Source organism: Cibotium barometz, chromosome 58 (genome assembly GCF_041138505.1).
Source record: "Cibotium barometz isolate CiBa-2024 chromosome 58, ASM4113850v1, whole genome shotgun sequence".
NCBI lineage: Eukaryota > Viridiplantae > Streptophyta > Polypodiopsida > Cyatheales > Cibotiaceae > Cibotium > Cibotium barometz.
Window position 1 is genome coordinate 18,638,215 of NC_141103.1, and position 111,058 is coordinate 18,749,272.

Here is a 111,058-nt window from a genome sequence, read left to right on the forward strand (position 1 = left end):
GAACTCAGGTGGATCATGGCCTTTATAAGGGCCCTCCCACTAGCCAATTTGCCCCACTTGTGGGTGGCAGAAAGGTAGTGCGAGGGTCCTCTTTTATTACACACACACACACACACTATGGGAGAGAGAGGTGTGTATTAACGTCGGTAGAATGCAACACAAGGGCATATACGACCAACGGTGGGGCTTGAACGAGAGAGAGAGAGAGAGAGAGAGAGAGAGAGAGAGAGTCGAAATTCTCACCTGGAATAAAAGTCGAAGAAAGAAAGAAAGAAAGTTGTATTAACGTTTTCAAAAGGCAAAAATGACCTATGAGACCAAAAGGTTACATCATATCCATAAGGTAGATCATCTTGGGTACAAAATAGTAATAAAGAAAGATAACAAAAATCTAGAACTATAAAATCTGATCTAGGTACATGAGCAGAGAGCTCTCATATCACCCTAATACTTCCCTCATGGGCCACTGTGACATGGTGCTCAAGGTGGTAAAACTGAGCTGGCGCGAGAAGGTCCTGCGATGATGGGAGATGATGGCCCGGATCCTCCTGTGGTGGTGTGGCCGTGGGCGAGGGCCATGGGACCTAGGGCGTCCAGCTCTGCATAGCTCAGTGGCTTTGTCGAGTGTCACACCTCTCGGCCGAGCTCCTACACTAGCCTGTGGTCCGGGTATGATGAGTGGATCGGCCCTCAGAGTGCTGGTGTGGAAGAAGTCGGTGAGAGCTCTCTGTACTGGTCCTTGAGCAAGTATAGCTGATCTGGATCTCACTAAGGACTCCCTGTGTTTACGGAGCTCTAGAAGAAAAAGTCCCAGGCATCTCTAATCCGGGAAGTCCATGATCCTTTTTTTTTTTTTTTGAAAAACGATCCTTCTATTAGTTAATGAGAAAACGCCATAAGGCTACAAAGCTCACCTCACAAGGAGGGATAAAAAACACACAATGAACACCTGAGCTCCACCCCCGTGGCTGGCCGCTCTCTGGGGGGGGGGGCTACCTAGTAGTACGTGTGGGAGGTGAGAAAAGCCAAACTGGAGGCCTATAGTGCCAAGTGACATCCTCGCCCCTCGCGATGAAGGGCCAGGCTGCCAAGTGCGGAGGAAAGCCTTGCGGCGACCTCTCATGCGATCCGAGTCGCCCTGAAGTTTCCCCTAGTGTCCTCTCAAGGTGTGAATGATGTCCACCCAGAGGGCCTGTATGACCTCCGCCGGTGGAGTCGCCTGGCTGTCAATGGCCTCCCTGCATCGGGCTCTCCATATGTGCCAAGCCGTCATGCTGCTGATCATCTCCCATCTGTGCCCGACCCCCTCCTGAGGGGCTGCCGAAGAGAAGTCTGGCGTCGGAACCACCGCCATCGCCCTGTCAGAGACCTGGATGGTCGCACTGCCAGGGACGTCCTCATATCCAAGGGCCGGGCCGCTGTCCGTGGCCCAAGCCACCGCACCCCGCGTCACCAGCATCTCACCTGGTGAGCCTGCAAAAACCATCCTGAGAGCGCGCTGCCAGACCTGCTGTGCCTGTGGGCAATCCCATAAGCAGTGCCGCTGCGACTCCTGTGCATGGCCGCACCGAGGGCAGGACGCTGGGTGTCTGCCAAAAGCTAGCCAGGCCCCCACAGTCAGTCCTCTATGCGCTGTGAGCCAGAGAAAAAGCGTCACCTTCCGGGGCCGGAAGCTGGCCCAAAGGCGGTACCAGAAGTCCCTAAGAAAGGCAGGGGAGAGCCCCTATCGCCGCCAATGCTCGGCCGCCGCCGGGGTGCTCGCTATCTTGTGCCTCTGAATCCGCCGCCCCAGCCTCGCTGTGTACTGAAAAAAGGGGATGCCTTGGCTGGTAGGGGCCGAGTAGGGATCTCGCCAAAACCACTCACCTGGATCCCACTGAAGGCGAATAAGAGGCCTGCTGTCCCAAGCCCATAATCTCCAAGAACAGTCCTCCCCTATCGAGGCCGGTGAGGGGTCTACATGCCACTGTCTCTGATGAAAGCCGACCACCCGCACCCTCTGAAGAATACAACCCTGGAGCTCATCCAAATCTAGTCGTGTCCTCTGAAGCTGGCCACCCTCTCCCACCTCGAAAGTGAGTGGGGCGACTCTCCGCTGTGCCGCAGACCGCTAAAAGGATCTCATGTCGAGTAAAGACGCCCATCCACTGTGGAGGTGGAGGGTCCTGTACTGGGGTCCGCCACTCCCGGGGGATGGCCGCCTCAATGTCCTGTCTCATCAACTCTCTGCCCCTCATCCCACTGAGTCTCCTCTCCTGAGCCTCTAGAGGCAGCTGCTGAAAACATATCCAGTCGTCTAGGGACTGGACTGGGCCGAAGCTCAACGGGCCCCACGACACGTGAGACCGCGATCCAACCATATGGCCACTGGGAAGTCGAATCAAGGGGTTCCAGATCAATGGCTGCCTCAGGCGCTCCTAATCGGTGCCCGAGGGAGTCTGGAAGAGTGACGGCCTCAGATGCGCCCAGGCCCTCAGAAGGCTAGCTGCAAAACGCTCCTCGAAGCCAAGGCCCACTCCTCTGGATCGCTGCTCTGTAAAGATCCACCTGATGCTGGGGTCCAGGGGCCGCTAAGAGAAGGAGTGCGGCTGAGCATCCTGGAAACAAGAAACTCCTTCCACGGCTCAGCGCCTGGTAGGAGGCCACGAACCACCAACTTGCCAAGCAAAGCTCGGCTTTGGCAAATAGGATCCACAATGCCCAGGCCGCCTCTCTCCCTCGGCTGAGTGATCACAGCCCATGCCACCTTGGCCCTAGCGGGCCGCCCGTCGCCACCGGACCAAAGAAAGTTCCTGATGAGCCTCTGCACCTGGCCAATACACGCCCGAGAGAAGGCCCAGCAAGAAGTGATGTACCACATGGTAGCAAGCAGCACCTGGTTGGCCACAACTACTCGGCCAGCCAGAGATAAACGAGCGGTACTCCAATACAGAAGCTTCTTCCGAATGCTCAGAAGAAGGGGGGCTATTTGCTGCTCCGGAGATATGTCAATGCCCACATAGAATCCCAAATAACGCACTGTAGTGCCGGGGGGCAGCCACTGAAAACCATCAACTGGCCTCCAAGTCGGGGGGGGGGGGCATAGAACTGACCCACAACCCACACGACTTGTGCCAGTTGATCAAAGCGCCCGAAGCTCTGCAAAACCTGTCCATGGCTGAGGCGAAGCGGCGGAGGTTCTCCTCTCCTCCCTGAAGATAGACAGCAGTGTCATCCGCAAACTCCGAGTCGAGGAGCTCCTCCGAGGTGCGGATGGGGAGCTGGAGGCCCCGCAAACCTGTATCCTGTGCCGTCAAAAAAGTGCTCATGGCCTCCGCCACAAAAAGAAAAAGAAAGGGCGCCAAGGGGCACCCCTGCCGCACCGAGCGCGAGAGCTGGAACCTCTCTCCGCGCACGCCCTGTATCAGCATTTGGCTATGAGCCGATGTGTAGAGTGCAGAGACCCCACGGATCCACTGAGGGGGGAAGCCCATCCTCTCCATAGTGCCTTCCAAGAAGGCCCAGTCCACCCGATCATATGCCTTCTCGAAGTCAAGAAGGAGCACTGCCAGATCCTCCTGCCGAAATCTAGCCAAAGCCGTAGCCTCCCAGAAAGAGAAGATGTTATCCAGGATGCTCCTATTCTGGATGAAGCCTGTCTGCGTGGAGTGGATGATGTCCGGAAGGTGAGGCTGAAGCCGCCTGCTGATCGCCTTAGCTAGGACCTTGTAGGCCGTGCCAAGCAAGGTGATCGGTCTCCACTGTCTAATCTCCAGTCTGTCTCCTCCCTCTTTGGGGATCAAGTGAATCAACCCCTCTGCCATGCTGTCCGACATGACTCCCGAATCCATAATCTCCTGGAATGCCAATCTGAAACCCCTATGTAAGAGACCCCATTACCTCTGGAAGAAAGCCACTGAGAGACCGTCCTCTCCTGGGCATTTGCCCCGAGGAAGTGCCTGAAGAGCCTCCTCCAGTTCCGTATCCGAGAAGGGGGAGAGAAGGGAGTGCTGCAAATGGGCCGGCACAACCGGTCTCGTGAAGCTCCAGACTGCCTCCCGAGCCTCTCTCACCCTATCATCTGCTGGCTCAGCAGAGAGCAGATCCCTGTAAAAATCTGTGGCTATCGCCCGAACCCTGGGGGGATCTACCACAACCTGGCCATCAGCCTGCCGAAGACGCCTGAGACCCTCTCGTCTGAAGCGAGGCCCTGTCGCCTCAAAGAAATCTCGAGTCACTCTGTCTCCAGCCTGTGTCCAAAAAGAAGCCCGAGCATGGAATCGGAACTCCACCCTCCTCTCCTCGATGGATCTGATCTCTGTGCGAGCTGACTCCATCTGCTCTGAGATCCAAGGGCTCGTAGGATCCCTCCCCTGGAGTCTCTAAAGGGACGCTAGACTCCTCCGCAGGCTCCTCTCCTGCTCTCTGAAGGCCTCCAGACGGTCCAAGGCAGCCTGTCTGAGCATCCGACTGATCTCCTGCAAGCCCCTGGCAAGATCGCTGGCTGCCGATCCTCTCCTGAACTGCAGCTCCTGCCAGACCTGCTCAACTCTGGTCGCAATCTCGGGCTCCTCTATGAGACAATCTGGAATCCGGACGCTGTGGCCTCGCTCTCCTCTCGTAGGGTCCTCAATCTGGAGAAGCACTGGAAAGTGGTCTGAAAACGAGGAGCCTGCAAGTATGCCCACAGTGCCACCTCTATCACAAGCCCACTCATCAATGTAAAACCTGTCGATGCGGGAAAGGTTAACTCCTGTGGCCCGTCTATCCGAGTGCGAGAAAGATAAACTCCCCTGCAACCTGCCAAACTCCGGGAGAGTCCATGGATCCTGGCCTCTCACCTGCAGCACTAGTTCCTCCCAGGCAGCGAGCTCCGGCCCATGAATGGTCTCCTGGTTGCCCCCCATCCTGTCCTCTGCATCCTCTAGCATGTTGCAATCCCCCCCTAGGCACCAGTGGTCTGCCAAGGGGAGGGACTGCCTAATGGTGCTCCAGAACTCGGCTCTCCCGGTCGCCCCATTAGGGGCGTAGAAGTTGAGGAAGCCAATGCGGTCTTCCCCAACCCGAAGGATGATCCACTGCGCTCGACCCTGGACCAGAGTGCCAGAGTCCACAACCTCGGATAGAAGCTGCTCGCTAACTGAGATGCATACTCCACCCTGGTTCCCCTGGGAGCCATATGCCGGTGACCAAAAAGTGTGACTCCTGCCTGGCAAGATCTTCCCGCAGGTGCGGCTACGCCCGGCAGAAAGGTGGTGCTCCTGGATGAAAAGGATATCTATGGGTCCTCCAACGAGAGCCCTCTGGATCTCCTGGCGAAGTCTGCCCCGACCAATGTAGCAGCGATGTCCACCGAGACCCTGGATGTTCCATGAGAGGATCCTCATGGATGAGCTATGGCAAGTGAAGCAGCCGCCACTGGCTCACCCCTCTCAGCCGGCCCGGATGATCTGCCCTCCACTCTGTGAGTCTTGGGCGCCGGCTTGGAGGGAGAATAGTCACTGTCTGTCCGGGTGCGGAGTCTCTCCAAAAAGAGGGTGACCTGTCTCTGTGTCCAGCCCCACTCCGCCTTCGCCCTGTCCAGGGCATAGGCGTGAGACCAATCCTCTGCATATATGTATCTAAAGGTAGGCTGCACCCTCGGGGCGGCATGGAGGAGAATCAGTAGCACCGCCTCAACTGAGGTGTGGACCAGATCCGCCGCCAATCTCCTATACCAAACAAGCTCATGCGGGCTGAGTGTAATCGGGTCTGCAATAGGTCCGTGAGCCCCAAGTCACTCAAGTGGTGAGAAAACTCCAGTATCTGATCACGCAAAACTTCCTCTACAGAGTTGCAATCCCATGCTGTGTCTGGGGCAACATTGAGAGGAAAGGAGAAGGCCACCATGCTGCTCACCACTGAAGGAGAACGAGAGGGATGGCACACCACGCAAACTCGCAAGGGCGCGACAGTGTCTCGAACGGGCCAACATCCAGCTGGAGGCACCTGAAAAAACCGTAATCAACTGGGAGCCCCATCACTCGCGGGGGCCCCCCAGGGGAGGCTGGAGAGAACTCTGTGGCGGGCGAAGCTAGGATCGCCATCTCCACCGGCCCGGAGTGGCGGTGGAACAACCGCTGGACTGAACTCTGGCCTACCCAGCTGCGCTGCCCCGGGGCAGTGGGTGGTCTGGCGAAGTATCCTGGAGAGGCCGAGGGAGGGATGGGGGCTCGCGGAGAGGAGGGGGGAGAGCGAGGAGAGGATGGAAAGGCATCTACCAGAGGATAGGTATCGGGAGGGGCCGCCGGGGGAGGCGGGAGGGGGGGGGCTGGGGGGGGAGAGGGGGGGGTGGAAGGAGTGCTCTCCGGGTGAGGGGAAGAGGAGCCGGGGGTCACAGAGTGCGGCCCGGGATCCTCAGGAATCTGCTCCATGGAGGGGGCGGGGCCCCCTGCGGGGGAAGGCGGGAGCGGGGTCTCCACGTGGGAGGCTCCACTGGCAGCCTCAACGGGCACTGAGTCTGAATTCTCGTCCATCGGGGTGGGACCTGCTGGCGGCCTATCCCTGACTGGAGCATAAGTGCGGGTAGGTGCCTGGGCGCCAGCCGGAGTCGCCTTTCCGCCAGCCTCTGCTGCCTGCTGGCGTCTGCGAGGGTCCCTGCGGGCCAGGCGTTTCCGCCGACAACGAACCTCCTGCCATCCGCCAGCCTCCTGGGTCTGCGCGGCATCCTCCGCCGGGGCCTGCTCGTCAGATGATGGCGCCTGCTGAGGCGAGCCAGGGATGTCCGGTCTCTGAGGTGGATGGCCACCCCTCGGGTCTCCTGCAGGGGGTCCAGAGGCGGCATAGCGTGAAGGATGAACCCCCTTGCGGGGACAGGCGCGTGCGAGATGGCCCATCTCCCGACAGGTGTAGCACTGGCCGGGGAGGCCCGAATACTCCACGCGCTGTATCAGATGTCCTCCAGAAAGACAAGGGAGGAGGATCGTCTTCGGGAGGGACTCCGGTGACGGAACCACAACACGAATGGCCGGGAGTCCTGCTGCCCGAGCTATCACTGAAGCCGCTGTCTGAGGCGTCTCCACCACCTGCCCGAACGCCTTGCCTATGGATGACGAGGGGCAAGTACTCCCTACGGAGTCCAGGAAAGCAGATAGTGATGGGAAAACCTGTCGCGCCTGCTAGCGGGTCAAAAGCGGGGTCGAAACCGTGAGTCCATCGCGCCAGGAACGCCCGGGATGAGCGGAGGGCAATGGGGCTGCGAGCCAGCACCATCTGAGCTGCCTGGGGGGGACTCGAAATCCACCTGGTAGTAGCCACGTCCCAAAAAATCTACGCTGACGATCTTGGCAGGCACGCCAACAAGGCTGCCTTGCAGAAGGTCGCGAAGCTCTCTCCGCATCGGACGGCTACCCACTATCTTGCAGACCAAGGAGGAGGCCTCAAGAGCGGATACTGTGGAAACAAACAACTGATGATCTTCAGCTGTTAACTCCAGACGGAGACCGGAATCGGCAGGGGTAGTCGGAGCGGCTTCCATGGAGTCCTCCAGAGGGAAAAGGCCAGAAACCGGGGTCACCAACGGGAGGGACACAGCCCTGCGAGGAAAAGGAGAGGCGGAGGGTTACAGGATAGCGGGGGCGGGGCGGGGGGGGGGGGGGGGGGAGGGGGGAGCTGAGGCGGGGGAGCTAGCGGGTGGGGGGAGGGGCGAGACGGAAGGGGAGGAGAGGGAGAAGGCGGGGGGGAAGAGCCGCGCAGTGGAGGAGAAGGCGGAGGGGGTAGAGATGGCGGGGGAGAGAAGCGAGGCGGAGGAGAAGGAGGCGTGGGGGGTAGAGAGGCGGGGGAAGAGATGGCGGGGGAAGGAAGCGAGGAAGAAGGCAGGGGGGGGGGGGGGGGGGGGGGATGGCGAGGGAGGAAACGTGGAAGGAAGCGGGGGAGGAGAAGGCGGGGGGGGAAAGAAGGCGGGGGAGGATGCGAGGAAGGAGGCGGGGGAGCGATGGCGGGGGAGGATGCGCGGCAGAAGGCGGGGGAGAGATGGCGAGGAAGGATGCGAGGAGGGAGGCGGGGGAGAGGACGGAGGAGAAGGCGGGGGACACGCGGGGGGGAGAGGGGGGCGCGACGGCGAGAAGCAGCGGGAGGGGGAGAGGCAGAGCTCGCAGGCGCAGATCACAGTTGAAGTGGGAAGTCCATGATCCTGGAAAGTGGTCCAAACCCAACTTCCCCAAATCTCATAGTATACAGGGCATCGGCATATGTAATGATCCTCGGTCTCGGGCTCTCTGTGATAGAGCTGGCATATGCTATCCTCTGGTGCTGCCGCCCTGGGCCCATATCTGGCAATCTCCACTCTCAACTGGTGGGACGAGGTGTGGATCTAGCTGATCGCACATCTCACCCCAAAAGATAGAAATTCTAGCAAGTCGAAGAGAGAGAGTTGAAATTCTGGCCTACTCACGAGAAACGTTGGGCACTAAGGTAACAATTAGGCCAGGTGACTGTTTTTAGAGCCCACAACTAACTAATTCGGTGCCCAGCGATGACCACCGACGATGTGTCAACTGCTTTTTTTTTCCAAACCGTTTCGAAAATTAAATGCATGAAGCTTTAAAAAACCCCGTTTCGAAAATAGAATGCATGCCCGTTTTTCAATCTTTCAAAAAGTTTTTTAAAAAAGGTGGCAGCCAAGGAACGCACGTTCCATAAAAGGGAAACGCGTAGGAAACGTTTCATGACGCCATCCACAAAAGAGGAAACGTTCTTGTGGAGAGAAACGCGTTTTGGCCTCACCCCCTCATGTTACCCCATTTCCACCCCTACAGTTGGCCGTTTACCAACATTTCCCTCAACCACTTCCTCTAGCTCATCAACCTCTGGCAGCTCACTCTCGACTCTGGCCCCACATACTTGCAAAATAGACTCACATGAAAGGCACTTCTCAACAGTAGTAGTGAAGCGCTAGAGGTTTCCCTCTGCATCATAAGGATAGGCTGCTCTGGTAAACTCTGTATCTAGAAGCTCCTCTAGGGGGTGAATGGGGAGGCTCATGCCCTGTGTAATCCTGTATCCCATGTCTTGAGGAAACACAACTCATCTCCTCCGCAGCTAAGAGGAACAGAAGCACTGACAAGACTGGCCGCAACACAGGGCCAGAGCCACAAGAGGGGGAGCCACACTCTTGCGAGGGAGGCGTGGTGGGTTGGAGGAGGGGGTGAGAGGGAGAGGCAAGGCCGAGACGAGAGAGAGGGAAGTAGAGGAGGAGAGGGAGGCCAAGTCTACGGAGAGGCCAAAGGATGAGGCAGAGGAAGGGGATGAGGCTGTGCGGGGCAACTGCCTGATCCTTGTGAGGGAGGCTGCACGGGCTGAAGGACAGTGTGATGTATGGGGGGCCCTAGGGTGACGATTACAGGGTCCACTGAGGGCTCGTCGAGAGAGGGGCCCATAAAATTGCCAGATCACCATGCTCTAGAACTGCAGATAAATGCTTATAACGGTTTCCCACACCTGTGCACAATGAAACTATTTGGCCCTCCGAGCTCTTTTTCACATGATGGAACTCTTTCCCGAAAAAATGGACAGGTTGGTGGACACATGGGAACAAGGTTCTTAAAACTGGCACATGACAAAGCACCAGTCTTGGTCAAAAAGCAAGAAAAAGCAAAAAGTCAACCGTGTTGATCAATAGCTGAGGGTATCAATGGAAAGAGGACATCGAACTGGATCAAAAAGCTAAAAGCCTTTTGGCAAAAAGCAAGGCTTCCCAAGTATAAAAGAAGCATGAGCCTCTCTTGAGCATCAAGTTGAAGAAGAACCTCTTCATTGCGTTGCCATCTTCGTTGAAGCGCGGAGATCATCTTCTTCATCATCATCTATGAACCAAATCATGGAGCTTTTCATCGCTGCGCTGATTTCAGAGCGCCTCCATCAACTACAGTGCCACATCATCATCTTTTCCGTACAACTGTACAGATCCATACAGCCGTACGGACATGTACGGACTGTATGGGCAGAAAATTTCACAAACCCTAAAATTTGCTTTTGGGAGGTTTTTATTGCCCGAAAACCATTAAAACAAGTTTTATATCAGTTTTCTTGCAAGAAAGAGCTGTTCCATGGTTTTCGTTATGGACAAGGCTGTGGAGATTACTCATGGGATGAGTGAGTGTTCCTGGACTTGGACATATAGCTTGGGCATGAAGCTTGGACATAAACATGGAACCTCGACATATAGCTTGGGCATGAATCTTGGGCATAAACATGGAACTTGGACATATAGCTTGGGCATGAAGCTTGGACATAAACATGGAGAACTTGGACATATAGCTTGGGCATGAAGCTTGGACATGAACATGGAACTTGGTTATGGAACCTCGACTTGGATTTGGACTGGGATCTAGACTTGGTTTTGGATTTGATTTGGACTTGGAACTTGGACTTGGATTCATTGGATTTGGATATTGGATATTGGATCTGCTACTAGCCCGGTGAGAGATACTTGTGGGTCATCCCCGTGGTGTGCTCGGCACCAGAGATCTTGTGCCTCGACATGGACATCAACTTGGATATCCTACATCGGCATATCTGTTTGTTTTGTATTCATTGATTGTATTGATCCTAGCCAGCATGCCTGTGGATTGTTCCTAAATAAATTCCTAAAAGGGGACGAGGGTTGTTTCCTACTCAATGTACTCAATGTGCTATACTATGCAAGATCCCTATTCCCTTCTATCTCTCCCCTCTCTCTCTATATCTTTATCTCTTGGACACGTGGTTCAGTTTGTCAGTGCACGCCCCACTGGGTTTACAATGGTATCCGAGGAGGATATCTCTTGAAGAAACTTTTTTGGGGTGACAGAGCCATGTCGAGAGTAGAGGGAGACCAAGGGCCTCATGAAGGGAACAACCATGAGAATTCTTGATGGGAACCAAGGTCATCAGAAGAGTACCACGACTTTCAACAGCTCATATGATTTTTTAGAAAATTCCTTGCTCAGAGAAGCAAGAGGGAACTAGACCAAAGAAGGGCTCAGATATTTGAAGACTTTATCAAAGAACAAGCCACTGAGGCCGAAAGAGTGGAATCCACTAAAGCTTATCTACGAGCCAAAGGAGTTACCATTGCAGAAGGATCTAGAGCTACCCGGTCTATTTCTCATGGAGAAAACAGGGAGGCTATTCCTAGGCTAACTTTTTTTTCAGATGCAGCTTCTTCGGGACAGGTGAGGGAAAGGAAGGCAAATGAAATTACATCAACCGGCAAGATGGACTTCAAGACGAGAGAAGAGCGCCAAGTTTGATGGTTTTTATAGAAAGCAAGATACCTAGAAAGCTTTATCCTTTGTCAAGCAATTTGATGCTGCTTTTGGAGGTGACGACTACTCCGAAAAGTTAAAGCTTCACATGGTTCGTATGCATTTGAAAGATGCCGGCTTGAATTGGTGGCTAAAAGTAATACAAGAAGGGACCAAGCCGAAGATATGGAGTGACTTCAAGACTTTGTTCAACAAGATGTTTTTATCCGCAAACTTTGAAGCTAATGTGCAAAAGGAATGGGATGAGTTAAAGCAGAAAGCTGGTTAGAACGTGGCATCATACCTTAACAACTTTTCAGCAGTCTTTTTTGAAGTTTACTTCTTATACCCCCATTCCATGACTAATGAAAATGCGTAATCTGTCATGGATTGCAACCTAAGCTTATGCAAGCAGTTTACATGGTGGGACCAAAGACATTGGAAGAAGCTCAAGACAAGGCTTTGCAAAGCCGAGGCCTTGTACATGCCTTGGATGGACGGCAAGACAAAGAACGACAATCGGAATCCATCTCAAAAGAAAAAGTTTAAAGACCGATCCCCATCAAGAAGCCGATTCTCTTGAGAAGAAGGATGGGAGTGGAGACAAACCCCCACTCTTTCGAAGAAGATTGCCCCCCTAGCAACATGAAGAATATACCAAAGAAGGGAAGTGTTTTCAATGTGGAAACAAGGGACATATGGTTGCAAATTGTCTTGTCAAGCCAAAGCAAGAAGCCAGAGAGATCAGCAGATCACCAGATTGACATCATGCCAGGAAGTTCAACAAGTGGTTGCAGTGGTGCTTAGCCCATTGTTTCGACATATAAAGCCGTGGAATCTTTGTTGACCAAAGCTGAAACAGAAATCCTTTTAAGCATTGAGACTTTATGGTAGCAAAGGATCGGTGTTGGTTATTTTAGATCTTTTTGTGGTTGAACATGATGGGATTGCAATGGAGCAGTCTTGAACCAAGAAGGCCATGCTATGGCCTATGAATGTCAAAGACAACAAGGAAACCTATGCATTATCTCAGAGACCCTTGAGCCATGCGGTTTCTTTGGGTTACCATATGGACTTCACTTTGATGAAGGATCTTTATGCTCCCAAAGAGGATTTCAAACATGTGTTGGAACAGATTGCAAAATAGAGATTTGCTGACTTCTTATGTCATCAAGAAGGGTTTTCTTATGTGCATACCCAGGATATGTACGACACAAGGAATTGAGGCCAAAGTGATGAAAGGGTGCCATGCTCCTCCCTACATGGGGCATAGAGACACCTTGACTACACTTCAAGCTTTGGAGAGCTACCTTTTATTGGCCTAGTATGAGAAAGACATTGAGCTTTATGATTCGAGAATGTTTAGTTTGTCAGAAGGTCACGTTTGATCGACGAACACCAACACGACTATTGCACCCGTTGAATGTTCTATGGGAGAGTATTGTTATGGATTGGATTGCCAAGGTCACGGAATGACGGTATATGGATCTCTTTCACGATACCAAGACGATCAACCATGTATGTCATTGGTTGGCCCTTTCAGATCATTGGAGGATATATAATGCCTTCCATGACAGTTTATGGAAACCATGTCCAAGGTTACCCCCATAGGAGCTTGTATTGAAGGATCCATCAGGGATGGAAAAGCCAGAACAGATTGTGTTTCATTCTATGAGAAAAAGAGGAAAGAAAGAGGTCAGAAAGTTCTTGGACTTCGAGAATTATTCGCTATTGGATGCCAAATGAATGCTAGTGAAGTACTTCAAGGACAATCCAGATATACTTCAAGCTTATGAGAAAGTGGTTGGTTCAGATATATTTGAAGTACAGGCATATCAACGTCTTGCAATCAAGATAGATTCAAGAGGGAGGAATTGTACCCCTAGCCCTCTTCATTGTATATATATTGGACTAGAATCGATCATTATTCTGCTTATAATGGTTACTTGGGCATACTCTAGTTGGGTGGCAATGATGCCGGATAGCCCAAGGAGCAAGATTTGTATATGGGTGGCAACGATACCAATGCCCCACCGGACGGCAACGATGCCAGAATGAGATTTATATGTGGGAGGCAAAGATGCCAGATGACCCATTGGACGGCAACGATGCCAGATATCTTGAATTTCGCAGTCGGCGGTCATTGTGACCAGATGGCCTAAATGACTGTATTGGATTTCGCAGTCGGGCAGTCATGGCGACCTGATGGCCCAGATGTATTGGATTTCGCAATCAGGCGGTCATTGCGACCAGATGGCCCACATGACTGTATTGGATTTCGCATTCAGACGGTCATTGTGACCAAATGACCCATATAACTATATTGGATCTCGTAGTCGGGAGGTCAATGCGACCAAATGGCCCAAATGACTATGGAAGAACTCTCGGGCAGTCCTAGTGACCAGATGGCCTTGAGGATAGTCTGAGTGGTTTCCTCGAGAACCAAATGGCTCAGCACGGTTTCCATAAAACGAGACAAGACAATCCATGAACAGGAGGATCATTACTTGTGCACTACATATTTATGTATGTTTGAATTTATTTGACTTTGTGTGTTGTTTTTCATGTGTGGACAATGCTTGGATTTATGGCATGTGATAGTATCCTGGGCTCCAGACTACCTGGCCAATACCTGGAGTACCCAGTAGACAAATACTTGTTTGTTGACTAGCTTGTGTCTAGTTTTTGCAGAAGGTGTGTATGCATTTATTTTATCTAACACATGTGACAAGCCATGACAAAGTACCATAAAAAACGATGCTGCCAAATGAGCAAATGACTCCACAGATATGGGAAAGACTAGATGCGCAAGCTCACCAGATGCAGCAAGTATCTTGAAACATATGGATGTACTTGATGTACCAAAAATATATGAACATACCAAGGACATGAATGTACTTGGAAGATATGGACATACTTGGAACACTTGCGGTCCACAGTTGAGAACAACTATGATGTAAGAGGAAGGGAATGTAACTATTTGGCCCTCCGAGCTCTTTTTCACATGATGGAACTCTTCCCCGGACACATGGACAGGTTGGTGGACACATGGGAACACGGTTCTTAAAATTGGCAAGGGAAAAGTACCACTCTTGGTCAAAAAACAAGAAAAAGCAAAAAGTCAACTGTGTTGACCAAGAGCTAAGGGCATCATTGGAAAGAGGACATGGAACTGGATCAAAAAGCAGCTCCAAGGCCAAAAAGCAAGGCCCTGAAGTTAGAAAAAGCAAAACAAGAACTTTTGACTAAAGTTGAGTAATATTTTATTATTAAAAAGACCAAAAGCAAAGTAAAAGCCAAAGACAAAGCAAAAGCATTGCTTTTTGGTAAAAAGCAAGGCTTCCCCAAGTATAAAAGAAGCATGAGCCTCTTTTGAGAATCAAGTTAAAGAAGAACCTCTTCATCGCGTTACCATCTTCGTTAAAGCATGCAGATCATCTTCTTTATCATCATCTAAACCTAATCATGGAGTTTTTAATCGATGCTCGCTGATTTTGGAACGCCTCCATCAATTGTAGTGCCATGTCATCATCTTTTCGTACAACTGTACGGATCCGTACAGCCGGACAGGCGTGTACGGACTTTCAAAAACCCTAAAATTGCTCTAAAAATCCTAAAAATTGCTTTTAGGAGGTTTTTATCGCCCGAAAACCATTAAAACAAGTTTTATATCAGTTTTCTTGCGTGAAAGAGCTTTTCCGTGGTTTTCTTCATGGACAAGGCTGTGGAGATTACTCATGGGATGAGCGAGTGTTTCCTAGACTTGGACATATAGCTTGGGCATGAAGCTTGGACATAAACATGGAGAACTTGGACATATAGCTTGGGCATCAAGCTTGGACATGAACATGGAACTTGGTTATGGAACCTCGACTTGGATTTGGGTCCAGACTTGGATTTGGACTTGGATCTAGACTTGGTTTTGGATTTGATTTGGACTTGGAACTTGGACTTGGATTCATTGGATTTGGATTTGGATATTGGATATGGTACTAGCCCGATGAGAGATACTTGTGGGTCATCCCCGTGGTGTGCTTGACATCAGAGATCTTGTGCCTCGACATCGACATCAACTTGGATATCCTACATCGGTATATCTGTTTGTTTTGTATTCATTGATTGTATTGATCCTGGCCAGCGTGCCCGCAGATTATTCTTGAATAAATTCCTAAAAGGGAGTGGGGCCTATTCCCCACTCAATGCGGTGTACTATGCAAGATCCCTATTCCCTTCTCTCTCTCCCCTCTCTCTATATCTTTATCTCTTGGACACGTAGTAGAGTCTGTCACTACGCGCCCCGTTGGGCTTACACACAAACTGTAACTTCTGAATTGGGGCAGCTCACACCTGCAAACAAGCTGAGAATTCTGGTTTTGGGGCCTTTAAAGTTAGTCAAAGTGTTGCAAGGCTGCCACCGATCTGGTTAATCATGACGGACAGATTTGTACCTGCTCTTGTGCTTCCCAGGGTACTCTATCGGTCCCTTCTAGGGGTAATTTGCCTCTAAGGTAAATGTAAGTTGTCCATCGGCATATGGAAGCGAGGTCACAGGTTTCGACCTTTTGGACAACCATCAAAGGGAAAAAGAAAGCTGCAAAGAATCTCTTGAAGGGAAATTTAAAAAGTTCATTGGCAATGACTATTGGTTTGGAATCTATTTTCAACCATTTCGTTTGCACATTGCACTTACTCGGTGATGGAAGCTCACCCAGGTGGGAGGAGGAGGAGGATGAGGAAGAGGAAAGGGAAGGGGAAGGGGGGCGGGGGGGGTTGGGAGAGAGAGAGAGAGAGAGGTTTGGGGTTGAGTTTGGTGGTTGGCCGGCCCATCTTCAGTCCCTCAATGCAGTGTTGATGGTGTTCGAATGTCTCTTGGCACATTCTAATGCCCTCTGAAATGGTTGAACACTTTTATGTGTGGTTGAACCTTGTGGTTCATTTAAAGTGTTTTCAGTTTGCTCCAAGATCTACACTATTGTTACAAAAATAGTGTTTATTCAAGTAATTTTGTAGAGTATCATGGGCTAGTGTAGGTTTCTCCACTAGACGGGGATGAGCCCATGCTCATAAATGGTCTTCAAAAAGTTTTTATTGTGGTATAGGTGATTCTTCATCAGTTCAAGCAAGGGAGGGAGCCCTAGTACCTCCTAAAGTTCAAGTGGGGTTTCTTGTACAGTACGCAATGTGATTCGATGAGAGCAAGTTCATGGTCTATTCTTGTCCTTTACTGTGAGCTTATCACGAGGCTTTGCAGCTAGGGATGAGTATAAGAGAATTTGAGACACTTCTTGCTTAACATGGTTTTCAGGTGTCTCAACATAAACACAGGTGGGCCGCCACCAGGGACGGGCTGCTCAAGGTCAAAGTGTACACATTTGTATACAAGCTAGTCCAGGTCCCGGGCACCTTCCAAGCAAGTTGACACTTCCCATGCAGCATGGGCAGGCCAATCAGGCACAGGACAGGTCAGGATGACCTGCTATTATGCATTTTAGGGCATATAAAAGGAACTTTCCTCTCCCCTTTTTAACGCTAACTATGCGCACTTTTGGCTCTTGCTGTCCAGCACTCTCCTTCAGCCTGTGAGCGGGCTATAGCAGCAGAAAAACAGCTGATAATTCATCCTAGTGCGGTGGGCACCTCTTGTTTTCCTACAAACAAAGGTTCTCAATTGATTTGGACTGTGTGATTGGTAGTATTTTCAGTACAGCCTTTAGCAAGATTTTGAGCAAGCTTGTAAACATTGAGCATGTGCTCTCAAAAGTAATGCAGTTTTGCACTAGTTCAGGCATTTGTGCGTGCCCATGAATTTCTACAGGCTTCTCTCCAACCCTCCTCTTCATGCTTGATCTTAAGCCAAACTAGGCTATGAAATGGTATATATTACTTTATTAAGCCATGCTTATTTGTTAAAGAGTATGCCCTTCTCTAATTACTCATATAAATGAAAACAATGATACACTTTCATTTTACACAGGTGTGCACAAAATATAAAGACAATCACCAGCTATTAGATTGCCTCGGGAATAACTATGAGTTTTACAAAACTTTAATCATAAGAAAATATAGAAGTGCTGTGGTACATACCTGCCATGTCCCGAGGTTGAGTTGTCCGTTGGTGATTGGAATCCTTCATCATAAATACCTTAGTGTTACCTTTGCACAATAATTTGCGTACTCGGTAAATTTTGAATCAACTTCCCATTGTTGAATACACAAAACCATTGAAGCTTTTCTTCCTTCTAATACCTTTGGACAGAACATTTTGCATGCTATAGTGCAATGAACCATCTCCTTGGTTGTTGTAACTCAAACCACTTCAGAATTCAAGGAAAATTTATGAGTGCAATTGTTATATGTCATGTATTGAGGGGATTCTTGTAAGCGTGCCCTGGAAGTTTAGAGGGCTCAGCCGATTTTTGGGCCTAAAGGTGGCCAGAGAAAAGTCCTAGGAGTAGCCCAAGGGCATTACTCTATTACAATCGCCCAATTTGTTTTAAAAATATGGAGTCAAAATTGCTTCATCCCGATGCTCTCACCAATTGCCAATTTAGAAGATGGTTTAGATTAGGGTAGATAGAATATATAATGTTATGTATATTAAGGTTTTTCTCAATACCATCTGTAAAAAAAAGTTGGAATAAATCTTATCTTTTTATGATGAATTTTTTATGTTTTTCTTCCTAAGAAATGGTTATGCTGCTAATGCAACCCTTCAAGATTGAGAATGACAGAAAAAACTGCTATAAATATGTCCAAGAATCCCATTTTTCTATTCTTTAATCAACCGTCCATTTTTTTGGATATGTAATGATGAATGATCCTCTATGAATCCTTATTAATGGTATGGAGCCAAAGGATGATGAACCTCCTTTTTGCAAAATTGATATACCATTTTGACGTAAAATTTATCTTTTCATGATTATTTTTTTTTTCCTGCTTGAGAAATGTTCATGCTCTGAGAGCAGCCATCCAGGAGAGGACTACCCTCACAAGTGTTTTTCCTCTTTTGGAGTTTCTGAGCATGTACTTCAGCCTATTGGTTGGTTTTTCATATAACTAATAGAAGGAACTATTTGGGAAAAGGGGGGGGAAGGGGGAGAGAGAGAGAGAGAGAGAGAGAGAGAGAGAGAGAGAGAGAGAGAAAGAAAGATATATTAACGTCTATGAGAGGCCAAAGTCGGCCTATGAGACAAAAAATAATACAACTGTGTTCTTCCGGTCATCGGAAGAAAAGAAACAAAAGAAAAAAGTGTGCATGTGTCTGGATACAACTGTTTATCATCATGGATCGGTGGAGCCCATATACAAACAATGTAAGGGGGGTGGGGATGTGGATGGAGTGCTAAGGCAAGATGCATCTCTATATGCTGAAGGGGTAGTACAAGCATGCTATGCAGATCTATGTCTAACTCCATCCAGTGCCATAAGAGGGATATAAGATATCATACATCGCCGATGCTGAGGCTATGAATGGCATGAACATGTACCCTGAGTCTAAATGAAAGCGAGCTAGCCTCTCGTGTGTCTCCATCTGGTGTCTCATTCGGATAGCTGCTATCTCTCGGTGACGGAGTCGGGATGCTCTATGTCCAGTTTGTCCAGGTCTCCTCCTGGCTCTCAATTCCTCTGCTCTCTGTGCGGTCACCCCACGTGGTACATCAGCTGGCACTGGCATAGCTCTCTGTAAGAAATCTGTTCATTTTACTAATGCAACCCTTCGGATTGAAAATGATGGTGGAAATTGCTACGAATATGTCTAAGATCCCATCTCTATTTAATCAAATGTCCATTTTATGGGGGTGGTGAATGATCTCCTATGAATCATTAATCATGGAATGGAGCCAAAAGATAATAAAACCCCGTTTTGGCAAGAACTCATTTCCATAGAAGTACCCAGGGGTGATGGATGAAACTCTAAGAAAGCATGAAAAATCCCACATGAAGATCCTTTCATGATTATGTTAATTTGGAAATTTTAATTTACTTTGCAGTTAATTGAATCAAATTTTAGGTCGAGGACGACTTCCTAAGGCAGGAAAAATGTTACAACTCAATCAACTTTCATATTTTTAGAAATTCCGCATTTATTGAGAAAGAGCTTTGTAATATTCAAATGAGTACGAGAGAGAGAGAGAGAGAGAGAGAGACAAAGAAAGAAAGAAAGAAAGATATATTAACGCCTACGAGAGGCCAAAGTCGGCCTATGAGACAAAAAATAATACAACTGTGTACGAGAGAGAGAGAGAGAGAGAGAGAGAGAGTCTACTAAAGACCCAATGGGCCTATGAGACTAGCATGATACAATAATGTCCATGGTATGTCTCATCACGGAATAGAAAATAAAATAGAACAAGATACAACTCCCATGGAGTGATACAAAAATGTCCATGGAATACAAGGAACACAAAACGTGAAACATGAGAGGAGCATCAACCCTCAATAGATGGTATACCACTCTCCAATATATCAAGCATGAGGCTAATGAGTATGGCCAAGAGGTCTCCCTCAGCTACATCACGTAGAAAGGTAGCTCGATGGCGGAGGAGCGTGTCTAGGATCTGGAGCTAATGAGTAGATCGTGGCTGTCGTCCAAGGGGCCGTGGGCACCGGGCACGCTAGAGTGCGCATGCCTAGTCCCGCAGATGCGGGAAGATTCTTCCAGGCAGGAGTCACACTTTCTCGTCCCCATCCTTTGGCCCCTCAAGGACGCAGGGAGAGGTGTGTATATCTGTCAATGAGGAGCTGCTGCCGACAATGACTGGCTCAGGAGTCATTGTCTTGGGGCGTGCACAATGGATTACCATTACTATTGGAGACGATAGTGTTGGCTTTCTCAACATGTACGCTACGAGCGCCGCTACAGGTAGAGCCCTCTTTTGAAGCTCAGTACGGTAGGCCCTCCCTCAGACTAACTTTTGGTGCTTGGGCGGTGACTTTAACATGATAGAGGCAGTAGAGGACAGACTTGGAGGTGGCATGGCCACAATTTCAAGAGCAGAGTACTTAGCCTGGGAGGAGCGTAGCCTTGGGAGCCTTTGCTTCTCGAGATCGGATAGGAGGAGCACTGGCCCCAATCTCTCTAGACTTGACAGATTTCATGTTGATGAATGGGCTTGCAACCAAGAAGGTATGATTGGTATTTTGCCAGGTACTTCATTTTCTGACCACACCCCAGTGATTTTGTCCTTAGAGGACCCCTGGAGGCATGACATGCATGTGAGCTCGAGGATTCCGAACAGCCTCATTCAAGACCCGGAGATTTGCAGCAAGATAGAGCAAATATGGGTGGGATTGGATTTTCTTTCACGCTCCATTGCGCGCACATTGGATGAGGGCTTAGGGGAGATCAACCGTTTCTTGCAAGAGGCAGCCCAGAGCCGATTAGAGGGTTTCCAGGAGCAGGAGAGGAGTTTGAGGAGTCTTGCCTCTTTACATCGGCTTCAAGAGAGGTCCCCGGATAGCCAGTGGATCGAGAGTCAGCTTGCCGCCGCTCGCATGGAGATTGGATCCATAGAGGAGAGGAGGGTGGAGTACAGGTATCATGCCAGGACCTCTTTCTGGACTCAGGCTAGCACTAGAGACACATGTGATTTCTTTGAGATAACCGGCCCCCATAGGACGAGAGACGGTATTCGCAAGTTGCATGGCCAGGATGGAGCTATCGTTGCAGATCCCCCCACGTGAGAGCTATCGCCACAGACTTTTTTCGATCCCTCCTCTCTGGTGCCCTAGCATCTACGCAGGTGGTGGACGCACGCGAGAGGGTCTGCCGACATACGAGGGAGGTTGTTCCCCCTTCTCTTTGAGCATTCTTATTGACACCATTTACTGTTGAGGAGTTGGCGGAAGCATTGATGGCACTTCCCAGGGGCAAATGCCCGGGGACGGACGGGCTTCAAGTCTCCTTTCTTCGCCATTGGGATCTCATGGAAGGTGGCCTTCGAGCTGCCTTCGATGAAATTATAATCACAGGTGCCATGCTAGGGAGGCTCTCAAAGAGCTTGATTCACTTGATTCCCAAGGAGGGTGGTGACAGATTGGAGATCCAGCAGTGGAGACCCATCACTCTTCTAGGGACAGCCTATAAGATCTTGGCCAAGGCCATCAGCAGGAGACTTCAGCCTTTTCTCCCAGACTTGATCCACGACACTCAGACCGGCTTTGTTCAGGATCGGAGCATTCTCGACAGCATCTTTACCTTCTGGGAGGCGACAGCTTCAGCCAAGATGCGGCACCAGGACCTCATTGTGCTACTCCTAGACTTTGAGAAAGCATATGATAGGGTGGATTGGAGCTTTCTAGAGGGCACTATGGGCCGGATGGGATTCCCCACGGAGTGGATTCGTGGAGTCTCAAGACTTTACTTAGCCTCACATAGCCAGGTTCTCATTCAGGGAGCCCGTGGCGACAGATTCCCCTCTCCCGCTAGAATGACAGCGTTGTCCTTTGGCGCCTTACCTCTTCCTATTCGTCGTCGAGGCCATGAGTAGTTTTCTCTCCGCCTAGACTGGGCTTCAGGGATTACGTCTTCCCCTCCGCCCGCAGGAGGAGCTATTGGACTTAAGAGTTTGCAGACAACACAAAAGCCTTGCAGGAGATGTGGGGAACCTACATAGATTTGTGGAGGCGATCGAGGTTTTCTGCCGCTCATAAGAACACAGATCAACTGGCACATGTCGTGTGGTTTTTAGGTAGGCTTGGCACTTGCCCTGACTTGGCGACCAATTGAGGATTTCCAGTGGATCCCAAGGGGCACTCTAGTTCGATATCTCGGTTGCCAGGTTGGCTTTTATATCTCTCCCGAGCAACAACTCGCCCTGCTTCTTCCGAGTATTCGGAAGAAGCTTCTATATTGGAGCTTGGCGAGGCTCTCCCTAGCAGGCAGGGTGGTGGTGGCTAACCAGGTACTTCTTGCCACCATGTGGTACATCACTTCGTATTGGGCCTTTTCTCGGGCATGTATTGGCCAGGTACAGCGATTGATCCGGAATTTCTTATGGGCCAGAAGTGATGGGAGGCTAGCCACGACCACGGTGACATGGACAGTGATTATTTAGCCTCGTTGCAGAGGGGGGCTAGGCCTCATTGACCCAGCTATTTAGAGCCCCACCCTGCTGGGCAAGTTGATTGTTAGAGGCCTCCTACCCGGTGTGGTGAGCCTTGGAAGGATTTCCTATTGGCCCGGATTTCAGCCCGCACTCCAAGTCTTGGGGGCCCTTGCCGCAGAGTACCAGATGGATCTTCAGAGAAATGCCAGCCCGTGGTTTAAGCCTGGCTTTTGAGGACAGATTGCAGCCAATTTACTTTGTGCTTGGGAGCACCTTAGGCTTGCCCTCAGACAGATAGCTTCAATTGCCTCAGAGGAGCGGCTTCGGCAGCCTTTGGTCTAGAACCCCCTGATCCGTTTACCAGTGGCCACATGCTAGAGACCCGACCGCATGTTTCTTGGGGCGCCTTGAGCATGGGACCAGCCAAGTCTCTTGGAGATTGGATCGCCCCACAGGCAATTACCCTTGGGAGGTGCAAGAGAGAGGCTTGACAGGGATCCGAGGTAGAGATAGACTCAGCATCGACATCGACTCAGCTATCCCTCAGGAGTGGCTGACTCCCGTAGACCCGACTCCCCTAGTGGCGGTCCACGGAGCAGAAGAGGACAGTGGTCTACTCACTTTCTCTATTGGATCCCATGGTAGACTAGAGAGATCTGAGCTTCCCTTGGAGGATTTTAGTGGATGCACCTTGTAGAGGGTGAGGGTGATTGGTTTTCGGACACAGGAATGGCATATTGATCCAACACCGGCCAAGGTGGCCAGGGAGAGATTATGGCGGCTATGGATATGGGAGTGCAGACCTCTCACGCGCCTTCAATGGGATCCGGAAGAGTGGACTTGGCATGATCCACAGCAGATCTAGAGGTGACTTTGGATGCCCCCTTCTTTGCATATATTGCGCGGCTAGGTTGCAGGATCTAGATGCCCGAGATAGATGGCACACCGGCTACAACAGCACATTGGCAGTCTCAAGGCCTCTCACAGCGTTTCCTTTCAGATTTTTGGAAGAGATTGTGGGACAGCTTTCGGCCAAGAAAAATCACCCTTTTCTTTGGTTGATGGCACATAGGAGTTTAGCGGTCGGTACTTGGTTGGCAGCTGGTGGTTGACCAGCGGCTTGCCTGCGTTGCAGCCACCTAGGAGACTCAAAGACATTGCCTTTGGGATTGCCCGAAGGCTCAACAAATTTGACAGAGAATTCTCCGCATCTTTGCTATGGACAGGGCATTGACCTAGATCATCACATGGGGCACTGTCACTTGGGCCATAGAGATTGGAGTGGTCAAGGCTTATGAGGAGGATGGGGGAGGGCTAGGCCTTTAGATCTCTCACCATCGTATTGCAACAATACCAGTCACAACCCCACCTACAGGCGACTGGCGGCCAGGCTCATGCTAGAGATGGGAGATTTGCAGTAGCATAGCAGCCTGGCACATTTGGCGTGCTAGATGCAGCAAGGCCATCGAGGATACCCACACTCTGCCAGCGGAGACCATCAGGAGCATATGACTTGATATCATTCACACCCTCCACGATCAATGGGGGAAGTTACGACAGGGACGTTCGGACAGCATGTGGAAGCGTTTCTTGCGACTTTGGAGGCCTCGCCCTTTCCTCACAAATAGAGGCGATGACCCCATTTGGCATTACAAACCACCTATGTGGTTGTCCCCTCCCCTTATAAGATAGCCTTCTCCTCAGATAGCAGCCAGCCGAAGAAGAAGCATCTCTTTCCCTCATGATCATTTGATTCCCACCCTTAAATGAGGCGAGTTTGTATGTAGCCCTTTGTGGTTGTATCTAGCCCTTTGTGGCTGTTTTTCTTTAACTAATTGAAGGATCTTTTTCCTGGGAAAAAAAAAGGAGGTAGTGTTGCCTTCGTTTGATGGTTTAATGCCTAAGATGTGCTTTACGCACTGCTTGTCTCTGAAAAAACGCATACTGCCTTTTCTTTTTCTTTTCTTTTTTACAGGCACCCCCCCTTCTAGAATCCCGAAAAACAACTAGAATCGCCCTATTTAGAAGGTAAGCACAAGTGTTTTCTTTTCTTGTTTTTTTAGAAACATCATCAAAAATAGCAACTTGCTTTCTCTCTCCCTGCAGCCTCCTGGCCATACCCAAATATACTTGCGCACATCAATATGGATGTTGCTCTCCTGCTGACTGTTCACTCTGCTGGCCGCCCTGGTTTCTTACTCTGCCACACAGTCCAGCCTGTTACTACCCTGTAGAAATCCGTCCTATTATGCTCTTCTTCACATGACACCCGTCTTCTGCCCACTTACGTCACTTGTGTGCAGGCTGCAATTAGCACCCTGCCACAGGTTTCAGGGCACTAAAACTCAACCCCTTGCCTACACGTATGCAAAACATGTCAAGGGTAGACTCCTGAGTTTCAATCACAGCCTATCTGGGAGTTAAACCAGAGAAAAAATTAGGGTTTCATAAGAGTTCTTCTACACATCTCTGATCGCATGACACTCCTATATTCCCCCTCTCACAATGCACATACAACCATGGCAGTAACCCTAGAAATAACACTTCTTTACAAGACCAAGACAAGCTATGGTGCTAAGAGAAATATCTGGAAATCTCGACATGGAATAAACCATGAAAGACACGCAAACCTTTGTAGACTCCGCATTTAGGTCGCTCTAATACCAAGTGTAAGAGGCCTTATAAGCCTTGTTGGAGACAACATATGTTCTCCTGCCATTTATCATTGTACGGGTTCCAAAGTCAAGGGTAAACATGTAGCCGAAGTGTGTAACTGCGTGTGAACACTCCTTATGAGTGTACTAGTGTGTGTGTGTGTGTGTGAACAACCTCTTAGGAAGATATTATGTGAGTGTGTGTGTGTGTGTAAAAAATGATGTCATAGCCCATGCCATGCGTCATTGTATGTGTGTGTGTGTGACTTAGTCAAAAGATAAGGCTTTATGCCTACAAAAAGCATGTACTTGGTGGACGCTTCATATCAAATCTTTTTTGAGTCGCACAAAAGGTTGAGCTCTTCTCTCTCTCTCTCTCTCTCTCTCTTTAGCACAGCAGAGGCACGGTCAGGACAGCCGCATCCACATCCAGAGGGGTCACTCTTGAGAATGCCTCTCAGCTATGTCAAGACAGACACCCTAGACCTCGCGGTATCCGTAGCAAATCCAGATGGCATGGGAGGATTAGAGAGATCATCGCAAATCACCAACAGATACCCTCCAGGCAGTTCACCCTGGAGGAGCTTGTCTTCATGCTTCAACGACCTATAAGGGATTTCATCCACTGAGGGGCTCTCTATACCCTCACATATTCATGAGCCTCACGCGCCCAAAGATGTCTCTGAGTGGACACTTTGGTCCCCTCTTAATAGCTTTCCGGGTTTCTCATGTTTCCCATTTTCCCATGTTACTCTTGATCTCTAGATCTTTAGATCTTTTCTCACTTTTTTCTGTTACACACCACGGACATTTGTACTTCATCTGACCAAATTATTGTAACTTTTGGTCTCAAGCCATTTTGGCCTTTCAAAGACATTAAATACAGAATCTAGATTTCATTTCATTTCTACACACAGCAATGGAGATCTTTGACCCACCATAGCTTTCCCTTTCAACTCTCAAGAGCTCGGCTCATACCATCAATTGGTATCAAAGCCTCTTCAAGCCCTTTCAATCTCTGTTGTGCATCTATCTCATTACACACCTCTTCTGAAAATCATTTGCAACACATCTTTGGACTAGGCCTAGCCAGGCTCTTCAGCAACAGCAAGAGTACTGTGACAAGAGTAGCAGAGAGATGCATAGCCAGGGCCCAGCCAACCCTAGTCTGAACGACTCCTTCAATGGCGCCTGGATCACTACAAGACCATCGCAGGAAAAGACGGGAGATCATCACAGGAAGCACTCTCCACAAAAGAAAAAGTTAGTCTTTTCCATCAAACTTAGCATCGGAGTTCACAATGCTTACATCGACATCATCAATATGCGCCTCGGTTTCAAGATTAGGCATCATCAAAACCTCACCAAGTTCTTCATCAACATCACCATCGGCTTTTGAATCATTATCCAAGCACGGGCCCCAAGCCGTAGTATCATGGAAGTGCCGCCAAAAGAGGATCTTCACCAACATTTGATCAAGAAAAATGAGATATAATAACGTTGTGAGTGTGATAATAATTGTGCTCCAATGTCATGTTGCACCCCTAGTGTGCGAGTTTTTTTAAGGCTACTCTTGCTACCAAAGACCTCTTGGCCTAACACTTGATAGACAACCTCCAACCACAATTTGTATCAATCCTATGGGTATTAGATCTCTGATGTATCTAGATATGTATCACTTGTTAGAGTATCTGTGTATCCAGAATTGTATCAATCCCTAGGCATTCGAACATCTGTTGTCGGGGGGGTTTGTTGGAGACAACATATGTTCTCCTACCATTTATCATTGTACGGGTTCCAAAGTCAAAGGGTAAGCATGTAGCAGAAGTGTGTAACTATGTGTGAACACTCCTTATCAGTGTACTACTGTGCACAAGTGTGTGTGTGTGTGTGTGTGTGTGTGTGTGTGTGTGCGTGCGTGTGTGAGAGAACAGCCTCTTAGGTAGATATTATGTGAGTGTGTGTAAGCAATGATTTTATAGCCCATGCCATTTGTCATTGTATGTGCACGTGTGTGTGACTTAGTCAACAGATAAGGCTTTATGCCTACAAAAAGCAGGTACTTGGTAGAGGTTTCATATAAAATCAATCTAATCAAATCTTTATTGAGTCGTGCAAAAGATTAAGAGGTTTCATATCAAATCAATCTAATCAAATCTTTATTGAATCGTGCAAAAGATTGAGCTGACCATGCCTACCTCTCTTTCACTCTTACCTGCACACCACCCGTCCCTCCACCACCTCCCCCATCTCACATTACACTCAGGTCCTCTTTGATCACGAGCTTGACCTTGTTTACTCCAACCACATCTACCCCCAACTCCAGGATGTGGAACCTATCGTCCCCCTATCCACCCTCACAACACAACTCACCACCATACTCCACACATCCGCCATAGCTTCTTTCATCTGCACGCGGCAGCAACCTTGCGGTTCCATGCCCCAGAACTGTTGGTATGATGACGAATATCGGGCCACACACTCCCGTCTTAAGCATGAGGTACGAATTGGGCAAATCACGAAGCGCCAAGCGCAACGGATTTCTCAACGGCTCACCCGATGCAAGAAACGGGAGTTCTATACTCGGAAAGAGGATGAGTTATACCGACTTTTCTTAGGGCCAAATGCAAAGAGGCATGGAGGAAACTCTGAGAACATCGCCCTCCCATACCTATCACCTGCCCAGACACATGGCACTCCTATGCACGCTCCCTCTATCATATCCCCCATCAGCCACCCCTACCCCCACCACCAGACCCCCGTCGGCATGGTCCTCAAGGCCATTCGTAGACTACGCAATGGGCGAGCCCAAGATCATGAGGGACTCACAACCGAGTACATCTCGCATGCCCATGATACCCTAGCATCCCTACTAGCCTACATGTTCAATAGAGCCCTTTGTGAAGGATTTCCACCCTCTTGGTCCACCAACACCATCACCCCCAAACTCAAAGCCGGAGATCCACTTGATCCTAATAACTACAGGACGATCATGATTGGCACACATTGGCCAAACTCTATGGATCAGTGCTAGAGGCGGAGCTCAGTTCATTTACAGAGAACCAAGGATGCAGAGCCTCCGGACAAGCTGTCTTCCGGAGGAGCTACTCTACCCTTGACCACATCTTCACCCTCCGTGCCATCATCGAGGAGGGTAGAGCACGACACCAGAGGATTTACTACTGCTTTGTGGATTTCCGCAAAGCTTTTGATACTATACCCCGAGCCCGCCTCTTACACCGTTTACAAGAGATCGGAGTCCCATCTGACATGGTTTGGAGCATCATCGCCCTCTATGAGTCTGTCACCGGACGGGTGAGAGCCCCAGGAGGTACATCACAGGAGATTTCTAGCACAATTGGAGTGAAACAAGGCTGGCCTCTATCACCTACTCTTTTTGGCCTCTACATTGATGAGATCTCGAGCTTCATTGATGGATTAGGCCAGGCTAGTCCCACACTGGCAGGCATATTGATCCCCATACTACTTTATGCAGATGACATCGTCCTCCTCTCAGACTCAGCCGAAGGGCTTCAGAGATAGTTGGATGCCTTACATGACTTTTGCACTCAGCAAGACCTCTTTATTAACCTTGGTAAAACCAAGTTAATGGTCTTCAATACCTCTCGCCCCGTCACATCCAAATTGAGCTTCACATATAAAGGGGATCCTATGGAGATTGTCTCATCCTATGTCTACCTTGGTGTCACTTTCAGTGGCCCACGCTTTACCATGCTTCCCGCAGCACATGCTAGAGTGACGTGGGGATATGCAGCCTTGAGCTTACTTGAGCGGCAGTGCTTCCAGGCACATTTCCAAAAGCCCAGGACGAAGGGCTGGCTTTTTGACACCCTCGTCACACCAGCCTTGACGTATGGAGCAGCTTTTTGGGGGGCAGATTTATCCGATGAGGATTGAGTTGAGAGGCCCCAGGACATGATGTTCTCTCGTATGATCCGCAGCAAACCATCAGCCCCACACTAGATTATCCACGCAGAGTTTGATGCAGCCCTGATGGTATTGGAGACACTCTTCCAGACAATCACGTACCTTCATCGCATCAGTCACATGGTTCCCCACACGTACCCGAGGCTTGCCCTGGAGTCCTCCAGACAGCTAGCACTTGAGGGGCACTCTCGAGTATGGTATGCACTAGTTTCCACTTGGTTCTCAGTATATGGGCTCTGCATGGACCACCTACCTCCCCTTCAGTACAGTTTGGATCCTCTTTTTTCCGGCTGTCTCACAAGGATACCAACCGGGTTATCAAGTCAGATCTTCTTAGCCTCTACACACATTGCACATGGATCACACCCCCAGAGCTCCCCACGAAGATGCACTTTTACAGAGACCACTTCCTCACACTCACTGAGAATGGATTCATCCAACAGCCGGGCTACTTGAGTGTTCACACGTCCCATGCCATGCGGATTGCGATTGGCCAAATACGGGTTTCTTCCCACCGCCTCAGAGTGGAGACAGGTAGAGCTGAGCGCATCTTTAGAGCCGGGAAGCTCGTACGGACACCCAGAGAGGAGAGGATCTGCCGACTATGCCCCACAGAGGTTGTAACGGAGGAGCATTACATATGTCACTGCCAAGTATACTATGAGATGCGCGGGAGGTTTCACGGTCTATTTCGTGAGGGATTCGGTCCACTCTCCAGGATCATTGACTTCCAGGACCAGCGTTGCCTAGGCCTCTTCCTGCTTGAGCTCCGCAGACACATGGACACCTTCTTGAGACACAGGCCCCAGCCACCCCGCCCCCTCCCTCAGCAACCAACCATCACCAGTTTCTTCCGGACCCAGGAGGTGGAGGACACCGACATAGTGGATCTTGTGGACCCTCCACAAGCTGCTATGGACCTACCTCGCCCGAGAGGAGTTACCTCGGACCGAGCCTCTGCACTCCAGCGTGCCCGACGCCCTCGACGCCCCGTCAGCCACGATCGCCTCATCAGCTCCAGATCCAAGACATGCTCCACCGCCATCGCGCTACCTTTCCACGTGACATGGCTAAGGGAGACCTCTCGGCCATACTCGTCAACCCCATGCTTGACATTTTTTTTTTTTTCAAAAAGGAGACTTCTATTAAGTATGAGAAAATTTTACAAAATGGAAATTTCACACCAAGCAAGGTGGAGCATGCTTGACATTTTGGAGAGTGGTATACCATCTACTCGGAGCTAATGTTGCTCCCCTATTTTTATGTTCTTAGTATTCCATGACGAGTTTCCATGGACAGTTTTGTATCACCCCAATGAGATAGCTATATTTATGTTTTCATTCTGTTTTATTTTTCATTCCATGATGAGATATGCCATGGACATTATTGTACCACTTTGGTCTCATAGGCCCATTGGGTATTTAGTAGACGCTTAATATATCTTTCTTTCTTTCTCTCTCTCTCTCTCGCCACCCCTTCGAACATGGAGACAGTACAGTGGACTACGTAGTGGGCTCTCTCTCTCTCTCTCTCTCTCTCTCTCTCTCTCTCTCTCTCTTACTTACCTTCAATTCTTTCTTTTCTTTTTCTAGAAAGTGTATCAGATGTCACATGGTTGTAACTTTGGTCTCATAGGTCACTTTGGCCTTTTGAAGACGTTAATATAACATTTCATTTCATTTCTCTCTCTCTCTCTCTCTCTCTCTCTCTCTCTCTCTCTCTCTCTCTCTCTCTCTTACTTACCTTCAGTTCTTTCTTTTCTTTTTCTAGACAGTGTATCAGATGTCACATGGTTGTAACTTTGGTCTCATAGGTCACTTTGGCCTTTTGAAGACATTAATATAACATATCATTTCATTTCTCTCTCACTCTCTCTCTCTCTCTCTCTCTCTCTCTCTCTCTCTCTCTCGCTCGCTCGCTCGCCACCCCTTCGGACATGGAGGCAGTACAGTGGACTACTTAGTGGGCTCTCTCCTTGATAACACTCATTCCAGACTTTACCATTCCGTCCCGTCCCATTGGTGTTGCAGTTGATATCGCATACTTAGCCTTCCTTCTCTCTCTCTCTCTCTCTCTCTCTCTCTCTCTCTCTCTCTCTCTCCACCCCTTCGCACATGGAGGCACTACAGTGGACTACTTAGTGGGCTCTCTCTCCTTGATAACACTCATTCTAGACTTTACCATTTCGCCCCGCCCCATTGGTGTTGCAGTTGATATCGCATACTTAGCCTTCTCCCTCACATGCCAATACACCACTCAGCCACCAGCTCTACCACATTATCGCCACCGGAGATACCACATTATACTATGAGATTGGGGGGGGGGGGGGTTGGGGTAAAGGCATTATGCCCACCCTTATAGTGTGTACAAGCCCATAAGTTATAGTACATAGTACACTTAGTACTTTTAATGTACTAAGTGCACTATGTGTACTAGTGCAATATACATGTGTGATAGGGGAGTCACACACTCAATGCTATTGAGTTGACTTATCCCCACAACTCTCTCTCTCTCTCCCTTGCTTCTCTGTGTATGTCTCCCACATGAATCTCTAACCCTAATTCTCTCTCCCATTCAACTGGTATCGGAGCCGGTGCCCTTTGAATCTCTCTGCTTCATAGATTTCGTTTCACACAGGCTTTCGTTTCACACAGCCTTCGAATCTCTCTGCTGCAGTAGCTTTCGTTTCACACAGCCTTCGAATCTCTGTGCAGTTGCTTTCGTTTCAGCACTGTAGTAACCTGCAGAAGCTGAGGTAGCGAGGAGGCCAGCGCATTCAACCTTGGCTACCTGCGCTAGGCGAAGCAAGCGGACACGTAACTGGCTGCGAACCAGAACCAGGCGCATACCTGGTGCGGTGAGCGTGGACACGTAACTGGCTGCGAACTAGAACCAGGCGCATACCCTGCTACCCCGCTACCAGCGATAAGGAGCGAAGGCGACACGCCTACGCGGTGGTGGTCAGGCGAACTCAGGCGAACACACACGTGAGCAAAGCACTCACGCGGGCTACAGGGTAGCGCATAAGCGAGGAGGCCAGCGCGCACAACTCCCGGCGCCCATCAACAGCACATTCAACGGGCTTCTGGGCAGCGCTCGTAGAAGGCCCCAGGAAATTCCGTTTTGTCGTGAATGGGCGGCCAATCAAGAGTTTTCGCTCCCACAACGCCTCGCTGCCCAACCATCCGTACAGCAGCATGAGCAACAGCATCAACATCAGCAAGAAGCGCCCCCCCCCCCCCTTTTCTGCATCAGATTTCTGCAATAGCATCAACAGAAATTCAGCCTGCAAATCTCAGAGAAATTCAAAAATTAAGAGGTATTTGCCTTCAATTTTGGGAATTTCTTATCAATTCAATCAATTGAGCACGTACAGGTGCTGAATTGCTCAATTTTTGAGCGAAATTGGCAAAATTGGGTGACATTGGTCACAATCAGGATCAATTTGCAGGAAATTGGATGTCAAAATTTGGGGCTTTTGATGTAATTGTGCAATTAAGCATTCATACATGCCGTATGATGTGAGAAATCGCACATTCGGGCAAAATTGCAGTGCAAATCAAGGGGCTTTTGTGCCGATTGGATTGATTTGCATGCAGGCAATCGCATTTGATGCTTTGGGCAATGTGTTGATGCCTGTCAAGCACTCAATGTGCCTGTAAATCAAGGGGCTTTCATGTATTAGATGTATATGTGGCCAGCGGGAAGCACCGTGAAGACTCTGGATGCCTTCATGTGCGTCAATGTACCATGTATGATCAGCAATTGATCTTAAATCAAGGGGCTTTTCAAGATTTTATGCTTGTTAAGCTTGGCAAAGCAGCAGGCAAGACTTTTATGCCTTGAATCCTCAGAAATCAGCTTGCAGTCAAGGGGCTTTTGCCCGATTTCTGTTCGGAACTGTTGTATGCAGTGTTCGGGACTGTAAAAGTCTGATTTTCACTCATTTGGACAGCCAGGAGAGCATTTATTGCTACTGTACCTGCTGGTACAGATTTGGTACAGCTTTGTACAAGTTTTGGCATGGCTGTACACTGATTTGAGTGAGGAAAAGGTTCAATTTCAGCTGCTGTACTTGCCGGTACAGGTTTGGTACATCACAGGTGAGCACTTGGTACTGTTGTACAGTACTTTGGAAGGATAACAGAGCACATTTAAGGTGCTGTCCTAAATCTGCAGCAACCAGATTTTGCTGATTTCATCACATAAAGTGGGAGAAAAGTTGCATTTGTGCTTCCGCAATGGGAGATAATAAACTTTGGGAGAACAACTGTGAGCACTTTGTGTGCTTTTGGTGCAGTGTTTGCACATTTTGCAGGGAGTCAGGCATTGACAGGTTGCATATTGCTATGGCAACCACACGTAAGAGCTCTTCATTGCTTCACATCAAGAAGCTTGAAGGCTCACATAACTATGATATTTGGCAAACCCAGTGCTATAATGTGTTGCTCCAGAAGAAGCAGCACAAGCCTATCAAAGAAAGGGGTGTAAAGCCCGCTTCTCTTATTGCTGAAGAGTGGGAAGATATGGATGAGCTGGCAAGATCTACTATCATGTTGTCTGTGTCAGACTCTTTACTTTTCAGCATTCATGAAGAGAAGACAGCTTGGGGAATGTGGCAAAGATTGCAGGACTTGTATGCCCAGCAAAGTGCCTCAAGCAAAGTGTATTGGTTGAAGAAACTCATAGGTCTTCAGATGAAGGAAGGGGCGTCTATGGCAACCCATCTAAATGAGTTTAATGGTATTGTCAGCCAAGTTATAAATCAAAAGTTGGCAATGGACGATGAGTTCAAAGCCACTTTTCTCTTATGCACTTTGCCAGAGAGTTGGGACACATTCAGGACAGCCACTAGCAATTCGAATGCTATGCTGTCATATGCAGATGTTGAGGGTGCTCTTCTTCAAGAAGAGATGAACGGGAAGAACAATTCTGTTGGAAAGTCCAATGCAATGAATGCACGTGGGAGATCCCAGCAAAGGGATAAAAGCCAAGAACGGGGAAGGAGCAAGTCTCGCTCCAAAAAGGACTTGGAATGCCATTATTGTGGCAAGAAGGGACACATCAAAAAGCAATGCTACAAATGGAAAAATGATCAAAAGGAAAAGGGAAAAGGCAAAGACAAAGACAAAGATGAAGCCAAAGATGTAAAGCCAAAGGGCAAAAGTGGAGTCAAGATTGAAGAAATCAATGTGTCACATGCAGGTGACAGTGAGGATGAGGTCCTATTTACGTCTTCACTTGATGCCCATTCACTTCTTGCAGGTGGTCATGGTATGCACTCATGGATCATTGATTCAGGTGCCTCCTTTCATGTCACAGGTTGCAGAGACTTGTTTGTCAGGTATACTGCTAGCAATGAAGGAGTGGTTTATTTGGGTGATAACCATGCATGCAAGATTCTTGGCAGAGGTGATGTGAGGCTTGTGTTTTCAGATGGCTCACAGCTTATGCTCCATGATGTCAGGCATGTGCCTGAGATCAAGAAGAATCTGCTTTCTACTGGACAGCTTGATGATGCTGATTATGTTACCACATTTGGTCGTGGAAAGTGGAAAATTAGTAAGGGCTCACTGGTTGTTGCCAGAGGCTCTAAGGTGGACACTCTTTACTTTATGCATGCAGGTGTTTGTCACCATGCTAATGTAAATGCAACCGAGCTGCCGGAAATTTCTGTGTGGCATAGCCGGTTGGGACACATGAGTGTCAAAGGAATGGAGCAATTGTCTCGTTTGGGTTACTTGCCTTCTCTAAAGTTTTCAAGTTTTCAGTTTTGTGAGCATTGTATATATGGTAGGCAACTACAGTGCCCCCACAAGAAAGCTCTTGGACAGAAAGATGCTCAGTTAGAGCTTGTGCATACAGATGTATGTGAGATGCCTCAGCTTTCTTTGTTGGGAGGGGCAAAATATTTTGTGTCTTTTATTGATGATGCCACACGTAAGGTGTGGGTTTATCCTCTTCGTTTGAAGAGTGATACATTCTCAGTGTTTCGGAAGTTTGTTGCTCATGTTGAGAATCAAACAGGCAAAACACTGAAGGCTTTGCGTTCCGACAATGGTGGAGAGTATATGTCCAAACAGTTTCAGGACTTTTGTGATGCTAAAGGCATCAAGAGGGAGCTCTCTACTCCTTATGATCCTCCACAAAACGGGACAGCAGAGAGGATGAACAGGACCATTCAGGAGAAGGTCCGTTCTATGTTGTCACATGCTGCGTTACCTCATGGTTTTTGGGCTGAAGCTATTATGACAGCCGTTCACCTTATAAACAAGTCACCTAACACGAGGCTTGGTGGGAAAGTGCCAAAAGAAGTATGGACAGGGAAGCCTCCGTCATACAAGCACTTGAGAGTGTTTGGTTGCGTTGCGTACGTGCACATACGCAGGGAAATGCGCACCAAACTTGATCCTAAGTCTCACAAATGCATATTCCTAGGATATGGTGACAGAGGTGAAATGGGGTATAGACTTTGGGATCCCGTGAATAGAAAGATTATACGCAGCAATGATGTCATTTTTTATGCAACATGCATGTATAAGGAGCCTGCAAGGCAACAGGAGCCTGGCAGAGTCATCTTTGAAGATGATGGACATCATGGACAACAACCAAGGGCTGTAAATCAGCCATTACAGCAGGAAAACCAGCCCTTAAATGGTGCTGAAAATGGTCCAAATGGACAGCCAGAGATGGCAGAAGATATCCCTATGGATATACCACAGTTAGAGGAGATACCGGGCATGATTTTTCAGCCTTATGGCATGGAACAGGAGCCACCAATAGGTGATATGCAGGCTGGACAGCAACCTGCAAATGATGGTCATTGGGTACGGAGGTCCACTAGACCCTCCAGAGTCCCTGACAGGTTTGTTCCAGGGGTTGACTACTTGATGCTCACTGACTGTGGGGAGCCCTCATGTTATAAGGAGGCTTTACAGAGGGCAGACAAGGCTCTTTGGGAGCGTGCCATGAAGTCAGAGATGGATTCTCTACACAAAAATGGAACATGGAAGTTGGTGCATTTGTCTACAGGCAAGAAGGTTTTGCCTTGCAAGTGGGTTTACAGGCTCAAAGTTGCACCAGATGCAAAGCCAAGATACAAAGCCAAGTTAGTGGCTAAGGACTTCAAGCAGGAATATGGTGTGGACTTTGATGAGATCATCTCTCCAGTGGTCAAAATGACCACACTTAGAGCTGTGTTAGCTTTGGTTGCGCATGATGATTTGGACTTGATTCAAATGGATGTGAAGACTGCTTTTCTTCACGGTGATCTCCATGAGGAGATATATATGCAACAGCCAGAGGGTTATGCAGTGAGTGGAAAGGAGAAGCTTGTATGCAAGCTGAAAAAGAGTCTTTATGGGCTCAAACAGGCACCAAGGGAATGGTATCATAAATTTGATACATTCATGAAATCCCAGAAATTCAGGAGAAGTGACATAGATCACTGCTTATACACCAAGAAAGCTTTGGATGGCAGTCTATTGATCCTCATCTTGTATGTTGATGATATGTTGATTGCCGGGAAATCTCATAAGAAGATGGATACTGTAAACCGGCCTTCAGAAAACCAAAGGGCGGTGGAACAAACATTTGCACATAAAACACTTCAACACCATTGAGGACCTAGAAAAGGAAAACAAACAGGGGGAGCTAGAGTGCTCCTGCAAAAAGTACACGGACACCGATTGGCCCCAAATCGCAGTGGCGCCCCTTGCGGTATTTCTTTAATTGAATTTAAGAGCTTTGATTACAATATAAGGCTGGAAATTCAGCCGTCCCAGTAGAACTCCTGAAGCCTGCAAAGAACCTGCATCTGGCTTCTTTTCCACACGGCATCCACAAACAAGTCCAGCCATTGTTCATATCGAAAGACTCTTCACATTGAGTCTGCATACAGAAGCTTTCTCCCATGATCAAGGCTGCCACATCCATCCATAGCCTCTCACACTATGAACAGCATCACACCCTGACCATCCAGTGCTTCTGCATCACAACAGACTCCCAAACTGTCTCTCATAAGAGAACTCGCATCACAGCACAGCATACCATACAGTTGACACACCTGTACAAACCTTCTCTACCTCCCAAGGGTACTATCCATCTCTGTCATGGATTCCGTGTCCCCTGCCCAATCAGTAGCAAGGCTGTACCATACATGTGTCCATTCCTGTACCTTCTGCCTGCATGTGACTTATCTCCTAGAGAAACCCAAATACATGTTTCCTCGCCAACAACGGCATACATCTAGTTACCTGTTCCCTCATGAAACATCTGGCAACATAGAGATTCTCGTAGCTGTAGTTCCCACTGTTCCTTTCTAGCAGGAAGAAAACAATCTGCTCCATGTGCACGCAGCCATGTGAGCTTGCATCACTCCCATGCCAAGAAACATAACCACATGACCTGTACTTGCAGCCAAAAACCCAAGCACATAGCTGAATTTGCGACCAAACAAAAACAGCCCATAAACTGTCCCAAAACAGTCCCGAATCAAAGCATAGAAAGGCTGAAAGTTCCATCAGTTGAACGCCATCGACATGATGTCTATGTTCATGAATATCCAGCCCTTGTTCACTTTTATGTCCAGAGAAACCAGCCTCTGTCTACTTTTCTGCAAAAGCACGGCGTCCTCCAAAAAGCACACGCCTGTAACCACCTTTCCGAACAGGTCGACACCAGCAAACACCCGTACCAAATCGTGTGTAGCTGTCTCCTGTATCAGCTGTCGTACAGCAGCCGCCTGTACCAGCTGTACCTGTCCGTACACATATGCATGCAGTCGTACACCTGCCTGCGCCGCCTGAAAGTGCAACTGCAGCCACCTGACCTGCCTGCGCCGCCTGTACCTGTAACAGCCTGATATGCGCAGCCTGTACCTGCAGCAGCCGACTTGCTCTTCTCCACGCAGCCCATATGCACGCCTACTCCCAAAAAGCTAGAGAGAGGGAGAGAAAAGTCGTGTGGCTCCAAAAGTGGTGTAACCTCTAAATATTGCTTAGTGGCCTCCTAAGGTTTTGAAACCTTTAAAACATTAATTTTATGGCCACCAAAGGTTATAAAACCTTCTTAATTAATGTCTCTTTGCCCCCTTTCACACATGGGGTTATCCACACATGGGCTTCCATCTTCACTCCCACCTGATGCCATTCACACTGTCCACCATGTCCCCGTGCACATCTGCATCTTGTCCAGAGAAAAACACAGGATCGTAACATACCCCCCTCTTGAAAAATGGCAAGCGTCCTCGATTGCACTCAATGGCACAGTAAAGCATCTCATGAGTAAAGATACCCCATATGGCAAAAACAATGGCCTTCCAATGCATCTGGATGATAGAACAATCATCCTGCACAATAAGCCACACTGTCCTCTTGCTTGTTCCTTCAGAACCTACAGCAAAAGTCTAAAACCAAATGGAAACACGTTACCTGTGTTAGCCAAAAACAAAACCATGCATCATTCTACATATGGCACACATATGCATGACACACATATGCATTCGCAAACAATATGCTCCTCAAAATGCTCTACCTACTCCAAAGTAACAGTCTAAGGGCTGCTCGCAAGCCTTACGCCCATGGGCATCCCGCAGGACCCACGACTGAAGGTAAAACATGAGCATATGAAAGCACTCAATGCATCCAAACACTACATCTACCAAGTACTTTCCCACATATGTTCTCATGGCCATCCCGCAGGAGTTACACCCAATGGTGCATCCATGACATAATAAAGCACTTGATGCATCATACCAACATACATGCAGCACTCAACACAATGCAGAGTATTTCCCAATGTATTCTCAATGGTACCAGGATCCAATGGCACCAGAATACAAAAATACCTCTACCTCAAAAAGTGTATGCATACATGCACAAACAGAGTTCGATCCATATTTCCATGAACCAAACCAACTCTAGGACTGCTCGCAAGACTTATGTCCTCCATAGAGTTATCCATAGTTGCAGTTAGAGTTCCAGGTGCGCGCGACTGTGAACCATACTCAACCACCATCTCATGTGTCTAGAACACAATATCAGAGAAGTCCCATAAGCAGATGTACTGTCAGCCTCAGTACCTTCGGGTGAATACAAAGATGTCACCAAGCGACTCCTAGATAACAAATGAGCCTGTCTGTAACAAGGGAGTGGAGGTGCTACCCCCCTCTTGAGCATCAGGCAATGCTCCAGACCTATGCTCTGCTGAACCTGAATGAGCCGTAACAAGAGTCGACTCCAACTCATAGGCATCAAGATAAAGCTGCAACTCCTGAGGTGAATCTGCTAAGTCACCCTCCTCCATCCACTTCGCATCCATCAGTGAACCTCCTCCATCCACTTCGTATCCATCAGTGAACAGCTCTTGAACTTCACAGGATAGCGACGGGAAACCTTACCCTGTACCTTTCCTTCCTTATGTGCCAGTATATGCTCAGGAATAAGAACCTCGTCAAGTTCCTCCACTTCCATCTGAGCCTCATCTGATACATCCTCAGGCACCCAAAACCTACTTGCACTCCACCCAAGTGATAAGCACAAGTCCTCGATGAAGCATAGTAGATCACCACTGCTAAACATAGAAAGAAACTGTCGTCCGAACCCATGAAGCCTCTATGAAGATACCACTGGTGACAAAACTGTCGAAAGCCATAGCCTTCAATGCATCTCCTGCACCATAACACTTCAACTGCTTCTTGTTCCTGGCCGACTACTTCTTGTCCTTGGTGTCTTTTCTCCTGAGCTTCATCTTCAGCTCTTGCTCTTCACCTCATATAGGCAAAGACACAAAATCCTGTACTGTGTCCTGCACTTCCTTTTCACTTTCCTAATGTTGAAGCTTTTGATGTGACTCTCACGAGACAACCACGAGCTCACCCCCTTAGGAAAGTTGGCGATTGTCCCGACCAAAGCAACCACGGACTCGCCTCCTTGAGAAAGTCGACGATGTGTCCCGGCAACGGAACCTTGTAAACCGGCCTTCAGAAAACCAAAGGGCGGTGGAACAAACATTTGCACATAAAACACTTCAACACCATTGAGGACCTAGAAAAGGAAAACAAACAGGGGGAGCTAGAGTGCTCCTACAAAAAGTACACGGACACCGATTGGCCCCAAATCGCAGTGGCGCCCCTTGCGGTATTTCTTTAATTGAATTTAAGAGCTTTGATTACAATATAAGGCTGGAAATTCAGCCGTCCCAGTAGAACTCCTGAAGCCTGCAAAGAACCTGCATCTGGCTTCTTTTCCACACGGCATCCACAAACAAGTCCAGCCATTGTTCATATCGAAAGACTCTTCACATTGAGTCTGCATACAGAAGCTTTCTCCCATGATCAAGGCTGCCACATCCATCCATAGCCTCTCACACTATGAACAGCATCACACCCTGACCATCCAGTGCTTCTGCATCACAACAGACTCCCAAACTGTCTCTCATAAGAGAACTCGCATCACAGCACAGCATACCATACAGTTGACACACCTGTACAAACCTTCTCTACCTCCCAAGGGTACTATCCATCTCTGTCATGGATTCCGTGTCCCCTGCCCAATCAGTAGCAAGGCTGTACCATACATGTGTCCATTCCTGTACCTTCTGCCTGCATGTGACTTATCTCTTAGAGAAACCCAAATACATGTTTCCTCGCCAACAACGGCATACATCTAGTTACCTGTTCCCTCATGAAACATCTGGCAACATAGAGATTCTCGTAGCTGTAGTTCCCACTGTTCCTTTCTAGCAGGAAGAAAACAATCTGCTCCATGTGCACGCAGCCATGCGAGCTTGCATCACTCCCATGCCAAGAAACATAACCACATGACCTGTACTTGCAGCCAAAAACCCAAGCACATAGCTGAATTTGCGACCAAACAAAAACAGCCCATAAACTGTCCCAAAACAGTCCCGAATCAAAGCATAGAAAGGCTGAAAGTTCCATCAGTTGAACGCCATCGACATGATGTCTATGTTCATGAATATCCAGCCCTTGTTCACTTTTATGTCCAGAGAAACCAGCCTCTGTCTACTTTTCTGCAAAAGCACGGCGTCCTCCAAAAAGCACACGCCTGTAACCACCTTTCCGAACAGGTCGACACCAGCAAACACCCGTACCAAATCGTGTGTAGCTGTCTCCTGTATCAGCTGTCGTACAGCAGCCGCCTGTACCAGCTGTACCTGTCCGTACACATATGCATGCAGTCGTACACCTGCCTGCGCCGCCTGAAAGTGCAACTGCAGCCACCTGACCTGCCTGCGCCGCCTGTACCTGTAACAGCCTGATATGCGCAGCCTGTACCTGCAGCAGCCGACTTGCTCTTCTCCACGCAGCCCATATGCACGCCTACTCCCAAAAAGCTAGAGAGAGGGAGAGAAAAGTCGTGTGGCTCCAAAAGTGGTGTAACCTCTAAATATTGCTTAGTGGCCTCCTAAGGTTTTGAAACCTTTAAAACATTAATTTTATGGCCACCAAAGGTTATAAAACCTTCTTAATTAATGTCTCTTTGCCCCCTTTCACACATGGGGTTATCCACACATGGGCTTCCATCTTCACTCCCACCTGATGCCATTCACACTGTCCACCATGTCCCCGTGCACATCTGCATCTTGTCCAGAGAAAAACACAGGATCGTAACAGATACCTTGAAGCAGAGGCTGCATCAAACCTTTGATATGAAGGATTTGGGTGATGCAAATCACATTTTGGGTATGCGGATACTTCGGGACAGAAATCAGCATGTGTTGTATTTGTCTCAGAAGGAATACATTGGCAAAGTTTTGCAGAGGTTCAATATGGACGGAGGGAAGAAGACTAGTACTCCTTTGCCTCCATATGTGAAACTCAGTGCTATGGATAGCCCACAGTCAGATAGTGGCAGGGCTGATATGGCCAAGATTCCGTATGCTTCAGCTTGTGGCAGTCTCATGTATGCCATGGTTGCTACTAGGCCGGACATTGCATTTGCAGTGGGAGTGGTTTCTAGATACATGGCCAACCCTGGCAAGAAGCATTGGGAAGCAGTGAAAGGTGTCATGAGATACCTGAAGGGCACACAGGATATGTGCATTTGCTTTGGCAAACAGGATGCATTAGTGCATGGTTACACGGATTCGGATTATGCCGGTCATCCAGATAACCGGAAGTCTACTACCGGTTATGTGTTTACATTCACAGGAGGTGTTGTGTCATGGATATCCAGGATGCAGAAGTGCACTGCCTTATCTACTACAGAGGCCGAGTATATTGCAGCCACAGAGGCTTGCAAGGAGGCATTATGGCTATCTCGGTTAGTGGTTGATTTGGGCTATACAGGGGATATTCCATTGTTGCATTGTGACAGTCAGAGTGCCATTCAGTTGGCAAAGAACCCTGTCTTTCATGCAAAGACGAAGCATGTGGATGTGAAGTGTCACTTCATCAGAGAGGTGATAGAGAACAAGCAAATTCAGCTTGTTAAGATTCATACGGATGACAACCCGGCTGATCTGTTGACAAAAAGTTTGCCTCCGGAGCGGTTTGCTCATTGCAGACACTTGATGGGCATTGGATGAGGCCAGTTTCAGCCTTGATATGGCCTTGTATATTATCATGTACATGCTGATTTTTCTTTTCCTTCATTTAAGGGCACTTTGCCTTTAAGTGGGAGATTGTTGGGGTAAAGGCATTATGCCCACCCTTATAGTGTGTACAAGCCCATAAGTTATAGTACATAGTACACTTAGTACTTTTAATGTACTAAGTGCACTATGTGTACTAGTGCAATATACATGTGTGATAGGGGAGTCACACACTCAATGCTATTGAGTTGACTTATCCCCACAACTCTCTCTCTCTCTCTCCCTTACTTCTCTGTGTATGTCTCCCACATGAATCTCTAACCCTAATTCTCTCTCCCATTCAGGGGGGGAGGTGGGGAACTCCTGCACATCTGGGCATGCTGGACACCAGTAACAGACCTCCACTGATTGGTGGCCAGACTACCATGAGGGGAAACCTAGATAAAGGAGGAAATATGTGGCTTCCTATAAGAATGCCACAATCTCTGCCAAAATACCCTCTGAATGTCAATTGAAATGCCGTAAGACTCCCAATGGGGTCTAAGAGTAGGGACACTCTGAATGTGTCCCAAGATAAGATGTCTGGCATTCCGCACTATATAACTTAAAAAAAAGCATGCTTTTCAAAGGGTTACAAGCATCCTTCCACTCCCACTCACCGGGGTCCCAATGCAAATGGCTGATAGGGCAGCCACCAAACAACCAAAGGCTAACACTCTCTGTGATCATCCTTGGAGGGGAGTCAACAGAGACGTGCTTCCCTAACCTTCCAACAACTCTGAGTGGACGAATCTGAGGGCCCTCAATAAGGTCCTGCACATAACATCTCTCCAGCTGCCATCAATCCTGTACAGAAAAAAAGACTGGTACATCATCCTCCCTAGGCAAGGAGATACCCATAACCTGAAGAGGAACACCTGTCCTAGAGAAAACCCCAAACCAACAATGATGACGACCTTCCAAACAAGATCCAGTAATCCAATGGTTGGGAATGACTGCATCAATCTGTGCAATCCTCCAGCTAGAGCCTCTCAAATGCTGCGTGAAATCCAATCTTTGCACCTCGGTAAGGCTCTGAAACCTCTTCCAAGCCAGCACTGTGGGGCATAGGGTCTCCCAGCCAGCCCAGAGAATATGCATAGCTGCCCCAAGAGGCCTACCATGCACATCTAAGATCAAATCATTCCACAGAATGGGCTGCCTGTTAGCTTCCTCCACTGAACGCGAGGGGATGTGTACCAAAAAACTCCTCAGGCAGTCCCAGGCCCGTAGGAGAGACCTAACCAGGGGAGACGAAGGGGAGGGGTGAACTGCAGCTAAAAAAATAAAGCGTGAGCTGAGAGTCCAGTCACCTCCGCGAACAGGGACACACTTCGTGATCTGCTGCATGAGAAAGTCCTTCCACGGCTCAGTGCCTGGAAGAAAGCCCCTAACAACAAGCGTACAAAGCAAAGCCTTAAATTGCACCTCGGGGTCAATGATATTCAATCCCCCTTCCTGCTTAGGCCTGATAATGGTTTCCCAAGCAACTCTGGCCCTGGTGTGTGCATTTCCATGAAGCCCTGACCAAAGAAAGTTCCGAATAAGGCGACGAAGCTGGCCAATGCAGCCCTTATGAAAAATCCAGCACCAAGCAATAAACCAAGTCGTGGCTAGCAAAACTTGGTTAACCACTAAAGCTCTAGAGGCCAAGTCGAGCTTCCTTCTACTCCAGTGATGAAGTTTGCTTTTAATGCTTAAGAGCACTGGAGCAAACTGTCGTGTAGGGGAGATGTCAACGCCCACCTGACAACCAAGGTATCTGGCAGAGCATCCTCTCTCAATCCAAGTAAAACCAACATCTGTACCCCAATCTGTAAGAGGAGAATCATTGATCCAAAAACCAACTGATTTATGCCAATTGATAGTAGCTCCTGCTGCCAAACAAAAGGCCTCCAAGGCTGTCCGGAAAGCACATAAACAAGCATGTGAAGCCTCAAGGAACAATGCCGTATCATCTGCTAACTTAGAGTCCAAAAACTCTTCCTACGTGCATAAAGGCAGCCTAAGACCCACAACACCAGGGGCAGCCCGAAGAAACCTGCTCATAGCCTCAACTACAATGAGGTACAGTAAGGGGGCGAGGGGATAGCCCTGCCTCACCGAACGGGAAATTTGAAAACGCTCGCTGCGCCCCCCACAAGCTAAAACAGTGCTATGAGCCTCCCTGTATAAGCAGGACACCCCTCTGATCCAGTTTTGGGAAAACCCCATATGTGCCATAGTGCCCTCCAAAAAATCCCAATCCACTCTGTCATAAGCTTTTTCAAAATTAAGCAAAAGAATGGCAAGAGGCTGTTGACTAGACTTTGCCCACTTGACAGCTTCCCAGAAAGAAAAGATGTTATCAAATATACTCCTTCCTTGGAGGAACCCATACTGTGAATCATGGATAGTCCTTTGGAGAATCGGCTGCAACCTTATACTCGAGGCTTTAGCTAAGATCTTATATACAGATCCAAGGAGAGTGATGGGCCTCCATTGTTTGATGTCAGTCTTGTCCCCACTCTTGGGGATAAGGTGAATTAGCCCCTCCGTGAGGTATGGCGGCATCATACCCGACAGCCACATTTCTTGAAGGACAACAGTGATAGCATCTCCAATATGATCCCAAAAAAGAATAAAGAAGGCGCGAGAGAAACCATCATCCCCTGGGCATGAACCACTAGAAAGAGCATGTAGTGCGTGAAGGAATTCACCCTTCGAGAAAGGGGCATCCAAGGAAGAACACATAGCATCTGTAATGAGCCTAGGCATGCACTCCCAAACTTTCTGCCGTGCCACATCTCTCGGAGGAGAGGGCACCTCTGCAATCAACAAACACCGATAAAACTCTGAAGCAATACCCCTTACCTTATCAGGCTCAATCTGAACCTCACCCTGTGAATCCTGCAAATACCTCACAGAATCCCTGCTATGGGAAGGCCTATGTGCTGAAAAAACTCTTTGTTGCATCTACCACCCATCTGAGTCCAAAAAGCCTCGTTTGCATGAAACGCGAACTCAACCCTCCAATGCATGGCCAACTGCAGCTCTGCTCTATCTGTGGTCAAGAGGTTTGTAATCCAAGACGCATGTGGATGCTTTTCATGTTCCCTCTGAAGAGCAGCAATCCTACGCCTAATAGCTCTCTCCTTGTCCAGAGCCTCCTTCTTCTTGGACAAGGCAGCGCTATGATAATGATGGCTAGTCCTCTCAAGAGCCAGCGCACTATTATGACGAGGATCAGGACCATCACAAGATCTCCATATCTCTATGATCTCAAGGGAGATGTCAGCATCTAGATAAAGAGAGTCAAGGATACGGACACGGGAGAGGCCGAGCGAGCCCCAGGCTCCCTGAGACACAAAACGACAGGGCAATGATCGGATTTGGCGGTGCCATGCATAATAGCAATGGTGCCTCCTCTGTCCAAGGACCAATCATCCACATAAAATATGCCCAGACGTGCAAAGATGCTCTCATTCCCGCTCCTGCGGCTATGCCAAGAGAAAGATAAGGAGTTTGGCCTTCTCTGGAAGTCATCCTCAGTGCAGCAATCCCTGCCAAAGAAAGAGAGCGTGAACCTCTCCCATGAGGCTCGTTCCAACGGGTGTAAACCCCCTTCGCGTCCACCCTGCTTGTCAGAAGGTTGCTCAACCATATTGAAGTCTCCTCCCACTATCCAATGATCAACCTGGGGAATGACATTTGTAATGGTGTCCCAAAAGGCCACCCTTTCACCTCTCACCTTAGGTGCATAGATATTCAAGATTCCAAATTTCTGACCCTCATGCATGATCAAGATCCACTGCGCTCTAGCACGGATGATAACATCGTGCCCAATAACATGAGGCATAACAGATGCTGCCACTGAAATGCAAACACCCCCTCTAGTCCCAACAACCGAGGACCAGAAGGTGTGGCCAGAAAGCATCTTACTAGTTTTGCCACACTGAGATCTATCCAATTTGTGTTCCTGCAGCAAAAGTATATCCATAGACCCTCCTGTAAAAGTAGGGTGAAGCAAGGCGCTTCCTACCACGGGTGGGAAGCCCTCCAAGGCCCTGAACATTCCATGAGACGATTCTCATGGAAGAGGAGGGTTTGACCCCCAATCTAAGAAGACGATGGGCAGCCTGAGGACGCCTCTCTTAATGCTGGAGGATGGGATAATCCACGGGGCAAAGTCCACTGACATGCCCTTGTCCGTGGCCCTGCACAATACCTACATATGTACGAGAAACCTGGGCGTCCTGCGGGGCATCAAGGGCAATGGCATCATGCTGAAAATCCTGCAATACATGATCCCCACTGCGCTGAACATCCTGCATATCGCCCCCTCCAAGTAGAGAGGACTCAACAAAATCATCTTGATCTAATATATCATCTCCCTGCAAAGAAGCATGATCTGATACATCATCTCCCTCTGCCTAGAAACATCATCTATCTGAGGTACAAGATCCGAGGAGGTCTTCCCATCAATCACACCAGGGGGGCGGGCGTGAGAGACAGCTTGCCACACCTGGCGGACTGTAGGACGAGAAGGATCCAAGGGAGGTGGCGCTTGAGAAGCATGCTTGCGAGGCCTCCTGCGACCCCGAGCCCGAGGGAAATCTCGAGCAAAGTGACTGTCTGGTAAACACACCTAGCCCCCCGGTGGGGGGGAGGGGGGGTTGGGTCTGGGATAGGAGTCAGCCACTCCTGAGGGATAGCTAAGTCGATGTAGCAAGTTCGAATACACACACAACAAAAGCCAAACAAGAAGATTGCATATATTTCTTCGAATGAGAGAATGTCCCTTTTTATACAATATGCTCCAAGGATTACAATCCCTTTGCTTTCTAGGATAACTCACACACACCACTCCTGCTTCCACATTTAATGACAAATGGGCAACCGTCCCGGTGAATAAACATAAAGTGCATGCACCCGAGAGGTGATGAATGTTGATGCTGAGAAGTTTCCATGAAGCAAGGGTGTTGTTATGACACCAAGTTGTTAAAGATCGTACAATGGGGCTTAGGATAGGAAAAATAAAGCAACTAAGATAAGGAAGGGGGAAATAAAGGATACCACACACACACACACACACACACACACACACACACACACACACAGAGAAAAGAAGAAAGAAAGACAAATATATTACGCATCTACTAAAGACCCAATGGGCCTATGAGACCAAAGTGATACAACAATGTCCATGGCATATCTCATCATGGAATGGAAAATAAAACAGAAAGAAAACATAAACATAGCTATCTCACTGGGGTGATTCAAAACTGTCCATGGAAACTCATCATGGAATACTAAGAACATAGAAACATGAGAGCAACATCAGCTCCGGGTAGATGGTATACCACTCTCCAAAATATCAAGCATGGGGCTAGTGAGTATGGCCGTGAGGTCTCCCTCAGCTATGTCACATGGAAAGAAAGCTCGATGGTGGTGGAGCATGTCCTGGATCAGGAGCTGATGAGGTGATCGTGGCCGCAGGGGGGGTCGAGGGCGTCGGGAACGCTGGAGTGCAAAGGCTCGGTCCGAGGTAACTCCTCTCGGGCGAGGTAGGTCCAAAGCAGCTCGTGGAGGGTCCACAAGATCCACTATGTCGGTGTCTTCCACCTCCTGGGTCCGGAAGAAAGTGGTGATGGTTAGCTGCCGAGGGAGGGGGCGGAGTGGCTGGGGCCTGTGTCTCAAGAAGGTGTCCCTGTGTCTACGGAGCTCAAGCAGGAAGAGGCCCACAAAACGCTGGTCCTGGAAGTCAATGATCCTGGAGAGTGGATAAAACCGGTCTATGGACACATAAAGCGGTAATTCATTCACAAATAACCTGGACTTACTCAGACACACAATCACAGAATCCTCGCTCCCTCGCTCCCTCGCTCAACAACACATTGGCCCCGAAGTCCAGCGCCCCTTGCGGTATTTCTTTATTGTTAAAAAGTTGGAAAATACAAAGCACGAGTGCAACAAAGCACTCTACTTGCACCAGCTGAGTTTTACAAATTCTGGGAGAAATTTGCCAGCATAACTGCACTAAAACTGTTCCATAACATCTCAGAATGAGTCCCAACTGACAGGCTCACTTCCATAGGCATCAGACTACCCAATGGAGTCCAAAACATCACAATTCAGCTTGCTGTAATTTTCTGCACAGGCCTGTTTTCAGCTCTGTTTTCAGCCCAAATTAACCCTTGTACTGTCCTGGAAGACTTTAGCAAAGTCCTACTGCATTCTGGCATCAACCGGGCAACATAACAGCCCAAAAACAGCACCTAAACAGTGCTGAAACAGCGTTGTATTGAAGAGGTTATTACCCTCTTCCGTCCCTACTTTGGTGTAGGAACTAACTACACCAGTTCCTATTCAAGGAGGCAACTAGCCTTTGCATATAAGCATGAAATTCACACAACTGTACTTGATTTTATCTGATTGAGAGCATTACCATAGTCTGCAAGAGAAAGAGAGAGAGAGAGAGGCTGTGGGGAGCAAGCTCAACCCTCAATACATGAGTTGTAGGGCAAGGGAGTGCACCACAATAGCTCTTAACCTGCAACAATCCACCATAATGGCTGCAAATGAGCCTCATTCAACCCAAAATCCCACGCTTCCCTCTTCCCAGTGTGGAAAATGCACATAAATTTGACACTTGGCACATTTTTAAGCCTTTTCCACATGCAATCTTCCAAGCTAAAAATCTCCTGACTGGTTCACATTCTCACAACAGTCCTTTGCCAGCTTTTGGTCCCCTTGACATTCTGCACAAACTGACGCGAACACTTTTCAATTCCAACACTGCCCAAAATAGCAGTTCCCTAGATTTTAGGGATGATGTCATCTGCATTCCTTCTGGTCTCCTGACCATCTTTGACCACTATGGTCACTTCAGAATTTGCTTAGAATTCAAGATACATTCACATTTCGGTGGCGGCCACTTACTAGTGTAAACCGGCCTATGCCCTCATTCAGTGGCCATGTCCTGGACACTGTCATTCATCTTTCAGTGCAGTTCTCAGGCTTAGCCAACCACTGGTCCAAAGTCCCACTGGCTGACCCATTCTGACATTGCAATGGCCCAAGCCCTTCCAAGAGATCCCGGGGGAAAACAACAGCAACCAAAGAGAAAGAAAAGAAAAATATATATTTATAAAGAAATGTAAATAAAGAAAACAACTGCAAAAAGTTTCACCTCCTGGTGACAGTGGACCGAATCCCTCACGAAATAGACAGTGAAACCTCCCGCGGATCTCATAGTATTCTGGGCAGCGGCATATGTAATGCTCCTCCGTCTCAACCTCTGTGTGGCATAGTCAGCAGATCCTCTCCTCTCTGGGTGTTCGTACGAGCTTCCCGGCTCTGAAGATGCACTCAGCTCTACCTCTCTCCACTCTGAGGCAGTGGGAAGAAACCCGTATCTGGCCAATCGCAATCCGCATGGCCAGATATATTAAGTGTCTACTAAAGACCCAATGGGCCCATGAGACCAAAGTGATACAATAATGTCCATGGCATATCTCATCATGGAATGGAAAATAAAGCAGAAAGAAAACATAAACATAGCTATCTCACTCGGGTGATACAAAACTGTCCATGGAAACTCATCATGGAATACTAAGAACATAGAAACTTGTGAGCAGCATCAGCTCCAAGTAGATGGTATACCACTCTCCAAAATATCAAGCATGGGGCTAATGAGTATGGCCGAGAGGTCTCCCTCAGCTATGTGACGTGGAAAGGTAGCTCGATGGCGGTGGAGCATGTCCTGGATCTGGAGCTGATGAGGTGATTGATCATGGCCAACAGCCGGGGGGACGGGGGCGTTGGGCACGTTGGAGTGTGAAGACTCGGTCAAAGGTAACTCCTCTCAGGCAAGGTAGGTCCGGAGCAGCTCGTGGAGGGTCCACAAGATCCACTATATCGGTGTCCACCTCCTCCCGGGTCCAGAAGAAACTGGTGATGGTTGTCTGGCGAGGGAGGGGGCGGGGTGGCTAGGGCCAAAGCTCTCTCAAGAAGGTGTCCCTATGTCTATAGAGCTGAAGTAGGAAGAGACCTAGGCAACGCTAGTCCTGGAAGTCAATGATCTTGGAGAGTGGACCAAATCCCTCATGAAATAGACAGTGAAACCCCCCGCGGATCTCATAGTATACTAGGAAACGGCATATGTAATCCTCCTCTGTCTCAACCTCTGTGTGGCATAATCGACAAATCCTTTCCTCTTTGGGTCTCCATATGAGCTTCCCGGCTCTGAAGATGCAAGATTACACCAGGAATGGAGAGAGAAAGAGTGGAAATCCACCACAAGATAAGAGGAGAAAGAGAAAAATCCACCACATGATGGAGAGATGGACATAGAAAGAGAAGGGCACTAAGTGAGAATCTACTACACACCACCAGTGCACAAAACCAAGACAGAGTAGTGACTTGAGCATCACCAACCTCGTGAGCAAGTAGTGAGGATATCTCCAAATAGGATCCAACAGCTCACGCCGGCAGCAAAACATTTTGCAGCACTGATGTATTTGAACCAACGCAGAGTGTTGAGCTTCTGCCCTTCCTCTGTAGCTCAACCTCAATACCACGGCCACCTCAAAGCTCTTGCAGCACATGGGTTTCTGTGTTGTGAATGTGTGTTTGAGACAATTGTAGATAGTCGTGCTCCTGAGCCAATCAACGCCGATAGGCAGCTAGGTGTCCACCTACATGTGGAAGCGGTGGGAGTTCTATAGCAGGGTGGTGGGTAGGGGAGGGTTATTAGAACTGGCTATAGAGAGTATGGGGAGCGCTAGAGGTAGAACAAGGGTAATACGATGCTGAAGGCAATAGGGATAGCAAAGGGAAGGAGGCAATGGGTAGTGGACGTGGATATGGGGAAGAGGATGCTAGTGACTGGAGGAGTGGGGAATAGGGAGGAAGGCTAGTACGTTGATGGGCAGGCAGGTGAGTAGGACTGGCAAGGTGGTACGTGCACGAGCAGGCGGTGGGCGGGCAGCAAAGTATGAAAAGGGATACCCAACAGAGGGAGTGTGTATCGACCGTTGTGGAAGCGCACCGAGCACATAAGGAGGTGCGACATTGATTCGAGCAACCTGTTTTGAAGAACCGCACCAAGCAACCGAAAGCAGCACGCCAAGTAACCGGCTTGGAAGAAGCACATCGAGCATGCTGGCGTCATTGGGTGGAGTGAGTGATATGGCTAGTGATGTGAGACTCACCACAACAAGGAACAACAACAACTGAGGCTTGAGGGAGACGTGACTGGCTTAGTGCACAGGAGATAGCAACAAGAAGAAGATGACGACACCAGGAGGAATGGTAGATGGTGTGAGGTGGTGCAGAGGAAAAGCTAGGAGGGTTCAGAAAATTGCAATGGTGTTTCAAACACAGTAAGCCTAGAGCAATGAGAAAAGAGTGGACATGGGGAGGCAGGGGGCGATGGAATCCCCACGCTCCCCAGCAGGATCGCCAGAAACTTGCGCTACCTGTAGCAAGTTGGAATGCACACAACAAAAGCCAGACAAGAAGATTGCATATATTTCTTCGAATGAGGGAATGTCCCTTCTTATACAATATGCTCCAAGGATTACAATCCCTTTGCCTTATGGGATATAACTCACACACACCACTCTTGCTTCCACATTTCATGACAAATGGGCAACCGACGCCTCTACAGTCGATGTCGATCCCGAGCCCGTCTCTACCCAGGACCCATGTCAAGCCTCTCTCCAACACCTCCAGGGGTAACTGGCTGTGTCCGATCCAATCTCCAAGAGACCTGGCTGGTCCTATGCTCAAGGTGCCCCATGATGATACATGCGGTCAGGCCCCTAACATGTGGCCACTGGGTAAACAGATCAGGGGATTCGAGACCAAAGGCTGTCGAAGCCGCTCCTCTAAGGCTACCGGAGTTATCTGTCTCAGAACCGGCCTGAGATGATCCCAAGCTCGAAGTAAGCTGGCTGCAAATCTGTCCTCAAAAGCTGGACTAAAACTGCAGGCCCGCATCTCTGTGAAAATCCATCTTGTACTCTACGGCCAAGGGTCCCCCAAGACTCGGGGTGTGGCCTGAAATCTGGGCCAATAGGAAATCCTTCCAAGGCTCACCACCGAGAAGGAGTCCCCACAATCAGCTTGCCTAGTGTGGCATAGCTCTGAATAGCAGGGTCAATGAGGTCTAGTCCCCCTCTACGACGTGGCTGAAAGATCACTCTCCATGCCACCTTGGCCCTCACTGGCCTCCCGTTCAGTGCCGGCGCATAAGAAGTTCCGGATCAATCGTTGTACCTTCCCAATACATGCCCGAGAGAAGGCCCAGCATGAAGTGATATGGTGGCAAGAAGTACCTGGTTCGCCACCACCACTCTACCTGCTAGGGAAAGCCTCACAGAACTCCAGTATAAAAGCTTCTTCTGAATACTCAGAACAAGCGAGGCGAGCTGCTGCTCGGGAGAGATATCAATACCCACCTAGCAACCAAGATAAAGAACTGGAGTGCCCCTCAAGATCCACTGGAAAGCCTCTACAGGGCGCCAAGTTGGGGCGGATGCTGAGCCTACCCAAAAACCACACAACTTGTGCCAGTTGATCTATGTTCCTGATGCGCGGCAGAAAATCTCGATCGCCTCCGCGAATCTTTGGAGATTCCCCACATCTCTTGAAAGGAAAGCTGTTGTGTCGTCTGCAAACTCTGAGTCGCGCTGCTGCTCTTGTGTGCAGAGAGGACGACACAATCCCTTAAGCCCGGTCTCCTAGGCTGAGAGAAAACTACTCATGGCCTTGACAACGAATAGGAAGAGGCAAGGTGCTAAAGGACAGCCCTGCCAAACCGAGCGGGAAAGGGGGAATCTGTCACCAAGGACTCCCCTGTATGAGAACCTAGTTGTGTGAGACTAAGTAAAGTCTTGAGACTCCACGAATCCACTCCATGGGAAATCCCACGCGCCCTCTAGAAAGCTCCAATCCACCCTATCATAAGCTTTCTCAAAGTCTAGGAGTAGCACTATGAGGTCCTACTACTGCATCCTGGCCGAAGCTGTCGCCTCCCGGAAGGTGAAAATGTTGTCCAGAATGCTCTGTTCCTGAACAAAGCCAGTCTGAGTGTCATGAATCAAGGCCAAGAGAAAGGGCTGAAGTCTCCTGCTGATGGCCTTGGCCAAGATCTTATAGGCCGTCCCAAGAAGATTGATGGGTCTCCACTACTGGATCTCCAATCTCTCACCACCCTCTTTAGGAATCAAGTGTATCAGACCCTGTGAGACCCTCTGGCATGGCAACTCGAAGACCGACTTCCATGAGGTTCCAATGACGAAGAAAGAAAGAGACTAGAAGCCCATCCGCCCCCACGCATTTGCACCTGGGTAGTGCCATCACCGCCTCCGCCAACTCCTCCACTGTGAATGGAGGGGGGAACCACCTCTCTCGTGTGTCACCAGACCCTCTCGCGTGCATCCATCACCTGTGGGGATAATGGGGTACCTATGAGAATAGAACGGAAAAAAACAGTGGCAATGGCTCTCACATGGGGGAGTCAGAAACAATAGCTCCATCCTGGCCACACAGTCCAAGAATACCATCTCTCCTCCTATGGGAGGCCGGCTATCTCGAAGAAATCTCCCGTGACTCTGTCCCCAGTCTGGGTCTAGAATGAAGCTCTAGCATGGTATCTGTACTCCACCCTCCTCTCCTCAATGGATCTAATCTCCGTGCAGGCGGCAGCTAGGTTACTCTCAATCCATGGCCTATCTGGGGAACGCTCCTAAAGCCATTGTAAAGAGGCCAATCCCCTCCTCGGACTCCGCTCTTGCTCCCGAAATCCCTCCAATCTACTTTGGGCTGCCTCCTGCAAGAAACCGCTAATCTCCCCTAGGCCAACATCCAATGTGCACGCAGCAAAGCTTGAGGTGAGTCCTGAATGAGGCTGTCCGGAATCCTAGAGCTCACATGCCTGTCGTGCCTCCAAGGGTCCTCTAGGGACAGAATAACCAAGCGTGATCTGAAAAAGAAGGGCCTGCCAAGATACCAATCATGCCCCCCATGGCTGCAAGCCCACTCATCAACGTAAAACCTGTCAAGTCTAGAGAGGTTGAGGCCGATGCTCCTCCTATCCGATCTCGAGAAGTTGAGGCTCCCAGGGCTGTGCCCAAACTCTTGAAGATGCCAAGGGTCCTATCCCTAAGTACCAGTATCAGCTCCTCCCAAGCAGAGTACTCTACTCTTGAGAGTGTGGCCGTACCTCCTCCGAGTCTGTCCTCTTGCTGCCTCTATCATGTTGAAGTCGCCACCCATGCACCAAAAGTCGGCCTGAAGAAGGGCATGCCGAACTATGCTCCAAAAGAGGGCTCTACCTGCAGCGGCGTTCGGGGCATAAATATTGAGGAAGCCAACGCTATCCTCTCCAATCAAAATGATGACCCACTATGCTCACCCCGGGACAATGACTCCTGAGTCTGTCACGATTGGCAAAAGCTGCTCAGTGATGACAGAGATGCAAACTCCTCCCTGCATCCTTGAAGGGCCGAAGGATGGAGACCAGAAAGTACGACTCCTGCCTGGTAAAATCTTCCCGCATCGACACGCCCCTCTGAGAGGTGGTGCTCCTAAAGGAGAAGAATGTCAATAGGTCCTTACAATAGGGCTCTCTGAAGCTTTCCTCATAGGACGCCTCATCTATGAAAGCACTGAGCCCCCCCTAAACCCTGTATGTTCCACGAGACTATCCGCATATCAATCTCTGTGTGAGGTGGAAATAGTGGAACTGCCCTCCACTCGAAAAGTCTTGGACGAGGGTTTAGACGGGGAAAAATCACAATCCGTCCTCGGGCGAAGGCACACCAAGTGGGCGCGGATCCTGTCCTCCATGTGACGCCACTCTTTCCGTCAACCAATCTTCTTCCAAATGCAGAGATGCATGGTATTTTGGCACAGATGCATGGTATTTTGGCATGCTATCATCATGTATGAACTATTAAGGTTAGCCTCCCTCAATATATGTACAATATCACTGTGATGCTTCTAAAACCACATGCCCATGATTCTTATCTCCACACAATCATACCAACTTGGCTATCTCAAATTCCATCAGAACCATCTCTAACATGTGTTTTCCCTCGTTCTAAATACATATCAATCATCATCTGGCAAAAACAGGTTTTTCATCTCACTATGATTCTTCAACATGCACGAGTATGCGTACTCCGGACTCCATCGATCACAATGGAGGTACCTGTAAGAGGGAGGGAGAGGTACTGTGACAGAAGCATGCATGAACATAAAGAGCAGCACCTCCAAGCTAGAGACCACCATCTCCCCGTGCTAGTCTCTGTGGGCTCAGCCTCCAAGTTCCATACTAGCCAATGGCCATAGATGAGTGAGTACGTCGATGATGCGAAGATTGTGAAGATGATGAGATACCTCAACTGCCTGACCCTGGATGGCAGCAATCACTGACTCTGAGTCCCACTCCGTCCTTGGGGCTACACTCAAAGGGAAAGAGAAGATCATCGCGCCATTCTCTAGCGTAGAGGGTCTGGAATGGTGGAAAACCACACATCCGAAGAGGTGTTATTGTCTCCTCAAACATATCTGTCTCTTCCACTGGAAGACAACGGAAGAAACTATAATCCACCGGCTGCCCAAAGATCCTTGGGGGGGGGAGGGGGGCCCCACCTAGGGACTCTAGCGGGAGAGCCCTCACCGGAAGGGGGCGATGGTCATCTCAACCGGCTTAGAGAAACGGCGAATCAATCAACGAACAGAACTCGCCGGCTGCCTCTGCTCCAGGTCGGGGGCTCGAGCTCATCAATCTCAAGGGCTACAAGTATACGTTCATATTCTTCACCTTGTGCTTCCCAGGGAACCGCTGGTGGTGGTCTCCTTGACTAACGTCGAGGGCAAGCTTTGGCTAGATGGCCCATCTTCCTGCAAATGAAACATTGGTCTGGAAGGCCTGAATACTCCACTTGCTAAAGGACAGGGCTCCCCAGAGGCATGGGATGGATATAACGTGTGGCACTAAATCCGGCGAGGCAACACACATGCGGAGGGATGGAATCCCGACTGCCCGTGCAACGGCTGAGGCAGCTATGGGTGGAGATTCCATCACTCTCCCGATGGCACCACAAATCACCGGAAGAAGTAGAAGGTTAGCCTTCCTAAGGCCCGGAAAGAAAACTGTCACCGGGAAGCCCAACGCACCAGCCAGAGGGCCAGACGCAGGATTGAAATTGTGCTACCACCGTGCAAAGAAGGCCTGTCCCGTACGCAATGCAAGGGGGCTCAGCTGCATGAGTGGGTCTGACACCGTTGGCGAGTCGAACTCTACCTGGTAGAATCCACGCCCCAAAGGGTGAATGTCTATGCTCTTTGTAGGCTCACCAATGAGGCTCGCCTGTAAAAGATCCCGGAGTTGTCCGCGCGCACGACGTCTACCAACAATCTTGCAAACCAGGGTGGAGGCCCCTAATGTTGCAACGGTCGTGGTGAGAATCTAAAGGTCCACTTCGGAAATGGATATGCAAGCAACGGCGGCCTCGGTCGGGGATGACAAAGCGGCTACCATGGAGTCCTCCTGAGGGTGAAGACCAGCAAAAACCGAGACCTACCGAATAGAGGAACGCCCCGAAGAACCTGAGAATCAACTTGCAAGGAAGGGGAAAATAGAAGAAAAAAGGGGGGGTGGGGGGCTGAAGGCGGGAGAGAGGAGAGAGGAGAGAAGGAACAGGAGGGGGGGGGTGGGGGGGAGGGGGAGGGCTCAGGTAGCGCATACGAACTTCTGGCGTGGCTCACTATGATTGGGCTTTAACTTTCTTTCTTTCTTTTCTCTCCCTCCTATTCTTCCAATCCATGATGCGATATGCCATGGACATTATTGTATCACTTTGGGTCTTTAGTAGACGTTTAATATTTCTTTCTTTCCTTCTCTCTCTCTCTCTCTCCTGCTTTCTGCCACCGTTTCCTACACATTAGGGTTAAGCCTAACCCATCAAATTTGTGTATGCATGAGGTTGTGACTGAAAAGTGCACCATCCTTCAATGACCCCCATACTATGAAAGCAGATGCTGCTTTCATTGCCTTTTGAGAGAGGGTTTTGACCCTCTCACTGGTCCTGTTCTCATATAACATGAGGGTCAAAGTTGTGTGGTGTTATGCTTGTATGAGACAGAGACACATTGAAAAAGATTCACGATAGACCAGGGAAGAGGAAACTAGAGCCAAACACCCTTTACATCGTTCTTCTACAGCGTTGAAGAGGGCCAAGTTGGAATCAGGTGCCGAGAGGAGAAAAGGGGCACAATTTGAGAGACCCCTACCTTAAAAGAGCCATCATCGCAAGGTGAACCTAGATGATAAAGAGCCATCATGACAACCTCTCAAGAACTTGAGAGACCCCACCATAAAGAGTCATAATCACAACCTTCACACAACTAGCTTCCCTTTAAGCACCCCCGTTCAAGAGCATCAATAGTCATCACAAGAACCTCAAAAGAACGACTCAAGAGACCCCCAACACAGGGAATCATTGTCACAACCTTCCCACAACTAGCTGCCCTTTCAGCTCCCCTGATCAAGGCCCACAAACCAAGGATCTTCAGAACCATGTCCACGCAGAGGAGATTGCAAAGGACCCAAAGGAAAATTAGAGACAGGTTCTCATTTTTTGAGATGCAAAAGAAATCAGGCACATACATGAGAGAGCATCCAAACATCGAGGACTTGATGTGTGCTGGCATATCATCAGGGCCTGCAAAGATAATTAACACCTATGTATTAGAGCAAGCACACACAGAGCTATGCATTAAGTGTAGAATATACTGACGAATAAAAAGAACTGATAAGATTAATTTGTATCATCTGGGAATTTCAATTCATATCCTAGTCAAATTTCATTCAATTTATACCCAGTCAAATTTCATAACTCAAATCTTGTAGACAAACCATAAAAAATGTAAATTTCATAATTCATAAATCCTAGTCAAATGTCATAACTCAAATCTTGTATACAAACTATAGAAAATGCACCTTCAAGTGTATGCTTCCAAGGGGCACTCCTTCCCTGCAAGCACAGAAGCAAGAGAAAAACTTAATTTTAACATAGCAATTAACCATCCAACACAAGAAAAAAGAAAACTAGTAGACTGACCTCAGGTACAATTCTGTTCAAAAATGTCTCCGTATCATCCTGAACATCAGCATCATAGTTCTCATTGACAGTCAAAGAAGCACTTGTGTGTTGTACTAAACATCCAAAGGCCACAAAGACACATTAGACGAGGTGCTTTGCCATTGAAAGAGCCGCAAAACACAGTCCACAAATAAACTCCTCTTTCAACAATCATGGGCATGGGTTTACACACAAAATAAACAAATATATATGCACATGGGAGCACACACACACACCCACCCACCCACCCACCCACACACACACACACATATATATAATGAATGTATGTGTGACACTCTCTCTCTCTCTCTCTCTCTCTCTCTCTCTCTCTCTCTCTTTAGGGAGCTGTGGACACCCCCTTCATTGATGTATACCATTTTATACCCCCAGTATGGTACAGGATGGAGCTAGCTAGGTTGCATATCATGATTGTATACTCCATGCATATAGCTTTGCTTTCTCCTAGTAGTAGAGCTACTTAATACTATAAACATTTCATTTCATTTCATTTCTCTCTCTCTCTCTCTCTCTCTCTCTCTCTCTCTCTCTCTCTCTCTCTCTCTCTCTCTCTGTGGACGGCATGGGAGACGTCCAGTCAGAGTACTCACCATGGAGGACATTGAGGATATCCGCCATCGACCGATGAGAGACATCTTTGGGTGATGTGTATGATGCTTACCTTTGTTGCTGGAGTTTTCCTCCCAGATGTTATCCATTAGGAGCTCCTAGTACCGTACTTTTCCTCATAGTTATTTCAGTTTGAGTTAGTTGTTTTTAGCTTTTCTTACACAGACCTTGTAACAGATCCACCAATTGTTGTAACCTTTTTGGTCTCATAGGTCATTTTGGCCTTTTGAAGACGTTAATATATCATTTCATTTCTCTCTCTCTCTCTCTCTCTCTCTCTCTCTCTCTCTCTCTCTCGCACACACACACACACACACACACACACACACGTATGTGCGTGCATCTGCATGTATGTATGTTTATCTGTAAAAAATGAACTGTTTGGCAGATAAAATATTGGAAGTTGATCGGGTCTGAGGCTCACAAAAGAAATGGGCAAGTCCGCATTTGAACGATGACAAATCATGTTCGATACCCTCTAGAATCTGCAGAAGAAATCAAATCAAGAAAACTTGGTCAATCAAGAACACATGAAACTATGTGACCATCGTAACAAGAAACAGCCGTTTCCGTTCCCGTTTGATTTTTTTCGCTTGATTTTGGGCAATACTCCTCATTCAAACTAAAATTAAAAAGAAAGATGGAACCTGTCATTCCTTCGTACCCACATTATATGGAATATCATCAATACTGAGCCTTTTTTACTTTCCTTCAGACTATCAAATGTGGTCTTAATAGGAGCTACCTAGAGAGTATGGACCACCACCAAGTTTAGAAAGGTAGACAAAGGCTCAATGTAGATGAGATGAGGAATTCAAATAGACACGTACCAATTATAGCATGGCCAACTATACTATGTTAGTGAAATCAAGACAAAAATAGAAAATGATTTGTTTATTGCTATATGGGATGTAAATCTGTTTTGACAGGCAGCCTCAGCTGAGGTGTTTCTTGTAATGTGTCCTTTCATTTTCTCTTAACGTGTACATATATATATATATATATATGTATGTATGTATATATATATATGTATGTATGTATGTATGTATGTATGTATGTATATGTTCTTACATATATGTATATACATATACATATATGTATATACATATACATATATGTATATACATATACATATATATACATACATATATATATACATACATATATATATCTATATATATATATATATATACATATATATATGTATATATATACATATATATATGTATATATATACATATATATATGTATATATATGTATATATATACATATATATATGTATTTATATACATATATACATACATATACATATATGTATATATATATATACATATATATACATATATGTATATACATATATGTATATATATGTATATATATATATACATATATGTATATGTATGTATATATGTAGATACATATATATATATATGTATATATATACATAGGTGGTTGTTAGACACCCTTCGGGAGTCGGGTGTCACGGAGTTACCCTCCGAGTGGACCACAGAGGACGGCCCTCGAAGATCACACAGAGTCCGAGATAAAAGCATATATATATATATATATGTATGTATATATATGTATGTATTTACCTATATGTATATACATACATATATGTATATATATGTATGTATATACATATATGTATATACATACATATATGTATATATATATGTATATAAATACATATATATGAACTCTGAGAGCACACCGCCAATACTGCTGACGGGGTTTGGATGAGAAAGAACTCAATAAGCTGACTACAAAACATACGTCCATTCGGGAGTACGTCAACCAAACCAAACAACCGACGAGAACCCGATACTGTCCCTAATCAATCCCTCGAGAAGCATCAAGTAGAGAAAGCTTCTCACTAGTATCCATAGGAGAAGATACTGGTTTGCATCCAGTCATCTGAAATCTTTCAAGAATCTCCCATGTGTACTTCTGCAGAGAGAAGAAAATGCCCTTCGGGGTCTACCAAATCTCAAAGCCAAGAAAATAATGCAGAAGGCCAAGATCTGTCATCTCAAACTCTATCTCCAAAGCATCCATGACTAAACGGATCCGCACAGAATAAGAACCTGTATAGATGAGGTCATCAACATAGACCACAATGATAACAATCAACCCCCTCTCAAGGAGGATATAAAGGTTTGAATCTGCATGAGAACGGCACAAGCCGAGCTTCTAAAAGAACTCATCAATCCGCCGGTACCAAGCCCGCGGAGCCTGCTTCAGACCATATAAAGCTATCTTCAACCGGTACACCTGATCCTGTTTTCCTGGAACAACAAATCCCGACGGCTGATCAACATAAACCTCCTGTGTAAGCTCTCCATTCAAGAAAGCCGACTTGACGTCCATCTAGAATATGGACCATCTATGATGTCCTGCAAGAGCAAGAACGGTGTGAATGGTAGTCATCCGAGATGTCGAAGCGAAGGTCTCATCGAAGTCGACTCCAGGGCGTTGAGCATAACCCTTGGCAACCAACCTCACCTTGTGCTTCTCCCACGCCATGCAAGGCTGATTTCACCTTCACCTTCCACAAAGTGTAGTTGGAACCATCCAACTTTGCAGACTCAGAGAACATATGAAGTGTAGTAGGGGCAGCCATCACAAAAGCTTTTGGACTCAATCCCAGAAATATGCACAATCTCAGAAGGAGTGTCCACCACAGGTACCAAGGTTGCCACCAAAGTGTAACTCGCGGATGCCCGGGGGACTAGGGCCTTTGACACACTTGTCGATACCATCAAAACGTATTAAAAGATTTAAACATGGCCACAACCTTAACACATATCCATCATCACTTTGCATAAAACATAAAAGCTAGACAAAATATCCACAAATGCTAAAAATGGAGCTTGCACATGTGACACCGCATAGAGGCCGAAATGGGCCAACCCCCCCGCTTGGCGTATTTTATTACCCAAGGAGAATAATTTCATCTACAAGCTTTGAGGGCCTTACTCTCCCCACGGGAGATGCCGGATTATCCATATACAAATGCCATAACATAGCCCAACACGAGGTTACCAAGCCGGAACACAGGCTGTACAAATGCCGAACCAACAATATAATCCATATACCTCCATGTGGGTACTGATTCTTCCCCCAAAACCATCGGTCTTCATGCAATAGAGCTAGTACAGCAAGTCCAACTCTCCATTCAGTCGGTACAAGTACAATGGTTGGTACAGAGGTTGGTACAACAGGTATAGTGGCTAGTACAACCGATACAACAAGTACAATGGCTGGTACAATAGTTACAGTGGCTGGTATAGTTGGTACAATGGCTGGTACAGCAAGTACAATGTCTGGTACAGCCAGTACAATGGCTGGTACATCAGGTACAAGGGCTGGTACAGCTAGTACAATGGCTGGTACAATAGATACAAAAAGTACAAGGGCTGGTACAACAAGTACAATGGCTAGAAATCATAATAAAATGATTAAATACCCTTGCCTTAAGTATTTCTTTGCGATGGAAGCCTCCAAAACAGTCTCCAACAGCCGGTATTCTTCATGGGCAGCCTTCAAGAGATAGAGAAAGAGAGTAGCCATCATTAGGGCAGCCTATAACGGTGGTAGAGGCTAGTGTGCAACAAGAGAGCCTCTATTAATGAACAAAGAGGGCTCCAATTTATAGATTTGGGCCTCCCATGAGCTAAAATGGCAAGAGAAGGCTACACTGACAAGTGGAGAGCCACACAATAGCTGAAGTGACAAGTGTGAGGCCACTTGTCTCACTTTGATCCACTTTCTAACAAGTGTCAGGCCACTTGTCTCACTTTGGTCCACTTTCTTGCCACATGTCCCAATCTAAGAGATGGATAAACTTTATCTCTAAAAATATCCCAACTGGCAAACATTCTGTCATAGGCACTTTGTCAACTCTTGGTATCTGCTCAATTCGAGATGTAATGACGCGAACAGAATTTCCATCAAAGTCGGCCAAATCAAAGTCGGCCAAAAATAGCAACTCTCCTAAATTTTAGGAGTGTGGTCCTTTGTATTCTAGGATAATCCCCCATTCCCAAAGCTTGTACTTTCCAAATATTTAGACATCCTAGCGTCCACCAGACCCCTTTCATACTGGGAAATGTCCAGGCTGGTGACATCCTCCCTAGCTTCTTAAAAGTTGTCTGCAACTTTAAGCTTGAAGCCATATATCCAAGATATAATCATGTCCCATCAAGTGGGCGAGACAAGACAGTCTCAAAAATCCAATATAACAGAAGAATCCATGTCCCAAAGAAATGGGTGAGACTAAATAAGTCTCCATAATACCAATATCAAAATCATGTCCCAAAATAAATGGGCGAGAATTCCATGAAAGATATGCTAGACACAGGCACAAGAGCCAATTGTGTCTCAATCACCAATATCAATGAGATAATAATATGCCAATGAAAATCACCAACCAGGTGCTAAGACACTTAAATAAGTGCCATGCACAAGAATCTAGTGCCTCGCACACAAACATGTGCTATGCACACAAACTGGTGCCATTCAAGAGCACAAACCATGGTGATAGAAAAGCTGGTTCTCCATAGTTCTAGCAATCCTTTCTCCCATACCCAACAGTAGTGCCTCGCACAAAAACATGTGCTATGTGTCAGAATACGCAGCGGACATGATGACCAAATCTGGGAACACAAGAGCAAAAACGCAGGCAGAAAAACAGCACAAGAGAGAGACAGATGTAGGCGTGTAACTCTGCTCTATATACACAAGAAGATCCCGAGATATGATACAAATAAGGCATGGGGGCTGGGGTCCTATATATACCCCCCTAGAGGGCAGTCGGCCAGCATCAGGAAAGCCCACGACTGAGGAATATGTCCCACGACTGCATACAGGCAGTCGGCCAGCATACAGATGCCCACGACTGATGGAAACCAGTCGGCCAGCAGCCCTGAAGCCCACGACTGAAGAAGATCCAGTCGGCCAGCACTGGGGTGCTCCCGGCATCATCTGGCAGCCCTCCCAAGCCTCAGAAAAAATGGAAAAAATAGGGGAAAAATACGGAGTGTGGGGAAAAATGATAAAACACCTCATAAGGGCGGGCACACCCACAACAAAGGCCCTGGTGTATAAATCTAGACAGGAGATGACTTCTAACACCCCCTCTCAGCTCCTGGCTGTGAAACCAACCACTGGGAGCTGGGGTGCCGCCTGAGCAAATCCTGAGAGCGACTTCGTGAAGAGGTCCACCGTACTGTCCTCCGTCGAACAGAACTCCAGCAAGATGTCATCAGCAACGATCTGTTCACGAACAAAGTGCCTCTGGATGACCATGGGTTCCTCCAATGAAAGCCCAAACCTGCCATGCAACCTCCTCCTGCTCCGTAAAACTGCTCCTGGGCCATAAGTAGATCCCCTCGTGTCCGAATCTCCTCCCCAAACCGAGTCACTCCAACCACGGAGTCGGACTCCATCCAACAATCCCCCTCCTGTGTACAAGAGTCCATGATCCTTCGCATGCCGCAGAAACCACAGGAAACGCAATCCTGCCTCACAAAGAGACATCTGCAACCAAGAGCTCAACTGCCTCATCAGGAAGCTCCCGTCCAATCCGGTGTCCATCAACCAGATCAATGAACCATACAGCTTCTGAGTCACAGAGACATCACACTGCTCACAAGGATCAACACCTGTTACGGTGCACAAGCAAGTCCTGGAAACCTGATGAAACCTGTCAACAACCCCCTCTGAATCCGGAACCACAAAGCCTGGAGAAACCACCTCCTTCTGCAAGTAAGCACCTGTCACCTGCCTGGCTTTCCGAAAGGTCCCCGTGGAAAGAACATCCTCAACTACTGGAAGTTCTATGTCCCGAACACGACGAGACATCAGAGCATAAGTGACCTGTTCAGCTTCCTCTGACTCACGAACACAAGAACTACCAACCTCAGTACTGGGAAGTTCCTGCCAACTGCTGCTATCTACTGGCAAGCTATCCACCATCTGGTCTCGGAAAGCCCGCATCTGCAGCGTATCCACACCTGAGTAGCTATTACCACACTGCCACTCATCACAATCTTGAGGACCTGGGAGAGAGAGTGCTGAAAGCCTGTAGACTCCATTCTCCACTCCACCTTCCCAAACCACTTGGCCTGTTGCTTTGTCCCGGAGAGCAACAAAATGCTCATCAAACTCCACCCGTACGCCAGTCTTGCAAACCTGATGCACTGACAACAGATGAAAACCAAGTGCCGGAACATACAACACCTGGGAGGAATGCTTCCCCCCTCTGCCATCGGGAACTATCTCCATCCTGCCCTCACTGTGAACTGGGATAGTGGATGTATCCCCAGTAAGAATATGACCAGAAAGCCTGCAGAGATCCTGTAAACCGGAACGGGAAGGAGTCATGTGCCTGGAAGCACCACTATCGAGAATCCACTCCCGTGTATCCGTTGCGGAGAGTCCTCCAATCTCCTCCCTGCCTGAAGAAAATGAAGCATCGGTGTCCATCACCTCCAGGTGCACAAAAGCCGGAGTCTTCATGATTGCTGAGGAGTCTTCACCCTTCTCGGTCTTCCGCTTGGGACACTGCCTCCAGTAGTGGCCTTTCTCGCCACAATCATTACAGGTCCTCTCTGCCTTCAGTTTCTCGCGGTCAGCATCGGACTTCTTCTCAGAAGACTTCTCCGATGAAGCCTTCCCTTTGCCCGAGTTACGGCCTTTCGACTGTTGGCCAGTTAAGGCCTCCGAACCTCCACCCTGAGGAGGGTTCGTGAATCGTTCCTCCTGGTCCAGGACCATGGGCACAAGCTCCTCCCACGTGATGGTGCTGAGCCTGCCACTGGTAATCAACGACGAGTAAAATGCTGAGTACGAAGAGGGCAAATGTGACAGCAACGTGATGGCCATGTCCTCTGACGATATCTCCTTCCCAGCCTGAAGAACTTCTTGCTGAAGAGCCTGCAGCTTGTTAATATGCTCCCGCATCGTCGCCGACTTTGCAGGGCTCATAACCCGCATCTGTACTTCCAAAGAAATCCTCTTCATGGGTGATACCCTGTTGTACAGAGAAGCCAAATGCTGCCATATACCTCTGGCCAGCGTCATATGCTTTACATGATTGATTACCTGTGGTGTGCAGTTGAGGAAAATAAACGAACGGACCCTGGCATTGACACGATCCCACATCTGTGTCTGGGCCTCCCGGTCCTTTCGGATCGACGGTAACTCCCCTTCCTCTACTTCCGGCCGTGGAACACCAACAACGACGAAATCGGCGAGATCGTAGGACTCCAGAACGGATTCCATCATCACCTTCCATATGCCGTAGTTGCTCCCGTCCAACTGACGGTCCACCGGGAACGTGGGGAGTGTCGGGATCTTCACATGTCTCTCGGCCATCTCAACCAGATCTGCCATAGCGGGGATGTACTCTGAAAAGGGTGGGTGGGTGGGAACAAAGAAGAACTGATACCTGCAAGTGGCTGTCCAGCAAATCAGCCCGCCTTCCTCTTGCTTCTCCTCTTCCCGAACAGTCCAAAACAGTCCACCAATCAGCCACAAAACAGCCCCCTCTTGCTCACAGAAATCCCAAGACCTATCTAGAGCCTAGGCTCTGATACCATGTCAGAATACGCAGCGGAGATGATGACCAAATCTGGGAACACAAGAGCAAAAACGCAGGCAGAAAAACAGCACAAGAGAGAGACAGATGTAGGCGTGTAACTCTGCTCTATATACACAAGAAGATCCCGAGATATGATACAAATAAGGCATGGGGGCTGGGGTCCTATATATACCCCCCTAGAGGGCAGTCGGCCAGCATCAGGAAAGCCCACGACTGAGGAATATGTCCCACGACTGCATACAGGCAGTCGGCCAGCATACAGATGCCCACGACTGATGGAAACCAGTCGGCCAGCAGCCCTGAAGCCCACGACTGAAGAAGATCCAGTCGGCCAGCACTGGGGTGCTCCCGGCATCATCTGGCAGCCCTCCCAAGCCTCAGAAAAAATGGGAAAAATAGGGGAAAAATACGGAGTGTGGGGAAAAATGATAAAACACCTCATAAGGGCGGGCACACCCACAACAAAGGCCCTGGTGTATAAATCTAGACAGGAGATGACTTCTAACACTATGCACACAAACTGGTGCCATTCAAGAGCACAAACCATGGTGACAGAAAAGCTGGTTCTCCATAGTTCTGGCTATCCTTTCTCCCAATCCCAACAGTTCCCATGTTCTCCCATACAATCCCAACTCTGATCAACAAGCATGGTGTGGAAACAATGAAACACTCACTCCACAATCGCAACACGAATCCACGTGTATGGTGGAGTGTTCATTGAATTACCCTCTCACAATCCCAACATGAATCCACATGCATGGTGAGATGAACAATGAACCTCTTGGTCTCTATATGGGGAGATAGTGATTCTAATGTGGCTTAAAAATAAATAAGTCCATGTCCCAAATAAATGGGCGAGACAAAACAGTCCCATAAGTCCACATATCATAATCATGTCCCAAGTAAATGGGCGAGACAAATCAGTCCCATAAGTCCAAATGTCATAATCCATGTCCCAAGTAAATGGGCGAGACAAATCAATCCCATAAGTCCAGATATCATAATCCATGTCCCAAGTAAATGGGCGAGACAAAATAAGTCTCCTGCCAACAAGGCATCAGTCCACATGACCCTTGGCATAGACATAAGTCCCGTGCCAACCAGCCGTCATGTCCACTTTACCACTTGCACTCCGTGTTGGTACTCTGACCACACACCTTGGATGAGAGGTGTAACAAGATAAAACAATCACTCGCAGGCATAGATAGCCTGGTGTTCCATAAGCATTTCTTATACACATAGTTTATAGGCATTTCGGCCACCAACTCACACTACCCTCTCAAGTGCCCATGTTCCCTTCTATCTGCTATCCAATGTTCCACCCAGGTATGGTAGAAACAATCTTCAAGAGAGCACGTAAGACAAGAGAACACTACACACGATATGTTGTGCTCGACACTACCCTCTGAAGTGCCCATGTTCCCTTCCATCTGCTCTCTATTGTTCCACCCACACATGGTAGAAACAATCTTCAAGAGAGCACTTAGGACAAGAGAACACTACACAGGGTATGTGAACCATGAGTTTCATAAGTCCAATGCATCCCAAATAAAGGGAGCCAAAAAGAATAATCCATCGCAGTAAAAGGGAGTCATAAACATAATCCATAAACCTGAGGATGGATCCAAATCCCTAGAAAAGAAGTCCAGGAATCCACCTGTATACCATAACTCTTACCACATGCTCCGTGCTGACCACACACCTTGGAGTAGAGGTGGACTTTTATCCATAAAAGCATCATATCCATGAGATATCCAAATATTTCTTCTCTATAAACTGGGACAGATTCATCCATAGAAATTGCTTGTGAAGCCCAATATCTATATAAATCTCGTCCAAGAAAGAAATCTCCATAGATTTAATCCATCCCAATAAAGGGAGCCATAAACAATGTTTCCTTGAAACCATCTCAAGGCAACCAATAACACCTTTCTCCTTGCATGGCTTGACAAGGGTTAGTGAACATCAAAAGCACTTCATAATAAATAGCCAAAGCACCAACTTTGCAAACTTAAAGTATACTTAGCTTTTCTTTGCCAGCTTGGTCATGAAGCCAAAAGAAATATCTCATCACCATATCCTTAAGATATCCTGAGATATATCTCCATATAGCTTGCCTGTAAGCTTGATAATATAATCCACAATATCCATCTGGAAAGAGTGCTAAACGTGTGCACATAAAGCCAACTCCATACTTCCAAGATAAATTTTGTGAATTCATAAATCCTTAGACCAAGCTGTCTATTGCTCATGCTTGCTTCATAGGCTATGAAATGGGTGGCCATGCTTAATAGCAATGATGGTAAGTGTGGCCCCCACTTGAGATCTTTTCTCTTCCTCATTGATAGAAGGAAGCCTCCGCTTCCAAGGAAGCCTATGCTCTGATACCAATGTAACTCGCGGATGCCCGAGGGACTAGGGCCTTTGACACACTTGTCGATACCATCAAAGCCTATTAAAACATTTAAACATGGCCACAGCCTTAACACGTATCCATCATCACTTTGCATAAAACATAAAAGCTGGACAAAATATCCACAAATGCTGAAAATGGAGCTTGCACATGCCGGAATGGGCCGACCCACCCCTTGGAGTATTTTATTACCCAAGGAGAATAATTTCATGTACAGGGCCTTACTCTCCCCACGGGAGATGCCGGATTACCCATATACAAATGCCATAACACAGCCCAACACGAGGCTACCAAGCCGGAACACAGGCTGTTGAACCAACAATATAATCCAAATACCTCCATGTGGGTATTGATTCTTCCCCAAAAACCATGGGTCTTCATGCAATAGAGCTAGTACAGCAAGTACAACTCTCCATTCAGCCGGTACAAGTACAATGGTTGGTACAGTGGTTGGTACAGCAAGTACAGTGGCTGGTGCAACCGGTACAACAAGTACAAATACTGGTACAGCAGGTACAATGGCTAGTACAATAGTTACAGTGGTTGGTACAACTGGTACAGTGGCTGGTACAGCAAGTATAATGTCTGGAACAGCCGGTACAGTGGCTGTCACAGTCAGTACAGTGGCTGGTACAGCAAGTACAAGGACTGGTACAGCTAGTACAATGACTGGTACAACAAGTACAAAAAGAACAAGGACTGGTACAACAAGTACAATGGCTAGAAATCATAATAAAATGATTAAATACCCTTGCCTTAAGTATTTCTTTGCGATGGAAGCCTCCAAAACAGTCCCCAACAGCTGGTATTCTTCATGGGCAGCCTTCAAGAGAGAGAGAAAGAGAGTAGCCATCATTAAGGCAACCTATAACGGTGGTAGAGACTAGTGTGCAGCAAGAGAGTCTCTATTAATGAAGAGATAGGGCTCCAATTTATAGATTTGGGCCTCCCATGAGCTAAAATGGCAAGAGAAGGCTACACTGACAAGTGGAGAGCCACACAATAGCTGAAGTGACAAGTGTGAGGCCACTTGTCTCACTTTGATCCACTTTCTAAAACAAGTGTCAGGCCACTTGTCTCACTTTGGTCCACTTTCTTGCCATATGTCCCAATCTAAGAGATGGGTCCTTCCATAAACTTTATCTCTAAAAATATCCCAACTGGCAGATATTCTGTCATAGGCACTTTGCCAACTCTTGGTATCTCCTCAATTCAAGATGTAATGACGCAAACAGAATTTCCATCGGAGTCGGACCAAAAATAGCAACTCTCCTAAATTTTAGGAGTGTGGTCCTTTGTATTCTAGGATAATCCCCCATTCCCAAAGCTTGTACTTTCCAAATATTTAGACATCCTGGAGTCCACCAAACCCCTTTCATACTGGAAAATGTCCAAGCTGGTGACAAAAGCCAAAGCCACCACAAGACCCCCTCTGCAAAAGGGAATGTCCACTGGAGAGGAAAACGCAGCCAAAGAGGGGCTGCAGTCCTGAAAAAACAGGCTGCCTAGTTCCAAACTCCAAGAAGGAAGAAAACGCTGATGAAAAAAAACCTTCATGCTGTAAGCAATGAAGCCAAAGTGAAGGGAAAGCAATCGGCAGCAACTGTCCAGAAAACGCGGCATCCAGAGGGCTACAAATCTGAGAAAAACACAGAGGTGAAGGGGCTGTAGATAGGGCACAATCTAGGGCAGCAGACAGAATCGTTGAACCGGGAGCGATGATACCATGAAAGGGTGCACAGAGCGGAAACAAATAAGCACTAGAGTGTGCTGAGTAGAGAGTGCAAGAGAGAGAGAGAGATATGGAGCGACTATGCTGAATATATTGAAGTGATACAGTCCCAAGCAAGAGACAAAAATAGTCTCATAAGTGAGGGAGCAAAAGAAAGACTAGGCAAGCTGAAAAAGTGAGGGGCCAGCCCACCTATTTATAGGTAGGAAGGGCTGGCCGACTGGACATGCTACTACTGGCCAACTAGACATGATAAAGCTGGCCGACTGGGAAAATACATCCAAGCTGGGAAAAATACCAAAAAAATATGTATATAAGGGGTGGCCAGCCCACAACCAAGGGCCATGCAAAAGGGACCAAAAGGACACAAAACACGGGCAGAAACTAGGGATGAATGTGCTAACACATAGGAGGTCATTGGGCTTGGGAGCTATGGCTCACAAGAGATTCGTGAGGGGATCATAGGAAGCCACCGGAGTATAGCCTAGAACCTATAGCTCACGAGGTATTCATGGGGACTGCAGGAGGCTACCAAATATACTTTATTCATGGGGGCCACAGGAGGCTACCAAATATACTTTCTCCCTAAATTAGGAAAGGTAGAAACTCATCTATATCGATATCGCTAGGTCTTCTAATTGTTTGTGGATTTATCAAATATTTCTCATTGGTATATCAAGATCCAGATGGCTCTTATGCCCATATCTGGATTATCAATTACTGACATCAGTGAGTACATGGCAAGGCCATCTTTGTTTACATGGATTTCCTTTATGGAAACATGAGTTTTTGGATTATGGATTCAGAGGCACAGTTGGCTCTTGTGCCTCTGGTCTCGCTCTCTCAATGATTCTACATTAGTCAGTATCTAGGGCAACCTTCAAGGATTCGTTCACGGAAGCATTTGTGAGGGAGGAGTCCTGTGAGACTTCAAACTTACTGTAATGTAGGAAATCATGTGCTTGGTTCTACACATGCACATGTGGGATGAGGGTTTAAGCACATCATATAGGGCATAGGACTTGGATTTACAGGCAGCCCATGTGTGAAAGGTCCTAGGAGTAAGTGACTATATAAGTCACTTATGGGATAGTTTGTGGGATTTATTTTACATCTTCAACATCTTTGGACACATTAACCACTTGGTTATCTTCTTGCCTAGAGCAAGCTTCCATGGTGAGCTTCTCCCTTCTTGAGATGCTAGGATGGTGACCTACACCCTTGTTGTCTACTCCAAGTATTGAGTGGGCCTCCATCTTGCAATGGTATCAAAGCTCTTGTTTGATTCGTTGTTCTTTTTTTTCCTATTTTCCACCATTTGTCATCATTTCATGGTGTTTTGGAGCTTCAATACTCACACATTGGCCCAATGTGGGATGAGGGCCTAAGCACATGATTTCTTACATTACACTTACACCGACTGCAAACTATCCAATTTGGCAAAAGAACCTTTAAGGCCTTTATACAAGTTCTCTCATCTCTCGGATCGTTTTGTTCGCCTTTTCTTCTTGCAAACACTACCCCGGGACTATCATATAAAGCAAGGCAAAACACAATCAGAACCTATGATAATGCAATCCACTTTGCAAGAATCTATGATGCCTCTATGGCAGCTGCTCGAAAGGACACTGTTGGTTCTTCTAGATAAGAAAGTGGACTACAAAAGGTGAGAGAATAAAAAGATCCGTCAAGCTGCACCAACCCAAAGACCTAGCCACAATGTCTCGCCTTTTGAGCAATCGAAGAAGAGATCTCTTGGTGGAAAACCTCAATTTGAATCTGATTCGGCCCCTCGCATCCATGCTAAGGGGGGCATGTTTTGAATGGCATAAGCGAGGCCATTATATTTTTGCATGTCCATTCAACAAGAAACTAGTGATGGCGACTCAAGTACACTTAATTCACTCTGGACTTGGTCCAGATAATAGAGTTGAAAGCTCTCTTTCAACAAGTGTAAGATCTTCGTGCTAGAGTAGCTCTCAAAGTGAACTATAGTCGACTGCTCCACAAGTAGTGTCATCTACCTCACTCTTGTGGTGGTGTCCAATGACTAGTAATACATTGTGATCCTGATGCAAGGCATAACCTGATGCTCGAAAAGAAAAGGTTCCTCGCCTCACTCTGGGGATTCAAGACTATAAAGAGAGGCTCTCTTTTTTTATTTTACACCTCCATTTATAGATGTTATGCCAAGAAAAGAGTGATTTTTCCACCAAAATCCCAATGTAAGCATTTATTATATACTTTGTATAATTACCTTTGAAGTTTGAACACAATGAGAAGAATTTTACTTAGTAAGGAGACCTTTCTGGTTTTCTAAATAGAATTTCTTCTTTTGATGATTATCCAATTGTAGTGTGTGATGAAATGATTCATAAATATGAATGTGATGTTCTTTAAAGTATTCTTAAATGCGATGTATGATTTAATGATGCAATGAATTCGTATTAAAGTAGAAACACGTATGAAGCACTAATTAAAAAAAGTGATTTGTTCTTGATTGATTGTTCTTCATAACAAATACCTAAAACCATGGAAGTGTCAACTACTAAAATCGTGGACTCGACTTTCAATGGAGAAGAAATGAGTAATTTGTTTCTTCTTGGAGGATCAACAAGTTGATTCGAGCTTTCGTGCCATCAAATCAACAAAATTGAAGAGTGTTCACCTTTTCATAAGTGGGTAACAAGACAATATTTCAAGGAGCATCTGTCATCAGCCTTTTTATTTTGACATCCAAGGAACCAAGAACAAAGAAGAATGCTTAAGATTTATATTCCACTATAGGAAATTGAGTATTAAAGAACTCGAGGGTTGTTGTCCAAGCTAAATCCATAACAAGCAACTCTAAGATTGAACAACACTAAATCTTTTGTACAAGAGTCATGGGACTAGACATCTCATGAAGGTACTATTTATCAATGAAAGAAATCAGAACTAAGTACATGGATATGAATATTGTTAGTCTCCCATAGTCATACACTGACATGGGTAGTTGGACTCTAGGAAGAAATACTGTAAAAGCCAAGAAATCGGTGTCAAAGCCAGGAACTATTTATGCATTTGTTTATTTGATTTATGCTTGTGGGAATATTTATGTATGTGCCAAGGGTCGGGGATGCCCAATTAAACCCAGGGACAAGCATGTGTATACATGTTTGTGTCTTCAAACATATAACGGGTGCGTGTTGATCTTGACAGGAAGAGAATCATACTAGGAAACTCCTGCATGAGGGTGACTCTAGAGGTGCAAGGAGTGGGATCATCTCCCAAAGAGGTCAAACCCAAGATCACTTTATGTGAAGGGTGAATGCTGTGAGGGCAAGTTGCTTCCCAAAGCCATGCACAAGAGAAGAGAAAGACATTATGCATGAAGAACCATGTCGCAAAAGCCAAAGAGAGAAAGGCTTTTGAGACATAAATACTCCTCAAAAGTCTCATATATACTCCTCATGAGAGCCACCCTTATTTTTATGCAGGCCAACAGCATCACAATAGCATAAAAATGCTATAAAAGGCATAAAAAATGCGAAAAATGCCTAGATAAATATGTAAGTGCCGTGTAACAATCTTTTTATTGCATGTGAACCACTTCTTATAAAACATAAGTCTTATGAAATCATCAGTTTATGTGGCCTTCAATAAATAAATAAGTATATATTTATCTATATGTAAAACACACACGTGTGTGTGTGTGTGTGTGTGTGTGTGTGTGTGTGTGTGTCATGCAGGGCCTCATAAATGGCCAGTACAAGCATGGAAATGATGTAGTAGACCATCTGGGGATGATATATTCCAACAGCGGCACCTTCAGCTCTATCAAAAGTCCCTAACCAGTGCCTGCATCTTCCTATTCTATCCCTTATCTCTGCAGACCACCTCCCCCATAGCCTCTTCCTAACCAGTGTAAGCATGAGGAGAAGAGCTTGTGTTGCAGCTCTGCTGTCGGCCAGTGAGACAAGCTTGGATTCAGCCATGTTTCGTTCCTCCATCTGCATTAAGTAATCCTCAATGTTAAATTGAGGCAAATTAACCAAGCTATGATAATTAATCTTGCTGTCAAGGCAAACCGTAGGAGCTTTAATGGAAGGTGATAACATTGTTGTCTGAAATCTTGCGTTAAGGTGGAGGATTATCTTGGTTAATGAATGACGGTTAGCGAGTTAATCTTGCCTTGTAATGAGTTTATATTAACTTAAATGCCACAGCCCTTATGAAGGCCTATTTCGGCAGCTAGCACTCCTTGGGACAAATCTGGAAGCTTTTCAACTAGCATCAAATGATTAGAAGCCACAAAAAGTCAACACGCTATAACATAACTTGCTGTACAAAAACCCTTGTGAGTGGGAATAAATGAGGACAAGAAAGGCTTATTCTCAAGTGAGAACAAGTGCAAGGTGAGGCTTGTTGTCAAGTGAGGACAAGAGCAACTTGATCTCAAGTAAGAATAAAAGTAAACAACCATTTAATGAACTATTTAGGACTCGTCATCACAATTCCATCCGTCAATGTGAAAGCATGATTAACTAGGTTTGAATGTGCGAAAGAGAATCATGGCCATCACTTTGAATTTAATGCTTTTGGGGTTATGGAATCACCTCCACTAACACTTGGGATTTGTAAATAAGAGCATGGCTAGCACAAATTTTTACATGAGCTAGCCAACTCATTTGTTCATTTTTTGGATTTTGCAAGTAGAGACAAGTTTTAATTCATTAAAAACTAAGTGTTAAATCCTACTATATCATCAAAGTGTTTTTTAGATTTATTTTGTAGGTTGCAGGTAGCCAAGATACCCAACAAATGGTGTTTACGTAAAAATTCTCTCATCCCCTTGTGTTCGTGCATTAGTGACAGGGACAAGAGAAAGAGAGACCCCGCAATCAGCCATATGGACAAGCCATATTGAACACCTAGTCTACAAAAACATGGTCCATGCCCAATTGTGAGAAGGGTTCACCATTTGTGCCAAGTCATGGACAATTTTTGGCAAGAAAAAATCCAGCCTAGCTGCAGAATAAAGCTAACAGTCCACCAAGGATAATTTTTTGACAGCTAAAACACCGTGCACACATTGTGGTTAAAGAAATTCAAACCCACAATCTCAGCCACACCAATCTATTACCTGTACTAATCATTTCTTGCAAGCTCCTAATAAGTGACAGGGGACACCTCCATCAATGGGAGGGAAACTGCCACGGATGCCTTCCTTGCTCTTGTGTTGTGTCCACACTCCTTTGCTCATGCCCCCCAAAACCCACCCACCCAAATCTAAAGAGACATTGACTGCTGAAGGCAAGGGCAACCAAGTAAATCTGTGAAACCTTATGTTATGTCCCTAGTTGGCCTTGCGTCAAATAGGGATATGCATCCTTGCTCCGTATAATTGAGGCCAATGCCAAGTGGAATTAGCAGGATGGATTAATTGGATGTTAATCTAGTCTCTAACAAGATAGAGGATGGCCCAAAAAGCAGTCATTGGTATTATTAGCTTTATTGAGTTGACTACAGGAAAAAGCAAGCTATGCGTTCCTATATAAGTCTCACTCATTCTGATCTTGAGAATCGGGAGTTTGGACCAGTCTACTCATGTGAGCAGAGCCAACCCAAGGAGGGTCTTATGTGGTATGGGACACACCGGATCTAGGTGGATCATAGATGTGTGATCTATTCTAGGGTTAAGCCCGTGAGTGGTAGGTTGGAAGGTGATTTAGAGACCACCATTCCCCCTTCCACAGAGAGATGTTTGAGCATCCCACGCTTGCTCTGAGTTGATCCCGGATTAACCCCTGGTTTGAAAAAGGCTGCCTTTACAGGTTGGGCTCACTTTTGAACAAGTTGGCCTCATTCCATGCCCAAGTCTCACACCATGAGCTCACTGCTGCTACCTTGTAATTTGAGTTGACCCACAAAAAAAAAAAAAAAAAACTTAACACCATATGGGACAATGGAAAGAAAATCTGCTAAACCTTGGCCATGATCTTACCCTTCTTTTGCTACTTCTGTTGTGGCTTAGCATGCGCGCGCACAAAACAAACACACGCACGCTCGCTAAAGCACACGTACGAAAAACCGTACTTTTGCCCCATGGAAACAATTAATGACCATGATCTTACCCTTCCTTTGCTTCTGTTGTCGCTTTAGCATGCGCGCGCACACACGCAGGAAAAATAACACAGGTGAGCGACGCACCTTGGAGGTGACGAGATGGCAGCCTCTCTTCTGAGGAGGTAACACGATAGTTTTCTGCGCCCAGTGAGCCGCCATCGCGCACAGAAATATGTGAATTTTCTGCTTTGCCGACCCTTCTCTTGAGCACGGTGTCCTCACATCACAACAGTAGAGTGCCACGTGGATTTATGCCAGCTGGACTGAACATTCGGATTTTCGAATGCCACGTCATCTCATGCCACATTCATAAGTGTTGATTTATGCCATGTGGACTGAACATTTGGATTTTGAGTGCCACTTCAACTCCGGCCGCATTGATTTTTTCTGTTGGCACTTGGTTTTTTCAACAAATTTCTTTTCATGAAAGAAGTAATTTTACCTTTTTTTTTATGTTGGATTATTGACTAGAGTAGATAAATGTGAAATCCGACCCTCTTTAGGCCCAAGATCCTCCCGTAGTTACCATTGTTCTCCGCCCGAAGGTGCCCCTGGCTGTAGGCACTTTTTTATCCACCCATAACAATGCCACCGAGGAAGCACCTTGTGGGGATTTGAACCCAAGACCTCTTAGTCCTACCTTCACCACTTGGGCTATCACCTCATTGGCCTTAGCGAAGAAATCAAAGTTAACAAAGATTATAAGTCACATATGACCCCTTAGAGGCCTAGCATTAATGGCTATGTGTAACTAAGTTAAGAGGAGAAAGGGCTCGCAATCCTTTCTATTATAGCTACGATAGTTTGTAGCTAACCAAGTCTCCATGACGTGTGCAAATATCCTCCCTATTGTAATTGCAGTAGTTTAAAGCTAACAATATTCTCAAAGATCCTCCCTATTATAATTGCAATAATTCAAAGGGCTCACAATCCTTTCTATTATAGCTATAATAGTTTGTAGCTGACCAGTTCTCCATGAAATGTGTGTAAATATCCTCAAATATCCTCGTATTATAATTGCAATAGTAATCCAAAGCTGACAATATCGTCCCTTATTATAGTTGCACTTTTTTGAAGTCCTCCATGAAACATGTGTAAATATCCGCAAATATCCTTCCTATTATAATTACAATAGTTCAAAGCTAACAATATCGCCCCTTATTATAGTTGCACTTTTTTGCTCCTATGAAGTCCTTTATGAAATGTTTTAGCCTCTTAGTAAAATTTATAACTTCTTGATCAATGTAGATGAGTGTTTAAGTCAAGAGCTTACCTTAGCCTTGATGAATTTGCCCATCGTGTTTTCACTCCATTGTCACACCGGAATGCTCCATGTATATTAAGAATAAGAAAGAGCTCTCTTTGCCCAGATGGAGGCAAGAAGATATTGATCTTCATTTTGGTTCTCTCTTATAAAAAGGTAGATGGAGAAGAAGCTAATGAGAGGGAGCAACCTACAATCAAACATATTCAAGCAAGAAACCATCTAGAATGCAATAATCCAATAGAGCATAAGCAAGCAAGAGTAGAGAAGATAAGTATTGTATTGTAAGGGAATGAATGTCTACTGCTTATTGTCAAAATTGACTTATATACAAGCGATTAGTTTTTATACTAAGCGATTAGTTTTTATACTAAGCTAGACATAACTTAAAAATGCTATGGCCATTATTACTAGTCTTAAGCATTAAGCTCATGGTAAGGCCGCTTTTGCACCTTAAGTTAGGATAGGCAAGCAAAACTATGTAAAAAAACAATGAAGTGGTTTAGCATAATCCCCTTCCTAATGGTCATCGCATTCTCACATCACCTAGTGAAGCTAGTTGTTGTGGGTTGAAGAGGGGTGGATGGTCTAGGATACATGAACTTGGTGTGTGAGGTTAAATAGTAGATTCTAGAGACTGATTTGCATCCAGATGCAGGGAATGTTGGTGATAATCTTTGAGTAGCCCTAGTGGTAGGTAGCTTGTTGTCAAGGCGACATGAAAGGTATATGCGAAGTAGAAGTTCTTCATTCGGGGCCTCCTTTGGTTGTGAAAGTCGCTTGGGCCCTTCAAAATCAAGTGGTTGGTAGAAGCAGCCTTCACCTTTAGATTGGTGGAATTAGCGCCAAGACTAGCATTGAATGATTTGCATGGGTAGATCGCGATCTAGACCTTCTTGGCACGATAGGATATTATTCCCTCATCTCACACCTTGAGGCTTAGAGATTGGGCTTCTTTGTGGCTCATACGCATCGGGCCATGGCAATGTTATGTTTGTTTTAAAGTCAAAGCAGAGGCTGTATTCTTTGAATAGGTTTCCATTATCCCCCCATCTAGAGATGTACCTAGAGGTTTTCGTTTGACGAGATTAGTTGTAGGTGCATGTGTCCATGCGTGCTGTGAGATGCAAGATGTGAAAATTTTCTGATGCCCTTAGCAAAATATGCAGGTGACGTGCAGGGAAGGTGTGCCCCATGTGTATGCCTCCAGTCTAGAATATTTATCAAGCTCAACTACTTCTTCTTCTACTCCCTTTATTACTTTCCTTCCCGACATCCCTTTTCATGGGGAATTGACATGCTAATGTTTGGCAATAGACTTTGCCCACTCCCCTTGGAGTTAAGGTCATGACATTCCTTTTCTTGGGGAGAGTCAAGGTCACTCTCTTTTGTGAAGCTCACTTTTGTGACCAACCCCCTCATCTCAGCCACTTGATGTTCCGCCCCATGAGACCGTCAATCATCTCGAGTCATGCTGATGACCACAACTCAATGCAAGCCCGACCATGCCCCGAACTCTGTATCACGACACGGTCTTCGCACACGCACTCTTTCCGTTGAGTCGTCACGGGATACGTGCTCCATAGCACATAAGGCTTGCGTGCATCCTCGATGCACTAGCTATATCTCGCAACCTTGATTAACGAGCGGACTCGTTACACTCCCCCATTCGATTTAAGACCCCCTCCTATAGAGTCACACGAGTCTAAGGAATGATTTAGGCTAATATTTTGTCAAGCCAAGGAGTTTTAATGGATATCCTTCTTGCTAATAACACCTTCAGCTCTCAAGCCTCTCTCTATGGTGCTAACAAGTCCTCCAAACGCATTGCTCACTCCGAGTCAATGTGGAAGACTACGTGATTAGCATACTCGTGCACAAGTAGCTATCACAATGCAATTCCGGCATATTAGGTTTCTAGTGTCAACTCTATTTGAGTTCACTGAAACCATGTATCTTATTCGCTAGACCTTCTCATGGTCAAGTGACATGATGTGCCCTCCATTGCCACTAGATGCATAGGGTAAGGGCTCCTTCCCATTTCCTTTGAACAAGCCCATTATTTTTAGTACTCCTCACCATGTGACACACCCACTAAATGCATGTCATCGGCTTCATGCATGTCACTAAATGCAACACGCACTCATGCCACATTTTTCGCTTAGGAGGAATCATCCAAGATGATCTCCCCCTCTTTACAGTGGAACCACCACACTCCACGGTGAATGGTCTTGGTGGTATACTTCCGTCTTACACTCACCAACATTACCCTTGTTCATTTTAATGAATTGAATAGCAAGAATAAGAAGTGATGAACCAAAAGAGAAGTTACCAATGTATAGCGCCAACTCAAATGGTTCGTTATCTTTGTTCTTGCTCGAGGATGTCCACTTCTTTTCACCACGCTCATCCTGAGCCTGGGTCTCTATGCAGAATAGACCAAGCAAGTGTTTCTATTTTTCATGTCTTGCACAAGGTTCTTTAAAGTACTCTTCTTTAGGTGTACAAGAGATCCTCCGATCTTCAAGACAGCTCTTCATGGACAAGTCTCGTTCCTTGCCATCTTCAACTTGAGGCAAGTGCTTGATGGTATTATCCATGTGAGCAATGGCGAACGGCAACGACAAAAATAGTAGCACAAGTGCAAGTGTTAAAACCCTAAGATCTCTCTAGATAATTGTTATGCATAAACATGCATAAATCAGGCATAAACTCAACCACCCAACCACCCCCGAGCCCAAGGGATGCACACGAATCATAAATGAAATACATCATACCTCTACCTTGATGTCCCATACCATCAAGAGGTATAACTCCAATCCAATAGCATGTAGCTATAGTGTGAAATGGTAGATGAGTAGATATGGATCTCTACACAAGAGACCATAGCATAAGCCTCAAGCTTCCTAGCCTCCAAGCCCCCTTGAGTGTGCCCCATGCCCCTATTATATAGGAGGGCCCTCAAGTGACTCTTGACTTTCCATTCCTCATGTGTGACCCTTGGATGCCTGACCCTAACCTTAAACCTTAAGGTTAGTCCTAACCCATGCTCCACTAGAGCTTGTTCCCATGCTCCCATGCTCATAACCCTAATGTGGGTTAGCCTCCTAGTATATGCACATAATGTGTATATAACATAGCACACATAATGTACATATAACATACTTCCCCTCTCTCAAAACATTGCACTCTTGCAATGAAAAGAAGGAGAACTGCGCTAAACAATCTCAACAGACTCCCAAGTCGAATTCTCAATTTCCCTATCTTTCCACCTTATTTTAACCTCAGGGATTAGTCAACTACAAAGTTTCCTTTCCCTGAATTCAAGTACCTTATCAGGTTCATGTGGAACATAGGATAATTCATCGACTTCAACGGGTTCTTGAGGAGTGAATGTGTCATCCTCACCTCCCAGTTTCCCTTTCAATCTATCGATATGAAAGACTGGATGAACTCTAACAATTGGAGATAGTTTTAGTTCATACGCAACCGTGCCAATCCGATATATAACTCGAAATGGACCACAATATCTAGGAGATGAATTCGAGCATTTTCCCATTGACAAAGTCTGAAAATCTTTAAGAACATTAAAATAAACCAACGCTCCTGGTTCAAAAGACCGAGATGAGCATCCCCTATCAGCATAAAACCGTGCCCTATCATGAGCACTCCTGATAGAATCCCGAGCTTCGGTCAGAATTTCCTACATATCTCGCAAGAAATCCCTCGATGCATCAAGCTCGATGTCCTTAAGACTGACATCAATAGGTGCCCTGAGTTGATACCCATACATAAGTATGCACGGACTAAAATAATAGCCGTAAATTTAGAACTGTTATAGGCAAATTCCATCATTGGAAGATATTTCCCAATATGATGATTTTCTAGAGACATGCACGAAGCATATCCTCTACAATCTGATTCATACACTCTGTTTGCCCATCAGACTACTGCGGATGATCAGAACAATTCACATTCAAAGTAACTTTTTCGTTGTAAACCTTTCGGAATAAAGTAGGAAAGCATGGCATTATAACAGCAGAAACCAGGGATTCATCGGCGCCCCGACATACCCACATCTGCATATGGAATAATCGACGTCTCGAGTTACCCATATCAACATAGAGTATCATCAACGTCTCGATGAGTTACATATGTCCATCTGTAAACCTATCAGGTTGATTCTGTAAATCACCTAAAGTACGGAACTAGAGAAAGAAATGCCGACAAAGGAAGAATCCAAATTTCCTTATCCGAACACAACAAGATAAACTTATTTGAACTCTAAAGAAAGAGATTTCAACAAGTGAAAATGCCGACGAGATTACCCTCATCAAAACATGCAGGCTATAGATAAAAGAAATTTATTTAGAGAATGCCCACACTATAGCTTCTAGTGAATTTAGAAAATAAGATTGTCTTTGAATGTTGAGGTCAACATGCTAAGTGATGTAAGCAAAGCAACAATCTTGAGCCCAAATTATCCCATAAGATAATATATATGAGGGATCACTAGCGTCCCATACCACCATGATACCACCCATATATACCTTAACAATTTGAAACTCCCTAGTATGCCGTCTAGGAAAAATATGAATAAAATCCTGTATAAAAGGAATAAGATGGCCTTATCCAGACTTTCACATACTAAACCCTGTCTCTATATACCTGAGACTACATCAAGGAATAACCCTTATCGAGTATATCATTAGAAAAGAATTTTGAATTATTGGCGCCTTTCTAATGATAACTACCCAAAACACAATAAAGTTCGGGTAGAAAAATAACTCACCTAGATATATAAGCAACTAGGTATCCGAGTTGGAATATATACAAGAGTATAAGAAATATACTTCAAAATTATGTGCAAAAAACGAAGGCAAATGCTACCTTCAAGGCACATGAAATTATCCAAAAGATCAAAAGATCCTTATAAAAACATGGATAAAAGCATAGAAGCTCCTTCAATCCATAAATAACATAGTTGATCATAAAAATCAATGCATAAATCATGCCAAAAGAAGCATTAAAATTGGTGGCCAACTCATCAATCCGGAGTATATGAACGTTGTGTTGTTCAAATAAAACTCCAAAGTAAGAAAGAGAAACACATGTGTGTAACACTCAATAAAAAACCCCTAGATACAAGTGATCTAGGCAGAACTTGATGAGTCCATATAAAACTTGGAAAACATCCAATAAATCCACCAAAACAAACCGATCAACTAATCCATGATAGAGGCTTAAGAAATTAAGCATAAACCACATTTAATAAGTGCTAAAATAAATTATCATGGAAAAGTGTCAAAGGTGAAACACACTTTGAACGTAAATTATAGCCATCAAAAGAAATTAAGGAATATGTCCAAAAAGAATGGCTAAACAATGGTAAAAAATCATGAATACATCGTTTAGAATTAATCCAAACATAAATATCCATTAATACAAGGTATAATCGTATTAATAATATGCGAATAACCCGCATCTATCTAATGTCAGCACGAGAAAACGTACTTCAACATTAAATAACTCTCGAAAATATTAAATTCTCGAGAAAAAGAATTATCATGATTTTTTTCTAATTTTCTCAAATTTTACAGGGCCTCAAAATATGATAATTTTGAATTCCACCAAACCTATCTTATGGCATTCCAAACCTATATTTTTCCAGAAATTTTTTAGCAATTAAATTTGCCAAAATACCATTGATATTTAAAAAAATACCAATTTTTAGGATTTCTAAAAATAATTTCTAGAAATTTCCTAATTTTCCCTGAGAATCCCATCGTTCACGAAATTTTCAATTCCGCCCGACAATTCTCAAATCCAATGAAAATTTTTAATTTTAATGGATTTTTCTAATTTTCTGGGTCAAAAATATAATTTTAAAGGAATTTGAATGGTCATGGGCGCCCGAATGGACACACCACATGCCAAACACCAACCCCACATTTTTCCAAAATTTAAAATTACCTTTGTCTAATTTTCCACTAATTTTCAGGAATTTTTTGAAATTTTTAAATTACCCCGAACGCATTTAGAATACGAACGGTCAAAAAATTTCGGAATTCCAATGGTTTTCCCGAAATACGGAAAGCCAAAAGTTTTAGGAAAATGAAAAAACAAAAAAAAATCGGAATGTGAAAGGTCAAAGGTTTCCGGAATACAGAAGGTCAAAAGTTTTTCTGGAATTCGGAAAGCCAAAAGGTTTCGGGAAAACGGAAAGCCAAAGGTTTTCCGGAAGATGAAAAGCCAAAAAATTTTCAAAAAGAAATTTCCAGGAATTTTTCAGAGATTTTTTAACCTCAAATTCCAAATTTTCAGAATTTTTTAGGCTTTTTTTTTCAAGCGTTTTTCTTGAAAAATCTCCAAAAGCTTTTTTTTAATAAAAAACTCATTTTTTTAAAAAATGAAAAAAATGAAAAAAATAAGCTTTATTGGGTTATTACCCATTTGATTTTTTAAAGGGGGGGGGGAGATTTTTTTCGCCCGGCTGCAGCGCAGCCCCCCGCCCCTCCCGTCGCCTACGCGTAAGACAGAGAGAGATGTGAGAGAATCTCTTCTCTCCTCTCCACCCTCTCCACCCTCTCCAATAATTTTCTCTCCAATTCCATCTCTTCTCTCTCTCTCTGCTAATCAGGATTAACTTAATCCATGATTAAGATTTTTAATTAAACTCATAATCATAATTAGACATTAATTATGATTAATGTTTAATTTAAAAAATTCCTTTTTAAGAGAAATTTCACGGAAAAATGAAGGAAATATTAGATTTGAGAGGCGGAGAGGACCCCACGCACACGGGAGAGCAATTTATGCATCAACACGCTGTCCCCTACTGAATTTCAGTAGCAAATTGATAGAAATTTGATCGCATTCCCGCGGAAAAAACCCGCAAAAATGTATAAAAATACATTTTAAATCATAAAAATGCTCAAAAAATTCCTAAAAAATTAGGAAAAAATTTCTAAAATTTTAGAAATTCAGGGAATCCATTCTACAAAAATATCCACCAAAAACTCTATGGTATTTTTGTAAAAAATTCCATTAATGCTTGATTTTAACCATAAAAAATAGGGAAAAATAGCATTAACTCACGGTATTCCCCCGCAACGTCGATTTGTCCATTGAATTGTAGTTACACGTTCCAATTACCAAATCGATGATCCACATGCAATTCATCAACACAAATCAACAAAAAATAACATTTTATTAGTAAATATTAAAATTTACTAAAAAAATCAACAACAATTAAATAGAGATTGCTCTAATACCACTGTTAAAACCCTAAGATCTCTCTAGATAATTGTTATGCATAAACATGCATAAATCAGGCATAAACTCAACCACCCAACCACCCCCGAGCCCAAGGGATGCACACATGAATCATAAATGAAATACATCATACCTCTACCTTGATGTCCCATACCATCAAGAGGTATAACTCCAATCCAATAGCATGTAGCTATAGTGTGAAATGGTAGATGAGTAGATATGGATCTCTACACAAGAGACCATAGCATAAGCCTCAAGCTTCCTAGCCTCCAAGCCCCCTTAAGTGTGCCCCATGCCCCTATTATATAGGAGGGCCCTCAAGTGACTCTTGACTTTCCATTCCTCATGTGTGACCCTTGGATGCCTGACCCTAACCTTAAACCTTAAGGTTAGTCCTAATCCATGCTCCACTAGAACTTGTTCCCATGCTCCCATGCTCACAAGCCTAATGTGGGTTAGCCTCCTAGTATATGCACATAATGTGTATATAACATAGCACACATAATGTACATATAACAGCAAGCTTGTGTCATTTGATAATGGTGGTGAAGTGGCAATGTGAGTGATCAAGAAGCTTGTTGAAAGGTCAAATTCTACCACCCCTGGTCTAGCACAGGTCATACGCGCTATCAAAAGCAACACTGCAGGTACTCCCATGTACAAGGCACCAACTCCTTTACGTGGTGATCGAGAGTTAACGAGGCGTAAGAGGCAATCTTCTGTAGTAATTGATGTGGAGGATGATGCAAGCCATAGGCCAGAGTTCAATGTGCATATTCGAGATAGAAAACCAATTAGAAGACCTAGAAAGATTCATTTCTTAGATGAAGAGGCAAGTGCGGGTAGTGAATTCACATATACTAGTCTGGTGAAAGCACCAATACATCAAACCTTCTGGGCAATTAGGAGGACTCCAGAAAATAGTAGGGTCAAATGTCTGGGGCATTTAGGAAAAAAAGAGGAAGCCATATCTTGCATGCAAGCACCTATACTTTGTGTACTTGCGGGTTCTCAGCTTTAGCCAAAATGAGAATATGTTTATTCATTAACCAATGTTGACTGAAAGGGATGTCACAGAGGCTTTGAATAGACACAAGACATACCCAGAGTTGGCTTAGAGTGTAAGCAAGTACAAACATTTGTATTAGGCTGACCTTTTTTTGGTTTTTTGAACTTGGCTTGTGAACATTATGGATGCAAAGGGATTCCAAAATTTCAATGGCTAATGCCCTTGTCCACTTAGGGTATGAAGACCTTTTTTGTATGTAATAACATGACTTTTTATTAATATGGATGGAAGGGATTGCAACACTTTAAACATTATGTGTGATTAATGGGATAGAATAGAATGCTACACTTTCTTCACTAATTTATTTGTCCATTTGTCCACTTTTTTGTTGCAAGGATGTTGTACCAACATTTTATTCTAAGGGTGTAGTGAGAGAGAGATAGAGTGGGACAATAGAGAGAGAGAGAGGGAGTGTAGGGATTGGGTATGGAGAGGAGAGAATGCGAGTGAGGGAGAGATATACATACTACGAAGAGAGTAGAGAGAGAGGGAGAGTAGAGAGAGAGGAAAAAAGCGCTCGCCAAAAAGGAAGATTCGCTTGTTGGAAATTGCTTGCCAAAAAAATGCGTTCATCTTATCTTCAATGGGGGTAATTGGGACCCAATCTGGTGTCAACTCTCATCTTTTCTCTCAACTCTTCTCTCTTAAAGTAAAGTGGAGTGCATAAAGTCAGGTTTAAAGAAGGCTTTGGTTCATGTTACGACGATGAACCTATTGCATGCTACATGCATTGTATTCACTTTGGTTGTACTTGGAGTAATCAAAGCATGGGTGTAGGCTAGTGTTGAATCCCTAGGAGGCACCCATGATCTTAAACAAGGTCGCAAACTCCTTTTGGTAATCTAACCTAAAGAGGCAGGTTAAGTCCATCTTCAGCTCCTAGTTCTGTGCAGATTCTCTTTGTGGTTGTGGTTGTGTTTATGTCATGATTAAGAGGTCGCTTAGCTTCATTACAGATTCCACTGTGTGGGTGATTACAAAATATTCATGTTTTGAGCACGCATGCTTGGTATGGTTACCCATCATCAATTGTGTGAGAACAAAAAAATACATATCCATTTTATGCACCAAGGAAAGGGCAGGGAACCCACTTATGTGTGTGTGAAAAAACTCAAAATTCTTTTCACAATTTGTCACAATGCTTAAAAAACATGTGAATGTGGGGCATAACAAAAGGACAATTGATTTGGTAGTGTGAATGTACCCTTATATGAATTAATGGTCTTTAACCTTAAAAAAATTTTGAATTTTCTTGATTCATTGGTATTTTTTGAACGTGCCATTCTGCAAGCGGCGTTGAATGCCTTCTTTACTACACCTTGACAGATCTAGGACCTGTGGGTTATGGGCCCACATGCTCTGCAACTCTTATTGACTTTAACTACAACTTCATCTTCTTCGTCATGTGCTTGTTTTACTTTTTTTGTTAACACTGCTGCTACACTGCAGATCCCGTGGCGATGTCTAAAATGGGATTGATCATGGTGATAGACATAGATTAAGCATAAGATTAAGGTGGATTAAACCACACTAAAAACTCCATGAGAGAGAGAGATAGAGATTGAGCACTCAACACTCAATTCTATTGCACTATCTCAAGTGAACCATACAATAATATAGGCTTTCTAGCCTTATCCCACTTTATCAAGTGCTACACCAAATTTATGTTATGTGGTGGACTAGTTACCTAGTTTATGCAGAATGCAGAGTCCTAGGAATCCACATTTGGATGCTCTCAAGGGGATTATGAGATATGTGAAGACCACTACCCATTATGTTCTATTTTATGAGCATGAAAAGGATGTGATAGTGTATGGTTACACACAGATTGCGCAAGAAGTAGTTATGATAGGAGGTCAACTAGTAGGTATGTATTTAGGTTGGAAAGTGTTACTATAAGTTGGAGTAGCAGGAAGCAACCCACAGTTACATTTCTAGCGTGGAGGTAGAGTATAGAGAAGCTATTATGGCTACATGATGCAAAGTTATTTAGCTAAGGAAACTACTTTGATGATTTGGGATAGCAACATGATGGAGGAGTTTTCATACATTGTGGCAACATGAGGAGTATTCAGTTGGCTAGTAATCAAGCATATCATGTAAGGTTCAAACACACAAAGGTCTGTTACCATTTCAATAGAGAGAAGTTGTTGGATAGATATGTTAATTTAACATATGTGAAGGCTAAAGAACGAGCTGCTGACATCTTCACAAAGTCACTTGGGAAAGAGAAGTATGAGTACCTCAGACATAGACTTAGAGTACTAGAGATTCGGGGAAGTGTTAAGATAATAAGTTCATCCAAACAGTGTTGGTGTGACAAATGTGTGGAGTGCATTAGCAGTAGGAGTTTGTGGACAATATATAGCCATGCCCAATGGCCAAGTATGTGGACATTTGGTGTTACATTAGTATGGTGTGAACTTATTATTATGTGTGTGGATTTTGGTAGAGAGTGTGTGAAGAGGAGATTGAAATGAAATAATGTCTTCTCCTATTCTTGTCTATGGTTGAGTGAGAGCTAGGAAGTGTTATTTGTACGCCCCTATTCTATTTACATTAGTTTAGTAGCATGTTGCACCAACCACACACCCGAAGGTCTTAATTATGATGAGGTGTCTAGGTTTCCTAAGATTTGGGATGCCATCTTAGATCTATTTATAGGCAAGCACGGAATCTAACCTACTAGAGAGAAACCACTTACTATCTCTAGGTGGTCTCACCCATTGATAGTTGCACATATCTAATAACTGGTATGTAGGTTTGGATTATGTCTCTTGGAGGATTATAATAGCCATTATCTTAGCAATAATACAAGTATCACCCATTGATAGTTGCACATATCTAATAACTAGTATGTAGCTACCTATCGAAGGATACATACCCCTCTACTTTGTATAGTTATGCATATCTAATAACTAGCATATAGCTACCTATATAATAACTAGCATATAGCTACCTATATATCCATGTACCTATCGAAGGGTGCATAACCCTTTACTTTGTATAGTAGCTAAATGCAAATTTTGGATTAGGTCTCTTAGTGGATTATAATAGCCATTGTCTTATCACTAATACAAGTCACATTCCTCCTCCTATGGCTCCACACCTAGAGTAGATCTGTAAATTCATTTCCACAAGTATAGTCATAGAGATTATGGGATATCTGGCATGCTCCCTGAATATGCATGTGAGGACAATTGTGTAGTTTATTGTTAAGCCACTAGTGAGGTGATCTCTCAAGTCTAGACCTGTTCATATAATCCAATGGAATACCCATGGGAGACACTCAAGAGCTTGTCTCTCACACATAGTGCTAACTTGTGGTGTACAAAATATTGTGATGTATGGAAGGAAAAGCAAAGCAACACCATCACTCACACATTGTCATCTCCATACCACACTCATCTCTCACTCACAAGCCTAAGCTCAAGAAAATGACAAGGAAATGGCAATGAGATGAAGGCAAACCCACAAAATTTCTCAACCACAAGCCTCTCATGCATGTGGAGTGATCAAGAGTGAGCAAGCTGCACCCAACACTCAACACCTTAAGCTTCACTCCTAAGAGAACAAGGAGGAGATTAACTCAAGACCTTAAGCTCCACTCCTAAGAGAACAACTCAACTCACTGATCTAAGAAGGAACAAGAGGATAAACTCCACAACTTGGGCTAGAGGGGAATGAGATGTTCCTCACCCATTCTCTCTATAGATAGGAAAAGTTAGGTGTATCCATATTCTCATCCCATGTGCACAATGCCACATGGGTGAGCATAGGTGAGTCCTCCAAAATATAGATAGGAAAAGTTAGGTGTATCCATATTCTCATCCCATGCACGCACAAGACCACATGGGTGAGCATAGGTGAGTCCTCCAAAATATACACAAGAAGCTCAATGTTACCTCAATATCGTATGATGGTAAGCAATATAGGATATGTGCACCAAAGTGATATGCATGTACATATGTGTGTGCACCATCATGTGGAGAGGGTAGCTAGTGTTAAGTTGTGGTGTACATTGGTAGTGATGTGTGGATGTAGGCTATTAATGGGCCAAGGCACTTTTTTCCTCTTTAGGAGTTTTTTTTTAGCATATATATGCACTCTTATGAGTGTGTGTGATTTTATCGTGCCACTTCACTTGTAGTTCACTCATTTTCATTAATTTACTTTGAGTGTTATGCTTCTATCTCTCTCTCCTTCTTGCACTTGTAGTTTACTCATTCTCATCAATCTACTTTGATGTGTATATTGCTACTTTTATCTCCACTCTAATAATTAGTATCAGAGCAGGTTCACCCCCTTGTCATCTTCTACTCGAGCTACTCATTTGTTAACTTAGATTGAGCTATCCTCTTTGGTGGAGAAGGTATACCCTATACTGTGCTATTAACTACATTAGTAGTAGGATGTTTCTAGCATTTCACAAAGTTTTGGGTGCACTTCGAGGGCTCGTTCACATGTTGTAAGGTTTTTATAGACATCCAAGGGAGTATAAGTTCAAACTGCTTTTGTTCAATTTTGGGTTTTCTACACTACATCAACAGTGTTTAGTGTGCAAACAGGGTCATCGTCATCTTTGACATTACATCTTCAAGCTTATCTTCAATAGCTTCAATAGCATCATCAACATTATCACCAATCTACATTCCTATTAAGTATCATTTCCACTCTAAAATTTTTAATTTTTCATACGCTTTGTAGGTTTCCTTTATCATCAGCAATGATCTACTCGTATAGCCATCTTAGTGGCATTCAATGGAAATTAATAGTGCAAATAGTTGGGATATTTATATTTTGTGTCAGCCGATTACTTATTTGTAGGTTGAAATTGGCAAGTAGTGATATATTTAGGATGCTATCTACTAAGGATAGGCTTGAGAAGGCCAACTACCCATTGTGGTCATATATGATGCATCATGTATTGGTTTGCCAAAGGCCTTTGGAATGTCATTATTGTCATTATTGAGGAGGAGGAACGCCCTATCTTGCCATCACAGGATAGTACAAGTACTTTGGATGGTGACACCAGATATAACTGTGGTATTTGCCTCTGCACCTCTTACAATGGAACAAGTCAGGTAGGATGGCAGGGATGCATAACTGCGGTATCTGCTTCTACACTCATATAATGAAACAAGTCAGGTGGGATGGCAGGGATGCATAAGCACATGCATTAATGGAACTTTCTGCGAAGAGGAGCATTATTCCTCATATTCGCTCACATGAAACTACCAAGCAAGCTTGGGATGTGCTTGCTGCACTTTACTAGGTGTATAACAAGATATGAGTAGCCCACTTGCACAAGCAGTTTGGGTAAAGCATATGAATGAGGGAGATTCAATAGATGAGTTCCTCACAAGGATTAAAGATATCATGGAGTAGTTTATATATATTAATGAGGCCTATACTTATGATTTCCTCATAAGTATTAAAGATCTCAGGGAGTAGTTTATATATATTGATGAGGCCTATCTAGACAATTCATTGGTATCTACCATTCTCACAGCTTTATCAGATTCATACCAAGCTTTGCATCCACATTTCAGCTCATGATGAAGGGTAACCCCAATGCCCTTATGTTTGATGAGTTACTTGTAGTGCTCTTTCAACAAGAAGAGTAATCTCAACAAAACTAAACTAGTATATGTGTGGGAGATCAGGCATTTGTCGTTTGCCAATCAAAAAGGTAAAGATAAAGCCAAAGGTTTATGGGGCAAGGATATCAAGAAGAGGGGTGACGAAAGGCAAATGCAACTACTATCAAAAGCCACACCATTATATCAATGAATGCAAAAAAAGGTTGGAGATGGAAAATAAGAAAGATTCGCGCATGGATGTGGCTAATGCATTGGCACAAAGTGCTAAAAGGAAGAGTCAATGAACTATGCATAAGATGACTGGGGCATTCATTATGCACTATAGTTATGATCCTCTTATCCATGATGTATGTATGTCAATGATAGATAAGCATGTCTAGTATTTTGATAGCGGTACTAGTAAGCATATTACTTCTCAGCATGATTAGTTATGATCCTCTTATCCATGATGTATGTATGTCAATGATAGATTAGCATGTCTAGTATTCTGATATCAACATGTATAGTATTTTGCTAGCGGTACTAGCAAGCAGATTACTTCTTAGCATGATTTGTTTTCGTCCCCCTTAAGTCTTCTCCTCAAGGAGGCTTGTGCTCTTGTGCTTAAGAAAAAATGCAATAAGCTGGATGATAAGGTATTAAATGTATTTTTGTGAAATACAGCTTCGAAAAGCAAAGGGTATTGACTCTACTATCTGGCCGCAAAACGAATTTGGTGAGTGGAGATGTTATCCTTGTTGAGAACAGCTCAACCTATGCTTTTATGCAAAAAATAGTAAAATGTATTCCCAAAAGACATCTTTGATCCACTTCTAACTTTGTTCAATGTCAGGCAACATGTGTGGAGCAAATGAATGCTCAACAAGGTGCTGTAAATCATCCCAAATGGGCTAAAAATAAGCTCAAGTTTTAGCCCACAGATAAGCCTCTTGATGAGGTAATTATGGATGATGTAGCAGATGAGGAAAGGGAAGCCATATAGGCATCCAAGAGTATGTCAAAAATTGATGGTGCAAACATTGAGGGACATCTAATTAGCTACTACTCTACCTAGAAGGACACATGCATATTCTCATTATGCATCTTATTCTTTTGTGGATCATGCTCTGATTGTTAATATATGTAATGAAGAGGAACCTGTTTCCTTTAAGGAAGCACAAGAAATTGATCATTGGATGCATGCCATGTAGGATGAGTACAATTTAATCCTCTTAAAAATGACACTTGGTATTTAGCAGATTTGCCTTATGGTAAAAAGGCCATTGGTACGAAGTGGGCTTATACACTTAAGTGTAAAGATGATTATAATATTGATCACTATAAGGCAAGGCTTGTTGTAAAGGATTATGCTCAAGAGAAGAGCATAGATTGTGATGAGATCTTTGCACCCACATCTTGTATGACTATAATCAAGTGTATTTTTGCATTGGAAGTATATCATGGTTGGAATGTACATCAAGACTTCCTTCTTGAATGGTGATTTACGTGAGGAGATTTATGTATCTTAGCCTTAGGCTTTGTTGAGAAGGGGAAGGAATCTAAAGTATGCAAGCTAAGAAAATATTTATATGGCCTTAAATAGGCTCCCATAGCATAGTATGAGAAGATAAAAGTATACTTGGTTGCAATGAGAGTACCCTCTATGTAACAGCCCAACTGAGAGTACCCTCCCATAGCATAGTATGAGAAGATAAAAGTATACTTGGTTGCAAATGGTTTTTACAACAGCCCAACTGAGAGTACCCTCTATGTCAAGAGAGGTAAATACTATTTTTTTATAATTGTATGACGTGTTGCTCATAGGCAAATGGTTTTTAAAATAGCCCAACTGAGAGTACCCTCTATGTAAAGAGTCGTAAATACTATTTTTTAATAATCGTATGACATGTTGCTCGTATGCCTAATTAGGAGAAGATTTCGGCCTTCATCTCGATTGAATTACATGTGTCATTTGGGATGATAGATTTGGGCTCGTTGCATTATTTTTTGGGCATACGCAGTTTATGTAGCATGATGGCATTTTTTGTTGATGCCACGTGGCGATCATCCTCTTTTGATGAAGATGCTCCTTATAAACTTGTCCTGGCAATGAAACCACTGTTAGGCCATCGGTGAGGTGCTCTCTCTAGTCCCAACATTCGCGGGTCCATGGAAAACCCATGGGGGGAAATCAAGAGCTTGTCTCTCACCCATGCCCTTAAAGCAAAGAATAATGAATATGCTAATCTAAGGGAAAGGAACCTAATCTAGAAGGAAAGACAAAGCAACTCCAACTCACTTCCACACCACGCTCACCTCTCACTCATAAGCCTAAGCTCGAGCAAATGATAAGGACATAGCAATGGGATGAAGGCAAACCCACACAAACTCTTAACCATCGTAAGCCTCTCATACATGGGGAGTGATCAAGAGTGAGCAAGCCACACCCAACACTCAACACCTTAAGCTTCACTCCTAAGAGAACAAGGTTGAGATGAACTCACTCAACTCACTAATTTAAGAAGGAACAAAAGGATGAACTCCACAACTTGGGCTCGCGGGGAATGAGATCTTCCTCACACATGCTCTCTATATAAAAGAAATGATCTCATATGCACAATTCCATATGGTAAGCATATGGCATTATGCATGTGCACCATCATGTGGAAAGAGTAGGTAATGCTAAGCTATGGTGTATGAAAAGGGGTTAACGTTTGTCTATCTATCATTGACACGACTATCTTATACATTACTTAGATACATCAACTTCTTCCACCTTGCTTACATTATTACATAGAAGTAGCTTCCATCAATCATCGACTCAACTATCTTCTATATACTTAGATACATCCAAATTCTTCCACCTTGCTTGCATTACTTGGATATATCCAACTTCTTCCACCTTGCTTGCATTACTTGGATATATCCAACTTCTTCCACCTTGCTTGCATTACCTAGAAGTTGGGTCATCGATATTATAGATACCCACTCTGTAAAACTAAGGTTAATGTTGTAGTGTATCGAGCCATGGACATAAAAAAACCTTTATCTTGGCAAGGCCAAAATTAATCATCGAACCAATCTCTCACACTACTCAAGAGAACCTAGTGAGGTTTTCATGTGAGGAGATCAAACCAATCTCTCACACTACTCAAGAGAACCTAGTGAGGTTTTCATGTGAGGAGATCAAACCAATCTCTCACACTATCATCGACTCAACTATCTTCTATATACTTAAATTCTTCCACCTTGCTTGCATTACTTGGATATATCCAACTTCTTCCACCTTGCTTGCATTACTTGGATATATCCAACTTCTTCCACCTTGCTTGCATTACCTAGAAGTTGGGTCATCGATATTATAGATACCCACTCTGTAAAACTAAGGTAAATGTTGTAGTGTATCGAGCCATGGACATAAAAAACCTTTATCTTGGCAAGGTCAAAATTAATCATCGAACCAATCTCTCACACTACTCAAGAGAACCTAGTGAGGTTTTCATGTGAGGAGATCAAACCTATCTCTCACACTATCATCGACTCAACTATCTTCTATATACTTAAATTCTTCCACCTTGCTTGCATTACTTGGATATATCCAACTTCTTCCACCTTGCTTGCATTACCTAGAAGTTGGGTCATCGATATTATAGATACCCACTCTGTAAAACTAAGGTTAATGTTGTAGTGTATCGAGCCATGGACATAAAAAACCTTTATCTTGGCAAGGCCAAAATTAATCATCAAACCAATCTCTCACACTACTCAAGAGAACCTAGTGAGGTTTTCATGTGAGGAGATGAAACCAATCTCTCACACTACTCAAGAGAACCTAGTGAGGTTTTCATGTGAGGAGATCAAACCAATCTCTCACACTATCATCGACTCAACTATCTTCTATATACTTAAATTCTTCCACCTTGCTTGCATTACTTGGATATATCCAACTTCTTCCACCTTGCTTGCATTACTTGGATATATCCAACTTCTTCCACCTTGCTTGCATTACCTAGAAGTTGGGTCATCGATATTATAGATACCCACTCTGTAAAACTAAGGTTAATGTTGTAGTGTATCGAGCCATGGACATTAAAAACCTTTATCTTGGCAAGGCCAAAATTAATCATCGAACCAATCTCTCACACTACTCAAGAGAACCTAGTGAGGTTTTCACGTGAGGAGATCAAACCAATCTCACACTACTCAAGAGAACCTAGTGAGGTTTTCATGTGAGGAGATCAAACCAATCTCTCACACTATCATCGACTGAACTATCTTCTATATACTTAAATTCTTCCACCTTGCTTGCATTACTTGGATATATCCAACTTCTTCCACCTTGCTTGCATTACTTGGATATATCCAACTTCTTCCACCTTGCTTGCATTACCTAGAAGTTGGGTCATCGATATTATAGATACCCACTCTGTAAAACTAAGGTTAATGTTGTAGTGTATCGAGCCATGGACATAAAAAACCTTTATCTTGGCAAGGCCAAAATTAATCATCGAACCAATCTCTCACACTACTCAAGAGAACCTAGTGAGGTTTTCATGTGAGGAGATCAAACCAATCTCACACTACTCAAGAGAACCTAGTGAGGTTTTCATGTGAGGAGGGCTACATTGATAACCCTAGAAGCTTCGAGCCTGATAGAAAATTATCTCATCGTATTAAAATAAGTTCCCCTGAAACAGAAATTCAAAAAGAACTTTCCAATGTGCAATTGGAATTAATTGGAAATGGGTATAAAGGACCTTAGCCTAAGGGTCTAGATTTTCAGAAATTTTTGGATTATGGTCCAATTAAGGTTCCTATGGGCCAATAGCATCAATCCATGTGTAGGGAGGAGATAAACCCAATTTTGTAAAAGAAGATACCCAAAAATGAGTAAATGCTCACATAAGATGAAGAGTTGAAAATGTACAAGGTTTATTAGTAAAAAACTATGAGCAATATTAAAAATATGCGCTATTTTGGGTATCCAAAAATGAGTAAATGCTCACATAAGATGAAGAGTTGAAAATGTACAAGGTTTATTAGTAAAAAAACTATGAGCAATATTAAAAATATGAGATATTTTGGGTATAATGATTCTATTTTGACACATATGTAAGGAAGGGGAGTTCTTTAAAGGAGGTGCATATTTCACATGCTTGAATGAGTTTTAAACTCATAAAAATTGAGATATTTCATCTCTCCTCTCTCCTCATTCAAGTCTAGTTCCAAAAAGTTAGCTTAACTAACCTAAAAATGGTTAAAAATTGACCAAACTGATTTGGAAAATTCTAGAATCAGTTTGTTTGGTTAGGAGCTCAATTTTTCCTATAAATAGAAGCCTCCCCCTTGTTGAAAAATATATAGTGTTTATGCATCGTTACTCTACTCCACCTAAGCCAAGAACTATGAATTCATTAATAATTCATTAGTTTTTGGCACTTCCCTCTTTCTTCAATCCCCATTGGTGGCTCCATCAACATACTAAACCAATTGATTGGTTGGGGGCCTCTACCGTGAACAAAGAATCAAGAAAATTGTAAGGTAAATGGTGAATTTTGATTCTTTTCTATAAATTCTCAATGTTTCTCTCTTCTCAACCCCTCTCAAGCTTGAGAAGCTTAATTGAAATGGTTTTTGAATGCTATTGAGGTTAATTGATTAATGATAGTTAGGAATTACATAAAATTGATGGATGCTATTGAAGTTAATTGATTAATGATAGTTAAGAATTATATAAATTTCCATTTATGCTTAATTCAAATGGTTTTTATGTAATTTCTCTCTCTCACTCAAGAAATGGTCATACTCATGACCCATTCTCAATCCAAATGAAGCTTTTCATAAAGCTTTTCCTTAATCCAAGATTAATCTATGCTTGAGGCCAAATTAATGGCTTTTTTCTATACTTTTAGTTTACGTATATTGATGATTCATTCCATTATGGATTAACGATCCAATTAGAGTTCATTCTATTTATTCCTTAATGATAAGCTTTATTCCTTAGAAAATTTGAGATTTATCAGTCATAGCAGCGGAGCTATGGCAAAATTTTTATAAAAATTATGCATAAAATAATTTCATTCAAAGCATGAAAAGAGGACTTCCTACCATATTCTAGGAATTATCATCCTAGATTAATTGAAAGATATTCATTGTAATCATAGAGAAATTGATTTTTATATTATGCATATTTGATTTTCATGCATAGAAGTATGCATAAAGGATAATTCTTTTTATATTAAAAGTGTTACTTTTATCATTTTTAATTTTCATGCATAGAAGTATGCATAAAGGATATTTTTTTTAAATCAAAAGTGTTACTTTTATCATTTTTAATTTTTATGCATAGAAGTATGCATAAAGGATAATTTTTTTTATATTAAAAGTGTTACTTTTATCATTTTTAATTTTCATGCATAGAAGTATGCATAAAGGATAATTTTTTTATATTAAAAGTGTTACTTTTATCATTTTTCATTTTCATGCATAGAAGTATGCATAAAGGATAATTCTTTTTATATTAAAAGTGTTACTTTTATCATTTTTAATTTTCATGCATAGAAGTATGCATAAAGGAAATTTTTTTTATATCAAAAGTGTTATTTTTATCATTTTTGATTTTCATGCATAGAAGTATGCATAAAGGATATTTTTTATAGTAAAAGTGTGACTTTTATCATATTTGGATTTCATGCATAGAGGTATGCATAAAAGTTGATTATTTTATTATAAAAGTGTGACTTTTATCATATTTGGATTTCATGCATAGAGTTATGCATAAAAGTTGATTATTTTATTATAAAAGTGTGACTTTTATCATATTTGGATTTCATGCATAGAGGTATGCATAAAAGTTGATTATTTTATTATAAAAGTGTGACTTTTATCATATTTGGATTTCATGCATAGAGGTATGCATAAAAATTGATTATTTTATTATAAAAATGTAACTTTTATTATATTTGGATTTCATGCATAGAGGTATGCATAAAAGATATTCTTTTTATACTAAAAGTGTGATTTTCATCATAATAGGATTTTATGCATAACTTAGATGCATAAGAGAAATTCTTTTATTCTAAAAGTGTAATTCCTACCAAATTGAATTTATGCATAAGAAGATGCATAAAAAATTGATTTTTATTTCGAAAGTGTTAGTCTCCTTAAATGGAATTTATGCATAAATAAATGTGTAGAGAAATCTTATATAAGAATTCTCCTGTATTCTATATATAGATATGGGAAGTGATAGGATGTGATAAGAGGTGTATGAGATGTGATAAGATGTGATAAGATGTCTATGGAAAGTGATAGGATGTGATAAGAGGTGTATGAGATGTGATAGGATGTGATAAGAGGTGTATGAGATGTGATAGGATGTGATAAGAGGTGTATGGGATGTGATAAGATGTGATAAGATGCATATGAGATGAGTTAGGAAGTGATAAGATGAGTCAAGATGTGATAAGATGTGTATGGGATGAGGTAAGAAGTGTATGTGATGGGATAAGATGTATATGGGTTGTGATAGGGCAAGAATGGATGTAGATACGGATGTGGATGTATGTATGAATGAGTATGTGAAAATGGATGTATGCATGTAGATGTGTGTATGCATGTGAAAGTGGAAGTGGATGTGGATGTATGGGTGTAGATACGGATATGGATATATGTATGTGGATGTGGACGTATGAATGAGGATGTGGACGTATGAATGAGGATGTGAAAAAATGATATATGCATGTAGATGTGGATGTATGGATGTGAATGTGGATGTGGATGTGGATGTATGGATATGGATATGGATGTGTATGTATGAATGTGGATATGGGATGTGGATGTATAAATGAGGATGTGAAAATGGAGGTAAGCATGTAGATGTCGATGTATGTATGTGAATGTGGATGTGGATGTGGATGTATGGATGTGGATATGGATGTGTATGTATGAATGTGGATATGGGATGTGGATGTATAAATGAGGATGTAAAAATGGATGTATGCATGTAGATGTGGATGTATGGATGTGAATGTGAATGTGTATGTGAATTAATGTGTCGTCGATATAAGGAAATGGATGAGAATGAGTACACATTGAATGGAATGTGGAATAAGTAATGTGGACTAAGGAGGGATAATGTGGAAAGACGAGAGTTCGATTTAGAAACTGTATTTTGTGACTGTTTGTAAATGACTGTTTTATGTCAAGAATGCTGGGGAAGCATTTTGACCGTCTTGTGGATTAAGGTCATGAAGACCTAACTGTTAAAGTTGCAACTGCTGAGACGGAGAGTCAATGGAGGACGTCTCGCGTAGCAAGGTCGACCGAGGTCTTGACCAGCCTCGGTTCGATTTAAATGGTGAGCTTCCGGTACGGTGGATGAGGGACCAAGGAAGCGGCCTATGAGTGAAGCGCTAGGTCACCTGCGAAGGATCCTAGAGGGTGCTGACCATACGATGCTCGGGCTCTGGGTCGCCGAAGATACCCACACGTGCGTCGTGGAAGATATTGGAACAAGGAATAAGAGTTGTTTTCTGAAACCGGGCATGGATCTGGTTGATTGACCTTGCTGGTCCTCAACGGATGAGTCCATGGCTCTTTTATATGGATCTGTGGGTTGATCTTGCTGATCTTCCACGGAGATTCCATTCTGTTATATGAATATAGTGCCGGTTACTATGAGCTAGGAACTATGGAAAAGGCCCCTGAGTGAACAGGTGGTGAGCGTTCTGGTTGCCAATGATGCCATAAGTATACCGATGAATGAATGACTGGAAATAAGGATTCAACCAGAGACTATGAGGATTGTCATCATCAGTGACATAATGGTTTCATTAAAGGATTGTTTTAAAGTTAGCTGATGCTAAGAAAAAGGCAATTTCATATTGGGTGTGTAAGTGGTGTGACTAGCTTTATGTTTGCATGAACTTCCGGGCTAGGGGGCCTTGGAACTCTTTTCCTTGGTACCCGGGACAAAACCTAACCAAATTCTTAATTGGATCCCATCACTACAGTGGTTGGGCGGTTGACTAACCCATGGGACTGGATGGGGTTAGGCTGGACTGATGGATCCGTAAATCGAGACTTAATTTCTGTTATTACGATAGATGAAGTAAGTCCCGGATAGTAATTGTTCTATGGATAGGAATCAACGGCTGTGCCTCTTGATGGGGAAAAAAGCGTTGATCCCAATGATCTAAGTGCAAGTTTCTTCCCTGATCTGACCGAGTATCTTTATAGGTGTAGTCGGATCAGTTTGATCACTAATGGTCTTGACTACGTTAGAGTAAAAAGTTATCCTGGAGGAATCGCCCATGCTTTCCGGATAAGGGAAGTTTTTACGGGTTCGGTTTTGGAAAAACCGACGGATTAGTCTTTTGTCCGGATATCTATGGACGAGGCCTCGAGTGTGGGACCGTGCCTCGCGCTAGAAGTGCTACTTCCGCTGCTAGTACCCCGAATCTGTTGCGCAGTGGGAACGGGGATCCCACAGTTGGTATCAGAGCAAATTGGCTAAATAAGATCATCTGAGAAGCCAAATATGTCAAAAATTTATCAAGAAGCACAAAAAGGTTGTAATTGTGTAATTCATACAAATTGATATTCAAACTGAAAAATTCGTAAATTAGTAATTGGGTCTTCAAATGGAAGTACCGCAATTATATGGAACCCTAACTTGCTTGAGGCCTAGACATGATGGTATTTACCTTATAGTTCCAAGTACCATGACTACCCGTATATACCGAAGGTATAATTGCAGCTCTTTACCGGCAGTATATACGAGTAAATCTATAACTGCAGCTCTTTACCGGCAGTATATACGAGTAAATCTAAGACTTGAAATTATAAGCGTTAATGCTATCCAGATGATGATTTCGAATGTGGTTGATATGATTTTTAATTCTGTTTGAGAATTGATGAATTGATTTGGATTCTGATTGAAAAATGATGAATTCGGAAATTTAGTTGAAATGTAATAAGCTGAGCGAAACCACAATGTGGATGATTGGGACGAGTCCCTGTAATGATAAATGATGATAATGATTTCAGCAAATCACTATGAGATTAGTGGATTGTGCTGTCAAATTGCTACTGTTAATACTTGAGACGGTAGATCAAGTTAAGGGATGACAAATTGAGAACTTGCTTAACAAAAATTCCCGTGGAGGAATGTTCAGAAGGAAATTTTTCGGTCTAATGGACCATTATCGTGTTAAAGATATGAATGATATGATCTGAATGAATTGTTATTTAATGATGAGTTCTATATAAGGGATATTTATCCCCATATTCTGTTGGGTTGACCAGAATATAAGGAACCCCAGAATAAATTGGATCTTAAGCGAAAGAGTTGTCCTCTACTTACGAGATGAGGACATCTCGCACTTTTTTAAGTGGGGTAGAATGTAAGATTCCTCCCCAGCCTTTGAGGTATGCAGGAGTAAGAATCTCCCTTTCCTCTCTAAAATAAAAGAAAGATTCTGTTTAAAAAGGGAAGACACTTTTCCCAAAATACTTCTCAGGAGCCCACCTGTTTTAAGGATTCAGAACGATGGGTTCAGAAGTGAGAACCGGTGTTTTGGATGCCAAGGTTTTGGTTATCAGTTAAAAGACTGCCCGACTCCTACCATGAAAAGGGCACAGGGAAGTCTAGAACCCAAATTCAGAGACCAATTCCTTCATACCAATCTAATCAGGGTCCATCTCGGACAAGATTGCTTAACTCCATTAACCAGGTCCGAACCATTGATTAGGGTCGAGATGACCAGTCAAATGCTTGGCGACATAGAGCAACAGATGCAGGCAATTCATAAAGATATAAACGCTGCCCAGGATCGACAGAAACAATATTCAGATAAGAAGAGGACAGTCAGAGAATTCAAAGAAGCAGATATGGTCTTCATTGAGTACGGACCAAAAGAAGTTCTTTATCTCTTGGGGAGTATAAGTAGTTATCCCCCAGATATTGTGGACCAAAGAAAGTAAGTGACTTAGCCTACGAACTTCTTTTATCTCCTCATCTCAAAGTTCTTAATGCCTTCTATAGAAATATGTGCCAAACCCAAATCATGGAAAGATGGTAAAACTTCAGTGGCAAGATACCGTTGGCTTCTAGGTTACGCTAGCTCCTTCCTTTATATAAATCGTAACTTTTACTTGTCGCTCACAGTAATCTTACTCCCATCGATCTCCTTTCTTTCTAAATCTCCTTCATGGCTTGGCAATAGGAACTAGTTTTATCCATAATGATTCCTCACCTTCAAGACGCAAGCGAGTCTGTGAAGAAAGATTTTATAGAACAGTATGAGCGCTCACTTTTTCCTCAATTGGGAACGTTTGTAGCTCAGACCAAATGGCGGACCTATCAAGACATAACTAGGGTAACACCTTGGGGTCAGCAGCACTTTCGCAACAATGTCCGCTTGGCCATGGTTATTGAAGCCTTGGGTTTGGGTCCCCGATACTACTGCGTCATGAGATCAAGGCATCTTGGGTTTTCTGAGCGGGTCTTCTTACTGGCGTGTTTTCTTCCTCATCAGAAGATATGCCTTTACCCCGTTTTTGGTTTGTCTCTCAGAGGTCCTTTTGTTAGAACACCTCATACCACTGAGATAGGCGCGGCAATAACCAACAGAATCATTCCCATAGATGAGTTACCTTATACGTGCGCAGCTTGTGAGTGCTGCTTTTGTGATCATATGATGGACGGGCTTATGGAAGTGTAAAGAGTTCTTCTATCTTTACTGTATATGTTCCAAGAATGAATAAAGTTTAAATCTTGTTCTTGTCTTGACCCTTACTCATCAGTCTCATATTTGTGCATCTTGCGAAATTACCCCCAGTTTGCGAGATGAGGGCATCTCACGTTTTTCAAGTGGGAGAGAATGTAAGATTCCTCCCCAGCCTCTCAAAATGTCTAGCATCTTCTCCTGTAATCAATCCCTCTTCAGAAATATAAAAGACTTGTTTCTAACTGTTTTAACCTAGAGAGAGAAAATATTCTAGAGAGAGAATATTCAAATTTTTAATATTTTTGGATAGAAAATTATCTCATCGTATTAAAATAAGTTCCCCTGAAACAGAAATTCAAAAAGAACTTTCCAATGTGCAATTGGAATTAATTGGAAATGGGTATAAAGGACCTTAGCCTAAGGGTCTAGATTTTTAGAAATTTTTGGATTATGGTCCAATTCAGGTTCCTATGGGCCAATAGCATCAATCCATGTGTAGGGAGGAGATAAATCCAATTTTGTAAAAGAAGATACCCAAAAATGAGTAAATGCTCACATAAGATGAAGAGTTGAAAATGTACAAGGTTTATTAGTAAAAAACTATGAGCAATATTAAAAATATGCGATATTTTGGGTATCCAAAAATGAGTAAATGCTCACATAAGATGAAGAGTTGAAAATGTACAAGGTTTATTAGTAAAAAACTATGAGCAATATTAAAAATATGAGATATTTTGGGTATAATGATTCTATTTTGACACGTATGTAAGGAAGGGGAGTTCTTTAAAGGAGGTGCATATTTCACATGCTTGAATGAGTTTTAAACTCATAAAAATTAAGATATTTCATCTCTCCTCTCTCCTCATTCAAGTCTAGTTCCAAAAAGTTAGCTTAACTGACCTAAAAATGGTTAAAAATTGACCAAACTGATTTGAAAAATTCTAGAATCAGTTTGTTTGGTTAGGAGCTCAATTTTTCCTATAAATAGAAGCCTCCCCCTTGTTGAAAAATATATAGTGTTTATGCATCGTTACTCTACTTCACCTAAGCCAAGAACTATGAATTCATTAATAATTCATTAGTTTTTGGCACTTCTCTCTTTCTTCAATCCCCATTGGTGGCTCCATCAACATACTAAACCAATTGATTGGTTGGGGGCCTCTACCGTGAACAAAGAATCAAGAAAATTGTAAGGTAAATGGTGAATTTTAATTCTTTTCTATAAATTCTCAATGTTTCTCTCTTCTCAACCCCTCTCAAGCTTGAGAAGCTTAATTGAAATGGTTTTTGAATGCTATTGAGGTTAATTGATTAATGATAGTTAGGAATTACATAAAATTGATGAATGCTATTGAAGTTAATTGATTAATAATAGTTAAGAATTATATAAATTTTCATTTATGCTTAATTCAAATGGTTTTTATGTAATTTCTCTCTCTCACTCAAGAAATGGTCATACTCATGACCCATTCTCAATCCAAATGAAGCTTTTCATAAAGCTTTTCCTTAATCCAAGATTAATCTATGCTTGAGGCCAAATTAATGGCTTTTTTCTATACTTTTAGTTTATGTATATTGATGATTCAATCCATTATGGATTAACGATCCAATTAGAGTTCATTCTATTTATTCCTTAATGATAAGCTTTATTCCTTAGAAAATTTGAGATTTATCAGTCATAGCAGCGGAGCTATGGCAAAATTTTTATAAAAATTATGCATAAAATAATTTCATTCAAAGCATGAAAAGAGGACTTCCTACCATATTCTAGGAATTATCATCCTAGATTAATTGAAAGATATTCATTGTAATCATAGAGAAATTGATTTTTATATTATGCATAATTGATTTTCATGCATAGAAGTATGCATAAAGGATAATTCTTTTTATATTAAAAGTGTTACTTTTATCATTTTTAATTTTCATGCATAGAAGTATGCATAAAGGATAATTTTTTTTATCAAAAGTGTTACTTTTATCATTTTTAATTTTTATGCATAGAAGTATGCATAAAGGATAATTTTTTTTATATTAAAAGTGTTACTTTTATCATTTTTAATTTTCATGCATAGAAGTATGCATAAAGGATAATTTTTTTATATCAAAAGTGTTACTTTTATCATTTTTAATTTTCATGCATAGAAGTATGCATAAAGGATAATTCTTTTTATATTAAAAGTGTTACTTTTATCATTTTTAATTTTCATGCATAGAAGTATGCATAAAGGAAATTTTTTTTATATCAAAAGTGTTATTTTTATCATTTTTAATTTTCATGCATAGAAGTATGCATAAAGGATATTTTTTATAGTAAAAGTGTGACTTTTATCATATTTGGATTTCATGCATAGAGGTATGCATAAAAGTTGATTATTTTATTATAAAAGTGTGACTTTTATCATATTTGGATTTCATGCATAGAGGTATGCATAAAAGTTGATTATTTTATTATAAAAGTGTGACTTTTATCATATTTGGATTTCATGCATAGAGGTATGCATAAAAGTTGATTATTTTATTATAAAAGTGTGACTTTTATCATATTTGGATTTCATACATAGAGGTATGCATAAAAATTGATTATTTTATTATAAAAGTGTAACTTTTATTATATTTGGATTTCATGCATAGAGGTATGCATAAAAGATATTCTTTTTATACTAAAAGTGTGATTTTCATCATAAATGGATTTTATGCATAACTTAGATGCATAAGAGAAATTCTTTTATTCTAAAAGTGTAATTCCTACCAAATTGAATTTATGCATAAGAAGATGCATAAAAGATTGATTTTTATTTCGAAAGTGTTAGTCTCCTTAAATGGAATTTATGCATAAATAAATGTGTAGAGAAATCTTATATAAGAATTCTCTGTATTCTATATATAGATATGGGAAGTGATAGGATGTGATAAGAGGTGTATGAGATGTGATAAGATGTGTATGGAAAGTGATAGGATGTGATAAGAGGTGTATGAGATGTGATAAGATGTGTATGGAAAGTGATAGGATGTGATAAGAGGTGTATGAGATGTGATAGGATGTGATAAGAGGTGTATGAGATGTGATAGGATGTGATAAGAGGTGTATGGGATGTGATAAGATGTGATAAGATGCATATGAGATGAGTTAGGAAGTGATAAGATGAGTCAAGATGTGATAAGATGTGTATGGGATGAGGTAAGAAGTGTATGTGATGGGATAAGATGTATATGGGTTGTGATAGGGCAAGAATGGATGTAGATACGGATGTGGATGTATGTATGAATGAGTATGTGAAAATGGATGTATGCATGTAGATGTGGATGTATGCATGTGAAAGTGGAAGTGGATGTGGATGTATGGGTGTAGATACGGATATGGATATATGTATGTGGATGTGGACGTATGAATGAGGATGTGAAAAAATGATATATGCATGTAGATGTGGATGTATGGATGTGAATGTGGATGTGGATGTGGATGTATGGATATGGATATGGATGTGTATGTATGAATGTGGATATGGGATGTGGATGTATAAATGAGGATGTGAAAATGGAGGTAAGCATGTAGATGTCGATGTATGTATGTGAATGTGGATGTGGATGTGGATGTATGGATGTGGATATGGATGTGTATGTATGAATGTGGATATGGGATGTGGATGTATAAATGAGGATGTAAAAATGGATGTATGCATGTAGATGTGGATGTATGGATGTGAATGTGAATGTGTATGTGAATTAATGTGTATGCATGTATGGATGTGAATGTGAATGTGTATGTGAATTAATGTGTCGTCGATATAAGGAAATGGATGAGAATGAGTACACATTGAATGGAATGTGGAATAAGTAATGTGGACTAAGGAGGGATAATGTGGAAAGACGAGAGTTCGATTTAGAAACTGTATTTTGTGACTGTTTGTAAATGACTGTTTTATGTCAAGAATGCTGGGGAAGCATTTTGACCGTCTTGTGGATTAAGGTCATGAAGACCTAACTGTTAAAGTTGCAACTGCTGAGACGGAGAGTCAATGGAGGACGTCTCGCGTAGCAAGGTCGACCGAGGTCTTGACCAGCCTCGGTTCGATTTAAATGGTGAGCTTCCGGTACGGTGGATGAGGGACCAAGGAAGCGGCCTATGAGTGAAGCGCTAGGTCACCTGCGAAGGATCCTAGAGGGTGCTGACCATACGATGCTCGGGCTCTGGGTCGCCGAAGATACCCACACGTGCGTCGTGGAAGATATTGGAACAAGGAATAAGAGTTGTTTTCTGAAACCGGGCATGGATCTGGTTGATTGACCTTGCTGGTCCTCAACGGATGAGTCCATGGCTCTTTTATATGGATCTGTGGGTTGATCTTGCTGATCTTCCACGGAGATTCCATTCTGTTATATGAATATAGTGCCGGTTACTATGAGCTAGGAACTATGGAAAAGGCCCCTGAGTGAACAGGTGGTGAGCGTTCTGGTTGCCAATGATGCCATAAGTATACCGATGAATGAATGACTGGAAATAAGGATTCAACCAGAGACTATGAGGATTGTCATCATCAGTGACATAATGGTTTCATTAAAGGATTGTTTTAAAGTTAGCTGATGCTAAGAAAAAGGCAATTTCATATTGGGTGTGTAAGTGGTGTGACTAGTTTTATGTTTGCATGAACTTCCGGGCTAGGGGGCCTTGGAACTCTTTTCCTTGGTACCCGGGACAAAACCTAACCAAATTCTTAATTGGATCCCATCACTACAGTGGTTGCTACTAACCCATGGGACTGGATGGGGTTAGGTTGGACTGATGGATCCGTAAATCGAGACTTAATTTCTGTTATTACGATAGATGAAGTAAGTCCCGGATAGTAATTGTTCTATGGATAGGAATCAACGACTGTGCCTCTTGATGGGAAAAAAAGCGTTGATCCCAATGATCCAAGTGCAAGTTTCTTCCCTGATCTGACCGAGTATCTTTATAGGTGCAGTCGGATCAGTTTGATCACTAATGGTCTTGACTACGTTAGAGTAAAAAGTTATCCTGGAGGAATCGCTCGTGCTTTCCGGATAAGGGAAGTTTTTTCGGGTTCGGTTTTGGAAAAACCGACGGATTAGTCTTTTGTCCGGATATCCGTGGACGAGGCCCCGAGTGTGGGACCCTGCCTCGCGCTAGAAGTGCTACTTCCACTGCTAGTACCCCGAATCCGTTGCGCGGTGGGAACGGGGATCCCACACAAAATAGCTTGAGTAATGGAAACAAGTGCCACAAAAGTATAGCCTAAAGGAAGCCTTAAGAACAAGCATCAAATGCTAATATCAAAAGTGGTATATATGTATAGCCAAAAGAACTTCCTTAAAAGACTTATTAAACTAACCACCACATCCAACATTATTGTTGGCTTTCATGGTGGATCAAAATCATGAAAAAGCTCATAGTGGTAAAGGTAACATTAAGTTAAGTAAAATGGGTTAAGATTTATCACATGGGATTAGGGTTATTGAGAGTGTTATACATACTCTTCCATTAGATGTAAGCCTCCATATATGCTTGAGTTTAAGTAATTAGCCATTAATTGGATCAAACATCATGAAAAAGCTCATAATGGTAAAGGTAACATTAAGCTAAGTAAACTAGATTAAGATTTATCACATGGGATTAGGGTTATTGAGAGTGTTATACTCTTCCGTTAGATGTAAGCCGCTTGAGTTAAGTAATTAGCCATTAATGAGGTTAGTCCATAATCTCCCCTAGAATCTCTCAACCATTCTCCTTCTCCACTTGCTATACAAGTACCTAGAGTATGCTGATTCAGGTCCCCAATGGTATAATTGAACCTCCAATGGTCCAAAATAACTATGATTAATATTAATTAATCACTAATTAAAAGGAATTTATTCTCTAGTTGTGTTTAGCAGAGAATAGAGCATGTAAGAGTTTTGATTTTGAATAGATTAGGGCCAAAACTCCTTTTGGGCCATGAATTAGAGTTTTGATTTTTGAATATGAAAAGCCAAACCAATCCACTATCAGAAATGGTTCATAAACGAAGATTAAGTTCTTTAGGTCCAGGGGGGTTGACACGGCGAACCGCTAGTTTTTAAGCTTGAGATATTCATTTTAGTCATTATGGGCGTATATGCCCGATCGAAACATCCGAAGGCATGAATGCTGGCCTCATCTCATCATTAGCTATTCAGGCAAAAGTTAGCAATTCTGGATCCTTGCAGAGCCCTTATCTTAAAATGTCCGAATCGGCTGAGGAAGAACAATTAATTGATTTATCCCCCGTTGAGGATGATTATTATCGAGTAGCAACTGGAAATCTATTAATATCGGAATGGAGGATTAGAGAAAGAGAAGTTATACCGGTTCGGTATCGACAAGAGTTTTTAAGCGTTCTGTGGGAGCAAGTCGATTTCCGAAGCATTCATCCTCTACAATATTTTTCTATCGGAGCTTCTCTTATTCCATTCATTGAGCATAATGACGCAAATTGCACCTTGATGGGTTCTACTATGCAACGTCAAGCGGTTCCACTCTTTAAGCTTGAAAGATGTATTGTAGGGATTGGGTTAGAAGGTTAAGTAGCCTCGGATTCTGGAGGTGCAGCTGTATCTGAACGAGAAGGATGGATTCAATATATTGATGGTAATAGAATTACACTATCTACAACCGATGAAGAGAGCGATGAACAAGGTTTAAACACTACAGATACCGAATTACGAATTTATGAACGTTCTAATAACAATACCTGTATACACCAAAAGTCTACGGTTATGCTAGGAGAACTCTTGAAAGGCGGAGAAGTTGTAGCGGATGGAGCAGCAACCGTTGGGGGAGAATCAGCTTTAGGTAGCAACTGGAAATCTATTAATATCGTAAGGAATCTTAACAACTGCTTCAAATACAGTATTGGGAAGAACAGATTGTGGGGCCTCGATATCCACAGGTTTCTTGGCTAAGTGGCAATTTGCACATACAATACGCCCTGTAGCTTCTCGTGGATTTTCATAATTCTGTTGCGCAAGAATACATATCTTTAAGCAA

General features: G+C 44.4%; 1 protein-coding gene across 3 annotated transcripts; it reads right to left on the reverse strand.

Moving 5' to 3' along the window:
• Positions 1-17,258: 17,258 nt before the first annotated feature.
• Positions 17,259-77,356, reverse strand: LOC147605994 (UPF0047 protein C4A8.02c-like). 3 transcript variants are annotated; one of them, XM_086792678.1, is made up of 6 exons: positions 77,200-77,356; positions 59,680-59,740; positions 58,608-58,702; positions 58,487-58,520; positions 58,154-58,208; positions 17,259-17,370 (listed from the first exon to the last, which is right to left on the reverse strand). In XM_086792678.1, exons 1-6 carry the CDS (start codon positions 77,272-77,274, stop codon positions 17,280-17,282), a joined length of 411 nt encoding a protein of 136 aa, XP_086648804.1. In that variant the 5' UTR covers positions 77,275-77,356; the 3' UTR covers positions 17,259-17,279. The 3 variants fall into 3 exon arrangements, with proteins under 3 accessions (XP_086648804.1, XP_086648806.1, XP_086648805.1); XM_086792680.1 differs by lacking the exon at positions 17,259-17,370 and adding an exon at positions 17,377-17,396; XM_086792679.1 differs by lacking the exon at positions 17,259-17,370 and adding an exon at positions 24,934-25,003.
• Between the last annotated feature and the right edge of the window lie 33,702 nt (positions 77,357-111,058).

Coding starts and splice junctions, on each gene's coding strand:
- LOC147605994 (XM_086792678.1), bottom strand. CDS start 77,274: ATGGCGGCTCACTGGGCGCAGAAAACTATCGTGTTACCTCCTCAGAAG. Junction 58,703..59,679: donor CGGACTTGCCCATTTCTTTT/GTGAGCCTCAGA, acceptor TTGGATGTTTAG/TACAACACACAAGTGCTTCT. Junction 58,521..58,607: donor TGAACAGAATTGTACCTGAG/GTCAGTCTACTA, acceptor CTGTGCTTGCAG/GGAAGGAGTGCCCCTTGGAA.